At 39.2% G+C, this 126,929-nt stretch overlaps 5 protein-coding genes and 2 long non-coding RNA genes across 8 annotated transcripts; 4 read left to right on the forward strand and 3 right to left on the reverse strand.

The window, feature by feature from the left end:
* Window positions 1-8,200: 8,200 nt before the first annotated feature.
* On the reverse strand, window positions 8,201-10,643 carry LOC113014167 (interleukin-6-like). Its single transcript, XM_080296341.1, has 4 exons — window positions 10,278-10,643; window positions 10,051-10,152; window positions 9,794-9,946; window positions 8,201-9,390 (listed from the first exon to the last, which is right to left on the reverse strand). Exons 1-4 carry the CDS (start codon window positions 10,440-10,442, stop codon window positions 9,187-9,189), a joined length of 624 nt encoding a protein of 207 aa, XP_080152467.1. The 5' UTR covers window positions 10,443-10,643; the 3' UTR covers window positions 8,201-9,186.
* A 14,439-nt stretch (window positions 10,644-25,082) lies between these two features.
* LOC145423512 (uncharacterized) lies at window positions 25,083-28,734 on the reverse strand. The gene is made up of 2 exons (XR_013904567.1): window positions 28,602-28,734; window positions 25,083-26,796 (listed from the first exon to the last, which is right to left on the reverse strand). It is a non-coding gene; the product is annotated as an uncharacterized LOC145423512 (long non-coding RNA).
* rapgef5a (Rap guanine nucleotide exchange factor (GEF) 5a) lies at window positions 28,676-85,638 on the forward strand. 2 transcript variants are annotated; one of them, XM_080296113.1, is made up of 26 exons: window positions 28,676-29,002; window positions 48,056-48,106; window positions 50,573-50,679; window positions 51,235-51,356; window positions 53,815-53,992; window positions 59,243-59,324; window positions 59,461-59,509; window positions 59,640-59,713; window positions 63,067-63,246; window positions 70,143-70,288; window positions 71,242-71,342; window positions 74,517-74,595; window positions 74,698-74,842; window positions 77,394-77,485; window positions 77,595-77,625; window positions 77,908-77,986; window positions 78,207-78,356; window positions 78,555-78,652; window positions 79,284-79,406; window positions 79,885-80,060; window positions 80,179-80,269; window positions 80,350-80,400; window positions 80,517-80,604; window positions 80,692-80,756; window positions 81,450-81,504; window positions 82,046-85,638. In XM_080296113.1, exons 1-26 carry the CDS (start codon window positions 28,859-28,861, stop codon window positions 82,162-82,164), a joined length of 2,676 nt encoding a protein of 891 aa, XP_080152239.1. In that variant the 5' UTR covers window positions 28,676-28,858; the 3' UTR covers window positions 82,165-85,638. The 2 variants fall into 2 exon arrangements, with proteins under 2 accessions (XP_080152239.1, XP_026011297.1); XM_026155512.2 differs by having other exon boundaries at window positions 28,681-29,002; window positions 79,882-80,060.
* Window positions 85,639-89,959: 4,321 nt separating this feature from the next.
* Window positions 89,960-93,584, forward strand: LOC113014173 (lactose-binding lectin l-2-like). The gene is made up of 2 exons (XM_026155531.2): window positions 89,960-92,744; window positions 93,087-93,584. The coding sequence occupies exons 1-2, from the start codon at window positions 92,657-92,659 to the stop codon at window positions 93,518-93,520; spliced, it is 522 nt and encodes a 173-aa protein (XP_026011316.1). The 5' UTR covers window positions 89,960-92,656; the 3' UTR covers window positions 93,521-93,584.
* A 7,808-nt stretch (window positions 93,585-101,392) lies between these two features.
* On the reverse strand, window positions 101,393-102,374 carry LOC113014171 (lactose-binding lectin l-2-like). The gene is made up of 2 exons (XM_026155529.2): window positions 102,228-102,374; window positions 101,393-101,890 (listed from the first exon to the last, which is right to left on the reverse strand). Exons 1-2 carry the CDS (start codon window positions 102,313-102,315, stop codon window positions 101,457-101,459), a joined length of 522 nt encoding a protein of 173 aa, XP_026011314.2. The 5' UTR covers window positions 102,316-102,374; the 3' UTR covers window positions 101,393-101,456.
* Window positions 102,375-102,683: 309 nt separating this feature from the next.
* On the forward strand, window positions 102,684-104,797 carry LOC113014178 (uncharacterized). Its single transcript, XR_003270933.2, has 3 exons — window positions 102,684-102,814; window positions 103,727-103,815; window positions 103,946-104,797. It is a non-coding gene; the product is annotated as an uncharacterized LOC113014178 (long non-coding RNA).
* Window positions 104,798-114,938: 10,141 nt separating this feature from the next.
* On the forward strand, window positions 114,939-116,174 carry LOC113014172 (lactose-binding lectin l-2-like). The gene is made up of 2 exons (XM_026155530.2): window positions 114,939-115,338; window positions 115,677-116,174. Exons 1-2 carry the CDS (start codon window positions 115,251-115,253, stop codon window positions 116,108-116,110), a joined length of 522 nt encoding a protein of 173 aa, XP_026011315.1. The 5' UTR covers window positions 114,939-115,250; the 3' UTR covers window positions 116,111-116,174.
* Window positions 116,175-126,929: the final 10,755 nt, after the last annotated feature.

Below are 126,929 nucleotides of genomic sequence, written 5' to 3' on the forward strand. Positions count from 1 at the left end.
GCTACAACTTCTGGGAATAAAGTGTTTCTATATTTCACTTTTCTGCTCTTGTGTTTGTTTTTTCTGCTCATCACTAAACATCACACTAAAGTCACCTGAAACCCTTTCAAGTTTTTATATAAAGCATGCACATACAGGACTGTGACAAGTCTGGAGTCACCCCTCACTTCTTATTTTTAAAGTCATCTTGAGCAGTAGCTCTCTAGCCATGCAGGGAGAAGGCATGCTGAGGTACACAAGAACTGGACTGAAAATCAGTAGATACTGATGACCCCAAACACACTGCCAGTGCAGTGGAAACACACCTGAATAGAAAAAGACACAACACAATGCTGCCAGTGATGGATTACTAAAGCAGTGTGGGATCATTTTGACAGCGAGCAGAACAAAATGTAGCCAACATCTGGAGAAGAGCTTTGAATGTTCTTCAAGAATCCTTAAGACTACTTCAAGAAAGGACAAGTAAGCTTGCCTCAGTGTCTAGGCTGTGTTAAAGAATAAAGGTCCTAGTACAAGATATTGACTTTCAAGCTCTGTTTGCCTGTCTTACTGTATTTCAGTGTGTCTTTAGGATTTTGTGCATCTGTCAATAAATAACTGCTCCCATTTTTTTCTAGCAAAACTGCTCCATAGGTACAGTATATAAGTTTAAACCATGTGTGTGATGTGATTTGCTTTCTGCTGATCTTTATGGTTGTCTACATCCACAGTGGAGAAGAACATTGCTCCAAACTATTGACTCTGGGAGGGCCTAATGTTAGTTAAACGGTCTTATTGACTTAATAAAGTTTTGGCTTTAATTAAAGCCAAATCCGCTTAAAGAAAACTGGCATAATCAGTAAAATCATCTCATCGAGAACATGCTATCTGTTTCTAAACTTAAAGTGTGGCAGTTTAGCATGTAAACTCCAACCAGCCGCCGCCACACGCCCATCCACAAGGAGGCGTCCTATGACAGCTGGAGAAGGTAAGTGTTTAGCTCTTCAACGTCACTTCCTTTTTCCTGCCCTTGGAAGCAGCACGAGACTGTCTGTTCGGGATCATAACATGGCTAAACTGAGCAAAGAGAGCAAACAGCGGCTGCAGCAGCTGTTCCAGTGCGGCCAGTTTGTCATCCGATGGGGTTTTATTCCAACCGTGCTGTACCTCGGTCAGTATCCGAATAGGAGTGAGGGGTATGCGGCGAGATGATGCTAATGCTAACCGGTTAGCGCAGCTTCTTAGCATTAAACTGTATTTTCTTCTGTCCCGGTGAGGTTGACGTGTTGTATTGGGGCCCTCGTTAAAACAGCATATCAAACATAACATGATTAATAAAATGTTGCGAGCCCCAGTTTTATTTTTAAAAAACTGAAGTGTCTCTAGTCTATCAGCTATGGCTTTGCTGTACGTTGTAGAGGAACTCCTGTAGCATGAACTCATGCTATGGATTTGTATGGCTAATCAGCTTTGCCTCAGATAGACAGAAATATTATAATTCTGATCATTTATCAGTACTGATACATGTGAGACTTTATCAGAGGCGTGAGCATTAAAGCAGATACCTTTGTGTCAAAGTAACTGAGAATAAAACAGAAAAACATGAAGGAGATTTTCCTGGCCTGGATTTTTATAGCAGATAACCTTTAAAATATTCTGCAATATTACATAATTATAAAAAAATATGTCTCTCTTCAGTATTGAACATCAGAAATTAGGCTTTCTGGTACGAGGTGGGTAATAAGCAAATGAATAATGCCGAAAACAGAGATTTGAGATGGGAAGCTGTTCTTGAAGTACAGAGAGAGATTTTTATCGTGGTGGAAGCCAAATAGCAAAAGTCAGAGGAAATTAATGACGACATTTATCAAATTTGAAGCGTAGTTTAGTTTAATACTCAATTCCGATTTTTTTGATCAAATCCGATTTTTTTTTAGTCTGGTTGTTCACACTACAAATAAAATGTGACAGAAAACGTGCTCTAGTGTGAACCCTCAAGCGGCCCGCATGCGCAAAAGAAGACGTCACACACAACACGCTCTGTTTAGACCCAGACCAAACAGTATTGTTTGACTGATGGCCCTAAATATAAAGACTTGTTTCGGACTATGTTTCCTAATTTTGCTTTAAATTATAAAGTTATTTACATATGGCCTAATAATTATCCCTATTGCTGTTTTAGTGAGGAGCGGTGCTTCAAAGGATAGTTGCAGATTTCTGTCAGAATCTGCAGATTATACAGTACAAATAAAACAACGTTTCTCCAATGTTGTCTTCCCAACAGTTTCACTAACATCTACACTAGATGGTCAGGAAGTGTTCGGGCGCTTCTCCGGCGCCGATAATTGGCGTCTGTCTTGTGTCAGTGACGTAAAAGACGGATGTAATGTGACACGACCATTCAAGCAGCAGTCACTTTCTAAAACATCAGATATGTATCGGATTCAGTACCACACACGAAAGTGACCTAGGTCGGATTTGAAAATATCAGATTTGTGCTGTTCAAACTATTATACCATGATCAGATATGGGTCCCATAGGGTCAAAAAGTCGAATTTGATGCGCTTTCGCCTGCAGTGTGAACGTAGCCTTTGGTGGGTTTTTTTGGTTTTTTTTTAAACCAGTGCTGATAAGGCAGGAAAAGTAGGTATGGAGATGTAAAGCTGCTCTAAACACGTGTAACATATATTCACATAGGCCGTATATAAATATAAATATAAATGTCTCTTCTGAATTTTAAAGCAAAGCAGGCCAAGAAAATATGAGCGATTTTTTTTTTTTTTTTTTTTTTTTTAAAAACAACAACCCAAAAGCCCTCAAGCAGTCAGCAACAAAACGGGGTCTGAATTTTAAAGGTGAAAGGTTATCTCTTTATCTTACAAGAAGACCCAAAACACATCGCTTGTCTGTATGTAAATCAATAAGATTTCAAAATTGCCCAAAACGGCAAGTTTACTGATATTGATATATCTGGTATAGGCCAATATTGGCTCTTATTTGTTGCCCACTCGCAAACATAACGCCAGCGGTGGAACCCTACTTGAGGTTTTTAGAAAAAGGGAAGGATGATGGTTTATCATGGCATTTACCACACATAGAGTTGATTGGGTGGCCTGCCCAAGTAAATTAACAGACCCCTGGTATATTTTCTGACTCATATTTATTTTTAATTTTTATTCTTTTAAATTTGTGGACAGTCCCTTCACTCTTATTTTGAAAGTTAAGTTTATGCTAACATGCTAGGATTCCCATGTTGTGCCCCCACCTCCGCCACAAATGCATATCATTCTGTTTGCAGCACTTTGCTGACTATGCGAGTTGAGTTCCCTTCTGCTTTAGTGATGTAAACTGTGACCTTGTGTGCCTTACGGGTAACACGTCCCTGTGGTAGTAGATTCAAAACAGTTTTTCTTCAGACATTTCTGTGATCCTGAAATAGCTGGCTGTGGTTTGAAGGAGTGTTGGGGAAGACCTGTGCATCACTGTATTTGGGAGCTTTGATGGAGAAGTTGAAACTTTTGCATGGCTGTGGTTTGGATTATGTGGGGGAAGTTGAGACTTGTGCATGTGTGACCATACGCCTTAAGAGATTCCTCTCAGTATATTGGAAACACCAACAGTGATGTCACACTTTCTCTCATTTCCCTCTTGCTGAGCCTTTTCTGCATGTGCAACTCATTTACTTGAGGAAGAATAGTTTTAAATTAAATACATGCTGCTGTTGGGTTACCACCATTTTCTATATATTTCAAGCAAGTTAAACAACTAGTATATTAAATGATGAATGTTTTCACGCTATGGCTATACCACATATATTGTGTCAGATAATATTACGCAAGAGCAAGAGTTGTGCGTCAGCCTCTGATGACAATTTGGTGCCTAAACATGGGGCTACTTCAACAGCCTCCAACATCTTTGCAAAAGATACAAGAAAACTGAAAGAGGCAAACGTGTTTCACCACTTGAGGCAAAAACATAGTCGATATGCACTACGAGGCTACAAAGGAGATACTAGCAGCTGGTGATGTACCACCCAAATGGAAAACCATTTACAGCACTGCTGGAGCGATCACTAGTTAAGACAGGAAGAGCAAGTGGTGTTGTGAAACAAACTGAAGTAGTTACATGGTGGAAAAGCAGGACTTGACAGTGGGGGAGTCTGGCTAGGCCACTCCATGACCTTAATATGCGTCTTTAGCCCCAGAATGTTTTGGGTCATTGTCATGCTGGAAGACCCACCCACGACTCATCTTCAGTGTCCTGGCTGAGGGAAGGTGGTTCTTTTCCATGATTTTACAGTACATGGCCTTGTTCATTGGACCATCAATGAAGTGAAATTGTCCTGTACCCTTGGCAGAAAAACATCCCCAAGCATAATGTTTCCACCTCTGTGCCTGACTGTGGGGATGGTGTTCTTTGCTTCATACTAAACATTTTTCTTCCTCCAAACACAGCAGGTCGAGTTGACGACCACACCACTTTCTCCTAAACCTTCTCTGAATAATTTAGATGTTCACTGGCAAACCTTAGACTGACCTTTAGATGTGGCCTCTTGATGCCAGGAGCGTCTGTAATTGATTGGCTGTGTGGCATACAGAAGACATTCTGTGGGAGCCCGAATTCTGGATGGGTTGTAGGGGATCAGCATCACGGGCTGCTTTTGTGCTTACATTTAACTTAGGCTGTGTCACTGGTGTTGCACCATAATACTGCTGCGGATGCTATCGGCACCTTCTTTTAATAAATTCACACTTCAGATTAGGAAGTGTGTCATCAATGACAGCTCAGTGGGAAATGTCTATCATTTGCTTCCACTTGTGATTGCTGCTGCCTGCAAGCTGCAAGTGGAGCAAAAAAATTTTTTTCTACATTTCAGAAATCTTGTTACGGAAAACTTTCTTGAAATATCGTAATGTAATTTGAAGGCTACGTGGCCCATCCCGGTTTCACACACGAATGAATACCTTCCTGCACTTAGCTCAAATCAGGACACTCTGGATCAGAAACATTGGTTAAGGCGAGGGTGCTGAAGGGGTCGAAGCATACAGGAGCTGTAAAGTTGGTGACGATTTCACCGGACACCTACGTGTTCTGTTATCACATGGAAACAATCACTCTGACTTTGCACTGGATAAATGGCCTGTATTTGTATAGCGCTTTACTAGTCCCTAAGGACCCAAAAGCGCTTTACACATCCAGTCATCCACCCATTCACACACACACACACACACTCACACACTGGTGTTGGCAAGCTACGTTGTAGCCACAGCCACCTTGGGGCGCACTGACAGAGGCGAGGCTGCCGGACACTGGCGCCACCGGGCCCTCTGACCACCACCGGGCAACGGGTGAAGTGTCTTGCCCAAGGACACAACGACCAAAACTGTCCAAGCCGGGGCTCGAACCGGCAACCTTCCGATTACAAGGCGAACTCCCAACTCTTGAGCCACGATCGATTCTGATACACCCGTATGTAATTAAACTTAGACACAGTGATCACCTGACGGGTCTAAACAAAACAGCCAAAGAAATCAGGTTTTACCCTTGATATTAGGAGAGTGGTAACAGGAGGCTATTTTTCGCCTTCTGGGATCCTCTTATCTTTTTTTTGGAGAATGTCTTGCGTCAGGCTCAACTACTTCCTTGACTTTAAATGAAGGCAGAAGTATTGATATCAGGGGATATGAATTTGTAGTCTTCTGCTGCTTGTGGAATGATCTGATCTAAGCTAGTTTAATGAAAGCAGGATGTTTTGCTGGGTCTGTTTGCATTCTGCTGACGCACTGTAATCACTGAAGTAGCAAATGATTTGCTTCATTAGTTCTCAACAGGACAGTATTTTTACTCATTGTGGCTCGAAACTAGTTATAAACCACAATATGAGTAAAACCGGTGCTCAAATTCATATCTCCAAATTTGAGGGACCACCCCCACCCCCAAAAAAATGCTTTCAATAAGGGGGATTTATGTTTAGATCTTGCCATCATCGTATTTCTTTTCTCATCTTTAAAGTTTCGATATATTCTCTTTTCCTCTGTCATGTGTGCACCAGCGCTTCAGCACTAATCGAGCCCCACTCATTTGAGCTTTAACATTCAAGTGAAAATAAACCTAAATGGTATGGAGCTGAGCAGTAGAATAGTGCACTTTACATGAGTTATTTACACATTATAAAGTGTACAAAAGAAGTTATGTTCAAGGGGTACAATGTGGTTTTGTGTGGGGAAAAATATTGCACACGAGGACTGCACTGAAATTCAAAACTGTTAGTTGGTGTCTTGTACATTTGAGCGTGCCTTACAAGAATCACCTCGTAATTCTTATTTATGGTTTTGACTTACAGGTTTCAAACGAGGAGCAGATCCAGGGATGCCTGAACCTACTTTCTTAAGGTAAGACGAATCGGTCTGAGATATGTGTAATAAAATAAAGCATCCTACTCCTAGATCCAAAGTCAAATAATACATCGGGGGTTTTTTTTTTTTTGGGGGGGGGCGCGAACTCCTGACCAACAAGATTTATGTCCAGTCTCATGAAGTAGGGTCATTGTAGGGATTATTCATGTACACTTAGACCATGTACATAAGGATGAAAATACATTATATGTCAAAACAGTTCATTCTTTAAGTAAAACTGCCCATTTAACAAAGTTGAATGATAGCTTGAAGAGAAAAGGATGTGTGATGTCTTAATACCCGCCTTGGAATACTGATGTGAGGCTATTTTTAGTCCTGTAAGAATCTCTTATCTTTTTTATTTCTGTTTTTTTAATTTCCTTTTTTTTTTTTTTAAGAACCTATTGCATCATCTGTTATCTCAGTATAGATAAACAGGAAAAAAGGTAACCTATATTTACCAGAAACTGAGCTGCTTGTTGCGCCTCCTCCGCCTCCCCAGTCTCAACAGCCCGTTGCTAATAATATCAGTGTGTTTGTTTTTACTTTATATAGAGATTTGATTTTGTTTAAATATGAGAACAAGCAAATAATTCAATATGAAATTATGACTTTAGTTAAGCTGTGGTCATTGTTTTCAATATTTTAGAAATTAACATGTACATTTAGTGTCTTTTTTAGCATGTATGACGATGCTGGTCAGGTACAGGGATGGCACTGAGAATAAGTGAAAAAAGCAACCTATGTCCAAGGAAGACTTTAAAAGACTTTCAAAAAACTTGGAGAACTGTTGCTCTACACCACTTAAAAACGTTACAAGAAAGTCTGGCTGCTTGGAAGCAAAATATAAAGAAATGAGAGTCGGCACAAGACTTTTGCACCGTTCTGCAAAGCATTTAAACATGATGTACAAGTGGTATGATAGCAAAATTCTCTATTTTGCATTTTAGTGGATTATCTTAAAATCATGAGATGTAAATTTTTTTTGTTTGTTTTCCAGGACTTTAAGGCCCCTTTTCCATCAGTACCTACTCGGATCGACTCGGCACCGTTCGCCATGGTTTACAGGGTTTTCCATTAGGTCATAATACCTGGGTTTTTTTTAAGTACCTGCTTGGCCCAGGTTCCAACGATCCAAACACATATTAAAATGTGACATCATCAGACTGTATACCACCGATTGGCTGGTCAGCAGCGTCACTCGATGGAAACAACTGTGTTCCCCGAGTCTGACAAAAAGCCACGGACCGAGCAGTAGGTTAATTCTTGCCTCGACATCCACCTTTTAAATAGCCTTTGTTTTGCATGTTAATTACATCGCGGGACGCTTTGATGCGTTGCTGTGATGACAACCACACACGCTGCGTAGTACTGAATATAAAGGAAAACCAGTCAAGTCGTGGCCGATCCATGGCGAGTCGATCCAAGTATGTACTAATGGAAAAGGGGGTTAACTGTTTCATCCCATGGGGGGATGTGGGGTTTTTTTTTTGTTTGTTTGTTTGTTTTTTAAATGCACTGCATTCTGCTGAGCTGCGCTAAACAACATCCTGTACAACTCAAAATTGTTGTACAGGCCCATGTAACATAGTTACATAGTGATAGTTGTGATAACGTTTGTAAGCATGTTTTTTTTTTTATACATATATATATATTTTGGCAATGCTGTTAATACATCACACTATTATTTCCTCACTATGTCAGTAACATATTTCCAAGGATGTTTTAATATTGATTTTCTTTGTTGTCTTCTAGCTTGCTCTGGGGCTGAGGAACATCTTCACACGACCAATCCCTAACCATCAACCAAACCATGTGACCCACCTGTGACTGGACGAAATGGACTTCTTTTGCTTTCCCCTCTAAAAATAATAATGATCAGATGACATTTGTACATTGTTTCTCACTATCTGTAAAGTATTGATTGGATGTTATCCATTTCCATGTAGTCTGTAACTATGGTACATGTACAGAGATGTGTGAACAGGTTTGTCCCTTGAAATACACGCTGATTGGACTATCAGTTGGAGGGTTATTTTTTGTTAATGCGAAGCACTGATGTTTGTTTCCTGTTTTTTTCTTAGTTTTTATTTGTAATTTAACATTTCTGAAAATAAATCCTCAAAGAAACGACTCTTTTCTTCCTTAATATAAACAATCCAGTCGCTTTCATGCAGAAGAAACTGATAGCAAATATTTTACTGAGCAATTATAAAGTTTTGATATATCAAATGTATCAATCTTACATGGTAATGATGAGTCATAGTCATAGATTAACGGGAACATTTTCCATCCACCTTTAAATGTGTGTATATAAATGTGTTGAGTTGACTGATCTAAATCTAAGTGTCAAGATTCATGCATTTGCAGAATGCGCTGCTGCGTTGAAATGTGTGAAATGTTGGGGAAAGAATAAGTCCTTGCTTTTTATGCAAATGATTTTTTTTTTATTTCAGCATATGCAAAAAAATAAAGTCAGTTGTGTTACATAAGAGATCATTGTACTGTAAAATTCTTTAACAATAAATAGTAATCAGCACCAGAAATGCTAATTACAAGTACAGTGCAAATTGTATTTACACTGCATTTCTCCTGCACAATAGATTTTTCTCTAATAAATAATCTCTACCAATTATAAATAAGATAAATAAGAATAGCACAGCAGGTGATTCTACATACACAGTATGTTGCTGTGGGGCCTGCTGTACCCAGAGGAGGTTATGATCTTGAGAAAGTAAGAGTGTCAAAACCATCCAGTTTTCCCTGAGTTATTATTTCATAACTGAATGTAATTTGAGCATTATTCGTCTTTTTAACAACTGGTATCTGCTGATTGGTTCAGTTGCTTTTCCATTCTACAAACAGCTCTTTTCCCCTCACTCAGGAAGGCTTTGAGGGCTCTCAGGATGCTGTAGGCGTTCAACTTGCTGTGGTAAGGATCAGGGCTGTTGACCTCCTTGAGAAGCTGCTCCTCCTCACTGCTGGTCAGCGGTGTGACTTGATTGCTGTTTTTCATCTGTGGGTCAGAAGAGATGGTAGAATGAGGTGTTATTTAGGAACAGGACGCAGAAGTGAAAATGTGACAGTACTAAGACAACAGGCATTCTGGTGAAACAGTGATGTAGTATGAGAGGTGATGTATTTAATTGAGATTTTGTGCTACCTATCACTTCTGCTCCTCTCACATTTACAATAGAAATGTTGTTACTGGGCTTTGTGACAGCTAAAGGTAGAGAAGTCACCTTTTATTGTGAATTTTACTTTTAATATCTGTATGTAGTGGATTGTTTTTTTTTTTCTGAAGTAAATCTACTTTATCTGTCTTCCTAACATTACTGACAGGAAATACCCAAGAGACTGCTGAAAAGTCAAATTTGACTTTTCCTCGGAGGATAGTTAAAGACGCGTGTCAAACCCACCTTTCCTTTGACCATGCCGGCCAGGTCGATCAGAGTGCCGATGTTTGACGGAGCGTCGGAGAAGTTCAAACTGCCGCGGTACTCCTTCTCTACGTGCTTGAGTAAAACCGAATAGATGAGCAGACCCTTGGCCAGCGTCTGGAGACAAGTCTCCTGCACAAAGGAGAGAAGAACAGCCCGAGTTATCGAACTAACCCCAACCCCTCCTTCCGACCTTTGTTAGTGACAGCATTAGAAAAAGAGAAAGGAGCTCTCACCTTTCTGAACTTGGTAATATTGCAGTGCTTCGGGATAGAGGCGGGGGTGTGGGAGTCCAAAGCTTGATCGCGATTCTCCAGAGTCTGGAAATGGTGCTCAAACTAATAGAAAAGAATTAAAATACAACTTAAATAGGCTGGAAGTATTTTAGAATCCCAGGGGTCCGAGGGAACCCCAATCGGACTTGATGACACCTGTTAATCATAGTTAATGAGCAGGCCCTTACCGCTTTCTCGTGTTCTTGAGCTGAGTCAAAGAGTGACCTCCATATATTAAAAGGCTTGACAGTGGACATCTGCGCCTCCTCCGTCTCTTCACCTGAGAAGTCACCGGCCACACTTCCGTCTTCAATCGGAGCGCCGGAAGCGCAGAGAAGCAGAGCGGCCAGCATCACCGCAGAGAAAACGTGCACATCTGCTTGGGGAGACAGAACAAGAATGAACGAATGAATGAATGAAAAGAGGAAGATACGCAGGAAACTCGCGCACCACAGCCTGCAAATTACTTACTGAATATAGAGGGCATGGTGCGCTGCTGGGAAGCACTTGTCAAGTTTCCGCTGATGCTGAAGGCTGCCAGGGCCAGAAGGATTTGGCTTGTATCTGAGATGCGCTGTTTTTATACATTCCTCAGACGAATGGGATTTTCCAATCCCGACTTGCAAAACGGAATTAACAGTAACTGCGTCATGAAGATTTGATGAAGATTATGAGTGTCTTCAACAGGACCAGTTGATCCTTATTATTATCATTATTATTATTATAATTTTTTTATAAATTACTGTTGTTATTATTATTACTGTTGTTGGTGGTGTGTGATTGCTATTATAATGTTGTGAGAATTTTTTTTATGTATTATATATTTTATATATACCGGTTAAATGGCACTTTTATAAATAATAATAAATACACAATAAATTACATATATATATATGTATATATATATATGTATATATATATATATATACATATATATATACATATATATATATGTATATATATATATATATATATATATATATATATATATATATATATATATATATATATGTATGTATATATATATATATATATATATATATATATATATATATATATATATATACATATATATACATATATATATATGTAATTTATTGTGTATTTATTATTATTTATAAAAGTGCCATTTGAATGTGAGAGTGAATGAATAATGGCATTGTAAAGTGCTTTGGGTGCCTTGAAAAGCACTATATAAATCCAATCCATTATTATTATTATTATTATTATTATTATTATTTAAGTAATTTTTTTAGCAAAGATTGGAGAAGTTATAAAGCACAGAGAATCATCATGTAAAAAAAATCCCTATGATATTTTCAGCTCAAGAATTTAAAGGGAAAATCCTTCTAAAACCAAACATTTGCATAGCAGCATTCCAGTGCATTTAGCTTGTAGCAACTTTATATATCAAATGATATAATGAATAAATAAATAAATGAATAAACAATGCATAATTACATACACACATACATAAATACACTGCACAAGCAGATGAAATGATCAATAGATGTAACCCCATTCATTATCATGTACAGGAATTATACATTTATTTGCATCACATGAAAATGAGTCTAAACATATAAATGTACCGTTGTAACCAATGTAATGGGAGTTATCTGAAAAAAATACACACTCTCTTGTGTTAGATGTGTGAAAGCAAAAGGAAAGATTAGAGATTCACGAGGTAAAGCTATGATTTGGCAACTACTTAAGTACATTTTGACAATTGGTGTGACAAAACTGGGGTGTCACTGAACATAGTATTTATCAGACAATCAACTGAGTACTAACATGCATTTGAAGTTAAAAGGCGTTCTGCCTTATTTTCCCTATAGAATAATTGTGCCCTATATATCTGATAATATCATGCGTCATAATAAATCAGACAATTTACAGAACAGCAATTTTTCATACCTTTAATACAGTTTGCTTTACATGCTTTCAGCCATAATAATTTTAGCAAGACTTTAAACATTAGTAGTTTGCCATCTTTCATATGTACACATGTAGACTAATAAAATTGGTATTTATTTATTTCAAACATTAACATTTTATTTTGTATTACTATAAAATGGGGATTTCACATTTTCAGTGAAAATACACAGTAAAAATCCTGCGAAATAAAATTGCTTTCTGTCTCTAAGGAAGCTGTGCTAAGTCTAGAAATTTCAATAGAGTGACCTCAGTGAAGCAGCTCGTTAAAGGAAGAACTGCTGAGAGATTTTACTGTTATCACGGACAAGTGTGTAACTAGCATATCCTGAAAATGCAATGATAAAGCATGATGACCTAAATATCACAAATATTTCCCATCAGCAGAATATAAAGGTTGGAAAGTTTAAAACCCATTAAATCATTTAGTGCTTTGATAAGACATGTCATTGCTCAGTGATGTTCAAAAACGACAGCTTTTCAAGAAAGCCAAACCTTTTGAAGATAGTGGTGGGAAAGATTTGTAGCTATGCATCGAGTAGATTAGGCTGTGACTTCACAAAAGGCCACTCAGAGGTTATTAATGTTACATTAGACTCACATCCAAACTTTTAGGAAACCTTTTGATTTCAGCTTCTGCGGTAGAAACAGCAATCCAAGATAAATCTACTTCAAATTAAATATAAGCCTTATTTTACCGTCATATTGATATTACACTTTTATTAACTTTACCGAGTAAACAGTACTGTGGAGTGAAGAGAGAGTGTGGACCCAAATGCAGACACTGGCAATGGACTTAACTGAAACGTGCCTTTAATTGTGGCAGAATCAAAACACAAACAAAAGCGAAGAAAGACAAAGACTAAACTGTCAAAGCCTAAACTGGGAGGAAACTAGAAGCAAGTATAAAGAAACTAAAGACATGAGACATGTGACATGAGACATAGGAAATGCAGCGGTTGCAGAAGATCTGGCAACAAGCAGAGGATGACATGGGTTTATATACGCACAGGGAGGACTAGGAAATGAGACACAGGAGGAGAGCACAGCTGGGAGAAATCACATACAATGAGACTAAAAACACTATCATAGCACGAGACCGTCAAAATAAAACAGGAAACATGAGACAGACTTGACACTGAAACCAGGAGAAGCACAGACATAAAATGATAACTAGATGAGACGTGACACAAGGAACACAGGGGAAGCACAGAGACAGAAATCAAGAGATGGAGTGATGAATCCAATTAAGAACTTTTTTGGATCAAATATTCATCAATATATATAATAGTACAATGAGGTACAATAGTGAATGTTTACAGCCATCTGTAAAACATGGAGGCTCTGTCATGGTTTGGTACATATCAGACAGTAATGTTGGAGATCTTGTCAAAATTGATGATAAGAATGGATAAAAGTACCATCAGAGTTTGCATAACTGAACAGAAAACACGCAGTGGAGCACTATCAGTCATGGATTAGCCTCCCCAGAACCAAGACCTTAACATCACTGAAGTAGTGTGCGATCATCTTTACTGAGAATAGAATAAAAGGCAGCAGGCATCCAAAGAAGAGCTTTGAATGTCCTTCAACAAGCCCAAAGACCACTTAAAGAAATTACAAGAAAGCTTGCCTCAGTGTCCAGTCTGTGTTGAAGAATAAAGGGGTTCAAGGCAAATGCTGACTTTCAAGCTCATTAGAATTGTACAAACTCTACTGTTGCCTTACATAATGAATTCCCATTTTTCAAAAAAACCACTGCAACTATTTTCCAGTTTCCTCACAAATAATAAAGAAATGACCAATGGTTCAACTGTCTTCCACAGTACTGCATGAGCCTGTACTTACATCTTCACTTCAGAGCTTTGCTGGAGCAAAGTGCTCTAATGGGGTGATACAGTACTATAAGGTCATTAAAATAAGATGGGGCCTGATTATTCAGAACCTTGCATGTGATGAGAAGGATTTCAAATTTAATTCTGGATGTAACAGGAGCCATTGAAGAGATCGCAATATGCTCTCACTTTCTACTCCCTGTCAGTATTCTTTCTGTAGCATTTTGGATCAGCTGAAGTATTGTCAGGGAGGTTTCTTTTTTTAGGACATCCTAATAAGAAGTAATAAATGCATGAACTAGTTTTTCAGTGTCACTCTGAGCCAGGATATTTCTAAATTTTGAGATATTGTGGAAATGAAAAAAAGAAGCCCTACATATTTGTCTAATATGCAATTTGAAGGACATATCCTTAAAAAACAATGGCTCAAAGATTCCTCACACTGTTACTCGAGGACAAGGTAATGCTATCCAGAGTAAGCATCTGGTTAAATACCATATTCCCAAGGTTTTATGGCCAAGTACAATAACCTCAGTTTTATCAAAATTTAGAGACAGAAAATTAGAAGTCATAGAGGTCTTTATGTCTTTAAGACCTTCCCGCAGTTTACCTAATTGGTGTGCATTATCTGGGTTCATGGATAGATAGAGTTGGGTGTCATCTGCATAGCAGTGAAAATTACCTGTAATGATGCTGCCCAAGAAAAGCATATTATGTAAACAGAATAGGTCCCAGCATGGAACCCTGTGGAACTCCATAATTAACCTTAGTGTAGAGGACTCTCCATTTACAAGAACAAACTCTAATCGCTGTAATAAAATATTAGGTAATAAAATAAAATACTAGTATATAAAACACTGTTAAGAAGATCATTTGTAACCTTCACTGAAACTGTTTCTGTACAGTGATTCGCTCATAAACCTGACTGAAGCTCTTGAAAATAATTAAGTTGTTAATTAGCTGTTTTACAACTACCCTATTACGAATTCATGGTTTGGAGGAAATAATGGAGAATAATAGAGTCTATATAAATAATTGTGTTATTGAAAGTAACTGTACATAATGTTACACCAGCCTAAAATATGAGACTCATCATCTTATCAGTAGTTCTAATGTTTTTTAGTTGAAATTCTGTTTGTTTTAACACTTTGTTACCTTTTTTCCCACAGATGGATATCTGTTTAGCTGTGCCTTATAATAACATGAAAAACAGGACGTCTCTCTTTGAGGCCTCTGTAATATTTATCTTTCTTCACTTTCTCTCGTTGAGGTTCAATACAATTGAAAGATTTACTCTTTGTCGCAACAAGCTTACAACAACAGTTACCACTGTTCTCTGTGTTCAAATAAATTAATGTCAGAAAAATTGGTGAATTTTACATTTTTTGTATGTGAGTGTGTTTTATCCTTTGTTCTCTGTTCTTCGAGAATTTGGCCTGGAAGACAAAAGATTTTCAAATCTGTTCAGTACATTGAAACCTGGCTGGAATATGATGCTCATAACCCCAATCTAGACATGAGCTTTGTTCTTTACATGGAATGTGTGTCAAAATCAAAGATTTAATATTGGCCATATATGTCATTTCCTTTAAAGATCCCAACTTTATCCACCAGCGTTTGGTTTGTTTTTACAACTTTCTTGCTTTCTTAATCTTCTCTTTTCAAGGACCAATTACATGCAGATACATTTCTTGCATTCACCTCAGCAAGCTGTCTGGAGCGCTTCAGTTCACCAGCTCAGTGTGAGGTTTATAGTCAAAATATGTCATTCTTTCTAATTTTCCCCTGTTACTATATTTGGAATGAAACTTTCCCTCTGTCTGCTAGGATTACTCAGTGGAGAATCAAATGAGAGAACTCCTGAACTGGCTTAAAACCAAACAAACCTAAACAACAGAGTACATGTAACATGCCGCTACATGTTTTTGGCCAGAGATGTTGTAAGAATGGGTTTATTTCCACTTTTGATTTTGGTACTTTCAGTGGACATTCTGAGGCTTTATAATAGCTCAGTGGTTGTGGGGTCGTGGGTGTAGTTATTGGGAATTGCCAGTCTTGACATTTGCATCCCTAATTTCAAGACACGATTTCAGATTGTTAAATCTGTAAGGTTTGGGGAAAATATAACTGCCACAATTCTCAGATGCATTCACCGGGTTTAGTTTACATGTGATTATCCTGGTTGGTTTTCTCTGGAAAGAAAGTCTTGCAAGCTATTTCTCTCGTTTCTGCTTTTTTGTAGTTGTGACCAAAGTCACTTATTTTCTACCACAAAAGTCCACAGCACACCACAGACATCTTCTACTTGGGAAATAAAAAAATCTACATTTTATTTTATCCTTTATCTAAATATTAAACAAGCGCTTATAATGCCACTTCTTGCTGTGTTGTAGCTGCCCAGTACGTATTGAGATGATTTGTTTAGGATGTGTGTGTGTGTGTGTGTGTGTGTGTGTGTGTGTGTGTGTGTGTGTGTGTGTGTGTGTGTGTGTGTGTGCATTTGGAAGTTCTGTACCTTGTTACTTTGCATTTTATAAGGAGTTTACCATCTGCTACACTAAGCACCTTGGAGTACATTATGATTTAATGCATGCTTTTCCTGCTGCTCCAAGACAACCATTTCTTATATTTTCTTAGTTTGGCAGTCTAAATCTTATATCTATATATATAGATATATCATATATCTCTATATATCTCTATGTGCTAAATAAGGTAGTAGTTTTGAAGTAGTGTATGTCACGTTCAAGCTAAAGACATAGGGACTTCCTGTGTGGTTTGTACTGATTTACATGGAAAGAAAAACTACATCAGCAAAAAACAGGTAAGCATTGTGAGCTAAATTTAATTTAATGAAACAATCTTTGTATAAAACCTGCCGACTAAACCAACCAGGTGTCTGCTTTGAAGAAAAAAACTAAAACTAGAATCATATGTACATAAATTATAAGAAAATAGCAGAGAGCAAGTCTCGTGTAAAGGGAAGTGAAACTGTTAAATAATTCGAGACGCTGACTCAATGTTCGACATTCATGATTAAAAAAAAAAGAAAAAAAGTCGGTCCTGGGGTCAAGTGGCCCATGGGTCATGCAACTGACGATGCAGTTGTACCTCCTCTTTACATCGTTAAGTCACATGTCATACGTCTAGTTTATGACAGAGGACAGAGGTTGCTAATCCTTGTCAGATTCTCAAAAAACAAAAACAAAAGTAAAAACAAAACAAACAAAAAAAATTTATTATCCAGAATATTTGCTGGCCATCATCTGCAAGAATCCTTTGGAAGTTTCCTGTCTCTGTCACACTTTGTCTAAAATCTAAAAAGATCAATAAAATGAAAGCAAGGAGTAATGAAATTGGTTGCAGCAAGCACTTTTTTTAACTTCCCATTTTTTCATTACAAAAAATAACAAGAAAGGGTGTGACAACACAAAAGGAAATGAGCTTTCCTTCTCTCGAGTGCATCAATCTGTAAATGCGAAAATAAAATGAGTCAAATAAGCTGATCTTGGGAAAACTATGACAGTGGAATGATTTAACTTGAAAATGATTTAACTTGAAAATTACTCATTCACACTCATAGTGGTTGCCAGATTTTCTTTCTTTTGACTAGTCTTAAACCTGCAGCTCCTTCTACTGAAACCACTTTGAGTCAATGCTGAGGTGAAGACTCAAGCTGAAGCTAATTACTAATTATGACGAAAAGAAACATGCATGGCTTATCGTAACATTTACAGTTAGGGACATAACCTTTTGAACTCTGCATCACCAAAGTGGATACTATTACGCTGTAACTGAAGTGCAGGCTTTAGTTCTTTAATAAAAGTACTGCATCAAATGAAGATGCAGCTATTTTTTTTATATACAATCTGCCATTTTCAGAGGCCAAGTGAGGGCTGTTCCCTTTTATGTCATGGCTAATAAAGATCTGGAGTTGATTCCAAGTGTTAAAGATCCAAATGGTAGCTGAACGAAGTCCCAAGACATGACGGTGTAAATCATGGGAGCCATCAGTAAGCTAAAAAAAAAAAGAAGGAAAAAAAGAAAAACAAATTTTACCTATCAGAGAGAAACAAAACAACAACAAAGAAACAAAAAACTTCAGGAGCGACAAAATCAATCATCTGCTTCATCCATAAAAAGAATAAATGCACTGGCCAACTCAGCAACTCTAAAGGACCTGAATAACCACTGAAGATCACTTAGTTTAGTGATCTTCAGTGGTTATTGAGTGATGGCAGAATTATTTCCTTGACAAGAAACCCCCCACAGCAAGTCAAAAAACCCCAAAAAACTAACTGTTGAGAAGGCAGCTGTATCATTGTCAAAGTCTGAAAGAAAAACAAATCACAAATGGAAATACGGAGGGTTCAGAATAACATGCAAACCTCTGGTTACACTGAAGAATACTTGAGAACAAGAAGGCCAGATTAGACAGAAAAAATCCAAATAAGCCTACACAGGTCTGGGAAAAAACCAAGATGAACATGAGCTAGAGTCATAGTAGAGGAAAATGTGCAGAACCAGGGAATGGTGAAGCAGCAGGATGATTTGTGAAGTGTACAGGGCTATACTCTGCTCAGATTCAGTCAAATGCTGCAAAACTGATCTTACAGCACTTCACAGTGAAAACTGATAATGACCTGAAACAAAAACTGAAAAAAGCAAAAACCAAGAGTTTCTCAAGGCAAAGAAATTGGATTTTGTTCAATGGCCAAGTCGCCTGATCTCAACCCAACAGAGTGTGCTTTTCAGTAACTCAAAACAAAACTGGAAATAGAAACAAGCAGCAACTAAAGCTGTCTCCAGTAAAGGCCTGGCTGATCGTTTCGAGTGAAGGAACACAACATTTGATGATGTCTATTCGTTCTAGATTTCAAACAGTCAATGACTCCAAAAAAATATTTGTTCGAGTATTAAAAAAGATCTTTATGTTTGGAAATATGTTGCAATATGCAATATTTTTAACACTGTGAATTGAAGTTGAAACCCTTCATGTCGATCACATCATAGTTGCTCGATTACAAAAACTGCAGCATTGTGGAAATACTTGGATCTAACTATATAACATCCAGTATCTGTTCAGACAAGTCTATCCATGTTCCATAGAAATAAAATGTGTCTAAATTAGTAAGATCCCCTTTTTTTCCTTTCATTATCAATGAAACTTACATTCAGGGAAATTCAGTTCACTTTTCTTTTGCATTGGTTGTATTGGTTGTATGTGTAAAAAAGTCAAACTAGCAGTAATCTTTAAACAGAGGGGAATATCTGTTTTTGACTAATAATGTAATAGTGAGACTGCATCGACACTGAAATTCCAACATTACGGATCCTGTTCATTTTGATTGCCTCACAGTATACAGTATATGGTTGTATTGCCTTACAATAAACATAAAAGTAAGAGCTATGATTCTTTCTCTGCCTGTGAGTCGTGGCTTATTCACAGTAAATATGCCACAAATCTCATGGGTGTATTGGGACTAGTTCTAGCCCTCGAAAGTGCTCAGGAGATGAAAGAATCTAAATAAAAATATACAAAATACAGTTGTGGTCAAGTTTACGTGCACTCATCATGGGCATGAATGTTAAGGTAATTTGGAGCTGTTAACTCTTTGAACTGTGCTTTTTCCAGGGTTGAATGATTGTACACCATACATCTTTAATGACTTTCAAAAACAGGAATGGGGTGCACAAGACTGAAGTTTTATTAGGTAAAAAAGAAATTATACATGTAGGCTTAAATGTCTCTTATGAATTTGCATCTCAAAAATATGCAATCAGCTGCCATAATTCTGCCTGGATATTTGACCAGTGTTCTTGGCATAATTGGCAGAATTTAGAGTTAATTCACATTGTTTGGTTTCATGGCATAGACCCAGGTTTTAAGGTTCACACTCCCTTGCTACCTACCAGAGTCCTCAAAGAGACAAAAGACTCTTCCTGTGGAGTTGTCTGCTTCCCCCAACTTCCTTACTACACCCCCACCATTTGTCTTACTGTATGAGTGTGAGACATGTTAAAATCCAGTGGCACCAAGGTATCATACAATAAAATAATGTGATTAAGCGTAGCCCATACATTTTCAATAGGGTTGATGTCAATGCTTTTGCAAACCCAGTTTTGATGTGTGTTTTGGATCATTATCCTGTTGCAACATCTAGCTTTGTTCAAGTTTCAGTTTGCTAGCTGCTGATTTGAAGTTGAGTTATGAGATTTTGGAGTCCTCCTCCTTCATTATTCCATCCACTTTGTGCAGCGTACCAGTGCCACTGTCAGCAAAACTGCTCAAGAACATGATACTACCACCACCATGCTTGACATCTGGTACAGTGTTCTTAGGTTTGAAAGCTCCACCTTTACTCCTCTTGTCATTGTGGTCAAATATATTAGTCTTTGTCTTGTCCATTGACCATCATGTGAGCAGCTGGAAAATTCAGTCTAGTTTGAAGGTGTTGAATTTGGAGCAAAGAAGCAGGGAAGCACGAAGTAAAGGCTGAGCTATGCCAAATTGCACAAGAAATGCAAATCAGCGGCAGCAGGGCTTATGGAGTGTTGAATTCAGTTAGGAAATTGTTGGGTCAAATCATTATCAGTATTTACAACAGTCATAGATTGGCCTCCCTGGATCTCAACATTATTGAAGCATTGTGGGATTATCTGTGCTGAGAACAGAGAAATGACAAGAAAGCTTGCCTCAAAGAGTTGAGACTGTTGTAGAATAAAGGTGGTCATACCAAATATTGTCCTTTAAGCTATTTAGAATTGTACAAACTATATTGATGCCTTATGTAATGATTGCACGTTTCAACAAATCACTGCACCTTTTCACCATTTTTGTTCTTTGTAGGTTGGCACTCTCTCAGACCATGGTCATGTACATCTGGCTTCCCTGTGGATAGTGATGCTAGTGTGCTTTTAACACTGTGTAGATTCCAGAAAATCCAAACAGTTTTTGTTCCTTAAAGTCACTAAAGATGCATGCTGTACAATTATTCCACGCCAACATTGTTATAAACACAGTAGGTGGGAACAGTATAAAGTAAACTCATCAAACCCTCCAAAGTTTGACCCAGGGCTCTAAGGAGATGAATTATTTATACAGACAAGTTCATTACAGCTGGCCGAATGTGGAAATTAAGATAACAGATGTAACTGACATTCAGTGGTTGTAATTACTAAGTAATTATTATCTAATGCAAATCATGAAAAGAACAAACAATTTGGTCTTGTCATGATTTATAACACAGCTATAAATGGTCATTTTTAATAAATACATTTTTTTTGTTGGTTTACATTTTCACGCTTTGACTGCAGTGTAGAAATGCAGCCTGAAGTATCCTGCTCTTAAAAGCTAGACATTATTACATGCATACCTCTCAGATAAAACATTCTGGGCACGATATGTGAGTCCTGGTCAGGGTCAGGGTTTATACAGTACAGTACATGATGGCTGAGCCTGTAAGACTGAACTCTTTACTGCAGTACACTGGGGCTGCTGCTAGATGGCAATCATGTGTAGCTCTAAGGATTCACGCTCTGATCAGCTCTCTCTTGAAAGCTGACTTTCCTGAGGCTGAAGGTATGCAACGGACTGTTTGTTTTGTTATTTGCCCACGCTAATACTGCAGCAATATATGACCAAGCTTGAAATTATGTATATGTGAATCTGTTGTACATGTGTTATGTGTACAATGCTTTCTGCTTCACTAAAATGTTCATGTAAGTGTTTCCTATGCATAAAACCATTCTAGTGTACATTACCTTTATGAGATCTTGCTGTATTACTAAGTAGGATAATCTTGCCTCTCTAGATATTAACTACATAGTGCTTTGATATTTAAATTATAGAGATGGAGCCGACTAACTAAAAGGAGATCTGGGAATCTGTGGTCAGTTGTTGTTGTTGTTCTTTTTCTTCTTCTTCTTCTCCTTCTGCAAAGTGAAAGTCGAAGAATCTTCCATGGGGATCATACACAGTTTCAGAGCACCTGGATTGAATTCACTTTTACATTGATTAAAATTCTATTCCAAAAGAATGCATTTAATTTTAATATGATTTGTTTTATTGTAATTAATTAAGTTGGACAGTTCAAACATTGACAATTCACATAAGTGTTTCCTAGCATCAAAAAAATGCCCAATCACAATGTAGGATGAGGATGTTAGGTTGCTCAGTGACACGCCCCATTCTTGTAAAATTATATTGTTACGATATGGAGAAACATCTTTGTGTTTTCCTTTAAAATACTGCTTAAAATGACTTAAAATATTTTTTTTAATCTTTTGTTGTTAACCAAAAAAACCCTGAATTTACTCACTACTTGAAAATACCATTATTATTTGCTTCTCCTTTTCCTTATATCTTCAGCTATTATCATCTTGCTCTACTGCACATCACACTTTAAATTCAGTAAACTTATATGGTAAACTTTGGGAAATGCCACCGTAAGTTAACGGCTGTTTTATGAGGTTCTACCCAAACTTCAGGGGAAATCTGTCTCACAGTCTTTGAGCTGTTTCACTCAGTTAGGCAGCAGAGTCAGAATTCCTGTTACATCTGTCATGCTGTAAAGGTCAGTGCAGTAACCAGAATGAAAGAACCAGTCTTTCAGGGTCCAAGCTTTGCTTCTGTTCTTGTATACATGACCTTGTCTGTCATTTTGTGTTTAGCTCAATGTAACAGTTCTCCCCTCACTCTCCTTTCCTTTGTGATTCTACTCCATCCTCCATCTTCTCCTTTCCTGTCATTTTTTTTGTAATCGCAACCTTGTTGGCTCTTCTCCCTTTTCCCACCTCTCATCCTTTCCTCTCTCCCTTCCTCTTCCCTTTGTGCCTTTTCCTCATGCCGCTCTGTTCTTCCTTTGACTTTTTCTTCTTCCCTGGACGGAGAGCTCCACGAGAGACAGCAGAAATTGTATCTCTGCTCAGTTCGCCACAGGCCCTCTTCAATATTTAATCAAGAGTGCATTTGTTTGAAGAGAGCTCTGAATATGTGTGTGAGTGAGTGATAAAGAGAGCTGTCTATCCAGTGTGTGTAGACACTGCATTTGTATGCGTGGAAGGTGGAGTAGAGATAGAAGTTGTATATTTTTGTGTGGTGACAGAGTTGGAATGAAAGGTTTTCTCCGGTCTTGGAGTAATTGGTTTACTATCTCTCCCTGCTCTCTCCCCCTTTCTTTCCATCTCCTCCTTTACTCACCTTCCCCTCCCCCTATAATCCATTCTCCCCCTACTGCATCATCACATTATCATGTGCTGTGTAGTACAGTATATACACTACTGTGTGTGTTTTTCTAACACTATATAATCATTTGTATTTGATTTTGCTGCGTGTGCATATATGACCGCGTGCATGCATCAGTGGCTGGTCCCGGTGGTGTCCCCGAGGACGACAGAGAAGCATATTTCATCAGTCTTACCACGAGAAATCCCAAAGTCCTCTTTTCTTCTTTTTGCTTCCTCAGCACATTGAGCAAGCACAGAGTGTTTTCCTTATTTCCTTTTTTGTTGTTGTTTTTGTTTTGTGTTTTTACTTTTAGAGGAGAGCACGCTGATTAGCATGCTGTCACTGTGAAACGTACACTGTGGGATGCCACTCTGCAGGAATTTTTTTTTGTTTTTTGTTGTGGAAGGTTTTGATTTGATTGAGCGCAGGCTATTTCTTCCTATCAACTGTAATATCATCTTCTCGGAAACTGTAGTTTCAGAGCCTCTGTTTCAGTGTCCACAAAATGTCAGAAGGCAGCTATCTGAACAATGATCTAAACATGACTGATGGCTTTTCAGTAATTCTGTTTCGCTCGGCTTCTCAGCTTTTGGCTCATTGTGGCGCTCACAAGGCCCCTGATGAGGCGTTTCTTCTTCATTTCGAATCAGCGTTCTTTGTCCACGGAGAAGGGGATTTTACTAACAGATGTCGAAGCTGCTTTCCATTTTTGAGCTGTACTGTATGTTTATCTACAGACGGCAGCCTCTCCACAGAGTTCTCATGCAGCAGCCATGTGCTTTATCAAGCCTGTGTGAAAACGTGATATAGAGACTCCATCCTGTTCCTCAGTTTTCCTCAGGTCAAAGGTAACGCTTGATGCTAAAATTATTGCAGGCACAGCAGATTGAGTCGCATTAAACTTCTGAATTAAACTTCTGATGGTGAGCTCATACATGAACATTTTCTGCCAGAACTGACTGTCCATAAAGTCTGACATTAATTCACATTAGTTTTTTTTTGCCATGTATTATTCTCATTACTTTATAGTGGAAAATTTCATTTAAAAAGACGATGTTCGTTTTCATGTATCCATTAGGATACCCTGTAAAAGAAGTGTGATGGTAAGTGTACTCTATCTGAGCATTCAAAGTGCTTTCTGCTATGAGACACATTCGCCCATTCACACACGCATTCATACAGCTCTTTATTCTATGCCCTAAAGCACTTTCTAACAGTCACAGACACACTAACAGTCTGATGGATGAATGGTGAGGGGGAAATTTAGGATTTGGTATTTTGTCCAGGACATGTGGACCAGAGGAGCCAGGGGCCGACTCAATGGGCTTTAAGTGCTACGTAGAAATAATGTGTCCTTTTCCATCCTTTGGCCCTGACATTATCACAGTAGCATGGTGGATATCATATACATGTCTTGATTATTTCTAGCAGGGTACAGGCCTATTGTCGTTATTAGTGTTCCTTGCTATTCCTATTGTTAAACACCTGCACTTGGGTCTATTGGTTTTAATTGACATGCAGTCATAAAGTAAAAGAAATTGTGACCAACATGCAAAAGTGAAAAGGTCTGTGTAGAGTTTACAGTTCATCATCTGCAAGTACGACGAGTGATGGAGACAGTTGATATACAGCATGTCATGACTGTGCGTCTGTAGGTTTGACATGTGAAGGACTGAAATGCTCCAGCGGGCTTGTGATCAAAAATAAAAATAGTTTTGATGTCTTTTTTTCTTTTTTCTCTGTGTGTGCTATTCAGCTGCCAAACATTATACACTGTCCCATTACCTCTAACAGCCATGGTGGTGGTATAATCTGAGTCCCAGAAAGGGGCCAATTATCCCAGATTACACGTTCTATCAAGAAGCAGCCTCAACATCTGAGTTGTACAACTGAAGCCGCAGCACTCGAGCTGAACTCTGCTTGGCTTTATGTCGTGTGGAGCATCGGGCTCAGATCCTCTCCTATCTGCTGTATTAATAAATTCATTCTCTTTCATGTCATGTTCAGTTGAATTTTTTAATCAGGTCATTGAACATTAAACAACTTCCCGAGAAGGCTGCACTTTTTAAATACATATAGTGAATTTACTCTTTTCCCCCATGACTCATAAACCCACAAAGAATATCCAGAAAGAAATGCATGGTGTGTAGTGCAAGTAGCAAAAACACATCCTTCTTATTATGATGCAAGTGGACAGCAAACAATATTTTACTGCTGGAATTATGAATAAGAAAAGCTTTATTGCCCCATATAATACCAATGAATTTTAAAATGTGTTGAATACATTACAGAGGGTATTACAGCCTTGTTGCTTAGGCCACTGCGCTCCTGTGCAGGCCAAGCCCCAGGCTTTGTTTCTCATGTGCATGCCACAGAGCCAAACATATTTTCTTCAGAGATTAATACGCCTTACAATTCATAGTCTATTACAGTACTAGAAGGTACTGTCACCTGCTTACTTATTTCCCAAGGGGTCACCACAGTGGATGGATCCGCTTGACTGATTTGGCACAGGTTTTATGCTGGATGTCCTTCCTGATGCAACCATCCCCCAAGTTTGGGTTTGTGTCTCCTCCCAGTCGCGAACTGCCGATCTTTTCCTGATTGTAGATCATGTGTGTGTATTTATGTATGTATAAAAGAAAATAAATAAGCATAATAAAATGTTATAGAAACAAAGAGAGCGAGAGATCTTTCATTCATTCCTTGGATCTGAAATCGTACTGTTCCAGCAGTTCCGGAAATGTGTCAAAATCCTGTTTAATCCAGAAGCAGGCCGGATATTTCTTTAATCTGGATTTTGGTAAGAGTCTGTGACCCTCAGAGCAGCAGCTAATGTTGCAACCTCCTGGGTTAGGTCATAGACTCAGTGTAGTGTTCACCCTCTTGATTGGTGGATTGCTGAGCCCATTATTGTTACAATGGCATCCGGTTGATATAAGTCTACTGGCTCATGCTCTTTGTTTTTGGAGCCAAATGACACACAAAAAACTAACAAACAAACTGTAAAGAACAGTGATTATCATGTTCACATTTGAACGTATAACTCATTGGTGCTCTCTCCTGGTAAAACTATGTAATAACAAGCAGTAACTCATCGGGATAATATGGGGTGAGTGTCGCTACAGCTCACAATGTTTGTCTATTAAGACCTCAACAGTAAAACAGCCTCTGCACATCCATAATGTGAATTTTCCACAGTCACCAGATCTCAAGGATACTCTACTGTATTGAGATCTGGTGACTTCGGATGCCATTTGAGTACAATGAGTTCATTGTCATGTTCAAGATGATCTGAACTTTGTGGCATCACTTCAAAAGATGGGTACGCTGTGGTTATAAAGAGGTGGACATGGTCAGCAACAGTACTCAGTTAACACTGTGCCAGATGGGCGCAAGAAAATATCCCCCACACCATTACATCAGTATCACCAGCCTGAACCATTGACACAAAGCAGGACTGATCCATGCCTTCATGATGTTTACACCAAAATCTGATCCCACAATCTGAATGTTACAGCAGAAATCTGATCCGATTGACAATGTTTTTCCAGTCTTCTACTGTCCAGTTTATGTGAGCTCCTGTGAATTGTAGTCTCGGCTTCCTGTTTTTAGCTGACAGGATTGGCACCTGCTGTGCTCCTCTGGTGCTGTAGCCCATCTGCTTCAAGGTTCAACATGTTGTGCGTTCAGAGATGCTCTTTTGCATACCTTGGTTGTAACAAGAGATTATATGAGTTATTGTTGCCTTATCAGCTCAAAGCAGTCTGGCTATTCTCTGTTGACCTCTGGTATCAGAAAGACATCTTTTGCTGCTCACTGGCTATTTTTTCTTTTTCAGACTGTTCTCCGTAAACACTAGAGTTGGCTATGTGGGAAAATCCCAGCAGATCAGCAGTTTCTGAACACTCAGACCAGGCGGTCTAGCACTAACAACCATGCCACATTCAAAGTCACTTAAATCACCTTTCTTCCCCATTCTGATGTTTAGTTTGAACTTCAGCAGGTCACATTGACCAGATCTATATGACTAAATGCACTGAGTTGTTGACACGTGATTGATTTATTCATTGATTTCTTTTTTTTTAAATAGATTTTCATCAACGAGGTACTGACAGATGTACCTAATAAAGTGGCTGGTGAATGGAAGTTTTTGGGCATTTCTTTAGTGCTTTCTTCTTGAAATTTTCCATCAAACTCTTTTTGTTGTTGTTCATTTAACAGAAATATACACACCACTTATGCAATATCACTTCAAAGCCAAATGAAAAACTAACTGCTTAGATTTAGTCCAACAGAAACACAAGCTCCGCAGCTGGAACTCAGAAGACTTTACAAATCTTTTATTCTTTTAAAAGAATAAAACTTTAGTTTACTTTTATTGTTGATGACATACTTAATTCTCCTTGGCTTGGAGGAGACCAGTTTTAAAATGTTCTACCACTATTTATTCAGCTTCTCTTTGTTTAGTGTCTCTGTATCTAACTTAAAAATGCCTTGAATGGATGTTTCTCCTGTAATTCTATTGGTTTGTTTAAATCACTCTTATACTGCACCGTTCCTCTCCTATCAGACTTCTGGAGACTCTGGGTGCTATTATCACATGTCCATCTATAAATTGACATCTTTACCATTCATTTAGCGTCATATGATCAGACTCTATCTCTATGCTTTACAGTCAGGGCCATGCAATCGCTGTGGCACCCAGATTTGTGCCATATATGCGGGAACCTGTCTGAGCTGGATAAATTAATCCTGGGCTCAATTGGATCAAAGATTGAGTTTACAATAGCTAACTTTCCATTTGATTTAGCAATGTTTTTTGTGTGGCACTTGCTGACGAATAGTTTTTGATTGTTCACAAGAGAATTTATAATGCTTGTCATGTATTATTCAAAAATAATAAGCGACATTATTAATGTGTTGCATGCTGTAATTAACGGTGATACACAAACACCATCTCGTTTTTCAGTCTAATAATTGCTATTATGGACTTCTATGGTAGGGCGAACCACATAAGAGACATCATGAGGCAAAAACTTACAACAAAGCTACATGGTGTACCCCTCTCGCACAGAGTGGTACACAGGTGCTTCTGAGAAAGGTTAAGCTGAAACGTTAGGTCAATAAAATATGGATTAAAATGAGGAAAATGCTCTCTTGAATGTCAGCTACCTCGAAAGGCACACCCACACAGGTTCGCTCTGTGGCGGCTCTTTGTTTACCTATGGAAATTTGAGCCAGGTAAAGTGGTGACGTAGCCCTACCGGGTGCCGTCTGCTTCTTCTTCTTCCCCCTCCCTTCCCCCAAACACTGCTGTCATTAGCTTTCAAGTTTTCAACTTCTAACAGAAATAAGCAGTGACACTATGGTGCCAGCTCCACCAGTCCCTGTGAATATTTCCCCCGGTGTAGACAGGCTGGTGGAGGATGAGAGGTGAAAGTGATGCAATGTTCGTTTGCACCTGTGACACCCCCTCCCGCGGACAACAGACACACAGACACACACACACGAACCTGGCAGCAGCCTACCGAAGAGTAGGACGCTCGAGCCATTGGGTGGAGCAGCGGCGTCGCGTGCTGCGGAATACATTGAGTAGGTCGTTAAGGCTGCGCGCGGTTCGGCTGCAGATGCAGGTCGCTGAGTGGGAGCGCGAGGCGGGGGGAAATGGCGAACAGGCGCGGGCGGCGGTGCACCTTTTGAGGATATAGTAGGCACCGGGAGCGCAGGCAGGCAGAGAGGCGGCTCGAGGACAGAGAGAAGTAGAGGAACCATGGAGGACTCGGAGCCCGCAGAGGACGGCTTACTTGCGGGCTTGCGGTGGAACAGGAGCGCAAGAGACCAAGCTCAGCTGAAACACAAAATCCGGGATCTGCCGGGACTACTGAAGCACGGGCTTCACCTGCGGAAGAAAAGCGTGAGTACTTCAAACCGACCGCTGTCTGACTGTCCGTCCTTCCGTGTTTGATGTCTGGTGAAAGGTGGACGGGTTTTATTTTTTTTAACAGTCCCGACATCTCGCCGTGAAGGCTCTGAAGCCGTTTCGTAAGCCTGTCACGACTCAGGTGTTTGTATTTTGCTGTGAACAGCGCTGTCGCAGAGGCACCCAGTGTGTGTACGTGTGTGCGCGCGCGTGCGTATGCACGCTACATCCATAATAACCAGAACTGCTGTTGGACACCATACCTTCACACTCTGGTAGTCAAGGCAACACCACCTCCACCATATTGACTAGATACACCTACTTACATACACTAAAAATTAGACACGTTTATAGATGTGTGTATATATATATATATATATATATATATATATATATATATATATATATATATATATATATACACACATATATAAAGGAATGTGCGTAGGTTCACTGCTACATAACACAGTTATTTTGATTGCACAGTAATGTTCTGTAAGTGTAGTTTTTGTTTTTCAGTAGAGAAATAAAATAAATAATTATGACGAAATGACCATCACAAGTTCTGAGTCCACTGTGATGTATTCATATGATTTTTTCTGTTTAACTGTGTGCCTGCTCACCCAGAAATCAGAGATAACAGCATCAGACAGAGAAAGCATTCATGGGAGGACATAAAAAGAAGTCTGGACTAGCACCTACTTGCATTTTTGTTTGTGTAAATAACTTTAACGATGTATTGGTTATCAAACTAATGTCAAACGATTAAACATCTGATTGAGTCAGGTCTGTTCTTTGACGAATAAGCTATCCTAATATTTATATATCAAATCAGAATTTCCATCTGATGTATCTTTGAATTGTTTTTTTTCCATGATTGGCCAGCTAAGCAGTAACTGTGACTTGATATGCCCAACTGTGGCACTAACACACCTGACAAGCCAAATGGCTGCTCAAAGTGTCAGTTCTGCTCATCTTCATCATCAGTGGCACCCAGGAGGGAAAAAAGGAAAAAAAATATGTCTCTGAGTTCCCTCCTTAGAGATCAGAGACTTGTGTGCCACTCCTTCCAGTCCCACTGGAGACAGACGTGTTAAAAATATGCAACATTTGTAGTTTAAAGCCACATAGGACCAAAGAGATAAACACTTTGTCATGTTCCATCTGGTCATTTTAACTGATGTTTGAATGACCCACTGATCGGGGCCACTCAGTCTCCTGTTACCTGTTTGTATGATCCCGTTTTCCAGTCAAAATAAATCAGCAGCTGTACACGACAACTAAAGTGAGTCCACTCAAGAATGTTATTATAAAACCACCAGAGAACGGCTGCATTAGAGGGTGGATTTACCTCCTTTTGTGAATTAACCATGCTTTTTGTGCAGTACCCATGAAGGCGAACATAATGGCAGGCTTGAGTAGATGAAGAATCTTTCATTCTCTTCTGATATCTTGGTGTGAGCATTCTATGTTTGTGCGGGTGAGTGTGATGAAGCATAGGTAAGTAGTGTAAAGGTATGGGTGTTTTGCACAGACTGGTCCTCACCAGGCTCTTTTCAGTCGCCTCTGCTTCACCTGGCATACCCACAATACACTTTATTTTTATGTGCACAAAAAAAAATCAAAAAGTTGTTGGATGGGAGGTTCCTGGGATTGTTTTGCATTGCACTGCACCAGCACCTGAGGCACTTGTCTAAAGATGCAACAACATATTTTGTGGCTCAGAGGTGGGTGATACATAGGAATAAGAATGATCTGACCACATACAGTAAAAAGAAAGCCCTTGCTGTCTTCGTTGATATAAATATATGCTTTTTCTTTAGTTCTGACTGTTTGCCCAACAAAAATCATGCTTAAGTAAACAATCTCCTTCCTGGGAACGCATCGGCTACTTTGCTGACTTAGTCTCTCGGAGTCACAGCCCATATATTTCAGTGCTTTGGTGTAGCCTGTGGATATATATTTTACATATAAGAGTTGTGGTTTTATCTGAGATTTTTAAAGTTAGCTTAACTGAGAGTTTTAAGATTGCTTTGCAGAGAATGCAACTGCTCATCTGGATTCAACAAAAGCTTGTTAATTGGTGATTGGTCATTAACACTGGAGAGTTTTCTGGTACCCTCCCACAAGATGCACATGTCTTGAGATATTTTACTTTTTAATACGTGTATCTGAAGGCATTCATAAGTCCTCAGTATCCTGCGTGAGTGTTTTTTTTTTTCACATTATCTGATTCTTTAATGTTTGGTGACAGCTCATAAAGTGAATTGAAATGGTTGTCCTGTACGGAGGCATCTGTCGCCTAAAGTTGCAGCCTGCAGCAGCCTCACCTTGAAAAATCCTGTCCTGCATTGTAGTCTGTTGTGACTTGCTCTTGTATTCAATTATTACTCCTTTATTGGCTGCGATGTGACAGGTGCAGGGAGATTTGCTAACCCTTTAAGGGCAGTTGAAAAGTCAGTAACCACAGTGCATTGTAGTTTTTCAATAGAGTTTGGCGAGTGGCTAATTGCAATTTGGCAAGTCGATTGCCATTTAATTTTTGTCTTGGTCATGTTGAGTTTGTTTATCAAATGTAATAATCTGTGTTCTTTAGTAAAATATAATGAATGCTGCAATGATTTCTGCCTTTCACACAATCAAGCCTTCTGTAGTGTTTCAGGCATTCAACCCATGCTTAAAAGCAACATCGGTTCAAAAAGCATGGAACTAGACCAACAACTGCATGTGTGGTTCTGCACCCTGATCATTTAATAGCATGTATTGTCTCTGCTGACTTGTTCATGTAGAGTCTGCAGGCAGCGGCATCCGTTATCTGAAGCTACATTCACGTCCTTTGGCTTAACGTTTCTCCTGGTTTGAAACCAAAATAATCCCAATTAAGTGCTTCATATCCTTTTAACAACAGCCTCTTCCGTGATTGTATTTACTGAAAGTGGCATGTGGGGTGCTGGGACTCCCCCCGGCTCGCCCTCTGTGCGTGTTGAACATACCTAAAAGGCAATGCTGCCAACAGTAATAAGAAAAACTGTCAACTGTTAGTTTCCCTTGAGCCAGATTCTGTGTATTGATGTCAGTAATTTTGTACGGTAATATAGAATTTTCTGCCATAATTGAAGAGGTGCAGAGACTTTGCGTTACATTAGCAGGAGTGCTTTGTATTGCCTGATTCTTGCATTTCCATGTGTTTGCATTCTTAAAGACAGCCAAGGAATTATGCATGCTAACTCTTTACCCCCTTTGAAGGACTACTAGGAGTAACCCTTGAAGCTCTTTTCTGAACTGAGCGGTTTCTGTCATATTTCACGGAAACTTACAGAACAAAATGACTGAGTGTGCATGAGGAGTTAGTGAGCTTAGCCTCTGCCAATTTGAAGCTATGCTCGGAAAAACTCGTAAAATATTCTAATGGTCATCAAACCAAATTTGGGAGGTTGTTAGATGTTGTTTATGAGGAAAGAGTTAAAGATGGAGGAGGTGTTTTGAAAAAACAAATGTGGAGTGGCATATTTGGAGAAATAATCTTGTGCACTCTTGTGTTTTTTTTTTTTTTGCTTTGTTCTGTGGTTTTGTGGTTGCAGCTTTTAGCCTCGCTGCTAATGAGTTTATGATAGATTACATGCTGGAAATTATACTGCTGCCCCCACACAATACCAAGTTTTCATATCTAAATGGTACTTATAAAGGTGTGTTTTATAATACAATTGCTATAACAACAATTTGAAAAGTTAAGCCTTTGTGTTGATTCAAACTTGAACTTAAACATTCAACATTTTCTTCTGCAAACTGAAGTCAAATATACAGCATTCTGCTTTAGGCGGTAAGATGAGATTATGAAACCTTAAGCACTCTTAATGCGAGCTATCTGACTTTATGATCACTGTCTTAGAGGAAAGCTGGTGATATTTCTCAGAGGATGATCTCATTTCTGCTTTAATATGCACAAAAATAGTGGCTTGTGTTGTGTTCTATGTCTTCCAGCCATATTTCCCTTCCATAAGGCATCCTACCTTAATGTAAGTAAGATGAAAGACAACCGAGGAGTAGAGAGGCTCTTAATGGCCACAAACTGAGAAACATACTAATGTTATATCCAACGTTTATGTTTTTTGTTACCACTTTTGGAGCATTTGACATAGAATTGTTAGGTGCAATGAACATATGTGATGTTACGCAAGGGGTATTTACCCCAAATAATGATTATGTTGACAAAACAAAGTACAAAAAATTGCAGCCCTGCAGCTCTGTTAATTTCCAAAATTATTTTGGGATTCAAATGTCACACAATACTTTCTTAATTCAGCAAAGTAATAGCTTTAATTTTTTTTTAAAAAATGTTAGAAAACAGCAGTCTACATCACCAGATGGTCTGGTAATGGTTTCAGAGGGCTACATCAAATCCAGCTAGTATTCAGTTCCAGACTTTGCAGCCTCATGCTAAAAACTGAGTGAATTAAATTTTCTTCCATAAATCTATGTTCAAAACACTTTTACTGCAAGGTGAAGTAGATTTTGATATAACTGTGTATTTTAAAGAGAAAATGTCTGACAGTCCTTTAGGTATTTTTATGCAGACTCCATGCAGGTTTTTTCTACATGGTCCACTGTGGAGAGGCTGCTCTGCCATAAAGCTCAGACTGATTGATGGAGTGCAGCAGTGATTGTTGCCCTTCTGGACGTTTCTCCTCTATCCACACATGATCTCTGGAGCTCAGCCATTCTCCATCAGGGTATTGGTCATCTCTCTTACGAAAGCCCTTCTCCCCCGATTGCTCAGTTTGACCGTGAAAGGGTTCTGGTGTATCCACGTTTCTTGTATTTAAGAATTAGGGATGCCCTCGGACAGATCTGCGCTTCAACTCCTTCTTGTGTCTGAGCAGTCAGTTCTTTAAACCTCACGCCAATGTGACGCCTTTCTAAATCCATTAAAAGTGTAGAAACATCTCAGAGATTATGCACAGATACAGGGAAAACCTAAGTTATAAGAGTGTAAATACTCGCAGGAAACCTTCAAAATAAGAAGAAATTGGAGATTTTTGATCAGGCAACTAACTCAAGACTGTTTTATTTTCTGTTCTTAGATGACAGAAACAAATAAAGACTAACTGAATGCGTTTAAGCCAAAGGTCATGTGCCTGCAGAAGGGCGTGGGCTGTTGGATAGGTTTCTTAACAGATTAACTGTGCCTTTGTGTGCTTGGGTATTTATATGTGTCTATTGAGCTATAGCTTCTTTGATGTCTTTATTTTGACTTGCTTGTATGACAGATGTGTTGAGGAGTCGACAGGAGCTTAGTGTGTGTGTGTGTGTGTGAGAGAGAGAGAGAGAGGAGGGTTTGCCAAGCATACTGTGCTACAGCTCTTCACTGTGCTCAGCAATCTAATCTGAGTAATCCATTTCTTGCAGATAATGACCTCGCTCTCTCTCCTCTCTCTTGCTGTATACACACTTTGAAGTCATCACACAGATAAGCGTGTCAGCATGTGCTCTCTCTTTATAGCTTTCATTCATCTTCTCTTCTCTTCTCTGTTATAGGATACAACATGGCAACATATTGTACTTGTTTGAAATACAAATTGAAGCACAGACAAAGAGACAAGAACATAGCAGGCAGTTTTCTTTTTGTGTGAAACAGTATGAATGAAACACCTCTGATGCTGGTATGTGTCTGAAGTATGTTTGTGAGAAGAGATGATGGTAGAAGAAACAAAGACTTCGTGAGAGATCTGTATTCACCAGATGAGGAGAAACAGAGATGGAGAGAGAAGATACAAGGACCAGGACAAAAGAAAGTCAGAACAAGATAGCTACAGAGACACAGAAACAATTTATTTTGTCTGTGCGCTTGGCTGGCTGGTGTGCTCTACTTGATCCCCAGTCCAAACAGTGCACAAATACAGGAAAGAAGCTCTGTTGCTTACTAATGTAAAGGAATATGTCCACAATGACCTGACATATTTCAGAGCAAACAACGTTTTACTGAAAATAATGACAGAGCAGATCAAACGAATACTCAAACCTCACATTTTATTTTGAAGGGGAAAAACTGCTTTTGGACCAGAGATCAGTATATTTGCATAAGGGGAGATAAAAAATGGACAAACCGATTAATGTGTAGACCTTTAAAGTGGTTTGCCATCTACCACTTCTAACGCGTAATGTGTGGCCTAAACTCGAAAAATATTTCATGACACAACTGAGACCTCCACAGGCAGCTAACTTGGTTAGCAAGATGAAGTAAAAACTCACTCTTAGGGTAAATGGGATGCAAATTTTGCCAAGTTTCCTTTTTAATAAAGCTTATAGTTAGGGCTGAATCAGTTGACCCTGAATCCACCCGTAGTTATGCTCCAATAGGTCTCGGCTGCTGGGGGCTTCCCATGATACATCGAATGTTTTTTTTCTACACTCACTTCTTTTCATCACTATGTGTTTGTACGACACATCACCCCCAACTGGTCGCAGCAGATTGCTGCCCCTTCTTAAAGCCTGGTTCTGCTGGAGTTTTCTTCCTGTTAAAAGGACGTTTTTCCTTCCCGCTCTTGCGAAGTGCTTCCTCATAGAGTTTGTCTGATTTCTAGATACCAAAAGCATTTTTGGATCAGGGTTAAGTGTTTATGTTTCTGCTGTCAAATTGTGCAGTCGAACTGTACGAGCGGCACGCTATAGCTGACTTCCTTCATTTTTCTGTTAGTTCTTTTTCAACCCCTGAGGTTATGATTAATTTTCTGAACCCTGTCACCTTTAGAGAGATGCAAACTATGTATTTCCCCTGGTATCGTTTTTGGTCTTAGGTAATCCAACCAGCTTCTGGCTTTAGTTTTAAACTTAATGCCATGAGTAGGAGTGGTATTGATCTTCCCATCAGACTCTCATTAAATAAGCAAAGAAGCATATATCTCAGAAAGTGAATCTATTTCTATAATGAAAAGTAAGCAAGTGTTTTGTAACTTGCATTAAAAAGAAGTGCAGTCATACACTGTAGCCCTGAGTGTGTCTGTATGTGTGTGCGAGCCTGTGACATCACAGACAGTATCATCGCTCAAATGAGGATCTCACACACACACATACGCAGCTCCACATCTCACTAATCACCACTCTATTTCATTTTCTTGCAACTCAAAGCCACAGCCAAGCATTTCTCTCCCTCTCTGTCTTGTTCCCTCTACCACTCGTTCACAATTATAATTAAAACGATCTCTCCGTCTCTCACTGCCTCATCTCTTTTCCTCTCCATCTGTCATACTCTCATACTTTCAGACTGATGTCAATTGTTCAGCCTTCCTCTTTTCTTCCTCGTCTTGCACATCATCACATTTGTATTTCTTCATCTAGATCTGTCTGCCACAGTTAGGTGCTTTTCATTTGATCAGGTAATGTTTCTGAATCGCTCTGGTTTCATCTGGTGGTTTGGTATCGCCAGCCAGCGAGAAGCTAAGGGCAGCAACGACTGCCTGCAGTTGCTCAGTTCACTGCAGAGGTTTCTGCTGAGAGTCAAACCCACAACTCTGTCAGTGATCCTGCTTCACTGACTGAGCTCCCAGACCAGTTGCACTCATGTTGCAGAAGGTTCTTATCTGTCTCTTTTTAATGAATGATGGCAACGTGATTGTCATTCTAATACAACCCTGCAGTTTCTGTTTTATCTCGAGAGTACTACCAAAGCATTTTAAAAGCAAATACTAGTATGTGATATTTTCTTACCCCAGATCAACTGATAATGATGCTAAATTGTCCTATTTTTTTTAAACCACTAGAAGAAAAATTGTTATTGTTAAATTTGAAAGAAAATCTTTATAAATTGTGTCTGGCAGCAACTATAATATTTATATGGGATGTGTCTCTATTCAGTTTTACTAACAGTGGAGATTAGGAGAGGGGTACCACAGTTGAGTGAAACTGAGGGAAGTGAATGCAGAAGAGTGCAGTCAGATTTTAATCCACCATGCAATTTCCTGATGGAACAAAATGCAATAACTAGCCAAATGAATTCTTCTCATCAAAACTGTTTAAGCTGGGTATTTTTGCATGACATGGTAATATAGTGTCCACTTACAGGACCTTTGTGTACTGGAAAATAAGCTTTCAAAAATCCAACACAGACAGCAGGTTTTGCTTTAATGCTCTCCTGTATTTTTGCATTCATTTTGTCCTGTTACACAAGCACTGGATTTAACAGATGGCAACAGGTCATATAGGGTGACGAATTTGAAGTTTCTGGTTCAAATCATCTTAACTGTGTATGGAGGTGGTCAGGAGAGAGTTTGTGTCTACAGCCATCTGTAACAAGGGAGCTCTGCGATAGTTTAGAGCTGTGTTTTAGCCAGTGGTGGTGGGGATCGTGTCAAAATAGTTTGAGGTATGAAAGCAGAAAAGTGCCGTAAGGTTTTGCATACCTGGATAGAAAAGCACACAGTGCAACACAGAAATCAAAATCAGTTGTGGATTGGCCTCTCCGGAGCCTGAACAGTGCTGCTGAAGCAGTGTGGGATCATGTTGACAGAGAACAGAACAAAGGGCAGAAAAAATCCAAAGAGCAGCTTTGAATGTCTTTCTACTGAGCTATCCCTGAAGACTCAGGCTGTATTGAAGGATAAAGGTGGCCATACCAAATATTGATTTTTCAAGCTTGTTAGAACTGTAGTGTACTGTATTTCTCTGTATGCACACGTTTTGATAAATCACTGCATCTATTTCTGTCATGTATTTTTATCTAGCAAAATGTAAAGAAATGAGGGTAACTGAAGACTACACAGTACTTTACATAGTGCCCCTTCAGAGCAATAGTTACCTCGAGTTGCTTTTACACTATGACAAAGTCATGACTTAGTGGGACTTGAGTATAATGAAGGCATCATTCACATTATTAGTAACACCTTTGCTCTATTTGAAGTGGCAAATACCTAATTGTGTGGATGCTTTAAGCATCCACACTATTGAGTTCCTGTTTCTCTTTATTGTGTGGATGCTTTAAGCATCCACACTATTGAGTTCCTGTTTCTCTTTATTCTTTATTCTACTTTATTATTCCAGTTGCTTCCGTACACTTTTTGGCACTTAACTACTTCCACAATTTTCAGCCGATTTTCACCGTTCAAATTTTAAACTATTCTGCTATTTCTGCTAATGATCGCTATGACTTTTGCTATTTTTTGCTATTATACTTTTTAAAATATTCCACTTTTTTCCTTTAATTTGTCCCATTGAAATGAATGGGAAACTTCCAAAATTCTGCTAAATTTTGCTTGTTTTTGAAACTTAACTACTTCCTCATACTTTCACCTAGAACAACCATTCAAACTTTAAAATGTTCACAAATTATTGGGCTATTCATGTATGATTCAGCTTTTTCAAATCTTTTACCATTTTGCTTTTATGCCTCTTAAAGTTTTGAGTTGCACAATTGTGATTTTTCACAAAATACATGCGTTGTTATGGTTGCTATGCTCTTGGCTTCCAGTGTGTCACTGAAGGTTTTGCAATTTTCACTTCATGTCCGAACAACTTCTTGCTACTTGCTCAATTTTCACTCAACTTCCACAAATTATACATCAAAACGTAGGTATTTTTGCTGGCTTTCAGAAAATGTCACTATCATTGTTGTGGGATTTATAGAATTTTGGCAAATCTCCTCAGACCAACACAAGGTCAGAAAACTCTCCATACAAAGTCAATGGAGAGTTTGTTCAAAATCATCGCTGGATTTCCGTAATGAGAGGCATATTCGAATCGTCATATCTCCTTAACGAAGCGACTTTAAGACATGAGGCTTGTCCCGGTATATCTTCAGACACTCCTGACGCTCACAATTCAAGAATTTCTTTCTCACCTATTACCGTTCTGAAATGAGTTGGACTTGTTTGAGGGTAGGAAATTCGTCCTTCGCTCAGATTTCTTCAGATTTAAAACTCTGGAAATGAAGCACTTTTTTCTCTCGTCATAACTTTTTGTTGGATTTCCACAGAGACCTGAAAATTTCCATGATTGTTCACCAAAGCCTACTGTCTCTTACGGTGTAAGAATGATATCGATACTCCAAATAGATTTCGAGTTACAAAGCGTTGTTTGAGGGCAAGTCAAGGCAGTTTTTGCTTCGCTCTACTCAGTTATGGTGCATTAGAAGTCAAATATCTTTAATAATTCATATTTTAATGATAAATTGTAAACACTGGAAGATTCCCCCATCTCTTCTGAACAAAACGGTGTAAGAATGACCGCTCTAGCCCCTACGGTTTGGAAATTATGGTCATTTGTTTGAGGGGAGTCCTCACTATGAGAAATAGGCTGCAATAATCCTGTGCCTCTCTGTGCTGCGTGTGTAAAAAGAGGCACATGTTTTGGCGGGAAAAAGTACACAGGCTCTCTGATTGGTGGATTCAAATTCAGCAGCTCCCAGGCTGACCTAGAAACTTACTTCTCTCTCCCTGTGCATTTTTTTGCTGATTTTTTCATTTAACAAGTATATTTGAGGGACCCTCAGCATGTTCAGCATTTTTTCAGCTGTCCATTTTGCTTTTCCAATTTTTCTGTTTAACTTATTACTATTGTGCTAAATCATACTGTTTCTGCTATTTTATAAGATTTGTGCCTAATATAGTATTTCTGCTAAATTACAGTATTTCTGCTTTTTATACTATTTGTGCTAAAAAATAGTATTTCTACTAAATGTAGTATTTATGCTTAATCATACTATTTCTGCTTTTTATGGGATTTGTGCCTAATATAGTATTTCTGCTTTTTATAGGATTTTTGCTCAAACATAATATTTCTACTAAATGTAGTGTTTATGCTTAATCATCCTATTTCTGCTTTTTATAGGATTTGTGCTTAATATAGTATTTCTGCTAAATTATAGTATTTCTGCTTTTTATAGTATTTGTGCTAAAACATAGTATTTCTACTAAATGTAGTATTTATGCATACATATGCATACATATGCATACATTCAAATTTTCAAATCAGGGCCTGCACGGTTTCCCAGCCAATCATATATGTGTCCTGAGGCATTCAAATTTGCATATTGGGGCCTTCATGGCTTCTAAGCCAGCCAATCATATCTGAGGGCTGAGGAATTCAAATCCACAAATCAGGGCCTGCACAGCTTCCCAGCCAGCCAATCATGTATGTGGGCTCCAGGTATTCAAATTTGCATATTGGGGAATTCGTGGCTTCTAAGTCAACAAGTCATCCATGTCATATATCTCTAAAAATTCATATTTTAATGATAAATTGTCAACACTTGAAGATTCCCCCATCTCTTCTGAACAAAACGGTGTAAGAATGACCGCTCTAGCCCCTATGGTTAGGAAATTATGGTCATTTGTTTGAGGGGAATCCTCACTATGTGAAATAAACTGAAAGAAGCAGGTCTATGTCTCTGTGCTGCGTGTGTAAAAAGATGCACCTGTTTTGGCGGGAAAACGTAAACAGCCTCTCTGATTGGTGGATTCAAATTCAGCAGCTCCCAGGCTGACCTAGAAACTTAGTCCTCTCTCCCTGTGTGTGTGTGTGTGTGTGTGTGTGTGTGTGTGTGTGTGTGTGTGTGTGTGTGTGTGTGTGTGTGTGTGTGTGTGTGTTTAGTGGGAGAGAGAGGACCCTGCCCTTATTTGGCAGCATGTCATTGTAGGATTTAAATTGAACATAGTTAGACTGGTTGACTGGATTAGAGCCTGTGTTTGTGTGTCCCTCTGTGCATTTGTGTTTCAATAAGTTATTACTATTCTGCTAAATCATAGTATTTCTGCTTTTCATAGGATTTATGCCTAATATAGTATTTCTGCTAAATTATAGTATTTCTGCTTTTTATAGGATTTGTGCCTAACATAGTATTTCTGCTAAATTATAGTATTTCTTCTTTTTATAGGATTTGTGCCTAACATAGTATTTCTGCTAAATTATAGTATTTCTGCTTTTTATACTATTTGTTCTAAATTATAGTATTTCTGCTTTTTATAGGATTTGTGCTTAATATAGTATTTCTGCTAAATTATAGTTTTTCTTCTTTTTATAGTATTTGTGCTAAAACATAGTATTTCTACTAAATGTAGTATTTATGCTTAATAATAGTATTTCTATATACTTCTGCCAGGTCCCCAGGCAGCCAATCCTCTGTGAGGACTGAGACATTCAAATTTTCAAATCAGGGCCTGCACAGTTTCCCAGCCAATCAAATAAGTGTCCTGAGGCATTCAAATTTGCATATTGGGGCCTTCGTGGCTTCTAAGCCAGCCAATCATATCTGAGGGCTGAGGAATTCAAATCCACAAATCAGGGCCTGCACGGCTTCCCAGCCAGCCAATCACATATGTGGTCTCAGGCATTCAAATTTGCATATTGGGGAATTCGTGGCTTCTAAGTCAACAAGTCATCCATGTCATATATCTCTAAAAATTCATATTTTAATATTAAATTGTCAACACTTGAAGATTCCCCCATCTCTTCTGAACAAAACGGTGTAAGAATGACCGTTCTAGCCCCTACGGTTAGGAAATTACGGTCATTTGTTTGAGGGGAGTCGTCACTATGAGAAATAGACTGCAAAAATCCTGTGTCTCTCTGTGCTGCTGCGTGTGTAAACAGATGCACCTGTTTTGGTGGGGAAAAGTGCACAGCCTCTCTGATTGGTGGATTCAAATTCACCAGCTCCCAGGCTGACCTAGAAACTTACTTCTCTCTCCCTGTGTGTGTGTGTGTGTGTGTGTGTGTGTGTGTGTGTGTGTGTGTGTTTGTGTGTGTGTGTGACAGAGAGAGAGAGAGAGAGAGAAAGCCTTTTAATGGGATGATCCCATTGTAAGATTCAAATTCAATATATTTAGACTGGTTGACTGAATTGGATCTTGTGTGTGTGTCTCTCTGTGCATGTGTGTTTCCTCATGTGTACATATTTGTAATTGTGTGGCTGTCATAAATTTTTTTGCTGATTTTTGTCATTTAACAAGTATATTTGAGGGAACCTCAGCATGTTCAGCATTTTTTCAGCTGTCCATTTTGCTTTTCCAATTTTTCTGTTTAACTTATTACTATTGTGCTAAATCACACTATTTCTGCTATTTTATAAGATTTGTGCTTAATATACTATTTCTGCTTTTATAGGATTTGTGCTTAATATAGTATTTCTGCTTTTTATAAGATTTGTGCTTAATATAGTATTTCTGCTAAATTTAGTATTTCTGATTAATTATAGTCTTTCTACTAAATCATAGTACAGTATTTCTGCTTTTTATGGGATTTGTGCTAAAACAAAGTATTTCTACTAAATGTAGTATTTATGCTTAATCATACCATTTCTGCTTTTTATAGGATTTGTGCTTAATATAGTATTTCTGCTAAATTATAGTATTTCTGCCAAATTATAATATTTGTGCTAAAACATAGTCTTAATTTAAAATTACAATATTCATAGTTCATCACAGTGTCTCTGGTAAATCACAATATTTCTGCTCTGTTGTACTATTTTTCTAAATCATAGTGTTTCTGTAATGTTTAAGTATTTTTGGCTAAATATATTCTTTCTGTTATCTTATACTATTTCTCCTAAATTCTTGTATTTTTGAGAAGTTATCATGTTTCTGGTAAGTTACAATATTTCTGCTAAATTCTGCTATGCTATTGTATTTCTGCCAAGTATTATGTTTCCTCTAAGATATTGCAGTTCTGCTAAGTTATTCCATTTTAGCAAACTTCTTTTGCTTCTGCAAAGTTTTTACAATTTCTGCAACTTTTCAGCTTTTTCAGCTACTTTTTGCATACAGCTTCAGCTTTAAGCATCCACACTGCATTTTCGCAGGAAATGCAAATTTTTCTAGTTCTTTATTATTATTCTTCAAGTTGCTCGTTTTTCGTCCGCTAACTACTTCCACAATTTTTGTGCTATTTTCACCGTTCAAATTTTAAACTATTCTGCTATTTCTGCTAATGTGTGCTATGACTTTTGGTATTTTCTGCTATTATACTTTTTAAAATATTAAGCTTTTTTCCTTTAATTTGTCCCATTGAAATGAATGGGAAACTTCTGCAAACTTCTGCAATTCTGCTAAATTTTGCTTGTTTTTGAAACTTAACTACTTCCTCATACTTTCGCCTAGAAAAACCATTCAAACTTTAAAATGTTCACAAATTATTGGGCTATTCATGTATGATTCAGCTTTTTCAAATCTTTTACCGTTTTACTTTTATGCCTCTTAAAGTTTTCAGTTGCAAAATTGTGATTTTTCACAAAATACATGCGTTGTTATGGTTGCTATGCTCTTGGCTTCCAGTGTGTCACTGAAGGTTTTGCAATTTTCACTTCATGTCCGAACAACTTCTTGCTACTTGCTCAATTTTCACTCAACTTCCACAAATTATACATCAAAACGTAGGTATTTTTGCTGGCTTTCAGAAAATGTCACCATCATTGTTGTGGGATTTATAGAATTTTTGCAAATCTCCTCAGACTAACACAAGGTCAGAAAACTCTCCATATAAAGTGAATGGAGAGCTTGTTCAAAATCACCGCTGGATTTCTGTAATGAGAGGCATATTCGAATCGTCATATCTCCTTAACAAAGCAAAGTTAAGACATGAGGCTTGTCCCCGAATATCTTCAGACACCCCTGACGCTCACAATTCAAGAATTTCTTTCTCACCTATTACCGTTCTGAAATGAGTTGGACTTGTTTGAGGGTAGGAAATTCGTCCTTCGCTCAGATTTCTTCAGATTTCAAACTGTGGAAATGAACCACTTTTTTCTCTCGTCATAACTTTTTGTTGGATTTCCACAGAGACCTGAAAATTTCCATGATTGTTCACCAAAGCCTGCTGTCTCTTACGGTGAAAGAATGATATCGATACTCCAAATAGATTTCGAGTTAGAAAGCGTTGTTTGAGGGCAAGTCAAGGCAGTTTTTGCTTCGCTCTACTCAGTTATGGTGCATTACAAGTCAAATATCTTTAATAATTCATATTTTAATGATAAATTGTAAACACTGGAAGATTCCCCCATCTCTTCTGAACAAAACGGTGTAAGAATGACCGCTCTAGCCCCTACGGTTTGGAAATTATGGTCATTTGTTTGAGGGGAGTCCTCACTATGAGAAATAGGCTGCAATAATCCTGTGCCTCTCTGTGCTGCGTGTGTAAAAAGAGGCACATGTTTTGGCGGGAAAAAGTACACAGGCTCTCTGATTGGTGGATTCAAATTCAGCAGCTCCCAGGCTGACCTAGAAACTTACTTCTCTCTCCCTGTGCATTTTTTTGCTGATTTTTTCATTTAACAAGTATATTTGAGGGACCCTCAGCATGTTCAGCATTTTTTCAGCTGTCCATTTTGCTTTTCCAATTTTTCTGTTTAACTGATTACTATTGTGCTAAATCATACTGTTTCTGCTATTTTATAAGATTTGTGCCTAATATAGTATTTCTGCTAAATTACAGTATTTCTGCTTTTTATACTATTTGTGCTAAAACATAGTATTTCTACTAAATGTAGTATTTATGCTTAATCATACTATTTCTGCTTTTTATGGGATTTGTGCCTAAATATAGTATTTCTGCTTTTTATAGGATTTTTGCTCAAACATAATATTTCTACTAAATGTAGTGTTTATGCTTAATCATCCTATTTCTGCTTTTTATAGGATTTGTGCTTAATATAGTATTTCTGCTAAATTATAGTATTTCTGCTTTTTATAGTATTTGTGCTAAAACATAGTATTTCTACTAAATGTAGTATTTATGCTTAATCATAGTATTTCTATATATTTCTATATATTTCTGCCAGGTCCCCAGGCAGCCAATCCTCTGTGAGGACTTAGACATTCAAATTTTCAAATCAGGGCCTGCACGGTTTCCCAGCCAATCATATATGTGTCCTGAGGCATTGAAATTTGCATATTGGGGCCTTCATGGCTTCTAAGCAAGCCAATCATATCTGAGGGCTGAGGAATTCAAATCCACAAATCAGGGCCTGCACGGCTTCCCAGGCAGCCAATCATATATGTGGCCTCAGGCATTCAAATTTGCATATTGGGGAATTCGTGGCTTCTAAGTCAACAAGTCATCCATGTCGTATATCTCTAAAAATTCACATTTTAATGATAAATTGTTAACACTGGAAGATTCCCCCATCTCTTCTGAACAAAACGGTTTAAGAATGACCGTTCTAGCCCCTACGGTTAGGAAATTATGGTCATTTGTTTGTGGGGAGTCCTCACTATGAGAAATAGGCTGCAATAATCCTGTGCCTCTCTGTGCTGCGTGTGTAAAAAGATGCACCTGTTTTGGCGGGAAAACGTAAACAGCCACTCTGATTGGTGGATTTAAATTCGGCAGCTCTCTCCCTCTGTGTGTGTGTGTGTGTGTGTGTGTGTGTGTGTGTGTGTGTGTGTTTAGTGGGAGAGAGAGGACCCTGCCCTTATTTGGCAGCATGTCATTGTAGGATTTAAATTGAATATAGTTAGACTGGTTGACTGAATTGGATCTTGTGTGTGTGTCTCTCTGTGCATGTGTGTTTCCTCATGTGTACATATTTGTAATTGTGTGGCTGTCATAAATTTTTTTTCAGATTTTTGTCATTTAACAAGTATATTTGAGGGACCCTCAGCATGTTCAGCATTTTTTCAGCTGTCCATTTTGCTTTTCCAATTTTTCTGTTTAACTTATTACTATTGTGCTAAATCATACTATTTCTGCTATTTTATAAGATTTGTGCTTAATATACTATTTCTGCTTTTATAGGATTTGTGCTTAATATAGTATTTCTGCTTTTTATAAGATTTGTGCTTAATATAGTATTTCTGCTAAATGTAGTATTTATGCTTAATCATATTATTTCTGCTTTTCATAGGATTTGTGCTTAATATAGTATTTCTGCTAAATTTAGTATTTCTGATTAATTATAGTTTTTCTACTAAATCATAGTACAGTATTTCTGCTTTTTATGGGATTTGTGCTAAAACAAAGTATTTCTACTAAATGTAGTATTTATGCTTAATCATACCATTTCTGCTTTTTATAGGATTTGTGCTTAATATAGTATTTCTGCTAAATTATAGTATTTCTGCCAAATTATAATATTTGTGCTAAAACATAGTCTTAATTTAAAATTACAATATTCATAGTTCATCACAGTGTCTCTGGTAAATCACAATATTTCTGCTCTGTTGTACTATTTTTCTAAATCATAGTGTTTCTGTAATGTTTAAGTATTTTTGGCTAAATATATTCTTTCTGTTATCTTATACTATTTCTCCTAAATTCTTGTATTTTTGAGAAGTTATCATGTTTCTGGTAAGTTACAATATTTCTGCTAAATTCTGCTATGCTATTGTATCTCTGCCAAGTATTATGTTTCCTCTAAGATATTGCAGTTCTGCTAAGTTATTCCATTTTAGCAAACTTCTTTTGCTTCTGCAAAGTTTTTACAATTTCTGCAACTTTTCAGCTTTTTCAGCTACTTTTTGCATACAGCTTCAGCTTTAAAGCATCCACACTGCATTTTCGCAGGAAATGCAAATTTTTCTAGTTTCTTCTGTCTGAGCTGAGTTATTTGAGATAAAAACGAATAAGACAGCCACTTCACCTGGCAGGTAGAAGCTTGTTTAAGCTAAAGTCTCTTACCACACCTTGTTTAGAGAGAGGTGATTTTTCTATAACTGAAGAGTTAACTTCGAAAAACCCCGGGCTACACCAGTGATGATTTAGGTGTGGCATTATAAAGTGGAGTTAATGTTTATGTAAATGGTCATCCTGTCCTTAGTATCTGTGCTTGAATGAGAAATATTTGTAGAGATTTTTCATTTTGACTTTATTTATTTTCTGCTGGTCACTGTTAACAAAGGTTTTTTGTTCTCTCAAGTGTTGAACAAGCTTTGTCAAAGACTGGGGGAGGTGAATAGTAACAGGTTATGGATAAAGTAACACGTTTTTTTACAATCATTGTAGCGAGGTGCTTTTGCAAAACTAATATTAAGTACTGGCTACATATCTGCAGTAAAGACTGCATTAGAGCAAATGTTTTCATAGTTGGTTTAGTCAGGTTGTACTACAAATGGGAGTTTACTGTTATACAGTAAAATGTAAAGCATATAGTAAAGCATTTTTTTGGATTAAGGTGGTAAATTACAGTTTTTTTAAATTATTATTCTACTGGTTGAATGTTATGCTTGATTAATTCCTGACTTCTCAAAGATGTCCAGTATGGGTATAAAACATTTTAGCTTGGGTTTTTTTTGTAGCTTATTACAGGTGGTTTAATAAATTTATTAAATTAACCTCTGTACCTCATATACAAAGGGGTCTTTATTCTTTGAAAAGAAACATAAAAAATTACCAGTTGTTGTATTTTTAAACCATAAGGAGTCATTAACTGTTAAGACCCACTCAAATGGGGCTCTTAGGAAGCAAGACAAGGAGTTAGGAAATGACATCATACTGTACACACTAGAGTGGAACAGAAACTGTGGTCTCTATGAAGTTCGTTTGCGGTCTACTTGATCTAACAATTACTATCAATTTTAATCTATTTTAGGGCTAGTGTGTCAACACGGTCTCAACACTGTTATCTTCCTTCCCTGGCGCCATAATAATCCATAAAGATTAACAGCTTATTTTCTGATTAGGGAAGTAGAGGTGCAGTGGATACACCTAAGGCAAATGCTGTAAAATGGTGTCATGATGGTGGTAAGAAGAAAGGATTTATTGTAGTGTCATTGTTACGATGTGATAAGTGAGCTGGCAGTTGGAATTATATTGCTCAGGATTTGAACTGCTGTAGTTTTCCGGGTTTAATGTCAGAGAGAAAACGCTTCTGTTTAAATAAGCAGATTGTGATATTTTTATTAGATAAATTAATAGCCATGTTCTTGAGGTTTATTAGGTTTATTGCAGTAACAGGTGTTAGCATGAAAGCACCCAATCGACTGGAAAGTAAGCTTAAACAAAACCTAGTCGTTTGGGAATGGTAAAACTGGCCTCACTCACCTCACTCATGTTTGTTTAGTGTATTTACTCTGTGTGTGTCATTTTGTGTGTTTTGGCTCTGATGGCTTGTGTTTTGTGTTTCAACAGCAATCACCTGACACTATCCCCGGACCAAGCACTGGACCTGCTGTACATAAGGTAAGGGAACACTCGCACACATGAAAGTGATGTCATACTTTTAGTTTTGCTGTCAAGCAAAAGTGTGTTTGTTTAATCCCAACACAAATTACATCAGTGGGGATATTACCTGAGGGTTTTTCCAGGCTAATTTCACCAACTACACAGACGCGTGCACACACACATACACACACAGCGTTAATTTGAAATTCAAATATGTGTGTGTACAGCACTCTGAAGACCTCAAAGATTAAATATCACACAGGAGAAGTTTTCCTTTCAACACCGGGGAAAAAAGAGCCAAAGAAAGAAAAAGTAAAGCAAAGAAATCAACATCTGAGGAGGAGCTTTGGTGTATTCAAAAGCAAATCTGTTACTTGTGCCAAAAAATGTTTGTACCTGCCAGGTTGTTTTGCCCCTCAGTACTTTGTATTTTTTATTGGCTGTATGTCATTATATACTTAATGAAGTCTCCATACACAACATCTGATGTAGTGCCTAAAGCATTACAACTCTGAAAACCTTTCCATGAACACCTATGCAAGGAGATCTTTGAAAGAAGAAGCTGCAGTCTTTGCTAGGCCATTTTAAATCTTGCTATGAAGTTTGTCTAACAAACAGGAGGTGAAAACTAACTGAATCTGGTAACTGAAAGCTAGACTAATCAATAAACCTGGCGGGTTAGTTTAGATGATGATTATTAGTCAGACAGTTAAGACTGATCTCCACCTTACAACTTTGGGCCTTGTGAGTATGGATGAACTGAGGCTATTCGTTTCGCAGGCTTTGATGACATTACTTTGCCCGCCCCCAATAATGATCAGAAATTCTGCTTCGAGTTTAGAAATTTAAAATTCTTCCTTTATAGTTTGATGAACAACCACAAGCTAGTACCTTAAAGTTAAAGGGGTCCTGTTGTGTTTTTGCTTTTTGTTTGTTTGTTTGTTTGTTTTTTTCAAAAATCTACTATCACGGTAGTAAATGTTCATATTAAACATAACCAAAGTTTCAGTTAATTAGGAAATTAACTCAGACTTCAAACCACTTTAAATGTTCCTTTTCCAATACTTTTTACCTCGTCTGGTCAAAGGACAAATGAACTACTCCTGTAGTATTATTTAGAATGTAAGCAAACTTTCACACAGTGGTCACCTAATGGGTCCTCAGTTTCACAGTATTACTTTCATGCACACTACTTTCCATTTCATCAAATTCTTGCTCCTGATGTACTGAACAATATTCAGTTCAAACTATTGATGGCAGGTCTTGATGTTAACAAGTTTTGCATAAAATGATAATAAATAACTTACTGAAACACCAAATGATGTAATAACTTGTTGAAATGTTGTTTTTCCACGTTGTTATGGAGAGTGTTGTCCTATTGGTTGGGTCGCACATTAGTAAGGCACGGTTGTTGCCTGTAATATGGTAATATGGTCAATGCTACGGCATGCTGATGCATTTACATATTTCCATTCTTTATTTGGCGTGGTTACCATTGACCATGGACTCATAATACTCCTGAACCTTCATTTAGTGGTTAACTAAATTCAGTTGTCTTGGATATAACAGTGTGCTACACTTCACGCACAAGAATAACCTGTAACTTTGATGGAGCCTTTGTGAGCCTGATGAACTTGTCTAACACTGATGTTCTGGTTTTCTGCTCTTACCTTTGCATGATAATATGATGACAATTATTAAAGTTGCTGTTTACACCCAGGTCTGTCCAGGCACAGCATTAAACCTTGGTTATGAAACGTTAAAATGTCATTGTTCTGTCCTAGTGGATTGTCTTTGTGAAAATTGGTTACTTTTACAAAATTTGTGAGTTCTAGCCAAAAAGAGTCAAAGTGATCCTGATTTTTTAACCATCAAAACTTATAAAAATTCTCTTTGAGTCAAAGTGAAGAAATCCTCTCACGGTGTTCATGCTTCTTCTCATCTTTTTATAATGCCATTATATGCATTATATATATAGGACTCTTCAGGTACCATGTGTACTGCCTAGTGACTTATCTATTATGAAAAACCTGTGTACACAGCAGCCACAAAGCTGCACTACATAAAAAAGATGGGATAGGGACATAAAGAGAGTCTCTAATGTTGTAACATAATGTGAGTGGAGCCTCATCAGCTTCTAAGTGAGCCTCACTCTGCTGAATGTAACAGGGAATATGAATAGAACAGAACAAACAGCCCATGTAACCAGCTTAATTGAAATACGGTCTTATTTACGGTAGCATCAATAGCAGGATTATTGCTGAGCGTGTAGACGGTCAATGTTCAGTTCCTGAGGGGGAAAGAAATCGAGCTGTCCTTGTGAGCCAGTCAATGACAGCTGCATGTAGCCACATTAGCTTGTTATACTTAAAAATTCATGTTTAAACCAATACTGAGAGTTTTGGCATTTAGTCCTTTTTTAGTTTTTAAGTTTGCAGGTTTTAACATTATAACACTATTTTTATGTTATTGTTTCTATATCAGTCTTGTTCCCAGAGTTTTCCATGTGCTGGTCGGGCTGTGAGGAATGCTTTCTTGTCACATGGACCGTACCCAGCGAAGGACAAGATACACCTGGCCAGAATCATACGGTACACTTGTCTCTGTCTATTTGCGTGTCTTTGTGCAGACCTGAATCGATGAGTCCAGTGAAGCATATACACTGACTCACAGTCACTCTTGTGCTCCATCCTTATTGGTCGCTCAACTTGTTTTTGCTCTGTGACGAACTAAGCAGGATGTAGATGTTTTGCAGTGAAGCACAAGGTAGTCTGGGAATACATGTACTACAATGGGGCATGTAACGTTACACTGAAATGTATGTAAAATCAGTCCAAACATCTTGGGGAAATAATAAATAGATACTCTTAACAATCATTGCACGTACAGTCAGACAAACGCATTTAGAAGCACACATGGACGAGGAGTTTATTTGAGGGAACGCAGATGGGAATAGTTCAGTGTTTTGGAGGAAAAGGCTTACAGAGAACTAATGAATAATCAATGGGTATTGACTAAATAAGAATGACAAACTGTGTGCCAAGGGAAGAATAGCATATGAGTGTGTGTGTGTGTATGTATTATGCATGCTAACACTGTGTAGCCATATTTGTGTGCTGAAAATCTTCATTTGTGTATTTTAACAGGCGTAGCTATGTGGGAGTGGAGCTGGTGCAGTGGCTGTGTGAGCAATGTGTGTATGTGCGCTGTCGGACTACCGCTGTGCGTGTCTGGCAGGTGCTGCTGGAGCTGGGAGTCCTGCTGTCTGGTAAAAACACATACACGCACAAACACCGACCATGCCTGCGGAGTGTACTGCATTTTAACATTCACAGTCACCTTCAACAACAATCTACACATCTTTAGAGATACCAGTTCCAAACAAAACAAAGTAATATAAAAAGCTTCATTTTCTGATTCAACCTGATTTTAAATTAAGATCTTGTCAAATGAACTATCAGAATTAGCTCTCTGAGATAAAACTTCCAACAATTAAATTACACTGAAGCCCCCAATAACCCGAATAATCTCAATAATTATTCTCCCCAAAACATCTCCCTGTTAACAACACCCTGCTAAGCACTGACACATCTACGAGTCTGTTAATCTAATATCAGACTGCTCCATTCATACCCCGCTGTGCCTGGGTGTAAGTGGACTAGTAACGGGGTAATATAAACATTTGTTTGCATTCTTCATCTTTGTAAATTCATCTTTTAAAGGCAGTAAATGTTTCTTCAGAGGATGAACAGTTGTGTTCAGGTGCAGTTCATCAGTCTGGCTAATCCACAGTTACTCATAAAAGGACTTCGACTCTGTCTGCTGTGTCTCTGCTCGTTAACTACAACTTAGAAGTGCTCATTCGTTTTTGTCAGTACTAATTCGATATGAGGAAAAATTCCCACACTGTGCACCTCTGCTAAAATTCCACCTGCACCATGTGTGCCTTGAGTCCCTGAATCCAAGATATCTGGAATTGAATGAGTTTGTGATATTGACTTGAAAATCAAAATAATGTCTCCAAATTTCTTCAAATGTTTTATGGATCTGTGGTGATATGATGTTCAGTTTTGTTTTAACTCGCAGTCGTAAATAATCCTGCCAGGAATTCTTTGATTCAGATGTGGATTGACTAAACTGCCTCGAGCCACATCTCTGGTTACATTTTCATGCAAATCTATACAAAACTTTATGAGCAATCATGCTAACAAACAAACGAACAGACAAACCAGGCCAATCACACCTCCTCCTCTTTGGCGGAGGTAACAACTCACATGAAGGCGTTGACTCACATCAGTACTTGTCTAGACTTCACTCCGTGTGGATTTCACCCACACAGAATACATTTACAGTGGGCACAGTTGTTGTTTAAATAGCTGTTAAACATAAAAATCAAATCAGCGTGGCTTAAATAATTTGCTTCCTGGTGGTTGTTTTAAGAGTGTGACAGCCTTTTTTGTTTGTTTGATGCTTTCTTCTAGAAGGCTTTACCGCTGTAGATATTATAATATATACACTTGCTGGCCACATTATTAGGGATCACTTACTATTACCAGGACACCTATTTGCCTACAGAACTGCCTTAATTCCTCATGGTACATATTCATCAAAGTGCCGGAAACATTCCCTAGAGATTTTGGTCCAAGTTGACATGACAGCATCACAGTTGCTGCACATTTGTCGGTTGCACATACACAATCCAAATTTCCCGTTCCACCACATCCCAAAGGTGCTCTATTGGACTGAGATCTGGTGGACATGATCAGAAACAAAACGTGAGTAGACTCTGGTGTTCAACGATGCTCAGTTGGAACTAAGGAACCCAAGCTTCAAATGCTCCAAAACCTCCACCAGCAGCTTGATCTGTTGACACAAGCCTGGATGGAGTCATGTTTTTCTTTTCAATGTTGTAGCACAAATTGAGACTCGTCAGACCCACATCTTCTATTGTCCAGTTTTGGCGAGTTTGTGTGACTCAGGCCTCAGTTTCTTTTCTTGGCACTCGGTGTGGTTTTCTGCTGCTGTGGCCCATGTGCAACTCAAGTTTCGATATGTTGTGTTTAGAGATTCTTTTTGCATACTTTGCGTTATTGAGTGTTTTTTTGAGTGTTGTCTCCCTATCAGCTTAAAGCACTCTTGTCTTTTTCCACTGACCTCATATTTTCACCCAGAGAACTGCCACTCACTAAATATTTTCTCTTTCATGGCCATTTTGTGTAAACTCCAAAGATGGTTGTGTGGGAGAATCCCAGTAGATCGATAGTTTCTGAAATACTCATTTCAGCCTTTCTGGCACCAACAACCGTGTCTCGTTGAAAGTCACTTAAATCAACTTTCTTCCTCAATTTGAGGCTGTTTTAAATTCAGTAGTTTAAAATGTGTATCTGATAAAGTGGCCACTGAGTGTATAATGTTTATCTCCACAAAGATTGCACTAAATAATAATCAATAAACAGAACAGCAACGTGCCACATGGCAACTTCTGTTGAGAAACGCTTGAGCGCGTACCTGACTGATTGTTAGCTTTGATTGTGATTTAGGCATAACAATCTTTGATCATATTTATACACTTGAACTATTAATTATATATTACACGCTTAATGAGACAACATGGTTCTGATACAAAAGAAGCCCCCTTTAAGCATGCTGCCAGCATATGTGCTTTAAAAGGTGCCATTGCTTCTCTTTCATCACAGTGTATGTGTTTCTATTTGTTGTCTCTCCAGTGGACCAGCGGGTGGTGTTTTCAGACTCCAACTCTTACTACCAGTTCAGCTTTGAGGAGTGTGACTCTCCCTCCTGTGAATTTCGTTACAATGAGGGGGAGTGGCCAGAGGCTGTTAAGCTCCTCCTACAACTAGCTCCATATGTCCAATTCCGCTCAGGAGGTGGAGCCAATAGTCCGTAAGTGTCCAGTAAAATCTGATCATGTATGGATTTATAGAAATGCACACTATGTATTGGAAAGATTATGTTGTAAATCTGAATCACTTATAATTCATAAATAGTATTTTAAGTATTGGCCTCAAATATTTTCTTGCAGATAAAATTTTGAATAAAAGATACAAAAATTCATGAATAAATACACTGCTCAGGAATAACATTCATTATGATACATGTTAGTGGGTGGACTATATTGGGAAACAAGGGAACATTTTGTCCTCAATGTTGATCTCCTAGAAAAGCAGAAAAAATGGGAAAGCGTAAGGAATTGAGTGAGTTTGATGAGGTCCAAAATTGTCATGACGATTCTGCAGTGGTCCAAGGAACGAACAGCGGTAAACCAGCGATATGGCCATGGCTGGCCAAGGGTCACAGATGCATGTGGGGAGCGAAGACTGAGTTGTGTGGTCCAATTCAACAGACGCATTACTGTAGGTCAAATTGCAAACAGATTTAGTGTTAGTTCTGATGGAAAGGTGGATGCCTGTCCTGATCCTGTCCTCAGTTTGAAAATGCCAACAATGGGCGTGTGAACATCAGAACCAGGCAACGAAAGAAAGTGGCCTGGTTTGATGAATCATGTGGATGGCCGGGTACGTGTGCGTCCTGGCAACAGGATGCACACGGAGGCAGTGTGAAGCTTCGGGCAATGTTCTGCTCGGTAACCATATGGCACGTGTCCGATCCATGGGGACCCCCACCTCACAACTTACAGGACTTAAAGGATCTGTTGCTAGAATCTTAGTGACAGATACCACAGCTCCACTGACCTGAAGTGGAAGCTTGTTGCACTAATAAAATATCGAAGCTGAAGCGACAGGTTTCCGGTTTATATTAGAGATTGAGGCCATTTGTCTATTTGATGTACTGTGCAAAGAGACATGTGACTGTGTTTGACTTGGCGGAAATGTTGCAATCCTTGCAAGTACATATCTGACCTTGCAACTCAAATACACACGCTGTCCAAGATTTTCCTCAAATCCCAACAAGGAACTTAATCTCTATTCACTGTTTCAAATCCCCAATCTGCTTATGTGAGAGACGCATCCAGTTGCTGGCGCACACACCTCCGCAGCCCTAGAAAAAAATCAGCCTTCGCCTTTGCACACAAGCTGATGCATGATGCGATCGCTCAAATATGCGAGATGAGCTCTGATGCATGCTTACGCATACAGAAACAAACATGCAGAGCGGTGTCATCCAGAGTTCCCTGCTTTGTTGCTCCGTGTGTGGGGTTCCTGTCGAGGCTGCTACCGAACTCGATGTGTCAGTCAGACAAAAGCAGGGACCAGTGTGTGTTTGTGCGAAGGAACAAGGGAACGTGCCTAGGAAATTCTGAGTAACAACATCAAAAGGTGCATTTAGAGACATTAGAGAGACAAAAAGACAGTCGGGGGGAATTGAATGTCATATTTGAATGTGACTATCATGTATTGCATTGTAGGTATGGTTATTTTCTATACATAATAATGCACGACATGTGCACTCAGACTCCTACCAGGTGCTGGAAGAGTTTATAAATTTGATTTGAGAAAGAAAAAGAAATTTATTGCATATTTAACATGCTGAATCACTCATTTATATTTAAAAGACTGTAAATATGTCTGTCCTAAGAATCAATATGGATGTAGTGCCATATTGGCTCAAATAGATTGTAGATTTTCTTTTGGAAACTGCATCTGAATAAAATGAAGCAATTTAGTTTTTATAGACCAGATAAAAATGAGATTTTCCATTCAGGATTCTCGCACTGCTACTTTGACTCTGTTGCTTTGTGTCTGTCTTTGCCTGTCGCGTCATTTCTCTGCAGGCTATTTCTCTCTGTCTTTCTCTCTTTCTTACATCCTCTGGCCCTCTTAGAGAATATTTGTAGCCGAAAATAGCTGACGTTACTCTACTAGTTGCTTCAAAGTGAGCTGATGAATTGTTAAATATATGACTCAGTTGATATTGATTCTCTTTGTAACTGTAATAAAACATCACCTAACATTACATAATGCATATTTAAAAAAAGATGCTGCAGCAAAATTTTAATTGCAGTCTGGTGTGACTGCCTCCCATGAACCGTTGCGTCATGTGTTTTACCGTTTAATCTAACAAGAGAACAATTAAAACGATACTGGCTGCACAGCCTGAGCTGACCATTGAGTGATTGCTGCTTCAGTAAAGCAAAAGAAGGACACGTCTCTAATTAAATGGGCTTGCTCTGGTGCATCATGTGTAGAAGAGGTTTACTACTTTCATTCAATATCATTCAGTTAACGCCAGCACTGTCACTCTGTCTCCAAGGACCTCTGCGTCTCAGCAACATGACACGCTCTCAGGCACATTTTCATCACTGAGATTTGTCAGTTCATTGTTAGTTTTCGCTGTTATAAATTGACAGGAATGTCATGGTTTCAGGCAGATTGCAAGTTTAAACTTGCGACATGAGCGAATCCAATATTGTCATACAAGAATCTTTCTTTGATTAAGTCAGTGACGTTTTCATTTAATGAGCTTTTTTTGACAACAGCAATTAAAAAAAATTGAGATTGGCATCATTCTTTTTCCAAACGCTTTACCTCCCATTACATAAAGAGTAAATCTTGCTTATATAGAAATGTCTTGGGTACTCTAGATGTGAACATCAATATATCTCATGCACTGAATATCAACTGCATACAGCTGCCAAATCCCATGACACAGCGACATGCATATGAGCATCTTCCCAGTGTGACATAACTCAGTATAATAAGCTCTGCTACATTTACATTTAAGGATTTAAACTAAACATTACATTTTGAATATTATGGAGTGCAGTACAACTCAATCTACACTACAGTAGTTTAACAATTTACACAATATTGTGTCAACTGCTTAAAAAGTTAATAAGTTGAGATCACAAGCAACACTAAAAGTGACAAAAGGAGGAAATGTTTCAAAAATAACAATTTATTAGACACTGGATCCCTTTCTTATCCTGCATGACACTGTGTATTTCATATACTGTAACCCATAGTCCATATACACACTTTACTGTGTGATGTATGAGGTGGTTGTCAATAACAATTATTTTGCTGGTTTCCCTGTCTGTGGAAAAACGCTGTTCTCTGCACTGTGCAGGAGAGGCAGACTTGCCAGGAGCTAAAATATGCCACCGTTCGCCTGAGAGGGGAAAACGTACTTGCTTGCTTTGCATAGTCCTCTGGTACTACACTAGACGATCTATAGCCCTCTCTATTTTAAAAGGGAGGCGAGTAAAGCCAAAAAAGCCAGTCTAGCAGAATAGCGAAGGGTTTTAGCTAGAGAGGAGGTTATTCCAGAGAACACGTCCTCCTTATGATTCACACTCAGTCTGTCGCAGTCCGTTGAAAAGCCTTTATTTTGTTGTTAGACTAGAAAAATTCAGATCATGGCTACATGCGTGTGCGCAGTGTCTACGTTATGTAGTTGTATTATTCTGACCGAAGATCTCTGTGTCAAAGATTGCTCTTTGTGCCGTGCACTCTGATACAATTTGAACAAGGAGGTGACCCATCATCATAATCTCGTATCAATTTCTGCTTTGTGTTGTTTAATGACCGGTGACACACCTCCTACTGCACCTCTTTTTCAGCTCTGGTGCATTCAGGCTCATGGTGAGTCACCAAATTACCAAATGAACAACAGCAAACAAAATTAAGGACACTGTTTGGAATAAATTTAGCATTTATCATGGCTCAGAATAGACTTTGTTTTGTAATGGGCTTCTAGATTTTATGGGTAATAAAAATGTAAAGTATGAAACAAACAAAAATGAATAATTTGCTCCTATTGTTCCACTGAGTTTGTTAACAGAAACCAGTAATTCTGACCAATTAAGCTATAAGGAAAGGTTTTCTCTCCTTCCAGGCATCTGATGTCTTGCCTGCCTCTGTCTCTCTCTGTCTATGCCAAAGCTGAAGTGTCAGGCTGAAGGCTATGCGTTATCACCATCTCTCCTGCTTCTGCATCCACCGTTCTCTTATCAGATTACAGTGTAGACACACACACAAGCACAAATGCACACACACAAAGTCACACAGGGCTTCATCTTCTTTCCTCTACAACTATTACAAGTGCCTACGGCACCTGTTGATAAAATCCAAATTGTATGCAAATTGGGGCATGTGTGTGTACGTGCGTGAGTGTGTGTTTGTGTGCTGGAGGCAGGGAGAATATATGTGTGTGTCATGTGGGGGTGAGGCAGTATGTGGGAGACCAATTCAAACAGTGGTTTTGTAAGAGAACATATTAGATGAGAGGCCCTCGGGTGCAGTGTGTCGCCACTGAAGGCAAACTCAGTGCAATCTTGTATTATTACTGAGTTATACTGCAGAGTTTACCCCCAAACAACCGCCTGTTTACCCAAAACACACGCACACACACACACACACACACACACACACACACACACACACACAAATGAAGTTAAACCTAAATATATTCACAGAGCACTTTTAGAAAAAACTCAACAAGAGCTGCACATCTATATAAATTGTGAGCTGATGTACTCACTGCCAGTACCTACACACACACAAACTAGGCCACTTTAACTTCCACAGAAGGGTGTGTCTCCGAGCTGTTTTGCATAAACCACATGAAAAAGAGAAAGGGCCGATGAGAAGTTCCTAATACAAAACCATGCAGGCCCTGAGGAACTATAAACACAGGATGATAACTCAGATGGGTCGGTACAACTTTAGGGAATACGATTTTCCCCGTGAATTCACCTTAGCAGTCATGTTTTCATTTAATTTTCATTAAAAATGTTTAGCATTCATAATCAGCTTTATAGAACAATTATGTCAAAACTTCTATTTAATTGTAATTGGCAACTTTGAATACAGGTAAAACAAAGTCACGAAAAAGTCTTGTGCACTTTCACGATATTTTACAATGAGATTTCTCATCGGTTGTTGTTTGAGAACTTGTTGTGCCACCTTAATGAAGTCACTGTAAAATTATAATAAGGTTCCACCACAAAAAAAGTCAGCTTATTTAATTTATTAAATAGGAAAGTGGTGATGTACCAACATCGCTGCTATTCAGACGAATAGAACCAATTTGGATCTGGCTGTAGTTCTTTCTTATTAAACCAGGGGGCAGTGTAGTGAGGACTTTAAAAAGAAACTTTTGTCATTGTGGGGTTTTTTATTTAAATTTTACGAACCAGTTAGTTACCAGTAAAGGTGTTTCTCTCTCTCCAAGGTCAGAGGAAGACTCTGAAGGTAACAGGGACATCTGCAGTGAGATTCTTCAGATGAAAGCTCTTGAGAGACTCACTTCTACGGTCAGTGTGGCAGGGTCAATACAGCATCATCATCTAATGAGATAAACATTAGATGAAAACTGGAGTGTGTTATAGTTCACCAGATGTGTTTGTGTATGTTTTTGTGGTCTAACATCTTCAGTCTTCTTTCTTATAGGTGCAAAGTGAGTTGGCGGCTGCTCTTGCGCGAAAGACACGTAAAGCTTGTAAGTACATTTAGTTGATGCGTATGTGTGTGTGTTTTCAATGTTTCCACAGTGAGAAGACAGAATGAAAAGGACAATGTCATGTTGTAAGAAGAAACGTGTTAATGTGCTGCTGTTTGATTGGTTACAGTGTCAGAGCAGGACTCTGAGACAGCAGAGACGAGCCACCAGGAGCCTCGAACGCCCAGCGAGGAGAGCAGTCCGGTAACACACGCAGTAAAAACCGTCTCTAACCCCCCTTTTTTTCTTTTAACCATAGTCTTGTCCTTCAATTAATTTTTCAAAGTTAATTTCATTTACAAAAGAAATCTGCTGCTTCGACAGTTTGCACTTGCCTGAAGTAGGCCTACAGCCGAATCAGTTTGTGTTCTTGTTGCATTACTGTTAAGAAGCTATTTCAGTGTCTAAATAGGGCACAATAAACACATTCTAGTAGCTCCTTGATGCAGCAATACAAAGTCTGATCCACAGACAGACTTTGTAGATCCCCTCCAAATGAAGAGATAAAAATGATAATTGTTTTGCTTAATCTATCTTTGTCTCTTAAAGGTTGCAGGTTGAATTTATGTAGGGGGTACACATGGGGTTGAATGTAGAAAACAGGGTCAGAGCAAAGTGCAGAGGGAGATCTGTTTGGTCCCAACTATGTAGAGCCAGAACTTTCTCTCTATGAATTATTAATTCGGTGGATACACCGGAGAAATGAGGAAAGAGCAAGAAAACAGGAGGAAGAACAGCTTTTAAACACAATTGCACACATATAGTAATGTGTACGGATGGGTGACAGATTAAAGGAAAATCCATATAGCGTCGTAGTGAGGTGCTGGGTCATCATGCAACACTAGAATAGCTTCAGTGCTTTTTAGCATCGGTGAAACACCATTCTTCTGAAGGTTATTCCCTAGTTGGTATTTTGATGATGGTGGTTTAGAGCACTGTCTAAGGCTAGGATTATATGTGCTTGAAGACATGCACATGGATCACAAAGAAGTAGTTGTTGTCAAGTCTGCCTGGAGCATGCAAGTGTAGTTTGTGGACAGTACAGTTTGATACAACTAGTTTGTGTGGTCACAACGTGTGAAAGTGCATCGTAAGCTGTTCACCCTCTAATAATGAAATTTGTGTCTCTCAAATGCTAAAAATACATTAGCCTGACACCTTGGTCCTAAGCCTCTCCTAGGTGGGATGATCTGGGGTGACTGCAAAGGCCATAGCATATTAGGCTTGTAATATTGGTAGTCAGATAATCATTTAGTGACCACTCAAGCCCCATGCATATTGAGACCTCCTGGAGGAGACTACTGCAGTCAAGACAGAAATAGTTCATCATAGGAAAAAGGCACTGTGCATTGAGCCATCCCTCCTAGATGTACATAAACCATTTCATACACAGAGCCAACGGATCACTTTACATTTTACTTCCACTCTTTGGTTTTTGGCTCATCACACTTCAGCTTGTTGTGATGCCTTGTGATGTGTTAGATGTCTCTATTATTTTCAGTGTAAATGATGATCAATTTGAAAAAAATGTGGAGGTCTAAAGCAGATAAAGTATTCTTTAGAGAGTAAAACATATATGTTTAAACATATTTATATTTTGCTTCTGACTGCAGCAATTCTATTATAACCTGTTCAGTTCACTGGATGTTGTTGGTATGTGTTTGTGTTGTGCTGTTGCTCAGTTGTTGCTCCTCTGTGGATTTTTATATTTCACATATACTGAAAAGCTAATTGACAGTGACACGTTCCTTTTACTCTCTTGATCCCTCCTTTTAAATATCAATCCACAAAGTCTAACTGCACAGTGTTATTTTGTTTGAATATGTCGTGTTATCTGGATTTTGGCAGCTTGGAAGTGAGTTCTGGCTAACATAGTAAGCTATTTATGAGACAAGCTCAAATTTTCATATTTGTTTTGTTGGCCGAGGAAAAAGAGAAAATATCCAAATGAGCCCAAACACATTGTGAATCCAGCCGCTTCGAAGTAGAGCTGTTCTTAACGAGGAATCGTCTTCTCCACTCTCATTCCTCATTCTGCCTCTCACTGACTACAAACGCATTAAACTAGTTTTGCTTTAATTACCAGCAACAAATGAAGTGCATAATTTAAACGAATTAGAGTCATTTGCAAATGAATATAGGCACTAATGTACATTTACAAGTAAATGATGTAGGACTCCTCACTATGTTGGTACAGTCGTGAATGCTGTGGAAACTGCTATGCAACCCAGGTGGATACAGCGAATAGTGAATCTGATCCAGACATTACATTGATCCTGCAGGAGCTGTTTAGGAGCTGCTGCAGACTGTAGTGGTAACATAGGTGTTGCATGTTAATAAACAAGTACAACTGCAAAACATATAGGATAACAATGTGAATTTCAACTTTCATTTCCTTTGTCGTACAGTTTTTTTTTAACCTATGCAGATATTTTGTTAAACTCAAAAGGCTCTAAAATATAATGCTTTCTAATTTAGCTTAAACACTTGAAGATCATAGAAAAATTAAAGCAAATCAAAGAAACAGGCGGACAATTCAAGTACACACATTTGTCAGCGTTTTATCTTGGTGTGTCGTTGACAGGAAGCTGAAAGCAGGTTTGCAGGAAGTAGTAAGGGACATGGCACAGGGGTTGTGATATAATGTCTATGTGTACGTGGCTATTCTGCCAGATAAGTGGTGCCATTGGGGGAAGGGGGGGTGTTTTCCTAGTAAACAAAAATGAGCGATGTTCTGCAGGGGTGTGTGTTACCCTCTATTGGAACATGGCACCGTGGGATAGTTGAGCCCACAGGAAAGGATACCCACCCACCCCCAGCCAAATGAACCCCCCCCCTCCCCGTCCCCTTTCTATCTCTCTTCCAAGGAAAATAAACAGACCAGGCTACCAGCCACCGGTGATAACCATCATACTAGCACACAGTAATGTTTTCTATTGTCAGGTATATCTAGGGACAAAAGCACTGGTTTCTCCAGAATCCTTGAGCTATTTCAGGGAAATATGTTCCTGTTTCATTTTCCTTTTTTAAGGTCACGATGTTATACATTCCTTTTTATCCACTTTCTTATTTCATCTGCCTCAGCTAGACTACCAGGACAGTAGCAGATTTCTGTACTGACTATAGAGGGGAGGAGACAGACACCACACTTGCACCCTAGCACACTATTCTCACACAGACACCCACTCCCGCCCACTTATACTACTAATCACACACTCTCATTCCTTCTCCACCAGATCCTCTGACACAGAGCAGTCAGACTGAGACAAAGAAAAGTTCAGTAGATAAAAAGGAATTAGTGACTGTAATAGATAGAAAAGAATAAAGAGACAAGTAATAATAACAGGGAGAACAAGATTAGATAGAGAGAGCTAGGATTACCACATTTTCTTATCCTACTCACATGGATATATAGGGGCAACAGAAAACTTCTCCTTGTGTGTTTCTGGATTATGACCAAACTTTGTTGACCTCCATTCCTCAAACATACTCTGAGTGTTTCTACAATGTCTTGGGACTGCGGGCTGAGATATGTCTTCATGCCTCCTGTGTTGCAGCTGGGAGGTGTGTGTGCTTTGCGGGACAGCAGCAGCAGCGGCGGCGGAGGGATGGGCACCGTGTGCGGCCGCGAGGAGCTAACCAGCCGGCTGGGGCTGGAGGCCGTGCAGCGGCTGGCCAAAGACGGCTGTCGGCTGCTGCAGAACCACAACTACCGTCTACCCGACAGGAACCAGGCGGTGAGTAGAGAGTGCTATAGTTTGATATTATAGTACATCTTATAGTATCGGCAGGACTGCTGACGTTGTCTTGTGAACTCTTACCATGTAATCTGCAGACAGAGTTGTGGCTGCACGCTTAATGTGAGTGGAGAGTAATGGACGTCATGCGGTTAATGTTGTCATTACTGTCATCATTTTTAAGCAGGGACACACACACCTCAGGTCAGAGTTACTCATGGATTCAGGCCAGGGATCATGCGAGTAAATCCTCCTCAGCACCATCATTATTGGTGGTTCTGTCCAGCTAAGGGATAGGCACGCATGCATGCATGTATTTTCCAGCACGCCTGGCCTGTTTAGACCTTTTCTCAGTACATGAGGGCACAATTCTGCACTGACACGCACACGCCAACTAAAGTTATCACTGAAGACGCCCAGAGCTCGGGTTCATTCAGATCACTTTACTTTAAACATACACCAGTTCTGTAGCTCATCTAATGTGGGTGTTAATAATGGCTTAGCGCATCGTGATCTCATACTCTTTTTACACGCTGTCAAGTACTGTGTGTGTGCGTGTAGATGTGTGTGTGTGTCAGTTTGCTGGCTAGAGCTTATAATCATTCGTGGGCGCTTGCATGTGTATGTTCATGTGCTGCTTGCCCTGTGGCAGGCTGAGTCAGAGTGGGCTGATAATGAGTGGGGTGTTAGTGAAGCGTTGTACTGTATGATCCTGCTCTACAGTACACCTGAGGGCCGGAAACGAAGGAAATGCAGTCACATTTCACCCTGCATCACCGTGGTTGTGTGTCTGTGTGAGTCTGACTGAAGCCCAGCCTTAGGGATTTTCTAAAGTGTGCATAAATCTAGTTTCATTTCTTGAAAATGTACACAATAAAAATATACTGTATTTTATCATCTTATATATTAGAGGAGGGATGCAAGAGAGAGATCAACTAGACTCCAATCTAATCATTATGCTCTAAACATTTAGGTATCAATATCATTATATCTGTATTTAGACTCTTGAAGGATTTATCTCATGTAACATAAATCTGAGCAAGTATAGCTTTAAGTTAATGTAGTTTATTGATCCTGCAGTCGTGCCCATTTTTTACTTTGTCAGAGTAAACAGAACACTGTTTGGTTATTCCAGGATGTCAAACAGAAATTCAAAGCAGCCTGGCTGTGTGTAGATTTCTTTACATAAATGACGCATCAGCACTGAAAGCATTTTTTCTCTACAAAGTATAATTTACATTTAAGGTGCCTTATCGACAAAATCTTGTTGAAAAGAAAAAGTGCACTTGTTCATATACCAGAACACAAGTAGTGTAAGGTGCATTACTGGCCACATTTCTTATTTGATTTATCCATGCCTTTAATATTATAGCATAAAAGTGTGGTGTGACATCCCCATGTGTTGCTGTATAGCACTACAGTGTAAGCAGTTTAAACTGCATGTGACCAATACGTGTGTCAGTTTTGAGCCAAACAACATCATAAATTATTAAAAACATCTTTTGAAACAAAGATGCTTTGCAGCCCTGATTAAACTCAGTTGACCTTTTATTCGTAGGTGTTATTGTTTCAGCTCATCGTTCAGCTCAGGCTGCAGAATTTAGCAGAAACCAAAGCTAGACGACCAGCTCGATACACAACAGAAACCATTCTCCTTTTACTGGGTTGTCATGGTGATTTTCTTTTTTTTTTTTGGGACAGATAAGCTCTGACAAACCAGTGTGGGCTGTTTCCATAGTGATTTAACTCATGTGTCATTGCATTGCTTTGGGTTTTTCCATTTCTCAATAGTCATTTCTGACTTGCATTTTTGTTACTCTTCCACATTTAATCAGCATTAGAAGTTTCGAGAGGTCCACCTACACAAAGGGTTCTTCAGTGTTACACCATGCACTACACACTGGGCAGGTTTTGGGATTAATGCTTTATGTGTGTCCCACTATGTGTGGTTGCACATACTATCTGTGTGCTGCTGACTTAAAAGCATTGTGTGTTATACTCTTATCCATTATTTCCAGGAATCAGGCACAGAGCTATCATAACAAAGATATGGCTTGGTCAGTGTTGACACACACACATACATTAGCAGGAACAGGAAAGGAACAGAGAGTGCTTCCTTTAGGCTTTGCATGGGCATCCACCTTTCCTGACAATGTTACGTCATGCTGTGTGTCTGTGTGTGACTAACTGATAGAAACAGTGAGGGTAAAAGAGACTTTCAAATCCTGTACAAAGCTGAATATATATATAATAAATATATCCTTCGTTTTTCACACTCAAATTGAACTCTTTGACCCTGTGACGAGTGCAGCGTGTCCCCAGGTTTCTGAGCTTTCTTTTTTCTGTTTCGACTTCTCAAACCTTTCGAGCATGAAGTCTGCACAATTTGGAGACAGACAGGGGGCGAGGGAGCGGGGGGACAGGAAAAATTGGGTGAACGCAGGAGAGCTTGAGGAAGGAGCAACGAGAACAGGAAGAAACGGACCGATACACCTGTTAGCAGAGAACAAGTGACTGTCTAAAGAAATGTCAGAAGCTCTTTTTTTTATGCCTTTGAGACATTTCAGAAATGTCATACCCACAGTTTTTACCTACAGTTTTTTTAGTCTATACATTAGAGGTTGATATGTTGGTGTTATTGGGAGACAGTAAAGTAAGGAGGCATTGAAACAGGTCCATTATTTATTTGGAAAGCTCTCTCTTTGTCATTGATGTGTAACTGCCTGAAATCCCCTGTTTTTCCTTTCATATCAGATGTTTTGCTAAAACGCATGGCAGCTTGAGTAAAATGTTTCTGTTTTTTGTCTTTTGTAAATGCTGCTTTCTCCCACACTCCTCTGTCTCCCTCACTTTACTTCCCAGGCTCTTGCCTTTCATCTATCATTTCTTTTTTGTTCTCACTGTCTTTTTCTATTGCATAACTTTCTGACCCCTCCTCTCCACAAGTGCCCTTTTGGATAGTTTTACTTTTTCATGCCTCTGCGTCTTTTCCATGGCTACATTAAACGCTTTTTCTCTCATTTTGCTGTTTGCACTTACGACGTAGAAGCTTATGTGAGATGTTGCGTGCATGTTACTAATTGTCATAGTGTTACTGCTGCAAGTTTTACTTTGCTGCATTTTCTGAAAGATTTTTGATCTTGCGTGTGTTTGTGTTGTCTCACTGCCTTCCTCCATTCTTGGCTCAGAGTTGTTTTTCTTGGCATCTGTGTAAAGAATGTAAGTGTTGTCGGAAAGATCAACAGCTTGCTACTGAATCAGGAAGGCAGAACATTTTCTTCTCCTTTGTTTTTACAGTAGTTGTAATTGGTTACATAATGGGTGTGTTTTTTTAAGTGTATTTCTAGAGCACTTTATTATATATCTGATGGTGTAGAGTGACAGGAAGCGTGAACAGAGATAGAGAAGGGAGACTCGTGATAAAGCCGATCCCAGTCTCTGTTCAGTGCCGTGTCCCCTTTAGACCCTTAGGCCACCAAACTTGTTATCTCGGCACCAGATCAGGGTCGCTGGGCGCGGTGTCTGTGCCAGGCCATAATGTGATTAATAATGGTTTGTCAGATGAGCTGTCACTGCTTTGCTAATATCCTGTTTGCATTTCTGTGTTGTTAACCCTTCCGTATGATTATTCTTAGCATGTTATAGAGGAAATTAAACATCATGTAATTAGGACTATGTCCTTTTATGAAAGTCCCTGTTCTCTACAGGTGGATGGTGTTTTTGTCTGCTTTTCAGGTCTGTGAATTCAGCTTAGTTTAGTGTTTGTGTTTATCTCGAAATTTAGATAAAGTTTAGCCCTAGGGGATTTCACAGTTGCATTCCTTGCTATTTTGGTATGAATGTTTTGGGCCTGACAAGAGTTAGGGGGTGGTGCTCAGGTTTCTTCTGTATAGAATAATTATATCAAAGTTATTACTTTGCTGTGTTTTGGAAGGTCTTAAGGTAACACTTAATGTTATATAAAGTAGAAGAACTAAGCAAAAAACAAACAAACCCCAGTGCAATGACATATTTATTTTCTTGTTGGCTTATCACAGTACGAGCTCTAAACATGGAAGTGTGATGGTTGAATAACTGTTCAGGTGATCAGCCTGATAGTCTACTATTCTAACAAGTTGGAGGGGGTGTAAAGGTACCATCAACCAGCAATTATCATTCCTTTAGAAAAGGAATTAGACACGCTACAGCACACTGGATGTGATGGCTGCTGCTGCACATCTGTGTCACACTCCCATAGAATATGAATCACTGAAACATGTCTGCACACACACACCACTTTGGGCATATTGTTTTGTCTGACACAAGTCAGATCCCACCTGCTGTCTCTTGGGATCAGACTGATCCTTTCATCGTACAATACCAGAGATGTGTGTGTGTTTGTGTGTGTGTGTGTGTTGCTCTCTGCTCTCTGCAAACTTGTCTCAGTTTTTTTTCTAAATGTTATACAGGTATGTTTGTGATTCAAAAAAAAACTCAACAAAAAACAAATATATACCCATTTCAATTATTTATTTTTACCAGTGAAACCAATATAACATCTCCACATTCACAAATATACATTTCTGACATTCAAAAACAAAACAAAAACAAATCAGCGACCAATATAGCCACCTTTCTTTGCAAGGACACTCAAAAGCCTGCCATCCATGGATTCTGTCAGTGTTTTGATCTGTTCACCATCAACATTGCGTGCAGCAGCAACCACAGCCTCCCAGACACTGTTCAGAGAGGTGTACTGTTTTCCCTCCTTGTAAATCTCACATTTGATGATGGACCACAGGTTCTCAATGGGGTTCAGATCAGGTGAACAAGGTGGCCATGTCATTAGTTTTTCTTCTTTTATACCCTTTCTTGCCAGCCACGCTGTGGAGTACTTGGACGCGTGTGATGGAGCATTGTCCTGCATGAAAATCATGTTTTTCTTGAAGGATGCAGACTTCTTCCTGTACCACTGCTTGAAGAAGGTGTCTTCCAGAAACTGGCAGTAGGACTGGGAGTTGAGCTTGACTCCATCCTCAACCTGAAAAGGCCCCACAAGCTCATCTTTGATGATACCAGCCCAAACCAGTACTCCACCTCCACCTTGCTGGCGTCTGAGTCGGACTGGAGCTCTCTGTCCTTTACCAATCCAGCCACGGGCCCATCCATCTGGCCCATCAAGACTCACTCTCATTTCATCAGTCCATAAAACCTTAGAAAAATCAGTCTTGAGATATTTCTTGGCCCAGTCTTGACGTTTCAGCTTGTGTGTCTTGTTCAGTGGTGGTCGTCTTTCAGCCTTTCTTACCTTGGCCATGTCTCTGAGTATTGCACACCTTGTGTTTTTGGGCACTCCAGTGATGTTGCAGCTCTGAAATATGGCCAAACTGGTGGCAAGTGGCATCTTGGCAGCTGCACGCTTGACTTTTCTCAGTTCATGGGCAGTTATTTTGCGCCTTGGTTTTTCCACACGCCTCTTGCGACCCTGTTGACTATTTTGAATGAAACGCTTGATTGTTCGATGATCACGCTTCAGAAGCTTTGCAATTTTGAGACTGCTGCATCCCTCTGCAAGATATCTCACTATTTTTGACTTTTCTGAGCCTGTCAAGTCCTTCTTTTGACCCATTTTGCCAAAGGAAAGGACGTTGCCTAATAATTATGCACACCTGATATAGGGTGTTGATGTCATTAGACCACACCCCTTCTCATTACAGAGATGCACATCACCTAATATGCTTAATTGGTAGTAGGCTTTCGAGCCTATACAGCTTGGAGTAAGACAACATGCATGAAGAGGATGATGTGGACAAAATACTCATTTGCCTAATAATTCTGCACTCCCTGTATTTTCACTTTAGACACAGATCGTTGCAAAAGCAGTTACTATCTAGTGCGTTCTTCACACTTTTATGAAGCGTAGCACATTTTTTTAAGATCTAGTTAGTGTTGCTTTCAGAGGTTTGGTTTCTTTTTATCAGTCAGTGGAAATGTTACATCTAAATTGTTAATTTTATGGCCAGCTAAAGAGAAAAAACAGCCTTGCACTGACTCTCTGTGTCAGTTGTGACTGCTGCTCAGTCCTTCTGGCTGGGACAGAGACTGCAGCGAGCATCTGGAGGAGAGACGTCGCTTCTTTATCCATCTCTGCTCTCCTGCTCCTTTGATCTCTCTCTCTCCTCTGCTTTTCTCTCTTCTCCTCCGGCTCTTTCTTATTGTGCTCCTTCGTTCACCTGGAGCTCTGTTACTGTTACACTGCACCATCATAGCAGGAGCGTGTGTCCGTGTGTTTGTGTGCGTGTATCAGAGTCATGGATCAAGTTGCTGCACATTTATGGAGCCGGAGATCATTTAAAGCTGACATTCATAGATGTCCTCATTGTAATATAATTCTTGAAATCTTTCCAAAGGCAGAGGAAATGCAATCCTTCCCTTTGAAGCTGCCAATACAGGCAGTGTCTAAAAGTGTGGATTAAAACTGAGGTGTGAGTTTGCTTATGTGTTGGAAAAACACATAATAAGGGCAATATCTGAGAGGTTTACAAAAACTAGAATTGCATGCTAGCTGCTTTCTTTAATAGAATCACACAAACCATATTTTATATAATTACTGTTTTAAATGCATCCTTCGCTTTAATTTTATATTATTTATTGAACACCACGTAGAGACCACAGTTATAAGCTAAAGGAGGCAGTTGATTTGCTTAAATGTTTGGTAAAAGCAGATGGGAAATAAACAAAGTTGGCAAAAACCACAAAGAGTGTTCAAATCCACTACAGAGTACGTAAGAAAGTCACATGGGATGCGTCGTATTGTTCTGTACTGTTTGAAATCTTGCGTCTACTCCTTTAATCGCCTTCCAGCGGTTTTGTCCTTGCCTGACTATGTTATATTTTTCTCACATTTTCTCTTTTAGGAGGCGGTAGGAAGGGTTTGTCTAAAGGAGAGAGGTCGGGACGTATTGGTGTTGCGGAGAGTGACATCATCAGTGACATCGCCATCGGACAGGCCCTCACCAACATCGTCCGGGGGCGGGTCCAGAGAGGAGGATTGCGACAAGAGGTTGGTCCCTCCTCCTGCATAATGAGGGCCCTCCACACTAACAATGGCAATGAAAACATAATCATAGTCCTCCTGTCTCTTTTGGGTTTTTAGTTTTTTTTCTTTGGGATATCAAGTTGCAGACACACACTTTTGCATATGCAGCAGAATATCAGTAGGGCTGTCAAAATTGTGTGGGCGTGTATGTGTTTGTCTAGGATAATGTATGCTTTGGCTTCTGGCAGAGTGCAGGAAGGAGAGAATGGCTTTTTGTTTTCAGCTGGAAGAGGAAAATAGATCACATAAGACTGGTTTACTTCCTTCCATATATCAGTGTGTTTTAGGATCTTATGCTGTACGTATAATTACACATCTGTGTTCCTTTCCAAGTACAGTTCTTCGAAGTTGATTTCTTTGAATTGAATACACATAGCACAGCATACCACAGTCTTTGACCTAAGGCACAATGCAGGGAGTGTCAGTGACAGGCAGGTTAAGTGGGTGTATGTGTATGTGTGTGTAAGCAGTTTTCAGTGTTTTCCGTAGACGTTGGTTCTCTGTCAGAGTTACTGTAGGAGCTGTCAGAGAGAGGGTTTCAATCTCTGGAGCTCTCGGCTGACAGGAGCAGACAGCAGAGCAGTTTGCATCCAGAATGAGCGACCCTTACAGGGCTGAACTGGGAACAGTTTAGATATGAAGATGACCTCTGAGCTAGTCACGCTTGCAGAGGCAGAGGAGGATTTAGATGAAGATAGTGATGAAGACGATGACGATGAAGAGGAGGATAGCAGTCATGATGGTGATGGAAGCAAGTCAGAGATGTTTGCATTTAATGTTCCCCATTTTCGCTACATTGATGACGACGACGCGGAGGAGTATATGGACGAAGGCAGGGTGGCAGGGTGGAGGAACACAAGTGGTACTTGGTCCTCTTGCTATAGTGAGGAAGATTACTGCAACTCTTCATCTTACAGGTATGTGGTGGTGTCCGGTACGCCGCTTAAGATTTTGGAGCATCTGCTAAGTGACCTACGATTGGATGACCAAAGAGGGGCACCAGAGAACAAGGAGAGCGGTGAGTTTGGAGACATGTAAACACACAAACACACATTTGATTGTCCTTGAAGCTGTAGTCAGAGGCATGTCTTTGTGAAGAACCATCTACATCATGGCATAAATGTGTAGAGTTTAATTGTAAGTCTTAGTATCTTGTGTTAAATGAGGCCCCACACCTCTTGCCAAGGACTTTGTTTCCCAGCTGCGCAAGTTACAACACAACCCAGCCCCGATCTCTCTGTCTCTTTTAATTTCCCCGAAGTTGGGTCAGACCTGTGAGGTATGAGCATTTCCCTGCTGTGTTTGAGCCTGTGTGTGGCTGCATGAGTCAGCCCTCAAACCATATCCAGGTGTGCGTGTATGTGCATTCATTCAGCCATGTCAGTGGCCACAAATATGAGGAGCATTCAGGAGGTTAAATGCTCTAATGGGTTTGTGAAATGATTGCCACGGGGTGCTTTAGGCAGTTGTGCCGCAAACGATTTCAGTGTTAACTGTCATGTCACATTTACACAAACCTTAGGTCTAGCTTATTACATTATGGATTGTTTTATAGCGCAGTAATCTTTTACTCAGGAAATATTAGCAATCCTTGATGTAATTAGTTAATCTTTTATCATATTTGAATTTAGAAAGCACTAAAATCGTGGTGAAAAATTGGCATTCTTAAATATCAATGGGTCTTGACTTCTTTCCTTCTAATTACATTTCAGAGCCATCACAGATCCCAGGTCCACTATAATAATGCTTTAATCACAGAGGGAGGTCTGGGTCCCGGCATTCATTTTATAAAACCCTGCACTTGTCTGTTAGCATCTATTCTAGACAAGGCTCCTTTATGCATCAGCCCCCTCAGCACCACCAGTTCCCAACAGTCCACAGGGAGCCATCTCACTGAATTGCAGGAAGCAAACGAAGAAAGACGGAGAGATAAATGTGGGAGAGAGAGAAGGAGAGCAAGAGAGGACTGAGATGGTCTTTGTGGAGGAGCTCTGTCTGATATTTATTTAGTGAAAATGAGAAAACACTTGCTTTTTTTATGACAGCACAGGGAAGGGAGGAAGTGGGAATGCAAAATTTATCTTCATCTTCTCCCCATCTGTGTGTGTGTCTATGTCTACCTTTGCATTATGGTTGGTGTTTCTTGAATAAGCACATATGTGTATGTGTGTGTATGCGTGTGTGTGTGTGTGAGTGAATGCATCAGTATGCCGTTTTAGGTGGCTTAACGGTGCAGCATGTTGAACAGGCTCAAACACGCTTCCGCAGCGATTACCCCAAACACCCCTCACCGTGCACCGTGCACGCACAAAGAGAACACAGACGCAACAAAAACACAGCAGCAGATTAGTGCGATTAGTTCAGCACACACACAGTTTCTCTCTCTTCTTGTTTCCACCCCTTTCTCTCTCACAAGAGATAAAATGCCCAAGGTCAGAACTCAGTGAGTTATTCATCAGGGTGTTATGTGTGTGTCTGAGCGCATGTGTTTGACTTTGTGTGTGCCAGCGGGTAAACGCAGAGGGCATATGTTGAAGATGAAAATGGATATTTATCATCACAGAGAGCTGGGAGAGGGTGAATGTAGGAGGAGAGAAGTAGCAGGGGGAAATGTAATCGCTAAGAAGGAGAAAATGAAAAATGGGGGTGTGTGGAGTGGAGGAGGGGGTAGATGGGGATACTTTAGGATGGAGAGACAGAGGGTGGGAAACAGGAAAAGAACTCATAAATGGTCAAGAAAGGGCTCCACTTCCTCAGATTGAATAGGAAGTGTGAGGAAAGTGAGTGAACGGGGTTCTGAAAAAGTGATAAGTACTGTCAGACCTGCTTAAAATATTTCTCAAGAGTTGTGTTTTTATTTTTAAAGCAAAGGCCGTTGATAAAATATTAATGCTTCAGCCTATGCTCGGTCTTCTATAATTGATTTCTTTGCTCTCTGCCTGACAGAGTCATATGTGGGTCACACATTTTCCCAGGGAAAGAGTTGACACCACACACACACACACACACACACACACACACACACACACACACACACACACACACACACACACACACACACACAGAGCAACTTCTTCACAGCACCAACAATGGCTCATTACCCATCTGCCACGAGGGCTGTTTATATTTGGTTCTTACCCATTGATCACCTGCTGAGTCTCACACACACTCTTGGCTTCTATCTTGCACATTAGCTCGCTCCACTCTGATAAATTTGAGTAGGTTTTTTTTTGTTTTTGAAGTTGTTTGGAAAATGAGCCAAGAGGAAGAAAAGCCTGACTTGCTCATTGTCATAGGTTTGTTTAAATTTTCCCCCGGGGACCCAAAAAACCTGGTGAGACATCAAAAATTCTCTTGACAAAGAAAAATAGCTCAATATTTAGTAAAAAGCAGCTTTGGGTAAAATTATAAAGAAAGTATAATCTGCTTCGTCAGGACTGTGTGGGAGTGATTGGTGACATAAGAAAGTAACTTTAAACTCCAGAATATTTAAATTAATGTCAATCCAAGTTTAATTATGCAGCAAATGGTTGTCTCAAGGCAGTTTATACTGTAAGATAAAGACACTGCAGTATTCTCGAGAAAACTCTAAGCAGTCAAACAGCTGGCTATGATCGAGCACTTTGTGTAGGTGGGAAAGAAAAACTTCCTTTTAAGAGGAAGAAACCTCTGGCAGAACCAGGCTCAGGAAGGGGGAGATCTCCATGTAAAGGGAAAGAGAAGAGTGTGAATGTTTGGAGTTGTAGTTTGCTATGTATCCATCTGTATCATTATCATTATTATTATTATTATTATTAATAATAAATGTGTACTATTAAAAATGCTTTGCTGGGAACTGTGAAAATGGGTTATAATTATCTTTGGATTCCTCACTATAAAGAGACACTGTTCATGTAACATGTGATTATTGCTGCTTTAAGTCTAGTCGAAGGGCAAGTAAAATAAGAAAATAAGGCATTGAGCTCAAGCTTGAAGATTTATTGCTCGACCTCTCTTTTGTATCTTAAAAAGCTGTAATTGATTTTTAAAGTGAAACTAACTTCTGCTGCTCATCTGGGGAAATCAGAAGTTAATTGAAAGATAGAAGAATATAAGATACTTTGTTTTGGCTTTCCACATCTTAATCCCACAGATAAGGAGAAAACATATCTTGGATTTTAGATTTTTAACAATGTTTTTTTCTGTTTTTCAGAAATGCTGCTGGATGATTTCCTGTTAACGTATCTGGTGTTCATGTCCACTCATGACCTCTGTCAGGCCCTGCTGGGACAATATCCTTACAAGGAAAACCATGCATTGATTCAAACACAGTCATATTAACACACATATTTCAGACTCCATATTCCCCTTTGTTGTTCCTTGACCACAGTCACCTATAGCAGCGCACGCTGCAGGGGCCAGGAGGAGGGCAAAGATGCCCTCTTCAGGAAACGTAAAGTACTGCAGCTTGTTTCCCACTGGAGCAGACTCTATAAGGATTTCCTAAAGGAAGAGGAGCACGTCAGGAGCTTCATGAAGGTATGGCCTTCTTCACTATTTCTGATTATATAGTTTTAAAGACATGTTGAGTTTGATCCAGTCTTGTCTTCTCTTAAATGTATTGCTGAAGAACATCAAAAGGCTCATTCATCTTCATTTGTCTCCCTGTCTTCTAAATTAAGTTGTCCTTCCTTAAGTTCTGCATGACTGGACATCAAGTGCTTTTTAGAAAGGATAAGGAGCTTTGTGTATGTGTGTTTGTGCACATGTGTGCGCTTGCTGCATGTGATGACAAACTGATCGGCGTTCCTGCCTTCTCCCACAAGCAAATCCTTCATTACTAGATTCATCTCATCCTTCTGGCAAATAATAAAATGCAGGAGTTTCTGAATGTATCGTGAGATGTGTTTTGTATGACTTCACAGAAGAATCCAAAATAACAGTGACAATTATTATACAATTATGATGCTTTATTCCACATTATAATCTGGTAGCTTCTTCAATTTGTATCACGTATGGGCATGGTAGTGATTGAAAGCACACACAGAATCCTAAGTGTCACATAACCTCCCATAACTCACATTTTTCTTCACAAACGCTGCTTGCGTCTGTCTGCGTTCTTGTTATTTTCACATGGTTCGCTGCATCGACTCGGGATGTCTCTGACACCGAAGGGGAAACAAACAAACACACACAACACAATCAAACGTGTACACCCACACGCACACACATATACTCGCACATCACTTGTCCCTCCGTAACCTGACGGCTCCGTTGCTCGGTGCCGGGTTGCCATGGAAACCAAAGTGGTAGGGTTGGCATTGGTATAATCTCAAATGGAGTGTGTAACCCAGGTGATAGTTGCCTAGTAACAGAGGAACGAGAGGGGAATAGGGACCGGAGGCTACAGTGGGTCAATGACAACGATAAGGAGGCGTCTGGAGATGCGTGTGCGTTTGTGTGGATCCGTGCAAGTTCTGAGAGCTAATTCAGTTGCGTCACTTATTCTGTGACATGTCCAGGCATAGGTTTAAGTACTGCACTTGGTGATGGAGGAACTATCACACTGGAACTAAAGGAGTTAAACAGAATGTATGTGTTTAGGAATGTAGCAGTCTATTCCCAGCATTGGTGTCTGTGCTGCTCCACCTACACATTACACCTACAGTTCAACTATGGAAACCCATGCCATGAAGCTCCCGGTGCACAATTTTTTTGTTGATGTTAACACCAGAGGAGATTTAGAGCTCTGCAGTTACTGAGTCAGCAGAGCGTTGGCAATTTTTATACACTATGCGCTTCAGAACTCGGTGACCCCGTTCTGTAATTGAGTTGCTGCCGTTCCCAATCACCTCCAGTTTGTTATAATACCACTTAGAGCTGATTGTGGAGTATCTAGGAGAGAGGGAATTTCATGAGCTGACCTGTTATGACAGTGACATCCTATCACAGTACTCTGCTCAAATTCATTGAGCTCTTTAGAGCGAAACATTTTTTTAAACAAATATTTGTAAAGGCAGGTTGCCTGGTTAGGGTTTTGATTTTTATACACATGTGGCAATGAGACCTAAAACACCAGTATTCAAAGATTTGTGTGGCAACGTAGTCAAAGTAAAATTGATATTTATACAATTGATATTTTTAGCTCTGATGTGCATCCAGACAAATGTGTTATAAAGAGCTAAGTTATTTAGAAGAGGTGAAAAAACATATGTAATGGATATTAATATCAGCAGATAAGGCAGGCTGAGGTATCAGACACAGAATGCGTTATAGATTTTCTTTTTCTTTTAGTATCTGGGTTTAAAAGTACAACATTAAGTAACAGATAAATGTAAAATGTTGAACTGATGCTTCCATATTTATTAGACAGCATGTATTTTGATAAAACAATTACAAATAAAGCAGTTTGGGGTTTGGCTAAATGAATCAAGACAATCTGATTAAGTTAACTTTGGTTATGGGGATTCTGTCACGGTTTGCCAGGGCAAACTGTAGGGATGTGGGGAAAGGAGGACCCAGAACGCAGGACTCTTCACTGCAAGCGGTGCGTTTATTTACAGTGCAAAAAAGCAATAAATCCCCGTGCTCTCCCTTTACTCCCGTGTCGTGTCTTCTTCCCGAAAAGTCCCAGTTTAGTGCTCTCTGCTCCTGTGTCTCTGCACTCCCCGTGCTCACTGCTGTCTCTCGTCCCACACTCCTCCTGAGGAAAACAATAGAGGCAGCCGTTAAAACACTTAATCCAAGCAGGAATACACTCACTGACTTTCCAACTAAACTACAAGACTGACGTGAAGTCTAACGCAATAAGTTCAGATAACTATGGCACATACACAGCTGTTTATTACACAGTCAGCGCAGAGTGATCCTGGTTGGTATGTTGCATTGAGGTCAGTCTTTGTATACATGTGTTTATAAAATGTTCCTCACACTAAAAGCTGTGATTGGCTCTTATGCCTGCTGTGCAATAGAGTGAGGACACATTCTTTTTTTTTTCTGGCTCAGACAACCTTTACCATTAGTCAAGAAGTATTTAGCATGAATCATGTGATCATGGATTTTAATAACATTTCCTTTCTCTGTCTGTCAGACTCTGTACAGGTGTGTTTTAGAAGATCTGTACGAGTTCCCCATATTGGAGAAAGACCTGAAGGAGTTTCAGAAACTTCTGCGTCGCAGGCAGTAAGAGACATTAAAGAAGCATGTGATGATGTGTAAACTCATCTGTCTGCCTTATTTTGACTACCCGTAACCTCCTTCACTCCTTCACTAGTTTCTTTGTTTCTTGTAGCACGGTGGATGACTGCCCTCCAAACCAAAAGGTATAACACACAAATGGATATGAGAGAGAATCTGTCACATATTTAGAAAAAGATTGACTCACATTGGCCACTGTACTTACTGACTTATCCACAACAAGCTAAAACAGATGGAGGATCTGTATTTTTGCATTGTTAAATAACACAGAAACAACATTTTTAGATTTTCTTTAAGCAGTGTAGGTGCTGATGGAGATAATATAGGTGCTATCAGTGCCTAATAACATCCAGCACAGACTAGATAAAGCATTTCAAATCTCCATTTGTCCTCCGCTCTTCTCGCAGAGCAAACAAACGTATCAGCATATGAGTCTGAAGGAAAACTGTTTGCAGCTCCGCAGTCCACAGACCGATACCAGAGAGGGTGAGTAACAGACACAGACATACACAATCACTGCCCCAAACTCTACACAGTTATGCATAATTACAGTTGTGGAGTGTAATTTTAGTTTGCACATGCAAATTGCTTAAATTGTGTTTTCAACTATATTTTTGGCAAAAACTAACTGAAGTTTTCTTTCTCCAGCATTTCAGCATTCATTTATTTTAGACATTTACTCTCGCCATGTTTGCGTGTTTTTCAGTTATTTGCTGCGTGTACGTGAGTGCCGACTCCTACCTGAGTGTCCACACGCATCCCTCGCTGGAGGCCCGTGAGCTTCTGCGGATTGTGGCTCTGAAGATGGACAGAGCAGAAGAGGACATGGTGCTCGCCGTGGTGTCGCACACTGGAGGTAAATGCGATTCAAGCACAATTCAAGTAGAACATATAGTCAAGATAGTTTTCTAATATAAGCAATATGTGGGATTTACTCCTGCTGCCTGACCTGCTCCTCAAAAATAGCTGTACAAGTCCTCCTAGCTGGGAATCACTGATCCATTTTCTTGGCTCTCGTTCATCTCTCTCCTTCTGTCTGTGTTTGTCTCTGAAGAGCGGAGGGTGTTACAGCCCAGTGACTGTGTGTACTCTGAGTCTCTGACCCCACAAGGAAAGCTTGTGGCCTGTCGCAGGGATCTTACTGAGATCTTGGTATGTAAATGGCTGCATTTTTTTTTGTCTTTCTGTAACATTCAGTCTTTAAAAGAAGCTCAAGTTGCAGCTTGCAGGTCCAAAGCAAAACACAGCAAACAAAGTTAGTTATTTAGCCTCTGTATCACTTTCTTGACAAATCAGGCATGAAAATGAGTATTTCACTTCCCCAGCAGACATATTTTCAGTGTTGCAATGAGTCATGCAGCAGCAAACTGGAGAGGCTCAGGCCTGGTGATTGTTATTAACTCTGACTCAGTAGGAGAGGAAAACGTGTGAGCCACAATTATTGTGTGGTTGCCCGACAGTGACATCTGGACTGGAAAGTGCCGTTTCAGGGCACCTTTGTAAAGGGGCATCATCATCACAGAGTGAGATCTATGTCTGAATGTCTTAGCGGCTAGAGCCTGGCTGATTTGTTGGTGGGGCGATATTAGCTATCTGCAGCACTATCGTTATCGGCGTTTATAACAGCTGATAAATGAAAAGGTCCCAGAACAGATGTGGCCATAATGCCACATACACACTGATGCAGATGCAAATTGACTAATGCTCCTGATAGGATTTTATTTGAGCATGCCTTGTCTTTTTGTGCAATAATTTAAATTTCTCTACGGGTTTGTATGTGCAGCCTCCTTTAACAGACAGTGCTGAGCTAAGCAGGAGGCCAGTTCGACTCCTGGGCATCAACACCTGGGATGTGGCAGCTGCCCTCACACACCTGGATTGGAGTCTCTTCAAATCCATTCACGAGGTATCCACTCATACAGATGAATGTATGTGGTGTATGCACAGAGTTTTAAATAAATTCATATTGACGACAGATGCTGCTGAAGTTTACGCATCAGAATATAAGCAAATGCTCAGCGAGACTTCCTGGATCATGAGCACAGCTCAGCCAGCAGCTGAGTGGCTTTTTAGATGTGTTGTTCTTGTAAAAACTTTAAACATAGCACAGATGAAGAGACACAGGCTCCATCTTGGCGTGCTTTCCCATTTGGTACTAGAGTACATTTGAGCACTTTCTTTTTCTTTCCTGGTTTTATATCGTATACGAGAATTGTTTTTGTTTCAGTTTTTGATTTTAAATTCAAAAAAATTAAGCAATAGCAAGATTAGAGTGAAACAAGCAATGGCGAGGTAGCCTCGTTTATAGAGGGAGAACACACCCAAGGATGTGTGATTCTTGATGTGTTTCACTCACACTCTTTCTTTCCGTCAACATGCAGCAGGAGCTGGTGTACTACACTCTCAGCCGCGCTCCTGGCACTGGCCACACGGCGGCGCTCTCAGTCCTGCTGCAGCGCTGTAACGAGGTCCAGCAGTGGGTCATGTCCGAGGTGCTCATGTGTGTGTCGCTCAACAAGCGAGTACAGCTTCTCAAGAAGTTTATCAAGATTGCAGCTCAGTAAGAACAGAACACACACGTGGTCATGTAAACAAAATGAAGAGTATGTTTTAAGCACATCATGTTTTATCTCCTTTTTTTAATAACATTTTTCTGCTTCTGCCCGTGTTGCACACAGCTGTAAAGCCCAGAGAAATCTGAACTCTGCATTTGCCATCATCATGGGTCTCAACACAGCTGCTGTCAGTCGACTCAACCAAACGTGGGAGGTAAGTCTTAACAGAACTGAGTCTGTTCATTACGATGCCTATTTTCAAGTCCAGCTCTGAGCAAACGCTTTCCCTTTCAGAAATGTCCGGGGAAGTTCAAGAAGCTCTTCTCAGAGCTGGAACTCATCACGGTGAGACCTGGTGGACAGAGATAGAGAAACACGCAGAGATGAAAATGTGCTATTCCTTTAAATGCTTCCTCCTTTTCTTTACTCTGCTTTCTGTTTTCCTCCATCTCTTTTTCCAGGATCCATCTCTAAACCACAAAGCCTACAGAGAAGCCTTCAAGAGGATGAAACCTCCTAAGATCCCTTTCATGCCTCTTCTCTTAAAAGGTATCTACTCTAAATCCTACACACACGTGCGCACACACACACAGAAACACTGAATGAATCCCTAATAAGCCCGTCTCCTGCTTTTAGATATCACTTTTATCCACGAGGGAAATAAGACCTTCCATGACAACTTGGTCAACTTTGAGAAGTTGGTGAGTTTGAGTCATTTCTTTAATGTCTTTCAGTGCCTCAAACCATTTCCATGTGACATTTAAGTATTTTTTCCTTTCAGCTTCTCTAGATTTATTCTGCAGACTTAAGCTTTGCAGTGTAGGTGATAATAAGGTCACGATACTTGGATATTTGTATTGTGACAATGAAAGAGTGCAACAGTGAGATTTTGGAAGTAAAAATCACATTTATATTTTTCATGGGTGTTTTGATTATGAGCTATAATGTTGTAATCATCCAAAGCAGACTTACTAAGAGCTTTTTCTGAAATGTCAGTGGAGAAAACAAATGGGAAATTCATGTTTGTGCTCAGGGTCCTTAAAAAAGCAGGGACTGTTGTGCTCTGTAGTTTTTGTTTTGTCAGTATTCTGCAATATATTATAACAATACCAAGTTGCATCTGTGGTGAATACATCATACATCTGATGAAGGCACCATCTACTATTTGTTGTCAAGTTGACTGATGAAAGTAGATGCTTTGTATTTCCAGAGTACATGCTGAGTGGTGAATCCACCATCACCAATAGTAAAACGCTGGCCTGTTGAAATGTGTTTGGTTTGTAAAAAGATGGATGTTTTGGACAAAAGAAAAGCTCTTGATGTTTACCAGAACAAATGTGATCTTTCCAGTTTAATGTCACCCTAATGCAACATGTGTTCTCTTAAACCAACAGCATATGATTGCAGACACGGTGAGAATGATTCGCCACTGCCAAAGTGACCAGTCAGGTGGGTTATGTCATTTTTTTACTGAACTGAATCTTTAGGTTCAAAGTCGCGCTTCTGATCACTCTATAGTGTAGTTAGGAAGGACATCCAATGTAAAACATATCAAACATGCAGGTTGCTGAAGTTTAGGTACTTATTAAGTATATGGTATATATTTTTCACAGTGTAAACAAATCATATACTTCCAGTAGTTTATAATCCATAAAGGAGCTGTCACATATATGTATGTACTACACATTAGAAGTTTGTGTCTATCTATAATGCCATGACATCAAAAAGTAAATATAAATATTAAAAGATAGTTGTTTTTTCTTCTGGAAGCTGTTGTTTATGCTGTTTTCAAATCCTTGAGAAGAATCTGTCGCCATCTGCAGCTCAGTTAGTGTACTGCATTTTTACCTGAGTCAGTTTCTTCCAGTTTCCAAGCAACCATTTCCAGACAGTCTTTTATTTCTTTCCAAGGCTGTAATACAGTGTGTTTGTAGTAACTGTGTGTGTATGTTGTGTTGAATCCACTGATGTGTGTGCGTTTGTCTTTTAGGCAACGAGGTAATTGGGGTCGACAGTGCGGAGGTGAGGGCGAGCGTTCACTACCTGCACATTATCGACAATCAGCAGACGCTCTTTGAACTTTCACACAAACTGGAGCCCCGCGCTTAAACAGAGACGCATGCACACACACACACACACACACACACACACACACACACACACACACACACACACACACACACACACACACACACACACACACACACACACTCACTCACTCACAGAGACACAATGGTGGAAATGCTGCTGTGTGACGTAGAGGACGCTCTGTACACGACAATGTCACATGCCGACAGCAAATTATGCTACCAGCTGTGGTGCCAAATGGACAACAAGGTGTGCTCTGGTAAAAGCCAAACACATGCCAAGAAAGGATTCATAAACTGCGCACGACCTGTGAACTTTCTACAAGAACCGAATCTGCGCAGCGAAGTGGAGATTTGCCAAACGCAGACACAGAGCAGAGGAGGCTGTAATTAGTTTGTACAGTATCTATTGGACTGAGTATGTCATCGTTTTGTTCTTGTGATCGATCTTTTGTTATTTATTAGCCTGTTCAGCAGGTGGAATTTTTAAACTTTATTTTTTTTGCCGTCACGTCGTCGTGCCCCCTGAGGGGTCAGTAAGGAGTCGATAGCCTCCTCGTTACATTTCAGTTCAGCTACAAACACAAAAGCACCTGTAGAGGAGTGAAGGACCTGTGGCCACAATCGCTACTGTGGGTGCTCTAATCTGATTTTATCTACATGGAACATCTTTGACTTGTGATACATTAACTCCGCACATGCTGTAGTTATTTAGTTGATGGGGTGCAGCTTTTTTCTTGTTACTGTGATGAGGCAGCACACTTTCCACAGCGATACTCACTCAGACTTTCTCTGTGATCTATAGAGTCTGTGAGTCAAGGTGCACCATTAACAGTGAAGGAAACACTGGACAAGCTGAAGTTTTTTTTGTCCAACTCCTGTTTGACTTTTAAGGCCGACGCCCTTCGCGCACTCTTCTCTATGGTGTTTTTGTGTGAACAGTTACTGATAACACTGCATTGTGTATATGGACCTACACATTTTTCAGTGCCAAAACTCACGTGGAGTCTTGCAGCACAGATTGTTCAATGAGGCTCTTGGTTTGTTTGGGAATCCGTGTCTTTTTGTCACAGAGTTTTATTTCCTGGAATAAGGAAAATCTGACGTCTTAGTTCTCACTGAGATGCTGTTTGACTTCATCGTGACTGAGTTCAGGTTGTGTGTGTGAGATTGTATCGGGCTTCTGTTGAAACAAGGCCCCAGCACAGAGCTATGTTCTTTTTTTATGTTTGTTGTTGTGTTTTATTGTGTTAGACAGATAAAGTATTCCAACTCAAGACATAAATAATAGCTTTGTGCCACAGAATTGTGGTTTAATTCTGTACCCCTTGAAGCGCTTTTTCTAACCTGAGTGGTTTCTGTCATATTTCAGGTCCACTTATAGAACAAAATGACTGAGTGTGCCTCAGAAGTTAGTGAGGGCGGTCTCTGCCTACCTTTAGAAAAACCCAGAAACTAGTCTAATGGTCATAAAACCACATCTTTCTTGATATATGCTGAGGTGTCAGAGGTCATCATTAAGGGTTCAATAAGAGTTAAGAGGAGATTTCGATTAATTCCTACTGACTGAAAATATCACTTCATGCAGAAGTGGTCTCATGTAAACTCTTTGAAAGATAACAAAGGGAGAGACTGAATAATGGAAGCACAATTACAGAGAATTCCTGTATAATAACACGTGCATGGATGGGATATTTAATTTTGGTTCTTCTATAGATTGTTGAACCTTTTAATTGTGGTTCTCCTAAAGAAATCTACTTTGAATCCAATTAGTTCCCAAGTTATGTTGTTGTCTTGTTGATAAAGCCATAAGACGTGAAAAACCCTTATTTAATATTTCCATTAGTAGAATCTGCCGTCTTGTTACACAAACTATCACTCTGCGAAAGAAATTGACTACTGGATGAATCACAGAGGAGTAATGACAGATGATGAGAAATAGAGATTAAGGGAAAAACATACTAGTATTTTCATTGTTTTGTGCCCGATATCTGTTCATGTCTTGCCTGTTTTTTCAGCAATACATTTCTGCTGAGTGGGAGGAAACATCTGTAGGCTTTCTTCCACATTGCCACATGTGTGTTGCATTGTTTTTGATTCTTCTAAGGCAAGACATTAGGATGAAGTGCAATACAGTAGAAATGTTGCCACAAGTGTCCACCATCATCATTTAAACACTTTGACAGCAAAGAGCTGTTTTTTCCACCTCTAGATCAGAACCTTCTTAAAGTTCTTGACACTGTTTTAGTGCCAAAGGCATCGTTGGTTCTTTACAAGAAAGAACTCAAGGATGTGAAGGTGAAGAGTCACGTTAAACATAGTTCTGGTGTTATAAGCTGCTTCTCACTGTGCATTAAAGATTCTTTGAAATATACACTCTAACCCTTTTGTTGTCACTGAGTGTTTTGCAGACACAGCTTTAGTCTGCATTTCATTGCTTTGTATTTATCTCAAGAGTATTGGAGTCGTGTAAAATCCTCGAGTCCAGTCGTGCTTTAGAGAAAGAAAACTGACACGTTCAGAATTAGTTAAAAGTCGGATTGAGCATTCATCTGTATACATCTGATGTTTGCCATCATTTGCTGCACGTTGCTGCACTAAACAAATTTAACCTTCTTATTACTTTAATTTGTTTGGCTTTATTTTTTCTCTTCAAATTTTTAAAGATTCCTTTTTTGGTTGTGGGGAAAGCAAGCTGGTGATTCTTTGCCTGGCTAGAGGTGATGAATGAGAGCCATGATCTGTTTGAATTCAGTGTCACATGAAGGCCTCGTGGTAGTCATTTTTACTATTAACCTGTAAACAAAGCGCACATGCACACACACCTCTGCTCGTTGTGTTGAGAGAGCAGAAGTTATTTATTGTAATATATTGTTTATTTATGTATTTCATAGGTGGAAAAAAATGTCTCTGTTTTTTGTGCCATGTCAGGAACTTTAACAGTGCAGAAGAAGATGTTTGTGGTTTGAAACTGCAAAAGAGGGAAAGTAAAAGGACTTGCTGTCACGTTCTGTGGCCACATGAGGGCAGCAGAGGACCAGATCAGAGATCAGATTTCTTTTGTTGTTGTTGCTTTTTTTTTGTTAGCAGTAAAAACTGTAATAGGGAGGAGACCAACAGAGACTCTATGTAGTGTTACTCGGCCACTGTTATGAGTGTCTAAAGTTACTTTTTTTTTTTAGAACAGTGTTGTTTAAAACCTGTTTGCATGACGAAAAAAACAAAACAAAACCACAATGTTCACAATGCAAGAGAGGACATGTTGAAGGCTTTGTACTATTGTAATATTGTTGATGTGTAAATATATGCCTATGTTTGGTATGTTATTTATCTGTTGTAAATGGGGAAAAAAAAAGAAAGTCAACCACAAAGCAATACGTCTCCCTTTGTCTCCCCTCGACCTTCAGACGGCTGAAGTCACGTCTTTTCTAAAGCTGCGTTTTACTATGTGAAGATTTTACTGAAAAGGAATAAATTATAGGTTTTATGTGACATATCTCCAGGTGTTTGTCTTTTTGTTGGCCGATGTTCGGATACTATGTAGATGTTGACGAGTGAATGTGGTGGCTGATGCGACGACAGTCGTATTAGACTCGGTTCAGTGTAATCTCTGAAGTATGTTTGATTATGTCAAAATCTGACTGACAGTGGAGAAGGGAAGGTCTTTTCTGGCTTATATTCAAATCCTGTGCAGTTACGCCCAAATGAAGTTTAGTTTTTTATTTGGAGAAAGTGCTTTTGGCCAGTGATATTTGACTAACTTTGCACTCACCCTCTCTGGGGTCCATAAAAGAAAGCATCCAGTCACATTTCTCTATAGGATTCTTGGTGACATCCACCTTTTAAATTCCAGCAACACACTTTATCAAAAGTGACGGATTAAAGCCCTAACACGATGACCTTGTCTTCTTGCTGGTTCTGGGTGCTCTATCGACTTCAGATGAACAAGAAGTACATTTATTGTGTGGTAACTGTCAGAGGTGTGGACTCGAGTCACATGACTTGGACTCGAGTCAGACTCGAGTCATTAATTTTATGACTTTAGACTTGACTTGAAAAAATGTTGTAAGACTTGTGACTTGACTTGGACTTTTACACCAATGACTTGGGACTTGAATTGGACTTGAACCGGTTTACTTGAAAAGACTTGATATTTTACCCCAAATATAAAATTTAACACGCATATTATATAGAGATTGAAAATGTGACGTCATTCACGGGTAGAACCGCAAAGGATTCTGGGAACTCGTGGCAAGCGGTACTAGCGCACGCAGGCTTTCAATTAAAATCAGTCACACAGCGATAAAAAGAAACACAAAAATGTCAAGAAGCTGTTGTATTATTAACTGCAATAGCCGGTCGCATGACAGCCACGGGAAGCCGACGGGTAAAGAGATCGGTTGTTATCGGATTACGTCGTTGAAGAGAAATTGTTCGAGCCATGTTTCCGAAGTAACAAAGAGGCGACGGATGGCCTGGATTGCAGCCATTCAAAGACCAAATATAACGTCCCAGAACACTCCAGCTCACAGGTTAGTCTGCTCCAAGCATTTACACGAAGGTCAGTGTTTTTTAGTACTTAATACGTCATTTTCATAACATAATTGGTGATATAGGTTACAAGCAAGTCTGGCGCTGAACAGAAATTGTCGCGCTATGCTCCTTTATTTATTGTGTTTATTGTGCATGAATAGTGAATTGTCCTGACACAATATTGCGTTTCGCTTCTGTTATTATGGTACATTGACAAAAACATATACTTTTATTCACAGGATAAAACAGGTTTTTTGTATCACTAATTGCCCAGTGCGATTACAGCATACAGTATTATTGTCACTGCTACATTTCTGTGATGGGTACTGTTAGGTATTTTAGTACCATGGGAGCATTTACTGGATATTGTTTTATAGTGACATTATACAGGAAAACTCTGTCATTCAATAAGGCCCCTTTGTTTTAGTTATTTTTCTCTTTGACCCAAGAATTGATGTGTGAGAATCACAGGCTGGTACAAGGTTGAAATACCACAGAGATCACTCCCTCAGCTACATTAGTTTCTTAATCTTTTAGACGCCTGTTGAAGGCCAAATGGTTTGTTTCAGATTTCACTAATGAAAGAACTCTTCGTTTTGTGCCTTGAAAATATGTCGCTGAGATAATCACAATTGTAGCTGAACTGATACACTACACAAAGGATGCTTCTTCACCCAAGGGCAGGAAGACGCTGCCTTATCTTGGTCTGTACTGGTTTAAACTGATAAATCTGCTGTCTCATGAATTTTACCCTCTATATAAACTGTTGTACTTGTGAATAAAGTTGAGTCACTTTGGGAAGACAATCTAAAGCAGTCTCTGTTTTCTTGTTCTCCCAAGCTGCTCCCGAGCTCGTACTAACACGCTGAATGGCATGCTTGAATATTACTTGAGAATATATTTGACTGTGTTACAGACTAAGGGACATTCTCTGCTGATAGGTGAAGGTACATTCTCTGCTGATAGACGTCCACGCCTCGAAGGAAGTCGATCCACGGATTAGGCCCTGGAAACCGTTTCCTTCAGGTACCAGAAATTATTTCCACTACTAATTAATTACCATTGAGCTCAAAGGTCCTATTAATAAACGGTTAACGAATGTGTATTTATGACGACGATTTGTGAGACTGGTAAACTTATGATACGTACGATGGTCTTTCGTTCTACACGGTGCATTTCAAGGTCCTGCACCCATCCGTCGGTAAACTGTACCTGGGCTTGTTGCAGTGACCGGAAGTTACTAAACTTCATGAGTGTATGCACTCACTCCAAGAACCGTATGATTATAAATATGCATATAAATATGCTACGATGAGATAGCTGACTTCATCTAACTAGCAAATGTTTTCCAGGCTACGTTGGTGATTCAGTTTTTTTTAATATGTATGATATTTTTGTCATGCGATTTTAAAGCCGGTCCTACAACCGCATCCAAGAATAACATGCAGCTTATCTCAGAACTGTCGGTGAAAATTATTCTTGGAGCTAAGTTTAATTGAGCTGCATTTTAAAGAGGTGCAATTTCACAATTTGTGTATATTTTCTAAGTTCACTATTTTGTCATGTGTTGAGAAAAACACAGATTAAAAAATTACATGGTCTAATATTTACATTTAGCATAACTGCAACATGCTTTTTTTCGGGGGTTTTTTAAAGACTCGAAAGGACTTGAAATTCAAAGTTTCAGACTTGTGACTTGACTCGGACTTTTACACCAGTGACTTGAGACTCGACTCTGACTTGCCTGACATTACTTGAGACTTGACTTGAGACTTGAGGATAAAGACTTGAGACTTACTTGAGACTTGCAAAACAATGACTTGGTCCCACCTCTGGTAACTGTCCCCAACCCCTGGTACAGCTACAGCTGCTACATGCACAATGCTGTAACTATGACCTGGGCTGATGCAGAGCTGCACTGTGTGTCAGAGGGAACCAACCTTGTGTCCATCCAGTCTGAAGGAACATAATTTTATCCAAACCTTGTGTAAGACCTTAAGTGGTGAAAATGTCTTCACTTGGATCGGACTTGGTGACATTCACAAAGAAGGCAGATGGATGTGGTCTGATGGATCTCAAGTCAGCTTTGAATTATGGGGTCAAGGAAAGGAGACCTGTGCACACATAAACTTTGGCCCAGATGTTATATGGAATGACCTTGAGTGTCCAAAAAACCCCTTTCTTTTGTATGTGCAACTCGCACTACTGGTCGTTAGGAATTTAAAAGAAAAGACATGTCTGATACAACTTACTAATTATGACTGTATAAACTGGTTAAAACACTTTAAGACTGCACAGTAAAGATTCATGTTGTTATGATGTCATGATCAGATGTTTACTTTTGTTTATTTGTTTATTTTTGTTTACACGTGTGGCTCCTTCCATTAGATCATGTGCAGGTGTGTGCAGCTCTCCTCTCTGCTCCAGCTGAAAGCCACCTCGGCCCACTCGCTGCCTCCTCTCACTGTTCTTATTGTTAGGAATAAATATCAGATGCACAATTTGCATTACATTTATTTACATTTATATTGTGATTTACATTGCATGTTAAATATTGTTCAATATTGTGAGTCCTCCTGAACCCATTAAGACATTTCATATTAAACATCCTGACATTCTGATGTTATCTAACTCCTGGGCTTATGTTTTGTTGATTTTATATCCTTGTGATTTGTATCTTGAAAGACAACATAAATTTACTTTACTTGCATATTTGCTTAACATTGCTGTGCTGAGGAGAGACTGAGAACGGTGCCTTCATGGTGAAATGCTGTCTGCTATTTCCACAACTTAAAGCAGCATAGTTTAGTCTTTGATTCCAAGCCTCCCCGCCCCCATCAAATGGTTTTGTTTTTGTCTCTGCTTTGAAACGCCAACAGCCCCCAGAATGGAGCACAAGTTATGCAGAACCTCTGTGGATTAAGTGAATGCAAACTCTAAAAGCAAGATGTCTGACGTTCAACAGACAGTACTGCTGTAGTATTTCCAAAGATGTTGTGTATTTTTCTATCCAGGTATGTATTTTACTATATTAGCAGTAGGAATGTTTCTGGCGATTAATTTCTTAGGGCGTTTTCACACCTGTTTACTCTGGTCTCAATTGGTTGATGAATTTGTAAACTTGTACTTCCCCCCTGGTTAGGTTTGTTTTCAGATACAGAACAATCCAGGTCAACTCCAAGTGGATTTGGGAGGAGTTTTTTGAGGCCATGGAAGAAGACTTTCGGACTGCCTTGAAGCGATTCTGGCAAACACTCAGGCGACCCAGGAGAGGGTAAGCAGCAACCACAGTGAATAGTACAGCTGTCATGCCATGGCAGTTATCCCCGACAGAATTTGTGTCCATGCGTTTAGGCTGAATCTGCCACAATTTGTTCCCCAGTGTTCAAATCATGGAAAAACGTGGTTTGAGAACGTGGTATACTGAGTTTAAATGAATCGAGTTTACACAGACGTGATTATTCTGTTATCAGGCAACAACACTTATCACTTATCTTGGTTGGAATGGAGGCGGAGTCAACTGGATCCCCTCACCTTGTCCAGCAACAAGGAGCGAGCTCCAGACGCAGGGGAAACAGATACCTTTGCACGCCGCCTGCCTGAGTCCTGTGTTTTTGTCCTGCTCCAGACGTCGGGTCTGGTGCACAAGAAAAAAAGTCGTGAATATGCAATCATAGAATGATGCACAAGACCAGACACCAGACAGACAAAATTATTAGCCTTAATATTACACCTTTCTTACAAAACAAGAGTCAAGTTTTTACCTTTTATAACTATACTACTTAAAACTACTAAACTACTTAAAGTTTTGTTAAAGTTCCTTAATGTGGCATTTACATCCTGTGCTTTCACTTTCTGTATGTTTGATTATATAAGCGGGGTCACTTGCAGGTCACCAAATACTGTTCATTATCTGCTGTAAATATCTGGACTCTGTTGTTAGTTCAGGATAGAATAGTTTTATTATAAAAGTCATTCTTGGCAAAATGATATAAAAGTAAACACACATGTACTGTATTGTCACAAGCATTTACTCACCCATCCAAATCATTGAATTCAGGTGTTCCAATCACTTCCATGGCCACAGGTGTATAAAATCAAGCACCTCGGCATGCAGACTGCTTCTACAAACATTTGTGGAAAAAAATATCTCACTCTCAGAAGCTCAGTGAATTCCAGTGTGATACCGTAACAGGATGCAACCCGTGCAACAAGTCCAGTCATCAAGTTATCTTGCTGCCAAATGTTCCACAGTCAGCTATTAGTGGTATTATAAAAAAGTGGACGTGATTGGGAATGACAGCAACTCAGCCACAAAGTGGTAACAGTCCCGGTCTCCCTTCAGGGTTTCCACAGATTCCAAATAATTACCAAACGTTCATGTGAAATAAAGGCTGCTCACCACTCCATATCCACAGGTCCTCCAAGCAAAACCTGAGCACAGGGAGAAGCAGGTTAGACAATGGATTATGGCGCGAAACAAAAACTGCAAATCTCATAATTCAAAAGAGGACATATTGAAGGATTTGTAATGATGTAGTATTATTGATGCCTATACTGTCAGCAGCCAAGATCTATTGCAAACTATCAAAAGATGGATTCAGGGTTACCTGATCCAGCGCTAACTATAAACTTTATCAAAAATGAAAATTTAAGCCTAATTTTAAAAGTAGAGTGGGTGTCTGTCTCCCAAATCCAAACCGGAAGCTGGTTTCACAGAAGAGGGGCCTGCCTCCCTTTCTATTTTATACATCCTAGAAACCACAAGTAAACCAGCAGCCTGACTGCAACATGCTCTCTTGGGGTGATACTACAGTACTATGGTAATAAGCATACAACAATAAAAATGTAAAAAAAACAAAAAACTTCACAGTTCAATTTGCTGTGAACTTAATGAGTTTAAAAAAATAAACTGTGGCATGTGTGAAAGCTTGTGCAAATGTTTAGATAAAATCTCAGAATTCTGTAAGTTCCTTAATGTGGTATTTGACAACTATTTAAGACTTGTAGCTAATAAATCTCATGGCTTTTGCCAGCTAGAATGACATCTTTTGCTTTTGCTTTCTGTGGAGTTATGTGTGCAGGTCCAAATACTATTCATCCTTATCTGATGAAATAAGATAATTTCATCAGATAAGTCGAGGTGGTTATCTGTAAATACCAGGACTTTGTTCTTAGTCTATTTTTATGTTTTGTTTTTTAGTTTATGATAGACTGCTTTTATTGTATCATGAAAGTTCTAGTAACTTTAGCATGTATTTTTGATGGTCAGTGTGAGCAGCTAGGGAAATGGCCTGACTGAGATATGAAAATGTGTGTGTGTGTGTGTGTGTGTGTGTGTGTGTGTGTGTGTGTGTGTGTGTGTGTGTGTGTGTGTTGCCCTCACCGTTGTCAGTGTCTGCATTTGGGTCCTCATGTTGTAATTCTTCATAGAAACTAAAAAGCATAATGACATAATAGTGCTGACATTTAAACCAAAGTGAGAAAACAGCACATTTATTAATAAATATGTCTTAATAGTTTGTTATTTTCTTATTTACTTTAAATTGTCCTGCCAAAATGAAAGAGATGATCCTTCTGTGTGGAAGGACTTTGTTCTCTTTATGTTAGATTAACTCATCTGTTTTACTTTACTGTTTCCTTTCGTAGCTCTCACCTGTCCTGTTTAATTGTTCATGACCTTGATAAGGCTTTTTACCATGCAATAAATATATAACTACATAAAATAAAGAGTCACATTCTCCTGAATGTGCCAAGAGGAAATGACTGTTCAATAGTTAAACAATCATGAATTTCTTTGGAATTTGATTTTTTCAGGCTTATATTTAATGTTATTGTTTATGGTGGAGAGTTTTGGTCTATTTGACCAATGATATCACACCAGCAGTAAAAACACCCACTCAGGCAGCTATAAAAGAAACCATCCTGTACAAAGAAGCTTCAGCAGCTCCTCATCATACTGTGAGACTTAAAGCTTCAACATGATCTTGCTCCTCTTCTTGTTTGGTCTGGCTCTGGGTGCTCCTTCTGAGTCTCCCTCTGATGACAATGAAGTGAAGCAACAACCTGGTAACCGTCTCATTTTCTAGCTCTTATTTTCCCTTATTTACTTTTACCTTTATTTGTGGTTATTATGTTAGCAAAAGATCATTTTATGTGGATATTTGTTATCTCATGCTCCTCTTCTTTGGAACTGTGAATGAGGGAAAAGCTTTTGCTGAATGCATTTGACCAGTGGCATTATTTCAACTGTGCAGCCATGATTCTCTGCAGCGCTTAAATTAAAGCAGTTACTTGTTTCAATACCAGCAGAGCATTTTCACCTCTGTTTCTGTGACTCTGAGAAAAAAAATCTCTTTTTCTCAACTTTTTAACAGTTTCATCCAGCCCTGAACTCTGTTTTCCTTTCAGGTGAACGGAAATTTAAACTGCAACGTGGAGCCTGTCCCATGTTCTGGTGGAGCTTCAATGACCGCTGCTACAAATATGTCGCCACCCGCATGACCTGGGCTGATGCAGAGGTCTACTGTTTGTCACAGGGAGCCAACCTGGTGTCCATCCGCAATACAGAGGAACAGAGTTTTGTGAAAAACCTGATCCAGAACTTTGACCACGCAGAGGGACTCACCTGGATTGGACTCAGTGACAAACATAAAGAAGGCACCTGGATGTGGTCCGATGGTTGTCCACTGCGTTTTGTCTACTGGAGTCCAGCACAACCAGATAATGAGGGAGGAAATGAACACTGTGTTCACACCAATGTAGTATCAGATAAGAAATGGAATGACTACACGTGTGCTACCAATTTACCTTATGTTTGTGCAACACGCATTACCTGTCCTTAGAAGCACCGAACCTTCTGTTCCTGCTAGTACAATGCTACAATAAAGATGTGAATGCACACTGTAATCTGTCTTTTGTGTGTCTGTGCAAAAGTCATTAAATTTCACTCACCTTGATTTTCATGAATACAGAATCATCCACTGGTAGCTCTGATGGTGGATCACAGGGAATATTTACTCATTGTTTTAATCTCACAGCCAGTGTTGGGGACTAACGGAATACATGTACCGCCGTTACACATTTAAAATACAAAATATGAGTAACTGTATTCCGCTACAGTTACCGTTTATATGGGTTGGTACTTTACTTTGTTGAAATAAATGGATTACATAGCGGTCTTTTCCTGTTTCATATGTTAGGCTATGCCCTCTCTATTTTTGGTAATTCCACGCTGGTGTAAAACCAGACAAAACACACATTAAGAGGTAGTAATACCTGTGTCTCAATCTAACGGTCCACGTCACCCCTATTTGCAGTGTTTTAAAAAATTATTCAAAAAATTATTTAATAAGAAGGCAACAGGCAGAGTGTTACAGGCATCGCCCTAAAGAATGTAGCCTCACGGGCAGTGTAGTTCGTGCTGCAGGGAGAATGGACTGCCATACCTGTTATGTGTCTGTGAGCGCCAGGAGGGAGAAAAAGGAGAGTTGAAAAGTATGAGTTGTCACCGACCAGAAACGGGAGCTGGAAGCATGTAAATATAATAATAACCACTGCAGCCAAAAACAGTGCCTGATGAGCCCAGTTGTAAGTAAGCTATTAAGACTGTACACTGTGTTCGTGTTTTTCTCCCAAACAATAAGTTCTGTTGGAGCAGCCTTTCAACGGCTCTCTCTGTCTCTCGCTAGAAAAGTTGACCCAGACAACAAAGTAAAGCTAGTTTTCAGCTACCAGTGTTGGGACTAGAGATGGCACGATACCACTTTTTTATGTCCGATACCGATACCGATATCATAAATTTGGATATCTGCCGATACCGATATGAATCCGATATAGTGTGTTTTAATCAACAAAACTGTTTTTTAAATATTTTGCTGCATTTTGTATAAGTTCATACTCAAGTTTAAAACAACAACTACACTAAAGCTATTCTGTTATACCTGTATGCAAAAAAAAATATTTCATAGTACAGCAATACTGATCAATCTAATAAACTTAAACCTACACCATCCTCCCTATTCTGGTATTTTAAAGAGTACTTAGCATAAATATTAAGCAACCTAACTAATAGGGTTCCAACTCCCAGCAACAACAAAAATAAATAAATAAAAAATAGGGAACCACCCCTCACGCTCCACCTCATGATGCTTAATCGACGTAATCAACCTTAATTTGATGCAGTGTGAAAAAAAAATGCACAGAAATCAATTATTTTTCAAGAAATATTAAATAGATTCAACATCTTTCTTCAACAAAATTGCAGACTGCACAGATGGTGCCTTCCCAAAGGAAAAAGTACTATAGCTTACTAGGGTATGTTAGACTTAATAGTTACTATATACATTAATTGACTTCTATACATTTTGCATCAAATTAAAACTTTGGGTGTCAGATAATTATTTATTAAAAGCTAGACATTTTAAATGAGAATAAGAAAGAAAAGTGTGTCTTTGTGCCCCATTTTCCCTGTTCATGCCTTATCGGCCCCCCTGGCTAAACTTTGCTAGATCCGCCCCTGCACAGTTACCAGCGTCAGCTACGTAGAAAAAGATCCTCGAGTAGAAAGTAATATTAAATAAATTCTAACAACAGCTGATCAAGCTTAAACGTGCTGCTGTTGTTTAGCCGCTGGTTTCCTCTTTCTGGTGCAACGTGGGCCAAAAGCAAACAAGAGACACGGACTCGCGACAGAAAAGCCGATCAGCTGATCATTAAGCAGTTTCATGATTGAAGTAGCAGCAAGAAGAGGCAGTCGCTTGTTAAGCTTAACGCAGGAATGCTTTAGAAACATTCAGAGATGGACTTACACACTTGCTTTACTTCTCTCGGGATAACTTTGTCGGAGATGAAATGCCGGGTTGCTAGTGAAGCTCCACATGCTATCCAGACCACTGACAGGTCCCGCATGCCACAGCCGCTCTATCACGTGATGCATACTGCTCCGACTGCTAACGTTCTGAGGTGAGTTACGGTGTGTTGCAAGTTTTGTGAGGTGCTTTCGTGATATTTAATGGATCGGATTACATTTTTTATTTTTCTCCGATATCCGATCCAGTAATTTAGGTCAGTATCGGACCGATACCGATACGTAATATCGGATCGGTCCATCTCTAGTTGGGACTAACGCGTTATTAAGTAACGCGTTACAGTAACTACGTTATTATTGTGGTAACGAGCACGGTAACTAGTTATTATGCCAAAACCAGGAACGCGTTACTCGTTACTGGGATTTAGATAGGCTCGTTATTCGTTACTTCGTGTGGTGGCTATCGCGGAGCTTCCACAGATTCAATAACATTAGCAAGTGGTGGAAGCCAGCAGGTGGAGGATGGAAAAGGGAGGCAAGAGGAGAGACCCGAAGCAGCCGCCGGTCTGAGTATCAGGTGAACTGAACTTCAGGTAAGAAGTTATGACCTGCAGTGTATCTGAGTCACATATAAACCAAGTTTAGGTGGAGTTTATTTTCGTTATGCTGACTTTTTCGTACTGAGTACTAGCTAGCATGACGGGGTTTCTATACAGCTGGGTGGGTGCTATGTTACTGATGTTGAACTTTATATTGTTCATAGGTTAATTATTAGAGTTTCCAACCGTCCCGTAAAAAACAGAATCGTCTCGTATTCAGAGAAAATATTACGGGTTTCGTATTGAGGTGAAAAGGAACATTTTGTCCCGGACTTCAGCTACAATGAAAAAGACACAACGCTGGAGTTATTCTGTGTTTACGCTGCACAGCTGCCTCTTCTTCTCTCATTCTCTCCCCCTCCCTCTCCTGTTTCTACTTCAATCATGAAACTGATCAATGATCAGCTGATCGGCTTTTCTCTCTTGTTTGTTTATCGTCCACTTTGCGCCAGAAAGAGGAAACCAGCGGATGTCGCGCTAAACAACAGCAGCACGTTTAAGCTTAATCAGCTGTTGTTAGAATTTATTTAATATTACTTTCTACTATCAGCTGATGTTTGCTGGAGCCACAGCTGTAAAGCTGCTGGTCATGATATGGTTTGGTTATCCTGTGAGAGGGAAACATGAAGATGAAACCAGGAGATGTCCTTACTGAATCATCAGAGCTGAACAGGTGATGGAGAAACAGGTTGACCTTTTAGGTGACATGAACGAGTTGAAGGGAAGTTATGAACTGTTTCTGAGAGACAAATAACCCCAGGATCCTTTTTTTTACTTAGCTGACAGCTGGTAACTGTGCAGGGGCGGGTCTAGCAAAGTGTTGCCAGGGGGCCAGGTAGGACATTAACAGGGAAAGCTGGGCACAAAGAAATACTTTTCTTTCTTATTCTCATTTAAAATGTCTCGCTTTTAAAAAAATAATTATCTGAGTCTTACAACAAACGATTGATAGATTGATGCATATATACCATCAGAACAGTGTACATCACTGTCACAACAGCGTTTGTTTTCATTCAAAGGCTTTATGATTTTTCCTATAATGGTGGGCCAGTTTCTAGTCAAAATGCCCGGGACGATTTTTTTTTTTTGTCCCAGTCCAGCCCTGTAAGCAGCTCATCTGCAGTCTGGTGTTACCTACATCTTCCTATTCGGAAGGCAGAATTTCCGAGTTCTGAGTACAATCGAAAGCACCACGACTGCAGTTTTTGTGTTGGATGTAAAAAGCAGGCTAGAATCATGTGGCGGTCAACGACGGTCCAGGCGTGGGATTTGTCTTGTGGAAATGTGCACATTATTTTTTTCCTTTCTATTGGTAGGTGGCACAGTGCACTTGTGGCAAGTAAGCAAGCTAGAAGACTGGCAAACTTGCTGGGTATCCAGTTACGGAAGCAACACATTAACAAGAGAATTCTGAGTAAAACCAAAGTTACTTTCCCTAGTAACTAGTTACTCTGAAAGTAATGAGTAACTTGAGGTAACTGAGTTACTTTTGATAGAAGTAACTAGTAATGTAACTAAGTTACTAATTTAAAGTAACTTACCCAACACTGTCAGCTACGAGCGCGACACAGAACCCGACTATTAGCCAGAGGTCCCTTTACTACGGTTCAGTGCCGCAGACATGTTTTATATACGTGCAGAATAGTTTTTTTTACAAGATCGCTGCAAAAAGTGCAGCCTTACCTAATGTCCACCCTACTGTTACTCATTTTATATTAAGATTTAAAAATCTAGTTGGTGTTGGTATGGCGAGTAGCCTTTAGTAATAGTAATAAATCACACAGCAATAGTACATTCATGTAGTTGTAAAAAGCATCCGAAGTATTCAGAATACGTTACTCTCGTTGAGTAACGTGACAAAATACGTTACAAACTACATTTTGGGGCATGTATTCTGTAATCTGTAGTGGAATACATTTTAAAAGTAACCCAACACTGCTCACAACTAACGTTAATATATTTTTAAATGACCTACAGCAGACCAGACGAAGTTTGCATGAACATGCTTTTCAGCATCACCTTTATTAACTGCTTTTCTTCCACACGTGGCTGCAGCTCTGCAGCTGCCAGCCACTCACATCATCATCAACAACAACAGCAGACAGAGCACAGATTTTAAGCCGGCGAAGTGTGATTGCAGATGCCGTGCAGGTGCTTCCATCATCCCTGCAGCGCCACCACAGACCACACCCTGCCACAATATTGAAGCAGGAGTAAAAAACACCCAACATCTATACTGAACTTTTTTTGTTTAATTGTTTTGCTGAAAAAGCCTTTTTAAAATAAAATACAATCAAATAAATTACCAAAGAAACCAGCTCCTGGTACAGCTACAGCGACCGCTGCTATATGCACAATGCCATAGCTATGACCTGGGCTGATGCAGAGCCACACCGTGTGTCAGAGGGAACCAACCTTGTGTCAACCCACAGTCTTGGAGAGGCATAATTTTATCAAAACCTTGAGTAAGACCTGAAAGTGGTTAAAATGTCTTCACCAGGATCGGACTCAGTGACATCATCATCATCATCATTGTTTATTTATATAGCACTTTAGAAACACACAAGGCTGACCAAAGTGCTGAACAATAGAAACATAATAGATACCATAAGAATAATAAATACGATAAAATAATAAACATAGCGAAAACAATAAAATACAAGTCAGTCAACCACTGAGTCAAAAGCCAGTGAATAAAAATGCGTTTTCAATCTGGATTTAAAAACCAGAACTGATGTCGATTGCCTAATGTGAAGAGGAAGATTATTCCAAAGCTTAGGACATTCACAAAGAAGGCAGATGGATGTGGTCTGATGTGGGTCTCAAATCAGCTCTGAATTTTGGGGTTAAGAAGAGCCAAACAACGCTGAAGGAAAGGAGAACTGTGCACGTGGAATGAGCTTGAGTGTTCAAAAACAATTTCCTTTTTATGTGCAACTCGCACTGTTTGTCGTTAGGAATTTAGAAGAAAAGATGTCTGATATAACTTACTAACTATGAACTATATACTATATATAAACTGGTTAAAGCACATTAAGACTGCACAGTAAAGATTCATGTTGTTATGATATCATGATCCATGATCAGATGTCATTTTTGTTTACATGTGTGGCTCCTTCCATTAGAGCAGGTGTGTGCAGCTCTCTCCTCTCTGCTCCAGCTGAAAGCCACCTCGGCCCTCGCGCTGCCTCCTCTCAAAGTTCTTATTATTAGGAATGTAAGAAATTTCAATTTTTATAGGTAACTGGAAAAATACCTTTGACTTTCCTCTGTGAAGCACAGAAAAAATTTAGATTCGATAGACTTGGAGGAAAGGTCATTTGAAGATTGAAGTGCTAATATTTAACACCCACGAATACTGAGTCTGTTTGATGGTATTGTTGTCGTGTCTTGACTTGCAACACCCTTTTGAATATCAGATGCACGATTTACATTGCGTAATATGTTAGATATTGTTCAATATTGTAAATCTTCCTTGACCCATTAAGACATTTCATTCTGATGTCATCTAACTCCTGGGCTTATGTTGTGTTGATTTTATATCAGGTGAAGCACTTTGTGATTTGTATCTTGAAAAACAATAAATAAATTTATTTTACTTGCATATTTGCTTAACATTGCTGTGCTGAGGACTGAGAACAGTGCCTTTATGGTGAAATGCTGTCCGCTATTTCCACAACTTAAAGCTGCATAGTTTAGTCTTTGATTCCAAGCCTCCCCCACCCCATCAAATAGTAAACTGCACTTTGTTCACTGCTGTGATGCAATACAACATATTTACGCAGTAAAACAAACACAGCTTTCTGGAACATGTTGAAATTTAACAAATGTCAAAAGAACAAGGAAAAGTCCTATTGTTAGTTATGTGAGATTTTTGTGGAAATATTGGTGTATGGGTGAGTTCAAAGGGGTTTTGTTGTTTTCTCAACAGCCCCCAGAATGGATATATCTGTATGCCGAACAGTTAGTTTGCTAACTGGTGACTTGTCTGTAGCAGCATTTTAGCTTGGATTGAAATCAATAATTAGCTAAATGTTAAACAGTAAATTAAAATTACATCAAAAGCATGTAGTCTCTGAGGAGACCCTGAGGAGTAATTACAATTTATATCCTGTTAATCTGATCATCCTGTGCTCTAAACACATTCTTACTTCAAACTGGGAAGTATAAATGACAACAAAGAGTAAGTGTGTTTTTAGAAGTGAGTGATTTCATGCACAGATGATAACTGTGTGCTCCTTTTTATTTTTATGTGCAGCTCTTTATCATAACTCTACAGCAGATCTAACAGAACTCAGCTGGAACATCTGAAAAAGTGCATTTTAATGCAAACGTTAGAAACATGTGCACTTGGAGTGTTTAGACTTCAAACATCAACATTAATACAAATCCATTATTTATAAAAAGGCTTCAGCATGTAACAAAAACACAACTGCTCTGCTTTGAACAGAGTGAGCAGAGACATGTGCTTCGCTGGTGTTTCCATCTTGTACACGTAACACCTATAATTATACCTTCAGTTACACTCAATACATCTTTTTCCTATGACTGTCTCACTCAGGTGAAAATTAAAGTAAACAAATTGTGAAAACGTGAGATAGAAAATAACATGGAATCAAATCTGCTCTGGTTCTGAGTGAATTATGTACTTTAAATGCATTTATTGTGTGTGTAATACAGCTCCTACTTTACATGTAAAACACAAAAGGGAAATTCAGTAATTGGCCTCCAATTAGTTATTAATTATTATTACATTAGTTATTAATTTAATTGATAACATTTTGGAAAGAGTAATAAGAGTAATATAATATTACAACTAAGTAGCAGCCGCCATTGTTCGAAACTGGAATTGGCTGGGCTGCGCTCTGAATTCTGGGATATGGTGGGCCATGAAGGACACACCTGACCTATCCTTCAAATTTGGGGAAATAAAGGCCGCATTTATTGGCCGCATTTGGAGCAGCCTTTAAATTGGGACAACCGTGACAGAAGCCACATCTCTTATTTAGACTGGCTGAAGTCTTTGGTGCTTTCTGGTTAGAGTCACTGCATAAATACTTTATTGTTAGTTTGATTGTATTTTATTTTAAAACAACTTTATCACCAAAACAATGACAAAGAAAATTTAGCACCGATGTTCAATGTTTCTTTCCTCCTTCCTCATTATATTAACATTAGCTGTGAGATTAAAACAATGAGTAAATATTCCCTGTGATCCACCATCAGAGCTACCAGTGGATGATTCTGTATTCATGAAAATCAAGGTGAGTGAAATTTAATGACTTTTGCACAGACACACAAAAGACAGGTTACAGTGTGCATTCACATCTTTATTGTAGCATTGTACTAGCAGGAACAGAAGGTTCAGTGCTTCTAAGGACAGGTAATGCGTGTTGCACAAACATAAGGTAAATTGGTAGCACACGTGTAGTCATTCCATTTCTTATCTGATACTACATTGGTGTGAACACAGTGTTCATTTCCTCCCTGATTATTAGGTTGTGTTGGACTCCAGTAGACAAAACGCAGTGGACAACCATCGGACCACATCCAGGTGCCTTCTTTATGTTTGTCACTGAGTCCAATCCAGGTGAGTCCCTCTGCGTGGTCAAAGTTCTGGATCAGGTTTTTCACAAAACTCTGTTCCTCTGTACTGTGGATGGACACCAGGTTGGCTCCCTGTGACAAACAGTAGACCTCTGCATCAGCCCAGGTCATGTGGGTGGCGACATATTTGTAGCAGCGGTTGTTGAAGCTCCACCAGAACATGGGACAGGCTCCACGTTGCAGTTTAAATTTCCGTTCACCTGAAAGGAAAACAGAGTTCAGGGCTGGATGAAACTGTTAAAAAGTTGAAGAGATTTTTTTTCTCAGAGTCACAGAAACAGAGGTGAAAATGCTCTGCTGGTATTGAAACAAGTAACTGCTTTAATTTAAGCGCTGCAGAGAATCATGGCTGCACAGTTGAAATAATGCCACTGGTCAAATGCATTCAGCAAAAGCTTTTCCCTCATTCATAGTTCCAAAGAAGAGGAGCATGAGATAACAAATATCCACATAAAATGATCTTTTGCTAACATAATAACCACAAATAAAGGTAAAAGTAAATAAGGGAAAATAAGAGCTAGAAAATGAGACGGTTACCAGGTTGTTGCTTCACTTCATTGTCATCAGAGGGAGACTCAGAAGGAGCACCCAGAGCCAGACCAAACAAGAAGAGGAGCAAGATCATGTTGAAGCTTTAAGTCTCACAGTATGATGAGGAGCTGCTGCAGCTTCTTTGTACAGGATGGTTTCTTTTATAGCTGCCTGAGTGGGTGTTTTTACTGCTGGTGTGATATCATTGGTCAAATAGACCAAAACTCTCCACCATAAACAATAACATTACACTCTAAGAAATGACACACTGATGTTGGTAGCATTATGTAAATGCTTCATGTTAAAACTAATGCCACCAATTGATTTTTAACTTTAAACACAAGTATGTTGTTTTGAATTTAATTAACAACATAATATTTCAATACAACAAAATGCAGTAAATTAAATCCAACGTAAAAAGTTCATTTAAAATGAAGAGCACTTTAATTTAAAGAGGATTGTCCTAATAGGCTCTCCGTACTTCTGAGTTTGCACATGTGCAGTGTGGAAGTTTGATCATCCGCCATTTTCAACTGAGACTTGCATATGCTTAGCATCCTGGATAGAATCCATCGCCATCTGAGGATTATTTGGTAAGTACAACAATTTAAGGATGACAAATTTGATTAATGTATACTAACTGATACACATCTGACACTTTCGGGAATACTTTTGCATTTTTTTTTAAACAAATGATGCCTGGCAAATTTTTTAACACTCTAGCTTGTATATCTCTCTCACATGTTAGAAGTATGAAAACATTTAACAAATATTGTTGAACCTGCTTCGGTGTAATTTTCCAAAATCTTTTGCAATTCTTGTTAAGATAAGACTTGCCTACTAAGACCGACAGTTTTAAAATTACTCCCAACATCTACCGCACCTGCTCCCTGACATCAGTAATGACCACTGGGAGCGCCAGCGATCCTGTAGTTTGAAGAATGAAATGAATGTGTAGTGTATTTTAGAAATGTGCATCAATTAAGTTGCTACATTGTTTGAAAGAATTCGACTCCATGTTGATTTCTGGTTTAGTGTCAGAAATCTTCACTGAAGAAGCTTCACTTTTCTTTCCAAGCTCCTTAGACTACGATGACCTGGATGACTGTGAACCTTCACAGACTTATTGTTATCCACAAAATGTCATGATAGGATTTTAAGTCCATATTGCCCAGTTCTAATCTTCTATTTAATTTTAATATTTTTAGGGGCACAATTATTAAATATATTGTTGAACAATCTAGAATTGATTAAAGCAAAAATGAAAGCTTTCACGTAATGTCAAAATTGAAAAGCTTCAATTTTTGGGTTCATATATTTGTTAATCTGACACAGAGGAGTCAGTGCCTTACCAATCATGAACCTCACTGCACATCACTGATGTGAGTTATGAAACATTGCTTAATCATCTGCTATGTGTTAATATTTTTGACTTTGTTTTGTAAAGAGGTTGAAAGGAACCAAAATAGGAAACTTCTCTCATATTGAGTTCTTATCTCCACCAGAATCCCAGCGTTGATGTTCGACGGGAATGCATTCTGAAAGCTGTGTCTACTTAAATGAAAAGCCAGATGACCTGTTCAAGGAATTCTTGGTAAGTTAAAAAAGGAAAACGATCAGTTATTTTCCTTTTTTAAATTTGGGATTGGAAATGGAAGGTGGACTTACTTGTCCATATGTATATGTACGCAATTAACTTATCTTTTTTTAATTTTTATTTAAAGGATGTGGATCTTGGTGCAAGCAGAGAAACGGAGCAGCTGACTTTGGGAGTCTATGTTGTCAGACATGAGAGCAAACTCTGCAGATACACCTGAGGACATTGGTGTCATCATAGAAGGATGCACTGTGCTGCAAGCTCTTAGTGATGTGGCAAAGGGTTGTGCCCTCCTGCTTGGACTAATCTATAGTCTAAATCTGAGCTACCCAAAGCACCTGAAATACACATTTGAATTTCTTCAGAAGGTGCTGATGGAGTTGGATGGGAACAACCTATCCATGAAGGTGCAGGTTCTGAAAAACAAACTGCTTGAGTGAAACAGCCTGCAGTGAACTATAGAGGACACTGAACTTTAAGGTTCTCGAACCCTTCTCCTTGCACTTCATAAACTGTTCAGTTTGAATTGCCACAAGAACTTCTGCAAGGCCTTTCACTTTTCTGCGTTCTTTGTTCTTGAACCTTTACCAACATCCAACTACACTGAAAAAGACTGCTCCTAACTTTGGACTTCAGTTTAAGTTTTGAAGCAAAGGTTATTTTTCTAAATATGGACAAAAATGACACAAAAGTAATTTCTACCTGCTGTTTGCAGGGCTGTATTGTGGGCTTTTCATTGTAGCCCAATCAAGTTTAAATTAAGTCATGTTAATGTTAAAAATGTTGGAATCACAAGTTTCCAGTTTTAATCATTTCAGTTTAACATGACATTCTGTATCTTGTCTTCCTGCACCTAAAATGCACTTGAATATATGTAAAGATTGTTTGGGGAAAAAGATCTAGAAGCATTTGAATTGCTCAAAGTGTGCTTCAACAAGTTTTACACAAAGTGTTATTAAAGTTAGGTTAACTGAATAAACTTGTGTTCGATTTATTTAATTTACAAACTTAAATAGAGTAAGTTGCAATTCTGTTAAAGTGATTTAATCCTATAGTTTCAGTAGAGCGTGTTTTGGGTGAGTAGATTTATCAGATTTACTTAAAATTTGTTGTTCAAATTAAATATATCATACATTTTATATTTCACTAACCCAGTTGTGTGGAACCGGTTGACATAACTGGGTGGAGTAAATACAACATGTTATTTCTCAAAGTAAGTACAGCTTGTTTTGGTTGAGTAGGTTTTATTTAGTCTTCTCAATTTAAATCAACAAGGTTAGTTATATCAACATTATGATATTCAGCTAATACAACATGATTCTTTTGATTTGCATTTAATTATCCAAATCTTATCAGATGTACTTAAAATTTCTTGTTCAAATTAAATGTATCATACATTTTATATTTCACTAACCCAGTTGTGTGGAACCGGTTGACATAACTGGGTGGAGTAAATACAACATTTTATTTCTTAGAGTGTAAATATAAGCCTGAAAAAATCAAATTCCAAAGAAATTCATGATTGTTTAACTGTTGAACAGTCATTTCCTCTTGGCACATTCAGGAGAATGTGACTCTTTATTTTATGTAGTTATATATTTATTGCATGGTAAAAAGCCTTATCAAGGTCATGAACAATTAAACAGGACAGGTCAGAGCTACGAAAGGAAAAGTAAAACAGATGAGTTAATCTAACATAAAGAGAACAAAGTCCTTCCACACAGAAGGATCATCTCTTTCATTTTGGCAGGACAAATAAGTAAATAAACTATTAAGACATTAAAACTTGTTTATTAGTAAATGTGTTTGTTTTTTGTTGGCTTGCATATTTTTCATTCTTTTATGTTCATAGTTTGAGCACCCTAGATTATTACGATTTATTTCTTTTCTTTTAAAATTAACTTCTTTGTAACTCAACTGAGGAAAATTTGTTCTCTTTTCTGCTTGCTGTCCTCGGTTTTAGGGCTTCTCCACTACTAATTATTACGTTGCCAAACTTAGTTTTTCTTCCTTATCATGTGATCCGGTCATTTATCTTATCCATTTTTTCTCACTGTGCTTTAATTAAATATCAGCATTATTCTGTCATTATGCTTTTCAGTCTCTGTGAAGAATTACAACATGAGGACCCAAATGCAGACACCGAGCAAGAATGAGCGACAAAACAAGAGGCCTTATTATGGCTGATTTATAAAAACATACAAAACTTAGCAGACAGAAAGCACCAGAATCCAAAGTAGGCGGGTAATACACACACACACACACACACACACACACACACACACACACACACAGCTGAGAAAACAGGTAAAACTGATCAGTAAGACAGAAGAACATAAAACTAAATAAAACTAAAATATATGTCTCAGGGGTTCTAAAGGGTGGTTGCTAGTTTCATTTACAAGAGATACTAAACAAATGCTTTCATATAGCGCACATGGGCACACTGGCTGTGACAGTCTCACTTGGTCACGTGGCAATAATAAAAAATAATCCCAGAACTTAAAACTTGTTAAACTCTGGCACTTTCACATGTTAGCGCTTTCTTTGTCTGAGCAATTTTTGCTTTATCATGTCATTAAAACATATTATCAACAAGATGATAATGAAAATGGTACCAGGAAATCAAACTTTGTGAGCGTTTCTGTAAACAAAGATAAAAAAAAACAACCTTTCAACTGTTTTTTTATAACAGTGAACACAAAACACAATGAACTGTGGCAGGCCTGTTTGGGGTCATTAAAATCCAAGACTATATTCACAGGTGTAAAATTTATAGACTTTATGTTGGGATTTTCTTCTTTATTTTTCTTTGTCGGAGCAATTGTCCCTTTATCATGTCATTAAAACATCTTATCAACATTATGATAATCAAAATGATACCAGGAAATCAGACTTTGTGAGAAAAAAAAACCCCTCAACTCTATGCTCACTGTTATAAAGAAGAAAATAAAAAAAGAAACAAAAAAAAAGAAATTGTAGCAGGCCTGCTTGGAGTCATTATTCATCATTCAGGTAAGAAGTTATGACCTACAGTAATTCACATTAGCTCAAGGACAGTACATAGAGAGTGTCATGGAATTGAGCAGCTGCAATCAGGTGTAAAGTTTGGTGGAGGGAGGATTATGGTGTGGGGTTGTTTTTTAGGAGCTAAGCTTGGCCCCTTAGTTCCAGTGAAAGGAACTTTTAATGCTTCAGCATACCAAGATATTTTGGACAATTTCATGTTTCCAACTTTGTGTGAACTGTTTGGGAACAGCCTCTTCTTGTTCCAATATGACTTTGTACCGCTGCACAAAGAAAGGCCCATAAAGGCACTGATGAGCAAATTTGTTGAAGAATTTATTTGGCCTGCACAAACTCCTGACCTCAATCAGACAGAATACCTTTGGGATGAATTAGAGCAGAGACTGTAAGTCGGGCTTTTATTATATTAAACCCTTTAGCTTAAGAATGGGATGTCATATGTGTAAGACAAGCAAATATTTTGGGGTATTTAGTGAATGAATCAATCAATAATAGAAGGTCTTCTTAGAGTCACTAAAGACCTCTGTCTATCCAAACCACTGGGAGGTTATTAAAGGACAAAAATGCACTTCTAAATATCCTTTCTCACTGTCAGAAATGCAATTAAAAAACTGTTATATTTTAGGGCAGGAAGGGAAATACACTGTAAATATCCCAAATGATACAACATAAAAGAATCTGAAAATCCCAACATAAATGTTTTTTTTATAACAGTGAGTGTAGACTTTAGAGGAGTTTTTTAATCGTTGTTTACAGAAACACAGAGTTTGATTTCCTGGTATAATTTTTATTATCTTCTTGTTGATAAGATGTTTTAATGGTTTTTCCGGTGACGTCATCCCAACGCATGGCAGCCTAACGAGTAGCGCTCTCTCATATATGATTTGTTCACCCCGCGAAGTGTCAAAATTATTACCAATTTTTGATAGATAGTAGAGTTACAAGCGGGGCGAACATGGGGAAAAGAGACAAACAGAAAAGCTCAGCAGAAGAACGTGTAAACGAAGGGCCTATGGCAGCGGCATCGCCATCTCGACATGAAGTCAATACTAGGGCCAATATGGATGAAGGCTCGGGCTTGACCATGATACTGGAAGAATTACGGGACTTTCGAAGAGAGTTCCAAGAATTTAAATCCGACTTGGTCAGAGCCAATAACAGGATAACCGAAGCAGAAACCCGCATTGCAAAGCTGGAAGACCGGGTCCAAAACGCGGAACAGGTGATGCTAAAGATGCTAAAAATTATCAACGAGCAAGAAAACAAAATTGTGGATCAGGAAAGCCGGGCCCGGCGAAAGAATCTGAGGCTGTATAATGTCCCTGAAGGAGTGGAGGGGTCTTCGATGACAGTTTTTGTGGAAAAAGTATTGACGGAATGCCTCGACCTCCCCCAGGGCACAGAGCTTGGTATTGAGAGATCACACCGGGCCCCGGGAGCAGTGAGGAACCGAGAGGGAACCCCACGTTCGATATTGATTTGTTTTGCACGTTACAACACCAAGGAAGAAGTTTTGCGTAAAGCGTGGGCCAAGAGGACTGTTCTGTTGAACGGTCAGAAAATATATTTCGATCAGGATTATGCACCAGCTATTCTGCGAAAACGTAAAGGCTACGCTGAAGCTAAAAGAGCTCTGAAACAACAGAACATAAGGTTCCAGACTCCTTATCCTGCTAAATTAAGGGTCTTCTATCAAGAGGGAACCATGCTTTATGCGACGGCGGAGGAAGCAACCGCGGACATGCGGACAAGGGGATTTCAGATTGATAAAGTTGCCCAGAAGCAGACTTTAATGGAACAGCTGTCAAATTTGACGTGGGCGAAGATTGGAAAGTCGCAGCGGTGTGACTCGGAGGGACATAGAGAAAGTCCCAATAGTGAGCAGCTTCAGCTATCTAGAAGGTGCTCTCCCTCTACGACAGGAGACTAATGGAGATATACTGTGCGGCCGCAATGGGTGAGATAACAAAAACTTTTCCCTTATTAGATGATTAAGATTGCAGAGAGACTGTGGAGAAATGCACCTTAAAGGAGCTAGCAGGGGCCCTTGCCCTCCAGTAAGGGGAGGTTTCCCCCTGTCTATGGGATATACGTGCCAGGGTCTGTTAGGACTGACCCCAACCTTGGAATCACATATTATTTTTGTTTTTTTGTCTTGTTTTGTTTTTTCTTTGTCCGATTCTGGACGATTGTGGTTGTTTATTATTTGGGTTGTTAAAGGGAGTTTACCAGTTGATAAATTAATTAAGTCTGGATATTTTATTTCGGATAAATGACTACTAGAGGAATTAAGGTTATATCTTTTAATGTGAATGGGCTCACGAACCCCATTAAACGAAGCCGAATCTTGAATAAAATGAAGAAAGATCGAGCGCAGATAGTATATTTACAAGAGACACACTTGAATAATAATGAACATGAAAAACTCAGGAGGATGGGTTTTACAAATATGTTCTCCTCAGCGTATGAATCAGGCCGCAGACGGGGCGTGGTAATCTTGATTTCCAGGGCACTGAACTTTGAAAAGTCATTTGAACTTAAAGATAAGGATGGGAGATTTATACTGGTACGGGGAACAGTTGATGGTAATCAGGTTACTCTAATGAATGTGTACGCCCCACCAGGAAGTGACCTAAGCTTTTTTAAGTACATTGTTAACATAATGGTGACAGAAACTCAAGGCCCTTTAATTTGCGGCGGTGATCTGAATATACGCCTACAACCGGACCTAGATAGCTCTAAAAGAAAGAAGCCGGGATCGAGTACATTATATAAAAGAATCTCAGCACTGTTCGATGAGGTGGGTTTAATTGATGTATGGAGAAATCGCTTTCCTACAAGGAGGGATTACTCTCATTTTTCAGCCCCACACTCACTTTACACGAGGATAGATTATTTTTTAATGTTTGGAAGAGATAGGGATAAAATCTTAACATGCGAGATGGGCTTGATAGATATAAGTGATCACGCACCGCTGTACCTAACGATTGATATGAATGTACACCCAAAAGTTTCAATTTGGAGATTGAATTCATCCCTGCTTAAAGATGTAGAATTTAGGAAAGTAATAAAGGCAGAGCTCAAAGATTACCTTGAAATTAATGATAATGGGGAGGTTTTACCCCCGATACTATGGGACGCATTAAAAGCTGTTATGAGGGGGAAGATTATAGCATTTGCCTCCTTCCAAAAAAAAGCAAGAGAGAAAAAAATGGAAGATTTACAAGCGATTCAAAAACAATTAGAAAGTGAGCACAAACATAAGCCTTCAGCGGGCACCTTGCAGAAACTAACAATGATTAGAAATGAAATAAATACGCAGAGTATACAGACGATAAAGAGAAAATTGTTATATTTGAAACAGAAACATTATGATGGAGGATCGCAATCAATGAAAATTTTAGCATGGAAACTTAAGAAGAAGATAGCGGAGAATACTGTAACTAAAATCAAACACCCAGAGACGGGGAATATAATGACTCATCCTTGCAAGATACAGAACGCCTTTGAATCATTTTATAAAACATTATATGCGGGAGTCCCAGGGGGGGCTGAACACGAAATGGACAACTTCCTGAACTCTTTATGCCTACCAAGCTTTAACGAGGAACAAAATAAAACGATGATAGCGGAGGTGACCGAAGCTGAACTTGTGAATGCCATCAATAGGCTGAAATCAAATAAGTCACCAGGCTCCGATGGTTACACCGCGGAGTGGTATCGGGAATTCAAACAGGATTTGATCCCTACACTACTTACTACTTTTAACTGGGTGTTAAAAACAGCGCAAATTCCACCGAGTTGGAAGGAGGCAATTATTTCGGCTATTCCGAAAGAAGGGAAAGACAAAATGGAGTGTGGCTCATATAGACCTATTTCTGTCCTTAACATAGATTATAGATTGTTTACTTCGATAATGGCCAGGAGAATGGAAGAATTTTTACCTGACTTAATTAGCAATGATCAAACGGGGTTTATAAGACGACGACAGACCCAGGATAATATACGTAGAACTCTTCATGTAATACATCAGATACAGACATCTAAGAGTACAGCCATGCTTATGAGTATTGATGCAGAAAAAGCCTTTGATTCTGTAAATTGGGACTTTCTATATAAAGTCCTGGATAAATTCGGCTTACATAAGGGAATTGTTGATACGGTGAGGGCACTATACACTAACCCCACCGCAAGAATTAAAGTTAATGGTTCTCTCTCAAATAGCTTCGTTCTGCAGAGAGGAAATAAACAAGGCTGTGCTTGGTCCCCGCTCCTGTTTGCATTGTACTTAGAACCCTTGGCACAATCAATTAGACAAAATAAAGACATTAAGGGGATCACTATTGCAGGACAGGAACACAAGCTCGCTTGTTATGCGGATGACATATTGATCTATTTAGATCAGCCCACTAACTCCTTGCCTTCGCTGATGAATCTGTGTCAAAAATTTGGGAAACTCTCTGGATATAAAATTAATATGTCTAAAACTCAAATTCTCAGCTATAACTACAACCCCCCAGCTCACATGGTTGTTCAATATCCAATGAATTGGCAAGCACAATCATTGAAATATCTAGGAGTTGTTATTCCCAAGGATTTAACTAAACTATTTGAGGAGAATTTTGGTTCTCTACAAAGGAGAATAGTGGGTGATATTAGGCGATGGAACATGATCCCCTTTCTTTCTTTACACTCACGAGTTGAATCTATTAAAATGAATATCTTGCCAAGAATATTATATTTATTCCAAACACTACCAATATCCATTGATCCAAGTCGTTTCAATGAATGGGATAAAATAATATCGCGGTTTATATGGGGGGGGAAGCGGCCGAGGGTTTGTTTTAAAACTTTACAATTACATAACAAGGTGGGAGGATGGGGGTTGCCATCACTAAAAAATTATTATCGGGCTGCTCAGTTGAAAACGGTGGTTAATTGGTGTGATACAAGCTACCAAGCACACTGGAAGACTATAGAGGAGAATATATTTTCCTCCCCAATACAAGCTGTCCTGATGGACTCGAATATTCGAAAATATATTGACAAGATTCATAACCCCTGGGTGTCGTGCACACTTAATATATGGAGAAAAGTTGTGAAAGAATTCAAACTTGAACAGGATTTGGCTTTATTCAAATGGTATGCATATGATTCTGACTTTACCCCGAATAAATTGGACTCACGTTTTAAAAGCTGGCCTGCTAAAGGGTTATCTACATATGATAGTTTGATAAAGGATGGGAACCTTATTAGTTTTGACATGCTGAAACAGAGACACAATCTAGAAAAACAGGATTTTTTTCGATACTTGCAAATAAGACACTATATAAAGACAACAATCGGTCAGATGTCAAATACTAACGTGGAATTGGTAACTTTATTTAGACAGGCGTACAGTGGGGATGTTGACACAAGACTCATTTTTTTTTGGTACAATTTTTTTATGAATAAGCTTCCACACTCAACTGATTATGTGAAGATGTTATGGGAAAAGGAGGGAGGGATGTGTATTTCTAGGGAAGAATGGACTCAGATGTGGGAATGGCAATGGAGGAGTACTTCCTCCAAAAGCTGGAGGGAGTTCGGATGGAAAACTCTGATAAGGTTCTTTATCACTCCATGTCAAAAGGCTCACTATGATGGGAATCCTCCCGTGTGCTGGCGAAACTGTGGATACCAAGGAGCCCATCACACCCATATTATGTGGGACTGTCCTGTGCTACGGACTTACTGGAAAGACATTCATGGTATATTACAAGGCATTTTTAACTGTACATTCCCTCAGGATATGAAGACAATTTTTTTTGGCTGTATACCGCAGAACTGGTCCAAAAGTGACATATGTCTGTTACGAGCTTTATTGGTTGCAAGTAAGAAATGTATAACAAAGAAATGGTCCTCGCAAGACATACCGACTTTGTCATTATGGTGGGAAATTACGTTAGAGATATATAGGATGGAGGAAGTAACAGCTCATGTTAATGACAGGATGGCCTGGTTCCATCTGTGCTGGGATAAGTGGGTCCAATATGTTAATACCTATAAACCGAATTTTCTCTTTAAAGCTTGAAACCACCAATTTAGTTAATTGTTTACTCCCGACAGAGCTTTCTCCTTTTATTTTATATATATATTTTTTTTTTCCTTTTTTTTTTTTTCTTTCTCTTTCTTTCTATCTGTCTTTCTTCTCGTTTTGTTTCGTTTTTCTCTTGTAAACTGTGTTAATTAATGCCTGTAATCATCTTTATGAGGTAATATTGTAGAAATAAAGAATATATAAAAAAAAAAAAGAAATAAGAAGAGAAAATGCTCTCAATTATGGAGACAGTCAAATGGTTTATTTATGTTTGATGTGTGCTTTACATTTGTGTGGCTGTTAATAAAGTGGCGTATGCGTTCATCAAAAAAAAAAAAAAAAAAAAAAAGATAAGATGTTTTAATGACATGATAAAGTGGCAATTGCTCAGACAAAGAAAGCGCTAACATGTGAAAGTGCCAGAGTTTAACAAGTTTTAAGTTCTGGGATTATTTTTTATTATTGCCACGTGACCAAGTGAGACTGTCACAGCCAGTGTGCCCATGTGCGCTATATGAAAGCATTTGTTTAGTATCTCTTGTAAATGAAACTAGCAACCACCCTTTAGAACCCCTGAGACATATATTTTAGTTTTATTTAGTTTTATGTTCTTCTGTCTTACTGATCAGTTTTACCTGTTTTCTCAGCTGTGTGTGTGTGTGTGTGTGTGTGTGTGTGTGTGTGTATTACCCGCCTACTTTGGATTCTGGTGCTTTCTGTCTGCTAAGTTTTGTATGTTTTTATAAATCAGCCATAATAAGGCCTCTTGTTTTGTCGCTCATTCTTGCTCGGTGTCTGCATTTGGGTCCTCATGTTGTAATTCTTCACAGAGACTGAAAAGCATAATGACAGAATAATGCTGATATTTAATTAAAGCACAGTGAGAAAAAATGGATAAGATAAATGACCGGATCACATGATAAGGAAGAAAAACTAAGTTTGGCAATGTAATAATTAGTAGTGGAGAAGCCCTAAAACCGAGGACAGCAAGCAGAAAAGAGAACAAATTTTCCTCAGTTGAGTTACAAAGAAGTTAATTTTAAAAGAAAAGAAATAAATCGTAATAATCTAGGGTGCTCAAACTATGAACATAAAAGAATGAAAAATATGCAAGCCAACAAAAAACAAACACATTTACTAATAAACAAGTTTTAATGTCTTAATAGTTTATTTACTTATTTGTCCTGCCAAAATGAAAGAGATGATCCTTCTGTGTGGAAGGACTTTGTTCTCTTTATGTTAGATTAACTCATCTGTTTTACTTTTCCTTTCGTAGCTGTTACGGCCCTAGCTGGGCCTCCTGATACTGCCCTTGTGTGGGTGTGGTGTTTTTCTCCGCCTCCTCCTCTTTTGCTCCACCCCCCGTCTCTCTCTTGCTCTTCTCTCTCCCCAGGACACAGCTGCTGCTCATTGGACTCATTTACCACCTGGGCCCAGTCAGCAATCACCTATCGGAGGTCATATAAGCTGGGGATGAGCTGTGAACAGGGTGTGGGGTGTTCTCTGGTGTCTCTGTGTCGTGTGTGTGGTTAACCTGCTCAAAGTGTGGAGTTGTGGAAACAGCATAGCTGCTTTGCGTGAGTAGTGTGGGCTTGTGAGCCTTGGCAGCAGCAAAGCCAACTGCTGTTAGTGACAGGGTGAGCTTGTGGGCCCCTGGAAGTACCTCCTCGTGGTGTGGAGTTTTTGTTTGGCAGCAGCAAAGCCAGCTGCTGTTAGTGACAGGGTGAGCTTGTGGGCCCCTGGAAGTACCTCCTCGTGGTGTGGAGTTTTTGTTTGGTTGTTGTGTTCTTTGTTGTTGCAACCCTTTTTCTCTTTTTCCAAGTGTTATTGGTAAAACGGCGTTGCCGGCTCTTTATGTTAAGATGATCTATAATAAAGACTATTTTATTTACTGAAAACACTGGTCTGTTTTCCTTTCATTCTGTTCTGGACTCATTTGTTACTAGTCCCCTCACTCACATGCCTAGACCCTTTCGGGGGGAACGTAACAGTAGCTCTGACCTGTCCTGTTTAATTGTTCATGACCTTGATAAGGCTTTTTACCATGCAATAAATATATAACTACATAAAATAAAGAGTCACGTTCTCCTGAATGTGCCAAGAGGAAATGACTGTTCAACAGTTAAACAATCATGAATTTCTTTGGAATTTGATTTTTTCAGGCTTATATTTAATGTTATTGTTTATGGTGGAGAGTTTTGGTCTATTTGACCAATGATATCACACCAGCAGTAAAAACACCCACTCAGGCAGCTATAAAAGAAACCATCCTGTACAAAGAAGCTGCAGCAGCTCCTCATCATACTGTGAGACTTAAAGCTTCAACATGATCTTGCTCCTCTTCTTGTTTGGTCTGGCTCTGGGTGCTCCTTCTGAGTCTCCCTCTGATGACAATGAAGTGAAGCAACAACCTGGTAACCGTCTCATTTTCTAGCTCTTATTTTCCCTTATTTACTTTTACCTTTATTTGTGGTTATTATGTTAGCAAAAGATCATTTTATGTGGATATTTGTTACCTTATGCTCCTCTTCTTTGGAACTGTGAATGAGGGAAAAGCTTTTGCTGAATGCATTTGACCAGTGGCATTATTTCAACTGTGCAGCCATGATTCTCTGCAGCGCTTAAATTAAAGCAGTTACTTGTTTCAATACCAGCAGAGCATTTTCACCTCTGTTTCTGTGACTCTGAGAAAAAAAAATCTCTTCAACTTTTTAACAGTTTCATCCAGCCCTGAATTCTGTTTTCCTTTCAGGTGAACGGAAATTTAAACTGCAACGTGGAGCCTGTCCCATGTTCTGGTGGAGCTTCAACAACCGCTGCTACAAATATGTCGCCACCCACATGACCTGGGCTGATGCAGAGGTCTACTGTTTGTCACAGGGAGCCAACCTGGTGTCCATCCACAGTACAGAGGAACAGAGTTTTGTGAAAAACCTGATCCAGAACTTTGACCACGCAGAGGGACTCACCTGGATTGGACTCAGTGACAAACATAAAGAAGGCACCTGGATGTGGTCCGATGGTTGTCCACTGCGTTTTGTCTACTGGAGTCCAACACAACCTAATAATCAGGGAGGAAATGAACACTGTGTTCACACCAATGTAGTATCAGATAAGAAATGGAATGACTACACGTGTGCTACCAATTTACCTTATGTTTGTGCAACACGCATTACCTGTCCTTAGAAGCACTGAACCTTCTGTTCCTGCTAGTACAATGCTACAATAAAGATGTGAATGCACACTGTAACCTGTCTTTTGTGTGTCTGTGCAAAAGTCATTAAATTTCACTCACCTTGATTTTCATGAATACAGAATCATCCACTGGTAGCTCTGATGGTGGATCACAGGGAATATTTACTCATTGTTTTAATCTCACAGCTAATGTTAATATAATGAGGAAGGAGGAAAGAAACACCCAATATCTATATTAAACTTTTTTTTAAATTGTTTTGCTGATAAAGCCTTATTAAAATAAAATACAGTCAAACTAACAATAAATTACTTATACAGTGACTCTAACCAGAAAACACCAAAGAAAGAGTTCAGCCAGTCTAAATAAGAGATGTTGCTTTTGTCACAGTCCTGGGTCAGTGGCCCAATGTTACTACTATTATCATTAAGTGTCATCTTGGTTTATTACTACCAGTGTTTTGGCTTCAGTTTTGTATTTTGAGCTCTCCAGTTCTTCTTGGGTTGTGACTTATAGGTCTTAGGTTTTGGTTCACATGCTTCCTCTGTTCCTTGTCTAGTCTGTGGCTGTGTCTCAGTTCAGGGGCTGCATTCTTCGGAGGCCGCATTTGAAGGCTGATTACATCACAGTGACGTGACAGAGGTTGTCCAAATTCGAAGGCTGCTCCAAATGCGGCCAACAAATGCATCCCCCTTTTCCCCAGATTTGAAGGATAGGTCAGGTGTATCCTTCATGGCCGAACCTATCCCAGAATTCATAGCGCAGCCCAGCCAATTCCAGTTTCCAACAATGGAAGCAACAACTTAGTTGTCTTATTACTTGTATTACTCTTTTCAATACTTAATGAAATTAAGTAATTAAATTAAAATAAATTATTATTATTATTATTATTATTGGAGTTTAAAATATTACTCTTTCTGGGTCACAAAATAACATTTTAACATGTTTTCAGGAAAAATGTAGCCTATCTGCTCGGTTTATCCAGACATCACATATTTGCAAAAGTGGTCTGACGTTTGGCTTTTTTCAGTGTTTTACATAGATGGTTTTGGTATACTCTCATCTTTTCCCTTTCACCTCTCCTTCCTTTCCCTCCTTTCCCTTCATTTCCATCTTGCCCTTTTTCCTTACCACAATGGCTGACTGTTTTGTGACCCAGTTGTTCATGGTAGCACATTGGATTATTGATTAAAAGTATTGACATAATCATCACCTCTTGTTTCTGAAACGAAGTTCTGGGATAAAACTAAACTTCCCTGAATAAGTGAGGGTTAACAAATTAAATCAATCAGTATTATTAAGTAGATTAACAATTATCTACTCACAAACACAAGTTAGAATGATTCAGTTTTTATCAGTAATTAGTTATGTAATGTACTGAGAAGTATTGGGTAGACTTCACCTTATTTGTTTTAGTATTTCATAGCTTTTAATATAAGGAACTATTTACTAAAACTATGTAATAAAATTTGCCTAAACAAAATCTATGCAAATTGTTAAAAATTTACTGGTTAGATTCTATCGATTGTTTTTCACAGTGTATTCTTTACTTTAATTGAACATAAATGAACATTCAGATTAGAAGAAAGCTTTAAATATCCTAACTTTAAAAAAAAGTGACAAAAGGAAGAAAAAAACATTACAACTTCATATGTATTAATCTTACAACTATGATGACAGCCTTGATTTTTATTGTCTCTAAACAGGTCTGCCACAATCAGGGCATTCATATTCTCATGTTCTTTGTTACATAACACATTGTTTCACATTGTTGCACATTGTTTCATATTGTTTCACGTTGTTGCACATTGTTTCGTATTCATTTACTGGAAAGGATTGTAAACTTCTATATCATCTTCCTGACATTTGATGATGTGTGTGGTTTTTTTTTTTTATAATATAATCAAACCATTTCTGATAAACCATGAAGTTCTGCTGAAACGGCCAGAGCTCAACAAGTATCAGTAAACAGCAAAATAATTTTGCTTTGCGATGTCTTTGAGTTGTTTATGGTCTTTAATAAAAAAATCATGTGTCCTGAATGGATTTTGTATAAAAGACTTTAAACGCAAACGTGATTTGGTCCCTTTATTTTATGTTTATTCAATTCAGTGCTTCTCTGTCTGTTTTCCACTCACTCGTGTTTAGTTATGATTTTCAGTCTGTGTCATCCATGCTGTGTTTTTCTGGTTTTACTCTTTAGCTTGAGCTCTGTCTCTCTGTGTTAATCCTTTAAAAGACCGGCAAGGTACCCAGCGTCTCTCTCTCTCTCTCTTTGTTCTACCCCCAATGCGAGGGAGTAACAGCTCAAGCTGACTTAATTTAGGTGATTCATGGCCAAGGTCACAACAAATAGACCTTGGGGGACATGAGTGCTTAGGTTGGCTGAGCATTTGACCTTGACCTTCATTGTTAACACCCATGCTTCCAAAAGTTGACCTTGAAGGAAATGTCAAGATGTTAGACTAAAATTCAAATTCAAATTTTTATTTGTCACGTACACAGTCATACACAGTACGATATGTAGTGAAATGCTTGGACAACTGCTCGTGACCTAAAGAAAACAAAAAAGGAAAAGGCTATGAATAAGATAGGAAATAAATATGAAAAATTAAAAAGGGTAAATTTAACTAGGAAGGAATAAAATATAAATTAAGGTTAAAAATGAAATAACTGTACAACACAAATTAGAATGAAGGGTAAATTTAACTGGGAAGAATAAGATAAAATATATAAATTAAAGTTGAAAATAAAATAACTGTACAACAAAATACACAATATAGAACTATATAAGAATGTATGAAGAAATCTAAATATAAATAAATATATACACAATAACAGCAGCTGTACAAGTATTAACCGGAAATGAAGAATATAGTGACCAGTGTTGTGCAAAACCAATGTCCAGAAAGTCCAGTGTGTGTGTAAGAACTGTATATGTGGGTCAGTACTGTGTGGTGGTGTGATTGAGAGACCGTATCGCCTGCGGGAAGAAGCTCCTCCTCAGTCTCTCTGTGTTGGTCTTTAGGGAGCGGAATCGCTTTCCTGACCTCAGCAGAGAGAACAGTCTACTGTTGGGATGGCTGAGGTCCTTCACGATCTTCCTGGCCTTGGTCCAGCACCGCCTGCTGTAGATTGAGTGCAGGTCAGGGAGCTCGGAGCGGATGGTGCGCTCAGCTGACCGCACAACCCTCTCTAGAGCTCGTCTGTCCTGCATGGTGCTGTTCCCGAACCAGGTTAAGATGTTTCCCGCCAGGATGCTCTCTATGGTGCACGAGTAAAAGTTCCTGAGCACCTTGGAGGGCAGTTGGAAGTCTCTCAAGCGTCTGAGGTGGTAGAGACGCTGTCGGGCCTTTTTCACCACAGTGTTGATGTGACAGGACCATGACAGGTCCTGCGTGATGTGAACTCCGAGGTATTTGAAGCTGTCCACTCTCTCCACTGGGCACTCGTTGATGACGGGGGTCTGGTAGTTCCTCTCCTGCTTAGTGCTGAAGTCCACTATCAGCTCCTTTGTCTTACTGACGTTTAGAAGGAGGTTGTTCCTCTGGCACCAGTTCTCCAGATTCCTAATCTCCTTCAGGTAGGCCGTCTCGTTGTTATCAGAGATCAGGCCCACCACGACGGTGTCGTCAGCAAACTTGAAGATGGTGGTGGAGCTGGTAGTGACTAATGCCACTCTCCAGTGACATGCGGCGAGTGCTACGCTGTGGGCTCTTGCTGAATGAAGCTAGGACAGCCACTGATGTTTCTTCATTAGTAACATGTCTGTGAAGGTTTTCAGTCATCCAGGTCATCGTAGTCAAAGGAGCTTGCAAAGAAAAGCGTCTGGACTTCTTTAAGTTGCTTGAAGACGTTTCACCTCTCATCCGAGAAGCTTCTTCAGTTCTAAGGTCAAATGGTGGAGAGTCCCAGATATAACCTAGTGGGAGTGACCCCTCACAGAGGGACAAAAGGACCCCCTGATGATCCTCTAATCGCCTCAGCCAAGGTGTGAAACTGGGTGTGGGTCCCAATCAGCCAGAGTTTCGGGTGTGTTCATTGTGAAACCTGGCCCCACCTTATCATGCGAATTCCTGAGATCAGATGGCCCAGGATGTGAGTGGGCGTTAAGGCGTCTGGGAAGGGATCTCAAAACTGGATTATAGATGGCAGAGAGTTGGTGTCGTAAACCCCCGCCTCTGTTCAAAGATGGTCGCTCACAGTGGACATAGATGGCTTCTTTCACTCCTCTTTCAAACCATCTGTCCTCTCTGTCCAAAATGTGAACATTGGCATCCTCGAAAGATCCTTCACTGCACACATTAACGCTGTGGATAAAAACATCAAGTTCACCAGGGAAGACACAAAGGACAACTGTTTGCCTTTCCTGGACTGAGCTGTGCACATTGAAGAGAACGGCAAACTCAACATCGAAGTTTACCGGAAGCCCACACACACGGACCAGTACCTCCTCTTTGACTCCCATCACCCTTTGGAACACAAACTTGGAGTAATTAGGACCCTACACCACCGGGCAGAACATGTTCCCTCTAAGCCTGAAGGAAAAAAGAAGGAACACACACATGTAAAGGAAGCACTCAAAACGTGCGGCTATCCTAAATGGGCGTTCTTAAAGTCAGCAAAGAGGCACAGAAAAGAAGACCAGACACCAGCGAGGGAGGATAAGAAGGACAGACGCAACAACATTGTCATCCCCTATGTAGCCGGTGTATCAGAAAAACTCAGGAGAGTTTTCTCCAAGCATGACATCCCGGTGCATTTCAGACCCAGCAACACGCTCAGACAAAAACTGGTTCACCCGAAAGACAAAACGCCAAAACATAAACTTAACAATGTGGTGTATGCTGTACAGTGCAGCGAGGAATGCTCAGACCTCTACATTGGAGAGACCAAACAGCCACTTCACAAGCGCATGGCACAACACAGAAGAGCCACCTCCACAGGACAAGACTCAGCAGTCCATCTGCATCTTAAGGATAGAGGACACTCTTTCGAGGATGCCAATGTTCACATTTTGGACAGAGAGGACAGATGGTTTGAAAGAGGAGTGAAAGAAGCCATCTATGTCCACTGTGAGCGACCATCTTTGAACAGAGGCGGGGGTTTACGACACCAACTCTCTGCCATCTATAATCCAGTTTTGAGATCCCTTCCCAGACGCCTTAACGCCCACTCACATCCTGGGCCATCTGACCTCAGGAATTCGCATGATAAGGTGGGGCCAGGTTTCACAATGAACTCACCCGAAACTCTGGCTGATTGGGACCCACACCCCGTTTCACACCTTGGCTCAGGTGATTAGAGGATCATCAGGGGGTCCTTTTGTCCCTCTGTGGGGGGTTACTGCCACTAGGTTATATCTGGGACTCTCCACCATTTGACCTTAGAACTGAAGAAGCTTCTCGGATGAGAGGTGAAACGTCTTCATTAGTAACAGTTTTCTTGCGTCCACATTTTGGCAAATCCAACACTGAACCAGTTTCACGAAACTTAGCAAGCAGTTTGCTGACTGTAGCATGGGAGATGGGTGGTCTCGTAGGGTGTCTTGCATTGAAATCTGCTGCAATGACCCGGTTACTGCGTTCACCAGATATCAACATGTTATGGGGAAATGTTTTTATGCTTTGCTTCATAATAATAGTGTTCATATTTTACACTGTGCAGCCCAGCTTCTAAACAGTAAACTGTAAGCCATATAAGCCATATGATAAGACCACATGAGATTAACACACAAAGCTGAGTTTTGCAGAAGTTGACTCACAAACAGCACCCACACACGAACATGAAAAACAGGAACTGCTATGCTTGTTAAATAAAGGAAACGCCTGCGACTCGGTGTGAGTCTCTCTGAGTCTTCACTCGTGCACGTTAACTGTCAAAGTGTCTGAGTGTCATTTCTTCACCTGAGCGTTTGATAATTGTTTAATCCCGAACACAACACAAATTCGATCCGCTCCTCACGTGTTAACCTCTTCGACATGTCAATGGCTGTGAACAAAGAGAAACTTGTAAATAACTCATGAAAGAATAAAGTTACTTTGAAACCAAGCACACCATTGTTTTTCTTGTGACATTACCAATAAGTTTGATGTGTCACATGGCCCTCTTCCTATTGAAAAAACAAAAGTTGTATCCAAGATGGCCGACTTCTAAATGGCCACCATGGTCACCACCCATCTTGAGGAGTTTGCCCCCTCACATATACTAATGTGCCACAAACAGGACTTTAATATCACCAACCATTCCCATTTTATTACGGTGTATCCATATAAATGGCCCACCCATGTATTTTAATACCCAATATTATGAGCATGCTTTTTGAACATGAATTTCACAATTCATCAAAGGACATTATGATTTTTGTAATTCTAATATTTTTGAAGGTGCCTATTAACATTTAGTTTGTTCTGGATTTAAAAAAAAATCATAATCCTGTTCCTCGTCTTCTTTCTGTGTTTCCTTCAGCTGACCATGGAGCTAAACTACTACGTGGAAACTGTCCCACATTCTGGTACAGCTTCAATGGCCGCTGCTACAAATATGTTTCTGCAAGCATGGCCTGGGCTGATGCAGAGCTCCACTGTGTGTCACAGGGAGCCAACCTGGCATCTATCCACAGTTTGGAGGAACATCAGTTTGTGAAAGTCCTGATCAGCAACTTTGACCCCACTGAAGGATACACCTGGATTGGACTCACAGATCTCCATAAAGAAGGAGGCTGGATGTGGTCTGATGGTACTCCAGTGGATTTCACCTATTGGACTTCAAATCAGCCAGAGAACATGGGAGGAAATGAACACTGTGTTCATAAAAACTTTGGTATGAAGTGGATTGACAGTCGATGTTCTGAAAGTTTTCGCTTTGTCTGTGCAACTCGCTGTTCTCAGTAACTGAGATTCTTACATATTAAAGAACTAGTAACAGATCATGATCAATTAGAATGGTTACACATTTTGTGATTACTTACATATTCAGTAACTAGGTGTGTTGAAATTAATGAAATTAACAGTAACTCTGGGTGTACATAGCCTGTCATGTAACATGCAAACAAATTTGTATGTGTAAAAAATTACACCTGTTCTAACCTACATCTGTACTAGAGATGGACCGATCCGATATTACGTATCGGTATCGGTCCGATACTGACCTAAATTACTGGATCGGATATCGGAGAAAAATAAAAAATGTAATCCATCCATTAAATATCACGAAAGCACCTCACAAAACTTGCAACACTCCGTAACTCACCTCAGAACGTTAGCACGTCGGAGCAGTATGCATCACGTGATAGAGCGGCTGTGGCATGCGGGACCTGTCGGTGGTCTGGATAGCATGTGGAGCTTCGCTAGCAACCCGGCATTTCATCTCCGACAAAGTTATCCCCGAGAGAAGTAAAGCAAGTGTGTAAGTCCATCTCTGAATGTTTGTAAAGCATTCCTGCGTTAAGCTTAACAAGCGACTGCCTCTCGCTCTCCGACTGCTACTTCAATCGTGAAACTGCTTAAATGATCAGCTGATCGGCTTTTCTGTCGGGAGTCCGTCTCTCTTGTTTGTTTTTGGTCCACTTTGCGCCAGAAAGAGGAAACCAGCGGTTGAACAACACCAGCATGTTTAAGTTTGATAAGCTGTTGTTAGAATTTATTTAATATTACTTTCTACTCGAGGATCTTTTTCTACGTAGCTGACGGCTGGTAACTGTGCAGGGGCGGATCTAGCAAAGTTTAGCCAGGGGGGCCGATAGGGCATTAACTGGAAAAGGGGGCACAAAGACATACTTTTCTTTCTTATTCTCATTTAAAATGTCTAGCTTTTAATAAATAATTATCTGACACCCAAAGTTTTAATTTGATGTAAAATGAATAGAAGTCAATTACTGTATATAGTAGCTATTAAGTCTAATATATATACCCTAGTAAGCTATAGTACTTTTTCCTTTGGGAAGGTACCATCTGTGCAGTCTGCAATTTTGTTGAAGAAAGATGTTGAATCTATTTAATATTTCTTGAAAAATAATTGATTTCTGTGCATTTTTTTTCACACTGCATCAAATTAAGGTTGATTACGTCGATTAAGCATCATGAGGTGGAGGGTGAGGGGTGGTTCCCTATTTTTTATTTATTTATTTTTGTTGTTGCTGGGAGTTGGAACCCTATTAGTTAGGTTGCTTAATATTTATGCTAAGTACTCTTTAAAATACCAGAATAGGGAGGATGGTGTAGGTCTAAGTTTATTAGATTGATCAGTATTGCTGAACTATGAAATATTTTTTTTGTATACAGGTATAACAGAATAGCTTTAGTGTAGTTGTTGTTTTAAACTTGAGTATGAACTTATACAAAATGCAGCAAGATATTTAAAAAACAGTTTTGTTGATTAAAAGAAACGATATCGGATTCATATCGGTATCGGCAGATATCCAAATTTATGATATCGGTATCGGTATCGGACATAAAAAAGTGGTATCGTGCCATCTCTATTCTGTACAAAGATGACCAAGGCTGCTCTTGGTTAACTTAAAAAGGAAGAGTATGAAGATATTTCAGTTGAGCTGATTCCAATAAAATGAACTCTGTTAACAAGTGGATCTTTGTGTGTTTGTGTAAGGGAGTGATCAGTGGTTGTTTTGACAGGGGTGCAGCAATATGATATCCTGATAAGTGCTATTAATAACTACTGATCAGTACTACTACAATTTGTAGTCATGATAATTAATCCTTTAAAATAGCAGAGAACTTTTATTGTCTCACTTCCAGGGATGTTAAACACGCAGAAAGGGTAAACAGTCAAAATCAACATTTTAAGCCATACGATAATGATAATGCTATTGAGAAAACTCTACTTATTGGCAGCTCTAGAGGTCACTTATTATTATCCACATTATAAAAAAATCTGAGCTATAAACTCTAGTTTAGTTGTCTAGTTGTGGCTGCGTTGTGGTCACTAAGGACAGGGCTGAGCTTGATGAACCTGCTTCTAGGAAAAGGAACCAAAAAAGAGCTGGTTGATGTGATGACGCCCATCTCCTCTTTTTGATGTCAAATTCTGTAATGGAGAGGAAACTAAAAGGAGCCTAGAAGCCTACATGGTTGCAACAGTGTTTTGTCACTGTTATAAAAGTATTGTTCTTAAAGCAACATAGTTAAAAACCTGTATATAAAAAGTTTACAGTGTAAGATGATGATTATGATTCTTATTACTTCCCATTCTGATGCTGGGTTTAAATTCACCAAGTTATCTTGACAATGTCTACATGGCTAAATATACACAGGTGCCGCCATATGATTGGCTGATTATTTGTCTTAATGAGAAGTTGAACAGCTGACCCTAATACAATCCAATACAATCTAAAATGTCAAAAAAGAGCAATAACTTCCCCCTCCCATCCAATCAGATTTTACTTTGTCACTTCTTGATTCAAAAGGAACATTTTATTCTGTCAAAATATTACAGAAAATAAATTTGCTTATAGTTTTATCACATGTCACAGGAAGCTTATATTTCTGATACTGAATGCAGGTGGTAGATTCAGGGACACAACAAGTGCATTTGGCCAATGATATCACAGCAGCAATGCAAGCAGCCTTTCTGAAAGCTATAGAGCCTACACTGAAAAAAAGGCCATGTTGGATTTACTTGATTCAATAATGGACATTTGTTGCACACAAATGTTTTGCTTTGGCAGAAAATTAAACAACCGAGTTAAATCAACACAACTTTTTCATATTCAATAATCCTGTGCATTTTGTGTTTCTAAAACGCGATTGAAACATGTTCAGATGAAGTAAGTTGAGCTCTTGGAATGTTTTAATCCTTCACAATTTTGTCATTTTATTTCAACACTATTTAATAACTTTTACCCCAATAATACTTGGTCACTTAAATACTACATGTTGTCTTCATATTACATAATGTTCAACAAAGTCTAGATCCTGGTTACCATAAAAGTTGAATGGATTTACAATGACTACCATCCTCCGGGTTGCAGGAGGGCTGGGAAATAACCCTGAAATGATAGGTTACAGGTACACCCTGGACACCTCACCAGTCTATCACATAGAAACAAACAACCATTTACACTTACATTCACGGGTAATTTAGAATCAGTTAACCCTAACTCTAATAACTGCATGATGCTTAACTGTGGGAGGAAACCAGAATACCCAGAGAGAAGCCACTGCAAACTAGCCAGAATGTGGATTTGAACCCAGGACCTTCTTACTGTGAAGCAACAGCACTAACCACCATGCCAACAATCTAGGAAACACAGGAAAGCTATGATTTCCTGTGTTTGATGCAGAATTTTTTTGTTTTTGTCCTTAACAGGTTAATCCACAATAAATAGCAATAGCATGCACGTGGTGTGTGTGTAGTTCTCTGCCTCTTATAACTCCACTGATTTTCCTGCAGTTTGAAATCTTGTGCGATCTTGTGAATTTCATGAGTTCAGCAACTAACCACTCTTACTAGATTGTATCAGGTCGTCTCAACAAGAACAAATTAAGTTTTTGAATTCCATGCAAATCCTACATGATTTAATTACGTTCATAGAAACATGAAATTATTGTGTTCAAATTACAAGTTAGACTTTTTTAATGTAACAACCACCCAATTTACTTTTTTTGGTATACCAAAAAAAGTAGAGGTGGCTGCTCGACTTGACTGAGATGGATGCCTTCCTGAAACCACGATCTAAAGAGCGCGAGTCTGAAACCCGTGCAGTGTCACGGGATTTAACATTGCTATATTATTGACTTACTTCACTTGAACATGATATGAACAATTTAATCTAGCCTCTCTGCATATCATGTA

This window comes from Astatotilapia calliptera, chromosome 22 (genome assembly GCF_964374335.1).
Source record: "Astatotilapia calliptera chromosome 22, fAstCal68.1, whole genome shotgun sequence".
NCBI classification, from domain to species: Eukaryota; Metazoa; Chordata; class Actinopteri; order Cichliformes; family Cichlidae; genus Astatotilapia; species Astatotilapia calliptera.

Excerpts from the sequence above, each read along its gene's own strand:
- LOC113014167 (XM_080296341.1), bottom strand. The coding sequence starts at position 10,442 with ATGCTGGCCGCTCTGCTTCTCTGCGCTTCCGGCGCTCCGATTGAAGAC. Across the intron at positions 10,153-10,277 it reads CTCAAGAACACGAGAAAGCG|TTTGAGCACCATTTCCAGAC; the intron begins GTAAGGGCCTGC and ends CTTTTCTATTAG. Across the intron at positions 9,947-10,050 it reads ATATTACCAAGTTCAGAAAG|GAGACTTGTCTCCAGACGCT; the intron begins GTGAGAGCTCCT and ends TCCTTTGTGCAG.
- rapgef5a (XM_026155512.2), top strand. The coding sequence starts at position 28,859 with ATGGAGGACTCGGAGCCCGCAGAGGACGGCTTACTTGCGGGCTTGCGG. Across the intron at positions 48,107-50,572 it reads CTGGACCTGCTGTACATAAG|TCTTGTTCCCAGAGTTTTCC; the intron begins GTAAGGGAACAC and ends TTTCTATATCAG. Across the intron at positions 79,407-79,881 it reads TCTTCAAATCCATTCACGAG|CAGGAGCTGGTGTACTACAC; the intron begins GTATCCACTCAT and ends GTCAACATGCAG.
- LOC113014173 (XM_026155531.2), top strand. The coding sequence starts at position 92,657 with ATGATCTTGCTCCTCTTCTTGTTTGGTCTGGCTCTGGGTGCTCCTTCT. Across the intron at positions 92,745-93,086 it reads TGAAGTGAAGCAACAACCTG|GTGAACGGAAATTTAAACTG; the intron begins GTAACCGTCTCA and ends TTTTCCTTTCAG.
- LOC113014171 (XM_026155529.2), bottom strand. The coding sequence starts at position 102,315 with ATGATCTTGCTCCTCTTCTTGTTTGGTCTGGCTCTGGGTGCTCCTTCT. Across the intron at positions 101,891-102,227 it reads TGAAGTGAAGCAACAACCTG|GTGAACGGAAATTTAAACTG; the intron begins GTAACCGTCTCA and ends TTTTCCTTTCAG.
- LOC113014172 (XM_026155530.2), top strand. The coding sequence starts at position 115,251 with ATGATCTTGCTCCTCTTCTTGTTTGGTCTGGCTCTGGGTGCTCCTTCT. Across the intron at positions 115,339-115,676 it reads TGAAGTGAAGCAACAACCTG|GTGAACGGAAATTTAAACTG; the intron begins GTAACCGTCTCA and ends TTTTCCTTTCAG.